Below are 144,179 nucleotides of genomic sequence, written 5' to 3' on the forward strand. Positions count from 1 at the left end.
AGCACTGCAAGCAATTTCTGCCCAGCAAATAATTCCAACAACAATGGCATCTCTCCATTGAGACATTTAGTTAGAGCTGGAATTAATTATTTGTCTGTCACGACAGATGTGCTCCGCAATCTTATCTGGATTAAATTACAATCTTACCAGAGCTTCAATGAGAACACCTTCCTGAGTTCTGCACAACTACGATGAGGAAAATTCAACTGCTGTCTTCTCTTCACTCTTAAGAATTCCACTTCTTGGCCACGTGTGTTTCTGTTTGGTCAAGCAGGAACATCAACATAATGCATCTTCTTATAAAGGCAAACCTGAAAAAACACCATTTTGTGCGCTGCCCCATAGCCAGTGTTATTTTGGATACAAACTTAGAGATGGCAGCAAAGTGGAACCACAAACCATGAGAGGACATTCAGTTCAGCCCTCGGAAAACATAAAACGGCGCTGAGTACATTTCTACTGCTGTCCAGTCAGCAAAAGGAATCCCACAGCCCTTGTCACACAAACACAGCAGCGTGGCTGATCCAACACGGCTGAGTTTCGAGCAGCACACAAGCAACAATGAGCTGTGGGAGTTTGGAGGCTGAAGTGTTCACTCCCCGAGCAGTGACTGCCAGGCTACGAGGGACAGAGAGCTCTCAAACCCACAACAGTGCAATTCTAGGTACATTTTTAAAGACAGCTCCTAAAACAAGAGCAGCAGAAAATTAAAGGAGATTGAGACAGAATAATTTCCCTCTAGCCACGTATCCACAGAACTATACTTTATATACAGTTTATTTCACTAGAGATTTTAATTTTATACATAGTATAAAGGGGTATCCTGATATCACACATACAGTTATTTTACCGTACTGTTTAAGAACCAATTTTTTTTTTACATAATACAGTATTAAGTACCATATTAATTAAAACAAGTGATTTAAAAGAAACTACATATAAATGGATGTTTATCATACGCACAGTGCAAGAACGATTCCATATCACCGTAATCACAAAATGTGAATCTAAAACACAACGCTGTGATTTAAAACTAATTTATAACGACGCTGCACTGTGTTGCAGTCAGATTGATTAATCTTTGTTTGAATTACCAAGCAATGTTAAATTCCAGACAAACAGCAGCAGCTTATAATTACGATTTCAAACAGATCTCCTCCACAGTAGCCCAGGTTGCACAAAACACTGCTGTGTCCCTGCTGCTGATCCTGACCGTGTCCTAAGGAAACATTACAATGGCACAGATTTCGTTTGGAATTCTCTGGTGCTAAATACATCCTTTATTACTGCCATACAGGAAACCTTTCGGGGTGATCAGAGGGTTTAAGATGGAGAGTTTTGTGGGCAGAACTCGCAGAATTTTAGTAACAAAACACAGGATTTCTCCTCTGCAAATAGGAAGAAAATACTGCCGTGTAATTCGGGTTGTAAAATTAACAGAAAACAATTGTGGAAAGGAAAGCATTCGTAATGTAAACACGTCGGACACAACTTCTTCATTTTCCCTTTTGCAGAGTGGGGCAGTGGATGAATATCAGCTAATAAGAAACAGACGTCTTCCTCAGAAGAACTACTTCACCATCACAGAATATATGTGGTAGTTGTTGAAAACCGCTAACGTTTTCTCCCCTCCCTCCCCTCCCCTAGTTTCAAGTTCAATAAATAGTAGAAAAATAATCCTTTACTTAAAAATCTTGAGATGCACTGTCCCAGGTTCCACACAGCAATTGTGGGAGCGATGACCTTTCTAAGAGCAAAAAGCTGCAGAGAGCCCGACGTACCCCCCCGCTCCGTCTGGCACCTTTTTCAGCTGCACAGTTTTCTGCTCTTCCAGTTAAGGAAACCAAACCGTCTCTGGCTCTTCTAAGCTCTCCCTTCTCTTGGCTCAGCGTAACAGGGCTTCCAAAGCTTTGGCTGCTGTATAAACTCGCATCCCTGGTTTTGGAGGTCTAACATGCCTCCTGTTCCATTTTATTAAATGTTATGGCAGGTCCATTCGTCAAGCACATTTCCCTGCCATTTCTGAGCCAACCTTACATTTATGAGAACGTAAAGCTCTTATGCCTAAGAGTTTACTCAGGAAGTTTGCTCTGTTGTTCCTGGTACGAAGCGCAGAAACAAAGGCGCCCATTGCTGCACGGATCATGGTTCACAAGGTTTGCTTTTGTGTCGGTCATTAGCACTCTGCATCCACAGTGTGTACGGTGACTGCAGCCTGTAAGTGGTGGCTGTGGTGAAGGGTGGGGTGGTGCAACCGGTAGTGGTGAAACTTGTGGCTCAACAGGGCCGCAGTCTGGGGTGGTGTGTCCAGGTCTAAGTCTTCGTCGTGGTTTCCAACATCAACGCCAGCTGACAGCGGGTCGTTATTGCACGGGGGATTTTCGCTGTCTTCCTGAGGACTCATAGTGCTGTAGCCTACAAAACAAAACAGAGGAGCTAAGAATTAAAAGCCAGACTAAGAGAGGTCAGCATCCACAGGGCTGACTGCCACACCCTGCTGCAGTCAGACACAGCTGGCACTCTGCAGAGAATAAACAAGTACTGCTTCAGCTGAGAGAAAAGGAAAAATGGACCAGTCTGTACTGTCCATCTTTGCTTATGAACTTTGGGATCTGTAGGACACACAGCAGCAAAACCATTCAACAGTTGGTTATGGAAGAATTGCTGGCATTAACGTTAGAAACAGAACATACCAGTAGGGTTACTCTTCTGGGAGTTCTGTTGGGAGTGGTACCTTCAATAAATGAGGGCAGTGAGACACTGGAACAGGCTGCCCGGTGAGGCTGTGGATGCCTCCTGCCCTGGAAGCATCCAAGGCCAGGCTGGATGGGGCTGTGGGCAGCCTGATCTAGAGGGACGTGTCCCTGCCTGTAGTGGGATCTTAAAGGCCCCTTACAACCCAAACCATTCTATGATCCTGTATGACTTGAGTTTTTGTCTGTCTGCAAAATCAAGTGGGCCTCGCTACCTCTGTTCCTATCCAACCCTTCCTTCCTAGCAGGGACCACTGGCTAGTGCCTGGAGGTAACAAAGCTCTTTCACATTATCTTGATGTATTATATACGATCACAACGTCATATTCTTAAAAGGAAAGGAACATTTTTCACCTGTTAGGGTCAACTCACAAAAAATGCAGCATGTGTTTGCAGTGCTGGTCAGCTTTCTGTACAGTTAAAGTAATGTACTGAATCCACACGGAAGCATTTTGTGCTGTTCCATTAAACCCAACAGCACTGACTCTTCCAGTTAGGCATGCACACAGCACAGTTCACAGCAGGCTCTCCCTTGGCTAAAATAACTGCTACTGAAGGCTGAGAGGTTGAAGAAAACCAGATGAGCCATCTTTGTGCACAATGAAACACTGCATTCATGGGGTTATCCTAAGGAAATTATGTCACCTGAAAGTTAGCTAACAGCTAACTGTTGCAAGACAAGATTGTGCTTTCTCAGTGAGAAAGTCATCTCCTAACAGGCCCCTTCCCCGTTTTCTGTCCCTTTCTTTTGAAGCAGGTGCTCATAGTTACTCTGAGATTTGATTTAACACTGAAACCAGCTGCTACTGCTCAGAATCACTTTGATCACTTTGCAGTGTCCTAAACAAAAACACCTGAGTATTTCTGAGCATGGAAATGCAGCAAAAGTTTAAAGGAATAAAGGTATTTCTTTAATTAGAATAATAATCCTTCTAAGAAAACCTTGGTTAAGAGCTGAAAAACCCTTAGTGCTTCTGAGCATCTCTGTTTTTCAGGCTTTCAGCTTAAGACACCTAGACAAAGTGTTAGAAATATCAGGCCAAGTACCCTCAGCTGGTTCTCTCTATGGTCTGAGTTACGGTTTCCAGTTGGCAGAGGGGAACAGGGGAAGGAGAACTGACAGCCCTCCGAAGAAGATGGGAGTTACAGAGGCTAAAAAATAGAAGTGTACAGGTATACAGTAACCCTGCTACTGCTAGGTTAGTTAACTAGGAAGATGGCAAGGATTTGCTATAAGAAACAGTGCAAAGGAGGTATTAATCAAGCAAATCTGTCTCAGCACAGGTAATCTGACCCCAAATCCATGATAATGCCTCCTAGAGCAGGATTGTCCCTCAGACATCTGTTCACTCACATCCCAAGGTTTTGGCCTTGAGATTTCCTGTCCCCCAGGAATTCCATTAGTGCAACCACTGTCTTATTAGTAGAACAAATCTTCTATAAAGTGGATGCTCACTACGACATGCTATTGTCTGTGGCAGACTGCCTAATCTAACCCTCTAAGTCCTCCTTGTGAGACAACAGCATGACATGTTTCTAACTGCTTTAAAGACTTCAGTAATCTCAAGGCATGAGAGGTCAACCAAAGTTCTTGGAATCTAGATATTATGCATGGTGGAGCAAAGAAATGCACAAGGCTGAACACCTTTCACTGCTACACGTGTACACAGTTCATGTTGATTATTATTTGTTTTGTCCCATAATGATGCCTTCTGTGGTGACAGTATTGGTTGAATGTGGAGGAGAAAGGCTAAGGAGGGACAGAACCTCTAATCCACTCTTACTTTACCCTAGCAAGCATCCAGCACGTTGGTAGAAGTTTATGAAAGACAAGCATGTTCCACCAAAGAGAAAGAGCAGAAGAGACGCTGACTTGATTGCGAGTGATTTGCTTTCTCTCACTGCGTAGGACAAGTCCATTATCTCAGCTGAAGATCTAAATTGTTCGGGTTGGCAGTGGAAAACCAGTATGGTAAATATAGTAACATTTCTGTCTGTCTGAATTCTGGTCACCACGTGAAGCTGGCAGATCCCAAGAATCAGATATGGGCAGGATGGCATTTAGCTGCTTTTAAACTCCTGCTCCTTCGCTGGACAAGATCATCTGCTGGAGGATGTCAAAACTGCCTAACTGTGAAGCAATAATGTGCAAAGGTGGTTGTTTGGCTTTTTCTTGCAGCCTTATCTGCAACACGTCAGACCCCTGAGTAAGCACAATCATTAAGCCGTGATCAGGATGGTGATTCAGAATCTTACCGTGGTCGCTCTCCGTTCCTGATCGACCCCAGTACCGGCGTCGGCGCTCTGGGCTGTGGGCATGCCGCTCTATTACTGCTGCTATGAAGCGGGTGTTACTGACTGGGGCAGAAAAAGAAACAGAACTGGTTTAAAAGAATGTGCTTTCACTAAATTTTATCTGTGGGACACATCAGGCACAGTGAAACAGGCTTTCTGCAAACCAGCTGCTCAATACTACTATTTTGAGACTGTCGAGTGACAGAGGAGTGGGAGTAAAGAGGTTGTATCCAAATACAGAATAGATCAAGATTCATTCAAACTCATTCACTTGAAATAAGCAATTTAGAGAAGGAACCACAGCAGCACCGCAAGCCCACTCAAACTGGAACTAACGAGGGCTTAGAGAAGCAGTAGATGAAAGCCACCAAACTCAGATATACTTTTTCTTCATCTGTAAGCACTGACATCGTTTAGGGCCTTGGGAGCTGTTTTAGCTCTCTCTCAGTGAGGGATCAGAGCCAGGGACCTGGTCTGAATCCAGAGCTCTCCCTGAGTTCTGGTGCACCTTTGTCATTTTGCAGTACAGCAGCATTACATGCAAAGTGCCATTTTCACTGAGTGGCAAATGAGAATGAGCATCCTAAATCAAAGCAAGATAGATTTACTGACACATTTGTTGAAGACTTGTCCTCTCCTTTCCAAGGCTGAACAAAGGTAGCAGCTTTGCATACCCTGTATTGTCACAGTTGTGATTTCTAAGCTGTGGCTCAGCTGCTGCTGGAAATGGTCACGACAGGGAACATAAGAGACAAACTTGCTCCACACAGATTAGAGTTCTTATTAAAAATAAGAAACATAATTCTAAAAACAAGAAACGTAGATGAGACCAAAAGTGCACTTGAAGTTACAGTTTAAGTTAAAACATAGTAAAGCCATTTTCTACTGCTCATCAGCACAGCACTTCCTCATATACATGTTTTTAATTCTAGCTTATTAAGAAAACAAATAGCTCATTTAATCTAACATTTTTTACAGTGAGGTGGTACTTACTGATTCCTCTGTCTTCATGGCTGTCATCGTCTCTCTCATCCCTATCGTTTTCCAGGTTCGACATACGCACTGACATTTCTACACACCATTACAAACAGAAAAATGCAACTGTTAAGAGAAAAATTTTGGATCAACTTACTAATGGCTGTCACCCCGGTAACATGGTGGAAGCACTTTGCATTACTGTGCAGTCTGAGCTTTGTTTCCAAGAAAGAGGGGGCACAGGGATATCTTTCCATATCGGTGAGCCCACAAACAGCACACTGAACAGAAGCAGGGACACGAGTGAGGAACAGGCACGTTGCAAACAACCCAAGCAGAAGGGGTGTGAGAAATGTTCTCCCCAGATCACACCACCCCTGTGCAGAAACGAACGTATATAACCAGTGTGTTATGACGAGGCTCACAGAGCTGTGAACTTGGGCTTATCGTTTCAGCTCTGGAAAAACTGTAAGTTCAGCTTCCTGTCAGGAAATGCTACTGGGTTCCTTGGACACTCTCCTCCTCAGGCAGCATGTCAGACTGCACCCAGAAGAGGGCAGCAATACACAAGCACCCGTATGAGGACAGATTCTCACTTTTACAGAGGCTGGCAAGAGAGAAATAAGAGGGAGAAGCACGGGGGAGAGAGAAACAAAACCAAGGAAGGAGGTGGCTTGTTGTGTTTTTCCTGTGGTTTTAACCCCCACGTACTACTCCCTCTCTCAGTATTTATCAGCTCACCCTGTGCTGCCAAAGGTGACATGTGCTGGTGACTCCTGCGATGTATCTGGTGGCGATAGGCGTACACGGCTAGGACGAGCACCATGATGCAGCCCATGATGCCTCCAGCCACTGGGCCGACCGGTGCGCTTTTAATCATGTTCAGAGTGATGACTTCATCTCCTAAATCGAAAAAGGGACAAAAAGGGGGAAAAAAAAACCCAACATAAATGCTATGGAAAGAATGCGGAAAGGTTTAAGGCTTTCAAAGTGTGAAATTGCACACACAGGAGAGCACCCTTCAAACAGGAGAAGAAATCTGGAGAGAGCACATCTGAAGCTTACAGACGTGCACAGTATATTCAGCTCCTTGTCAAGACCCAAAAAGATCACAGGCAGGACAGTCCTGATGCCACTTAGTTTTCAACTCCTTTATGTGCTACTTTACGCTCATTTACCACTAGCATAGAAGACAAACTTGAAGCGTGGTCTGACACTGAAAGCATACAAAGAGTTAATGTAGCATCTGTTCAGAACAGCGGAGTTACCTATTGCTCCCAAGTCATCCACATATGGGCTCTTGGCTCCCACGATGCCACCGAAGCACTCCTTCTGAGGGGCACAGTAGGACTTATCCAGATGGGTCTTCCCATCGCTGTCTACCATACACCACTCACAGTCCAACACACCAAAGCAATCCCTGGAAATTAAAACCAGAAGACCACCACGTTCACTGTCAAGTCTGGAACTTCTCACTTCAACATAGCTCAGACTATTTTAGAATCGAGAGATAAATGGAGGCCAAAATCATCTAAAAACATGTGCACTGTTTGGCCACAAAAACGTAGCAGTGAAACGCTCAGGTAGCACAAGGTATATATACAGGGGACCTGCATCTTGAGCTCACATTTCCAAGCCTGTTTGCTTTCATTTTCATCCTCCCTCACACTGAGTAAAGACAGAACTTCCTTTTTAACTCCTCCAGTATGACATCTCAGCATAGTAAAGCCTGGCTACGGTTCCACCCCTTTTCTGCAATCCTCTGCAAGATGTAGGATGGGATTTGGAAGCCTGGTCAGAGCACAATGTGTTCTAGCAATCTCAGCTCCCTAGAGACCACTCTTAGCTAACAACAAATACATAGGCCCTCAAGCTTCTCCACATAATGCCAGGAGTAGAAGAGAAAAGCAGGAAGCTGACAGGGCAGCTAACATCTCCTGTGTGCTTTAAGGTTACCCCTGTTAAAGTAGTGTCTCATTTCTCTAAGCACTTTGTCCCTCAAAAGGCAGACAAATGTGGCAGTGCTGTCCGAGAAGCGTGACTGGAAACCATTTGTTTGCTATTACTGGTGCTGTGTGGCTCAGCGATGCTGAGATCTTATGTTTCTGAACTGCAGCATGATGCTATCGTTGGTGTGTGCTGTATTATCTCATCCTGGCATCGCGTTTCCTTTTTTGTCCCTTCTTTTTCTGCTTGAACCGTGTAAGGAGGAGCTGTTTGCACTTTAAGGAACAACATGAATTATTTCAGGAACACCGTATATCCTCGGGGAGGGAGAAGTGCACTTTACCCGCTCTCTGTTCTCTGATTGCACTGAGTGTTAATGCACTGAGGGAGTGCATCCTGGAGGCTGGGATCGATTGCTGTGAAAGTCATTGGCTCCTGATGAACTTCACAACTAGGATTCCTACGGTGGGCAAAAGGCAAAGCCTTGTGTTAGAAGTTGCAGTCAAGTAATGAAAAGCATATCACCTTTACCCATTACATATCACGAGATTAATTATCCCGAATAATACTGTCTATTTATCCTGTACTGCTTGCTGCTTAGCACGAACACTTTATTCCCTTAACTTCTGTTGCAGTCTGTTTGCTCCCACCTGCTCTCAGCGTTCGTGAGGTTGCCGGTGCATTCGTTTACCTCCAGAGGGCACTCGCATGGGCACTCGCATTCATTCTGCTCCATTCTTGAGAAAAAGAAAACACAGAAACAACGCATCAGACATCGCTCCAGTCTTCACCCCACAGGGCAGCTGCACAAGGGCAGTTCACCACGGAGAAAGCTGCTCGGTATCCTTTCTCATACTCCCAGGAATGCAGGGATTGCTCCTGCTCTGCGCAGGGGCTGAGGACAGTGCATTAACTGAGCCTCCTCCATCAGTTACCCACCCACTGAAACTGAAAAAGCAGACAGCCCCGGGCAAGTCTGAGAGCCAGATGTAAGGATCCTTCTTTCCAGTGGAACAAACATATGGTGTAGCCAAAATCTCCTGCAGTCGCTGGGACCCCCACGATGAAAAACTACACGTCAACTCACATAAAATTGTGGGTATTAATATGCCAGAACAAAGGGCCTGATCCACAGCTAACTCCCCCTGACAAACTAAATCAGTCGTGGTCTTAAACCTTATCCACACGTGACATATGAACACATCAAGAGTAAACTACCCTTAATATAGTGACAATACAGATTAAAGGACTAGAGGAATGCTAAACCACCGTGTCCCTTACAGACAGCACGGGTACATTTTGTTTTCACTTCAGTTTCGCACTCCCTGTTTTCACTTAGCATATAAAATAAACAGCTTCTAAGAACCACATTATAAAAGGCAGATGTCCAGCTGACCTGTGGCAGTTGAGGCAGAGCCTGTCCACCATGCTGCAGGCACAGAAAGCCAGTGAATCGCAGGTCTCGTTGACGATGCCCACGAAGGCATTGGTGCCCGGTATTCTTGTCAGCCTGTACTTGGAGCAGTGGCTGCCATGCACGAGGTTTGTCAGATCTCCCTGAGGAAAAAGAAGCTGTTGGCAATGGGGCAGCAAGAAACCCGGTCCTTAGGGAGCTTTCATTTTTCCCCTTTCTGAAACATGCAGAGCTGAGGGAGCACAAACGTACAGAGATTTGCCTTTAGAAATTAGAGGCTTATAAGACTGTTTATCAACCTGTTGAGTTTTGCTCATCTTCCAGGCTACTACTGGGTGGAAGGATTTTGCTCAGGATGGAGAAAACACACTTAGTTTGTACCCATCAGGCGACGCAGCAGCAGGGCCAGGTCTGACACCCCGAGAACAGCAGGCTGCATCTCCCTCAGTGCTCACCCCCCTCCCCACTGCACCAGCTCTCCATGACCTCAGCTCTGACACTGAGGCACCGCTACGACTTGCTGAAATCTTCCTGGCACACGCACCATAAAAATACACCACAGCATTGTACAGCTGTGATCTATTTGGTAGGCCAACTCCCTCCTGATCCCGACCTGCACAGCACAGTCTTAAAGGTTTGCTCTGCCCCATACAGCTTCCTTCAGAGTAATACGCTTTCTACTTTGCTTTTCAAATGTGGGGGAAGCGTTTAAGTCTACCTGACATAAATCAATGTATTCTGACATAATTCTCAAATATTTTTGACACCCATTTCCCACTTTCTCATTAATCACTGAAAAGTATTATTTAAAGAGCAGCTTCTCCCACAGAGCTTTTCACTAATTCCACAGTGATCCCGCAGGGTGGATTTGTGGCACTGCAGTCAGCATTCACCATACAGTGAGAGATGACAGCCCCTGCCTTGGACCTCTAAGCGCGGCTGAGCACAAGAGGAATCCACACCTCCAGTCTGCAGTCTGATAAGTGATATTCTGAAAATGCTCACGCACATTTCATCAGTAAATGCATCTGCTTACTTGCCTAACAAGCCTCTCCCATTTTTGTGATGCTGGACTAGGCTTTGCAGACAACAACCACAGCTGCCCATCCATAATCCCTGGTGTGTCAACTGACTTCTCAAGCGAGAACTATTTGTGCAGTTCGGATCACTGATTTCATGTTTGGAAGAGGGTGAACAGAGGCCAACCCACACGGAAGGCTGCCCCAGACTCATGTCTGCTGATCCTGGCAAGGGTTCCTGTTACCACCGAAAGAAACCCAACCCAACCAAAGTACATTCAAAAGCAAAATAATAATTAAAAAACAAAACAGAACAAAGAAATCAACGCACTTACCACTAGGCTGGTGTTAAATTTATAAAACCGCTGTACTGTTCTGTCACTGAAGCTGTTGCAGAGGTTTTTCTTGACAAAATTTGGGTGGTTAAGAATGTCGTTTGCTACCAAGGGCTCCTAAGTGGAAAAAAAAAACAACACAGGATTTTATGTCTTTCTGATTAGGCACAAACAGCAACTTCCCTGCAGTCCTTCCCACCCCGGAAGCTGAAGAGGTAAGAACAGACTAAGGAAAAAGAAGTCAGACCTTGTGTGTAATGTGCTGCTGCTCTACTGGTGCGTGTCCTTTGGGATCGATGAGTGTCGGGTGTGCCACGAGGTACCCTCTGTCCTCCATGATAAAGCACCTGCCCATGACAAAAAGAGCAAACAGCCTCCCTTTAGACTTCCTTACTAACCAAAGAGTGGCTTCACAGTCATTAAATGACCTTCCACCTCAGAGAAGTCACTTGGGCATCATTCACAGCCTCCCCTACTGTTTCTTTCCCTTTCCAGCAATTCCCATCAGCTTCCCCAGGGAGGAGGTTACTGTGGCCACTCAACACTACCCAAGGTCTACAACGGAGTCAGGAAAACATTTTAGAGTTTTGTTTCTTTTTTTTTTTTCCTTCTGTACTCCACCAGACTTTTGGGGATTTGCATTAGAAACCCATGTTGTGGATGTTAAATCTCCTGTTCCCATTTAATGTTTTCAAGATATTGAAGAAAACAGGAGAGCTAACAGGTATGTGACTAGAACAAAGGAGAGAAAAGCTTTGCAGAGATCCATTTAAAAACAAACAAATTCCTGCCAAGGAGTTGGGACTGATGTCTCTTGATATCTGTAAGTATTTATGGAAAGGCTCTAAGCATTAGCTCCAGCTTCTATATTATATTATATTATATAAAATGCATACTACAGTATGCTTGAAAATTCCAACTTAGGGAATGTAGACCAGAGTAAAGTATCTGACTCTTTTATTATTAACAGCTTTGAACTGGAGAGGGAAAAAAATAAAAAAAGGAATGCCAAACCAGAAATCCTGATACGCTTTTTAAACACAATAAGATATACAAAAAACATCCAAACCAGAAAAGAACCAGGAGGATGACAGAAAACCACTTCCCTTCTCAAATTTCAAGTTTAAAAACAAAGAAACAACAACAATGCCCAAACCATGTTATCACATTACTCCAGATCCAAACTAGAGTCTCTCCCTATCCACATGATTTTTCAAAGGACAAGGAAAAAGGAACAATTACATTCACACAGGTCAAACTAAAATTAGCTGCTCCAGATGAAACTGAGCCTCTTGCAATGAGAGCTGTGCTAGGTAGTTTTTAAGAATACTGAATAGTATATTTTAATTATAATTGTTAAAATAAATAGAGCTAGACTTATCATTACTACGTGTGAATACTGACTGCCCACAGTAACGAGGTAGGTCATTGTCTCCAAAACGAGTCATCTAGGGCAGACCCAAATGAAAACAAACAGAAGAGAACAGAAATGTGTTCACTCAAAAAAGCTGGGGTTTTTGTTTATTTTTTACTTTCTTTTTTTTTACCCAAGGTTTCAGTGAAACCTAAATATAATCAGTGGAAATCAGTTATCTTCCTTTTTGCATTACTGACAACTGTTCTCTTAGCTCATGATCTTAGCTTGATCTAGAGCAACAAAAAGGCCACAATCTCCAGGAGAAGAACAAGCACAAGTTCTAGTGCAGATTAGAAAACAGACATTGAATGTAACAGAATCCCACAGTCAGACAGGATGGAAAGTACCAATGGATTGATTACTGGATCCAACAAAAACAAAACAGAATAGGACAGGGAAGATGTATTAACAGGAAGAAAAGGCTTAACCTGATTTTGTTTCCTCCGTCCTGGTTACAGACTGGTAGCAGGTCCATGAGAACTTTGTAGAAGTACCGCAGGGTGAAGTCAATGCCCATCACAGCCACCGAATGTCCTGAAGACATCTGTGCACTGCAGAACAAGGGGAAAAAAAGCATGTGAATGACAACTCCATACCTACATACTGAAGCTCAGTTCACTCTGAGTGAGCAGGTACAGTAACTGTAAATAAAGAGAACAATCTCTTAACAGATCTTAGTTATTTGCTGCAAATTCTGAAGTCTCTCTGTGGTCAGAACTTTAAATACACAACCAGCACATGCCAGCAGCAGGGGACAGCCCAGCAGCTCAGCCCTTCTCCCTCGGCACCTCCACTTGTACACCACCCACCACAGCCATGCCCACACTGCCTGCCTGCTGATCCAGCCTGTGTCTGCTCAGCTGTTAGTGCAGTAAGCCTGAGTCCCTTTCCATGGATTTCAGTTCTTAAGCATTACCAGCACTCTTTCCACAGACATCTATAAAGAGGACAGAAGAACAAAGTAATAAGAGTCTTCTTTTTCCTACTGCCTTTCCAACCTTACAGGATCCATCCATCATCATCCATCAATCCTTACAGGATCCACAGCCCATTCTCCACTGCTCAGGGAGGAACAATACTTTGTTTTCTAAATGAAGTAGTCAACACACACCAATAAATCAGTTTAAATCCAACCACCACGCATTTTCCACCTACAGCTTTCCCCCATCACATTTTGATTCAGTATTTTCCCTCCACTGTAGGGCAACTACAGGACAAACATTTAGGGGCAGTACAGAACCTGAAGTCTCTGTGGATGCCTCTGTGAATGTTTACAGGCAACAGCAGCAAGAGCTGCTGTGCAACACAGTATCTTGCCCACATGGAAAATGTGCTCGTGTGCCTATTTCTACCAGCTCAGGAATACACACAGTTGCCTTAGCAACTGATACTTCAAAGCCTCCAAGACAGTCTCAGGCTGATGCATGGAAGTATATTTTCTTATAGCTCTATAATGGTAAAGAAGTGCTACTTTTGCTCAGTTGCATCTTTTTAGTGTTCCTCACCATCACTGCAGCGATGGCAGGAGCTCTCCTGGAATAAACAGTTCAATGCAGTCAAATCTGATTTATAGATTTATACATGTATTTACTTTATTTTTAACACCAATTTCAGGAAGAAGGAATGGGAAAAAGGATGTGAGTGAGGCAGCACAGCCATATTTAACTGTCTGTGAGAAGGCATCAAGCTCTGAGGTTAGTGCTCTGTCCTTGCAGACAAAAAGCCACTAGGAATGCTGTAAATATTTTAACTTCGTTATTGAGTATTAATTCTTCCTGGTTTACTGATGCAAGCTGCATTAAGCAACTTCTTGCATGAGTCTTCTATACCCAGGCTCGAAAGAAGAAGGAAGATGTGCACAAAATGGGAGTTCCAGACAAACCAACATTACTGAAACCCACACAGCTGTTTCTATCGAGTAAGTCTATTAACTCCACTGATCTCCTTCTGTCCCCCCCCCACACACCTTTTTTTTCCTTTGGGGATTATAACTGCATGTGACTATAAGCTTTAGGGGTCATATTTACCCAGGAATCACACTTGCATCTGCCAAACTTCATTTAACTCTTCGTTAATCATGTTCTAATAACCCACGCAACCTCTGCATTCCTAAAGCCAGCTGGAATCTCTCTCCCTAGATAAAAATCAGAATTTTGATTAAGTGCACTTCTCTTCTTACAAAAGTGCTTATTCCCCTTGAAGAAATCTCTCTGTGAAAAGCACCACACAGGCATCAGGTTCAGTACTGCTCCTGACAAAGAAAAGGCAGACACTGTGTGCTAGGAAACCTCAAATGGAGCTGAGATGTGCTCAAGAACAGAAAAACTACCCCAAACTCTGCTGGCTTTGTCATCTGGATTTACCAGTGCAGTGCCAGCAGTCACCTCCTTACCAGCCAGCTTTCAGATGAAGCATGCAAAGAAGCCACGTGCTCAGTGAAGAGCCTCCACATAGAAACCTAATTGAGTAACTAGCATTTCTGAATCTTGGGAGTGTTTGTAATAGTAAGATTTAGTATATATTCTACCAACCAAAATCCTTTAAGCACCTTACATCTCAAAATGAACCCCTCCTTATGCTGGGAGCCTGGCAGGAGAGAGGCAAAACTAAGTCTGGCCCTTGAGGAGAGGGTCACTTCAGCACTGACAAGGTTTTCAGACAGATTCCACATGGCAGTAATATTAACTGCACTGAGAATGATGGCAGCACCGAGGCTCTCCTGACTGACACTGAACAAAGGTATGTTGCATTTTCCATTTCCTTTTTATAAATCATGGAAGACATCAATGAAAATGCTTCTTCCTATATGGCTGTGATGTTTCTTTAGCTACATGTGGTACTTTAACCCCAAAGGCAAACACTGTTGTTTTCATTCTGATCTGTTTTCTGCAGTCCTGAAAGTGCAGTTCAACGTTTACAGACTTTTCCTCACATTGTCCATTCTCCTAAGCTCCCACAGAAGTACACAAACAGACCTTTAATGAAAGCAGTCCTGTTGGGCTGACCTGCATTGGCAGTTTGGTGGATCTGCCTTTACCTTATTCCCTTCCAAGCACACCACCATGGTGTCTGCAGCTTTTATGCATGCAGAACTCCAGCAGGCCTCCTCAAATTCAGAACTGGGCTGTCTTGATCCCAGCAATCCCAAACCTCCCAATGAAGTGATCCCTCTCCCTCTCCCTCTCCTTGATCCCCACCTTATATACGAGAAGTTTCATCTCATAGTCATCCAGCAGCTCATTCTCACTCAACCAATCTTTCTTTATGCTGTTATTATTCATATATTAAAACCTTCTGAATATAAACCTACTGATATCCCAGAGATATCCTATTTCCAGTGAATCTACACGAGGTTGTGTTGCATTTTGTCAGCAGCACTTCAAAACCAGGTTGGTGTTCAGTTCTCGGGCACACAGCAGTCACCCATCCTGCTTCTCTCCTATCCAAAACAATCCCCTTCAGAAGATAATTCAGAACTCTTACTTGACCAAAACTGGAAGCACAATTTACCTGGAAGAGTGAATGGTGTGACTGATGGTAACGACATAGCCTGCCCCTCCTACATCCAAATAAGGACCGGTAAAGGTAATCAGTCCTGGATTGGCCACTGCATGCAAGTACCTAAGGGAAGCAAAAGAAACACCAGTAATTAGTGAAAAACTGTTACTTTAAAATTTAAGACCATATCCTTGATTTTATAGAAACACAGTCAAGCATTAAATTCTGCACATTGAGAATGACGTGCTACCAAATTCAAGTTTCTTTGTCTCACTGCAAAAACAGAGCAATAGCCCTTCGCTGTATCAGCCAGTAAAAGCATAAGAAATGACAAAGAGGAAGAAAACCTTAAGAAAAGATCATCAAAATCAAGGGCAGTGGGTTTTTTTTTTAGGGGAAACGTGGGTTGTGGAGCTGCAGCTCGAGTCCTGTGTGCAGCTGGAGGTGGGGAGCCAGGCCGGGCTCCTGCACTGCACATCCAGGGGCTCGCTCAGAGTCACAGCATGGCAGCACCTGGCTGCCTGCTTTCAACAAAGTCTGTCACAACACACTGCTCTCATGTCTCAGGCTCTCATTTGTAATGTATACAAATATTTTCCCCGAATCAGCTGCTAGTGCATAATTACCAGCTTGCAGACAAGCCAGCTGATTCCTATTTTACATCAGCGAGGGAACCCACTGTAAACAAAGTATTCACAGCTGAAGAAGGCACAAGGAGCTGCAAACACTTCTGAGAGCTGAATTAGCGAATCCCTGCAGGGGATGCTCATTTTCTGAATATTTATATTCCCATCTGCTATAGCAGGGATATGAAACAGAAGCTATCATTTAAAATAAAAAGGTTGAAAGTAGAAGCAAGAGAGGCTTCAACGAGCTGCACGGCCGCACGCAGCCGTTCACCCGCCATGACAACGTTTCTAGTTAAGCAGTTTACAGCTGACCGTAACAACCCAGCCTATGAAATCGATACCAAACCTTTCCCTTGTTCTGAAGCTTTGATAACAGAACCCTAAAACTCACCATTGTCTCCTGGTGGGATCAAATGCTTTGTCCATGAGGGAGCCGGGATAAATTCGGAGCACCCCATTGGGGGTTGCTATGTAACGGCGCACAATATAACTGTTCAACTGTTCATAACTACTCATTTCCATTTGTGTCATCCATTCATCTGTGACGTGACTGGTAGCCATTACTTCATTTCTGACAGAGAACTGCAAAACAAAGGCAGACCTAGCAGGGTTCCTCTAAGACTTGCATGAAAAGATAATAAGCTGCTCGCGGGGTTTCCTAAAGCTCCATCAGAGATCATCTAAACTCAATTACTTGTTTAAAGTCTTCTCACACCAGACAGATCCGGCACATTCCAAGCAAAGTAAAAGCTTATTATAATGAAATACTGCTGTCGTTATCTCTGTGGCTTTTTTAATTCAGGTAAATAAAAATAGCACTCCACTTGCACAAAATAAATTTGAGTTTTCTAAGAACAACAAAATCATTTCCACTTAGAATTTGCCGCAGCTTTATTTATTCTCGTGTTCATTTCAATAGCAGCTCATTGACCTTTTCTTCCCCCACCCCCTGGAGGAAGGTGCTCTGTCCTCCCTCTGCTCCTCAAGGCTCATGGCCATCTCTCCAGGCATGGGGATACCACTCCAAAACACCACTACTGTCCTATAGCCCTAAGAGCATCAGGGAATAAACGCAGGTACTGCACTCAGGTACTGCCCTCTGGGATGAACGTAGTACGAGCTGATCACCCAGGAGGCCCAGCCAAAAGCCCAGCCTGGGAAGAGAGCAGGGACAGAAGCATGGCCAACTGCAGGGATGTACCTTAAGGCCAGGGTTAGCAATCAGGCGTGTGTTGTCGCTGAGGTACGCCGTGTAGTGCTCCACCATCCGCTTTGTCTCGGGCTGGCTGAGATGTTCATAAGGAGAAGAGAAGCTGCCTGCAGAGAGCATTACTGTAGGGCTTTCTAAAGAGAGCAAAATATTGGAAAGTCAAGGACAGTGAATTGGATGTACTGCATTGCAAACACCTCCATACCATGAAAGGGTACCTGATGGGGTGTCCTATCTGAGGGTATGCGGAAGGAATTACACTAGTTGTGCTCTTTATTCCTCTCAAAAGCAAACCCAGAGGGAAACACTGCAAGAGGTGGAGGAAGCCCGCAGTCATCATCCTGCCTTCACCCATACAGAGCTGGTCCTAAGAATGCACAGCCCAATCTCAAGCATCCACATTCCCAAACGCTGCACAAAGCAAATAGTGAGGTGGGTGACACAGCACCACATGGCAAGGCATAGAAAACACTAAGGGACTTCAGCTCTCATGGCAGATGCTGAAGAACACAAACACCACCACAAACTCCGAAGTCCGAAGCCAGCTCTCAACCCAACAGAGTGTGCTTACTGCTCATGAGCTGCCTTCCTCATTTCAAACACAGAAGTGACATTATCCACTCACTCTGATCTCTACAGGTTATTTGGTGGATTTCAGTGCCTTTGTTCTCAAAGTCTAAATAACTTCTACTTGTAATTTGAAGACTACAGAAGTTGGTTTCCATTAAAAGAACAAGACTTTGTGATAAATAGGAAGAGCTTAATTATTCATGTTTAGATTGGCTACAGCAGAAGGAAACACAGAAGAGCAACCTTCAGTTCTAGCTAATGAACAGAGAATTGCAGGAGAAGGGTCACACCAAGCAACGTGTGGCTGGTTGGGGTGATTTCCAGACCAGAAGGTAAATGTTCATTGTGCAGAAAATGTTATACCTGAGAGCTTTTAAAGAGAAATGATGAAGGTTGAGAAGAACACCTTTTCTGAACCTGTGACCCACAGAACCCAATTTCAGTACATAATCGTCTCCATAGGAAAAAAAAAATCACTGGAGAAAGAGATCTGCTTTTATTCACATTCCTCTAAAACGCATCCCCATACGTCCAGGAACCACATGTACTGCAGCCATCACTTATGAACTTCGGATTTAGTCCTTCATCTGCTTTCCAGACCAAATATTCTGCATGTCTGCATTTTTCTTTGCATGAAGTTTTTCCACTTGTCAGCTTAATACCATGTTTTTTGGTTATTTTCTGTTTATATCTTATCTTTCTGGATGTAAGACAATCAAGACTAAGCACCACACTAAAGAAAGAAAAAAAACACCCAGTATTTTAAATAACTGACAAAGCAATTTCCATAGTTTTCCTTTGGAAATGCCTCTATTACTCCTCCAGTCTGATTGCACTTAGCTATTTGTGGCACTGCAACACAGGTAAGAAAATACCACAAGTGTGGCTCTAATCCCCCATGAGACCCTCAAGCTTTGCTACAGACAAAAGCAGTTCGTTCAGAACTTCTTATAAAACACCACAGATTTAAGTACTGATCTAGGGTTTTTTTTTTACTGAAGTGTAAATGCTTGCAACTTATATTCGCCTAAAAAAGATAAATTTATGTTCTTAGGATACATCCACAGAACTAATCAGGGAATTAAGTCAATAAGCAGTTTTGCAGCCAAGAGAACAGAGCTAAGCGAGATGTTTTTCCCCCTCCCTTTCCCCCAGGCAAGACTGGCAGTGCTGTGACCTCCTCCTCACATGAGCCCTCACCCACTCAGGTGCTCACCAATGAGAAAGGTAGCTGTGATCAGCGGGCATGGCTGATTACAGAATCAGCCCTGGAGAACAACATCCCCCAAGAGGACGACATTGCCAGCATTTTACGAGCACAGCCTTACTTTCTGCTGCCACACTCTACTGAAGCACACACGAGAGCTCTACCTAAAGTTGCCAGCTGCTTGAAGTGCAGGCAGGCGTTTGGCTGGCCCAGCAGATCCAGTCGGTGATACAGGAGCTTGCTGCTGGGGACAGTGTTGAGATTCTTCAGCTGCTTCACAGGTATTTCTGGCTGTATCACCACAACGCACAGAATAAAGGACGTGTCCTGAACCTGGAAAACACAAGTCATCGAGACCTTCGTTTTGTTGCTTCATCAGCAGTCATTTCTAACACTTAAGTGTCAATTAACAGAGGCCAGGCTTCAGCTCCACAGGTGACATACACACACTGGTACTCCCACTGTGAGGAATACTGACAACTTAACTCCAGAGATTATATCATTACCACTCCTAATGTGTACAGCATGGTCACATGCTTTATTGGTTTGTGTATACATAAGTACTCCATAGTGCAATAGAATGGCAAAATGTACCCAACAGCTCACTAAGGGTATTTGGTATTTAATGCAGCATTATGACATTAGCCTCCTCTGTGAATTTCTGTTAAGCAGTGACAGATTTAATCCGTTAAAACTGCTCATCTTAATCTTCAAGGCTTTTTAACTCAACACTGGGAAATGATCCACAGGTACCCTCCTAAGTTTGCTGGCACAAAGTAGTAGCCAATTATTTCCGGAAATCAGTAAAATTCACCTGGGTTATGTTTAATTTTACGTTGTGTTTTAATTCCAGTGTCAAAATCAGTGTTCTCATGCATTCAAAAATTAAACAGAAGAATCAAAGACCATAGCAATATTTTGTACTTCACTATATTCATTATATTCATGTACTCCTCCATACATGAACTTACTCAATGCCACCACGGCACGTTAAGCACTTACCATTTTCCAGGCATAGCTGACGTTGTAGGCTTCCTTCCCAACTTCTCTCAGCTTGTTTACATGCCAAGACAGTGAGGAGTTCACAGGAACTGTAATGATCTGGCTGCCCAGGGGAATGCTGCAGTGGCAAAAACAGCACCCAGCATTTTATTACACACTGAGAAAGCTCCTAAACAGTACACTTCTAAAAAATATTGAAAGCTGCCATCTGTCCTAAGTGAACAAAAAGACGTTTGTCTGTCAGCACACTTTGAGTAAAATCTTTTGCAGAGAAGGGAGAAAAAAACCCAAACATTTCAATTTCTGTTCTGTAGCTTCATATAGCATGTGATCACCACTCAACATTGCCTGACACTGTGTTAATACTGGAACATCAGTCTTCATTTACTGTCAATCTAAATTTACATTAAGAGTCAATTGAATACATTCTGACTGTAAGGAAGGGAAGACAGTGACTCAAAGGGAGGAGCTGCTTTAACTTTGAAGCTAAAACAAATATTTGTGTTAAATAAGGGCTAAAAAAACTGAGACCAAATACTGCAACATCTTCCTGACATGGAAGAGAGATTAGAAAGAATATCTGCAACGTTGGCTGAGGAAACCTTCCTCTCCTTAGTCGCAGACAAAGGATTGAAACAGGACAGTTCTGCATGTTTGTTCTCTGAATGTTCCTCTAAAACTACTTCTGGTGCCCAAAGCAGTGCTGTGCATCCCGGATTCCTACCTAAGGATGTTCTGCCGCACCAGCTCAAATTTAGGAATGTTCTCGTAGTGTATAATGTCCGTGTGCAGCGGTGGCTCAGACAGCAGGTAGGGCCTGGTAAGGGATGGGTGCATAAGAGTGTACCCTGAAAAATAAGGATAATGGCACGCACTGATACAACACAGCCCGAGATGAAAACATTTAGGAAAAAAAAAAGGAAAACAAATACAGTAACTACATACAAGGGCAGCAGTAAGCACTTCCACAACAAAACTCCCAAATAGAAATCTCATGCCATGAATCCACCCATAGTCCTTGGCTCACAACTCCCAGGCAAAGCTAATCGAACACCACACCGTTAATCCCTTCATAAGCACTACCATTCATTAACTTACAGGCAGTTTAGATACATGAGAACTAACCACATACTTTTGATGGCTAATGACCTCATGAGGAGTAGAAGAGAATATTTTAACCAAAAATTTACCTTTATTATCAATGAGAAATGTGTAGGAACCCAGTGAGTCCTGGTAATAGGTGACGTCTTCCAAGATATATGCAAGATTAACATCTACCCCAACAATCCCCAGCAGCAGGTTCCCAAAGTAGCACGGCTTACTTACAGTCATTATCAGGCCTTAGAAGGAGACAACATAAAAACATCACATAACAAATAATAACAAAATGTTCGACAATTAGATTTTATACAGCATTCCTTGCTGGAATACAGACAAAAATTGGTGCACCTATGGGGAAGCCAAGGAGGTTATCTGTTGGGTCTGGCTGGCTTTAGTCACTCTCCCCACTTACTTTCTACATTCCTGACAGTGCCCTATGGTACATTCCATCAGTTTACTGAAACACACAGCACATTTAATGTTTTGGGTAGGGTTTTTTTTGTGGGTTTTTTTTCATTCTATAAATGGATACCTTATATTAAGAAATGCATTTCATTATTTTGTTCCTTCAGTGCTGTCATTTAAGACAATGACAAAAAACAAAAAAGGGGGGAGGAGGAAGTAAGTGGGAGAACTCATACCTGTAAAGCCGCAACAGAGATGAATTATTGCTCATCTAGTTGTGTATTCACAAAGTTACACCTCTTCTGCTTAACTAAATCCCAACACAGCTACCATACTGGGAATTATTCCCATAATTACACAATGGTTTGAGAAGCATCTCTTGTGCCTGAGGTGAGAACTCTAGGCAATACCTTACTTCTCTTATTTTCTGTTGCTGTTTGGAAACTCAGCAACTTATACATACAGTATGAATAAATCTGAAGAGTACTTAAAGCTAAAGCAAGACAAACCTTCCCTATTGCACCATTTCTAATCCTTCTCTTGCTCAAAGTTCCCATTATGCTTGGATATGGCTTTGTGAGAGAATGAAGTTTAATTGCAGATGTTAGGAGACACAGCAAGCTGCAAGCATTCTGACTCAGAGGAGGCTTACTCTTGCTTTAGGTTTGGTTAGGGACTCAACGCCCAACCTAACTCAAGTGCCTCTGGAAACCATTCAGCATAACCCCAACTATTACAGAATCACAGGACTGCAGCCAAGTCTTAAATGAATGAAGTACAGAGTTTTTTTTATGTTGTCAGAGCAATATGAAATCACTGGTGTAATCTCTAACACCACCGTGATGTTCTTTCACATCTCTGTTCAGAACAGCCCTTGAGAAATGTCAGGTGAGCTTCCCAAGACCAAGCAGGACCGAACCCTACGGCTCAGACCCTTCAAGTGGCATTATCACTTATCTAGATACCACTGATAAGTATCACTGACACCCATGGATATCAAGAACCTCGAGTCCCTCTGTTATCTGGCTATAGTAGTGAGATCAGATAAAGGAGAACATACAGAGTTTGTTAAAGCGGCATCAAGTTTTAAGGTAAAAGGGCAGATTCACGTGCCTTCCACCATGTCAACATGAATTAGATGCTGGTCAGAGAACCAGACAGCAGCCATGAAAGTATTCTTCAGGATGCAATCACAATCTGGGGAAATATGGGCACTAAGACACTAAAAAGCATCCACTGAATTCCATTTAGACCTCTCTGCCAGCCCAGCTGGGGCCACTGAAAGCCATCTTCGGGTTCCTGTTCTACCCAGTGCTGGGGACAGCCCCGTCCTGCTGAAGCAAAGGACAGCAAATTTTTGACAACACATAATAACCTCTCTTTGATTTTTATACCAAATCCGATGTACGTACTTACCATCTCCCATTTCATCTGAGAAAGGCAGACTGAAGACCGCCTCGTCGATCATCCGGTTGGGCAGGTTCGTGTAGAAGCGGCCGACGGTAGTTTCCAGGTTGCTCAGCTGGTTTAGGACCATCATGCTGCCCTTGATCACAGGCAGGGCTGTTCGATCCGGAACTCCGTACTTCACCGAGTTCTGCTCTGCCAGGTCTCGGAGGAAGGCCAGCTCTTTCAAACCTGTCACTCCCTCTGAAACAGGGAAACAGAAAGGAGGGGTTAAAAGCCTACTTACCACCAAGGCTTCTGTATCGTATTTGGAACTACTATAAATACAAGTAATTAGCAAGTACAGAAAGTAATAAGGTTGCCTCTCATACACTCCATGCAAAAATTCAACATGCTACTCACACCACCACTTTAAACAAAGACTTTTCTTTTAACAGAGACTTATGTGACCTATAAATCCACAGGACAGCTCTTTGTTCTCCACTGATGGCTGGTCCACAGAAAGGACCAGGAGCATATCATATGCCCACAGAGATAACAGGCTTTGTTCTTTAGCTTAAACATTAAAGCCTCCCACTTTACATAAGTCACAGGCTCAACTCCTGCAGGCAAATCAGACTTTTGCACATATTAGAACTCAAATGAGTATTTAAACTTACAGTAAAATGATATATTAGCTTAAGCATTAGTTTCCTTGGCTGGAGTCTGTGCAATTTTCAGTAATACAACATATAGACTTCTGACTTAAAGCTTTGTCGGGAAAACACAGGAAGCCAAACTGAGTGAGTGATCTTCACATTTAACTTCACTCTTAAGTTAGGACCTAAGTTATCAAAGCACCTTCAGCCTGACTGATGTTACACTCATGCTCAGTGGCCAACAACTGAAATGCAAATCATGGGTTAGCTCATTTCTGCAGGAGCAAGAAACACTGGCAATCCAGGAAGGTTTACAGTGCAACAGTTATTGAATGTTAGTCTGGTTGAGGCTAGACATTTTAGGACAACAGTACTTCACATACAGAGCAGCTGCACTTTGATATATAAGCACATAGTAGCAAAGAGTTTCATACATGAAAGAGGCAACATCTGGATACGGCCTCTGGATTACATGGGTCAAAATCAATTAACAAACTGCTCCCAACAGGGCGTGGAATTACACTTGGATGAGCTTAATAAACTGGCTGTGCTACCAAAGGGAACTTGCACCCATTGGAAGGAGAGGGTTTCTCACCGTTCATAAGAGCGTAAGTGAGAATCATTACTGAGTTATTGAGAAAACTGTTTTCTTCATTGATGACACGAAGAGTAGCCTTTTTATCATCTTCTGAGGAATCTTTTGATGTGATCCCAGCAGAGAGAGAAATTATGACCATATCAGTATCTAAAAAAGAATTACAAACATAGCAGAAACTGTATTAGATTTTTAACTCAGGAAAGGACTGTGGTTAGATTCCTTCCATCTGCTTACAAACACATACAGCAACATCTTCATTTGTACCATTCAGAGCAACTGACAGTGGATGAACACAGTAGAGCCTCAGGAATTACTTCATTTGTCATTAAACTTCCACTCACAGCACTTAACCACCACCCTCTTGCTCTGGTGCCTGCCAGCCACCCAAGCAGCAATGCGGATGGGTTTGGCAGAGCAGACCCCACTGCCACGTTGTGGTGCATTTGAGATGAGCAGGCAGAGATAAAAGGCACCTCATGTCTTCCTGTGCTGTAGGATGGAGCTCAATGCTTGAGCAACACATCACAACGCGCAGCCCTTCCGCACCAGCTCGCTCTGCACAACACCAAACACGTTTTTCAAGCTGGGAATGTTCTACATGAATGGCCTCAAAGCCTTTGAACATGCAAATTCAAATCTCTGCTTACACACAACCTGATTTCATCGTGTTATATCTCCATATTAGAAGTTTTATGCATATAATTTAGGCAGTCGTAGCGATCGTGCAACACCACATAATCCAAAGCCCATGATGCTAGCTGGTTATAGGCCAACTTTGCTGACCCATCTCTTATTTTGAGGGTTTTTTTTTTCCCCCTAAATAGGTATGAATGCCTTGAAAGCTTTGATTTGTATGTTTTGTCCTTGTAACCTGAAAAGAATTTCAACCAGAACTAGATCTTGACACAAACAAGTATGAAGGTACATCGTGCAACTTCGTACAGCTCCGGGCACACTCCCCATTTACCCAGAGTGTTCAGGGAATATTAGCTCTCAGAGGCAGAGTATTTTCTTACAGTTTGGGATGAGGGTCTCCTGAGCAGCATGGCAATAGGAACTGACATAAAGCAGGAAATCCCGACGTGTTCAGCAGCACAATTCCTCCATGACATCCCTCTAGTTCTCTAAGCTTTCCAATGCAAATTCAGGAGCAAGGCTGTATCTCTATAGCTTCCCTGACACACCCACACACTGTTCTCCAGGAACAGGATGTGAGAAAATTAACAGTAACATGGATAATGCTTTTTTCTAGTTGTTTTGCTTTTTAAAAACAAAGATGAAAAGATTGCTTCTAAGAAAATAAGATATGGTTTATTAACATCCTCTTCTGCAATGCATTGTGTCTTGCTGCCCTCAGAATTCTGAAGCTTGACATATCCACCTCAGATCTTCAGAATCCTTCAATCTTAAGAGAAAACCTAAAGCCATTTTTCCCTTGTATGTTACCTTGACGTACTTGTGCCCCCAAATAATGGTTCTACATGAAACCTGGTCAAAACTTGTTTTCTATTTCACATTAGTGAAGAATACACTGAAACCTTCCAATCCTAACACACAATGCCAAACAGAAAAGGTATGTAGGAGGATGTTGTAAGACTGCACAGCCGATGTTCTTGGAACAACCACCCATGACTAATATGTCTTATCCCAGCCAGCTTCAGCAGTGATGGATTTTTTTTCCCCTCTAGAAAGTCGCACCCCTTTCATCATTTTGCCAGAGGATGGCAAAAACCTGCCCCTGACAACCCTGTCTTTCAGCTAAGCAATGCACAGGCAGATAAACACATCATTTTATCTGTGGCCTAAAGCTCAGAAGTTGAATAAAACTTTAATAGCAAAAACACCATTTTTTAAACTGAGGGAATGGGACCTGAAATAGGAGCGTGTTTCCTCAGACTTCTGAAAGCACTTGAATTCCTTTTTAACTTTCTTATGCCCTGTACAGCAGTCTGAGCTGTGGCCCTCCAGGACAATGACAAATTTGCAATCATCTGAGAAGGAACAGCACCGAGCTATGGGATCTGCATTTCATAAATGAATAGACTGAAATGATAGAGATCAGCCTGCTTTCTCTCCACTCTGCCACGGACACTGGCAGTGTCACAGGGCTCCAGCACATGAAGCACACCTTTAAGAACTTGCTCTCCTCTTCCTGGCAAGCAAGCATGCCACTCCATTTCATATCCATCTTTTCCACATCTTTCATCGCACCCTCATTACAACAAAAACACATAAAAGACCCCACTCTTTGGAAATGGGAAGGAGAAAGGCCAAATAATATACCAAAATTCAGAAGGATATTCTTAGATGAAGGAAAATGTGCCCAGCCAACCTCAGATTCCATAAAATATCACCCATAACTGGCATTCCCTTGGAAATCCTTATCCCTAAGAAGCAAGGATGACTTCCCCAGGATTCCAGCTAGGGAGTTACCCTACATACACTTTAGCAATATGGCAATGAATCGGCAGCATCAGCTATTTTCATTTAAAGGATTCCTCTGCCCATCTCCAGCAAATAACTCAGCTATTGGCAATTCGCTCCTGCAATTTCATACTGCAGTTCAAAAGGAAGGAAAGTCAGCAAGTAGAATAAATCAAAAGGGAACGGCCACATTCCACAACCACCTGTGCAGATTTTGGATCAAGTAGATGCTATTTAATAAAAACGTGAGCTTTTATTTTTTTTTTTTCATTTTGGACATTCAAGACACTACACTCCTTTGGCCTCTGTGGAAGTTAGAAGCTGAAATTAAAAAAAAAAAAAGCCTCAGAAATGACCAGGATTACAGAAGAGACTTACTTCCTTGGAGTTTTGTGCCATTGTTTGTGTTTCGTATCAGCTGGAAAGCCTTTTGAAATCCTATTGCATGCTGCGTGGGGCTGTCAGATGACTTTATACTGCTAACGAAGGTGGACATCTTCCTTTTTGTCTCACTAGTGGCAGGAGACAGAAATGTCTTATAGCACTGATCCAGTGAGCAGGTTCTTACTGTGTCGGCCACGGTTAACACAGAGATCTTGAAAGAGAAGAAACTATATTGGATTATCTTACCAATTATAATTCCTCATGAACCAATATAGAAAACACAATGATAAGCCAACTGAGGAGATTCTGTGGATTTAAAATTCAATTGTTAAGAAATAAATGCTTGAGGCATAAATCCATCAAATTTGAAAAGGATTAGGCTTATGGTGATTTCTAGAAAAAGAGACTTCGGTCGTTGTTTCTCAGATGAAGTCAGCTTCACACTGCTCACACATAATAGTTGCTACACTGTTCTGGGCAGAAACCTAAGTGGACTGGAGATATCTGAACACAAAATCAGCGGACAGCATTTCCAGCAAATCCTCAGGCTGCTTCAGAGAAGTGGAGGGCTCACAGAAAATGGAAAAAAGAAAACCCCTGAGGAAGTTTTCACAGGAGAAGTGTTACGGTTTTTTAATGTTTCAATCAAAGCAAGTCAAACCTGCCATCAATTTTTAATCCTGTAAATAAGTTAAGGCATGTAGTGGCAGCATTTGCATTAATATACATACAACATACCAGTCTTATTAAGTGAGTGGTATACCTCATTATAAATTATGACTGATGCAAGAAAGTCATAGAATAAAGCAGTAATTATTTACTTGTATGACTGGTTTCATAACCACTGAGCTACTGACCAAGTAATCTCTCTCTCAAATTCATTCTCCTCACTACCAGCCTGTATTCAGACAAGCACGTTTGGCACTTACATTTAAATACTATTAATTCTATAAGCATTTTTATACTACAATCTGGGAACCTTCCAAACATTGTAGCGTATGTTTCAGATCACTCCACTGTAACAGCAGAATAAATCTGTTCCATTTGCTCCACGTGAGAGGACAGCTAACAGAGGTAAACATGAGTTACTCAGAGCAATCTCATGCTTCAGAAGTCATCAAGCTCAGAGCGTGGCTCTCCTAATCTCACACTGTATCACACTGCTGACCATCACCTGAAGCCTGCTCCAAGACAGATGAGCCTTTAAGGATTACTCAGCAATGAGATTTTGCTTCAGATCAGTGGTTTTCGCTTCTTTTGGCCTCAAGATGCCCAAATGCTTCTGCCATAATAACACAGTCAACCAAACATGAGTTCAAGTCTTCTTCACTCATTAGAGGTAGACCACAGATCCCCACGAGTCCATGGACCACAAGCTAAAAAATACTGCTTTGGCTGAAGACATCAAGCGTAGTTCCAGAAAACCAAAGAAAATACTCTCATAGCTTACAGCAAGCTTACCTTATCATGTTCATCTATGGAGCTCAGAATGACCTGAGCAGCATCTTTGGCAATCTGAAGCTGTGTCTCTGTGACTGAAGCCCCATGGTCCACAATGACAACGATATGCTTGGACTGAGGTCGAACAGTAGAAACATAGACAGGCCTGAAGGAGAATGGAATGCAAACCAATGGCATGAGTCATCATTTCCACTAAAATGTTTGCAAGTAAAATTGTCAAGAATTGAAAACAAAATCACTCCCGTGAAGAAACAATGAAACACAAAAGGAATTTTGAAAGTTTCTACTAGTAGAGACCAGCAGAGGACTGGAACCCAAAGAAAGGGCCCTAATTTCCATTCCCTTTTGTTTTGTACCCAAGCCTAGTGTCAGATCCTTCTCCCTGTATCACAGCAGCTGCTTTCAGCTGGAAATAAACGATTTTGCCGAAGCAGCTGCATGTTTGGGACTCCTGTTTGCAGGGCTTACACCAGGCTTTGGACTAAGCATGACAAGCAAGAAGTGTCTAACAATAAATGTTGGGCACCAGGAATATTACTCACGTTAGAAAGTAAGTGCAATAACAGTTGGCATTTGGTGGTAACGTGACAAGTAAAAACCTGTGCGCTCACGTAGAGCTGTATTAGTAGAGCTGTATTAGCATAGGGAGCTTGGTTTATTTTAATAAGAGAAGGCTTCTGGCCAATTAAGTGTTTTCTCTTGGTGCCCTGCAGGGTTTCACACGGCTTATGCTCCACAACCCCTCAGGTCTGTGCAGTCTGAAGCACATGGGCCCACCTGCCTCACCCCTGGTCCGGGTTCTCAGTGCTGCGCGCATCTGTTTGTGCTAACATCAAAAACCACAGTTGCAGTGAAGCTGCATTTAGATGTACTTCAATACTGGAGGTATGCATGAAAGATTTCACAAGCTCTACTGCCAAGGTTTCAACGTGGAACAAATTAGGAGGAACTTCATCAGGAAGAGAGGGAAAAAGAAGACAGAACTCTTTTCCTTCTTTTGCCTAGACTCAAAACTACTCAGAGTCAAGTGTTCCAGGCACTGCTTTTATTATATCAAAGCCACTGAAATCTTATTAACAGTCAAGGAAATGCAGAAGGTTTTAGACAAGGCAGTGCAGCAAATAGCTGGCACAAATCAGTTCTAAATTGCAGAACAGCCTGCAGCTCTTCACTGGTCCTAATACCTAGAACTTAAATAGCATGTTTGATCTTCAAAGCACCCGGCGTTAACTAATTAATCTGTTCAAACTACCCTCTGAGGTAAATGCTAGCAAAAGAAAAAAAAAGAAAAAGCTCTAATTTAGCTATGGAGAAATGAAGCCCACAATTAGGGGACTTGTATTAAATCACCAACGGTTTTAGTGTCAAAATTCTGACGGAGACTTGGGTGCTCCCAGCTCTCATGTCCTCAGATCACACCTTTCCAAGACCACAATCAAGACCAAGCTTCCAGCTTTGATGATACACAGAAGACAGCGCCTGTAAACATTTGGTTGCTCAACACTGTCAGGAAACCCAAGTGCTACTTGCTCTCTGTGCACTCAGCTCTGTGGAAATGTACTTGGATGGGTTAATGCTTCCCCTGTGCAGACTGGTGGACTGGTACAATTAACTAATGCGTGACCTAATAGTGACTAAAGCTTTCTCTTCTGACTTTGTCAGAAGAATCCACTTGATCTGTAAGCATAATACTGGCAGCAAAGGCCAGGGGAGAAATACCAAACCACAACTGCTTTGCTGCATGCTTACGGAGTAGGCAGGTTATTACCCTGAGGAGGAAAACCACGTCACCATTCAATCCTTTTTTCCCTACAATTTTCTGAGTAGAAACAGAAAGCATTCACTACTGCTGCTTCCCAGCTGCCCGTGTTGGTGCAGGCCACAGAAGTGCTCCTGCCCACAGCCTTCCCACGCTGTCACCCTTCCAGCCCCTTTTCCCAGAGCAACGTGCCTGCCCCATCAGTAGAGTATGTGCTTATTACTTCATTGACAGGGACTGACTATGAGTCAAATACAAATCAAACCTTGCCTGTGGGCTGACCAGCAGTTTACAGATTGCTGCTACTTGCAACTTACTCGATTTGGGAGATGTACACAATTTTATTTTACTTCAGTTTCTTCAAAATGAAAAAGCAGTACTTTAAAAAATAAATCTAAGAAAACCTGAGGTACTCTGACAGCTGAACCCTCTTGGCTTGGATAAGCAAAACACTGCAAGTTGTTTGAGGGATGCAATTTTAGTGCTGTGCCCACCATACCTGCTGCGGTGTTCGTAGCTGCCTTTGCACCGGAACTTGTGGGCTGGGAAAACAGTGAAAATGCCTTCTTCTGAGCTGAAATACTGCCATTTAATCCCCGGGTTTGACTTCAGGTTATCAGCAAGAACTGAAAGTTGGACAGGAAAAAGTGGGGTTACAAAGGGAGGTGAGACTTGGAGGCCTCATAGCTACTTGGAAAACAAGCAGGGTCCCAAGGGCAACCACAGGCAGCTCCAGCTGATGGCCAGAGCTTCACTTCTGCTTTGCAAACAGTTCAAGTCTTTTAGAAACGTAACATGAGACACGACAGGTATGGGTTAATGGGATGACTCTTCTGAATCTCTGAAGTACATCTAGGACTGAAGAAGCCAAGACAGGAGAAAGAAAGGAAGAGATTAAAGGAAATATATTATATATTATATACACACATATATGCACACATGCACAATGATAAACACAGTTTTCATAAAGGAAAAAAAAATCTCAAAAAAAAAAGTGCTTTTAAAAAATATATATACATTTATTACACTGAGGTAACCCCACAATATAAAGCAGGTTCTGCTGCTTACAGCTCTGTCACCTCATATTTTAAAATATTACCTTTTCTGACAGTTGTAAAAAAAAGACAGATTATAGCTACATGAAACATAAGTTTACGTAGACATAAATTTTACACACAAACGTGTATTAAAGAAAATCTGACCATACAGAAATAACCGAAAGGGTTTGGAATAAAAAACCAGGGAGAATTATCTTCATTGGAGGGAAAATCATTATCTCTGCTTGAGGCAAACTGAAAATAACATTTAAACGTTTGAATTCTGTTGTTCTCACCTAACAAAGTGCAGCATTATAGTTTAAAATGTGCTAAAAAGGGAGGGGAGGAAGGGTCCCTTGTCGTTGCTCCCATCGTGCCCTTTGATTGTAGAACTGAACTGGCAGAGGGAAGCTGTGATGCACAGTTCTGTACCTTCTATCAAGCATTTTGTTTTTAGTATTCCTCTTTGGAGGAAGGCTGAAAATAAGCCATGCAGCTTCATCTCCTCAACCTCGTTCATTAACGAATACCCCAATACTTGGGTTAGAAATCACTGCAGGGCATATTTCAAGCCTCAGCCAGATGTCCTACAACAAAGCACCCGAGCAGCCTATGGTTTCAGTTCACATCCACAGCAGTTTAGCACTTTCTCGAGTTTCCCAGACTGGCTGCAGCCACACTGCTCTCCCAGCACTCAGCTCAGAGTAATTACCCCATAAAAACCACTATCTTCGTTCCCCCTCTTCTGCTGCAGCTGTTTATATTTCCACAGTGCCCACCAGTCTCAGTGACAGCATGCCAGCCTTCCCACCATGCAGCAGCTTTGCACAACGCCTGCTTTGGGTAAGCTGCTGCCTGATGGGATGGGATGAGATGAAGAAGAGGACCAAGGAAGGAACAGAAGATCATGGCATCCAATTCCCACACAGACATCGGAGCTCGTTTCTCTCTGCCCTGGGCAGAGGTAACATCAACCTGGTGATGCTTAAGAGCACGCACTGCTTCTCTCAAGAACTTCCATGCTTTGGAAGGGAGCACCCACGGCCCTGCAAGCAGAAGCCCAACCAGCTTGCAAATACCATTTGTTTCACTCAAGCTCTCACTAAACTGAAATCCTTGTTTTGGTTTCACACACGAGATGAAGCATGTTTATCAGTGGTGTTTCTGCTCTGCAAAAAAACACATTTCTTTGGTCAAAGATGAGTGGTTTTGTGTGGCAGGGACACAGCAATGTGAAAGTTTACGTTTGCCAAACCTTGACGGTGTGTCAACCCAGACAGGAACACAATGCACGGCCACGGCTGTGGGGACCCACAAAAGTAACTGAGAATCTACACTGGAGATAAAGGTCTCGTTCCCAGAAGGCTGCTGTCTGTATTTGCTTTCCCATGAGAGTACCTGGAGCTAGAAGCAGTCATTTTCCCAATAAAACAATCGTTTTCGAACATCAAAGTCCTCATTGCTTCAGTGCCCTTCCTCTGCTGCTCCTCCTCTTCACACAGCCCTGCCCATGCTTTCCTTTGGCTGTGCTTCAGCTCCATTCTCCTTCCCCAAATGCCACTAATTTTATTATAACTCTTTGCTTATTTCTTTTTCCTATTGCCACAGCAGTGGAGCTCCTGCAGATAAGCAAAAGCTGAAAAGAAATTATTTTTTTCTCTTTTTCCCAACTACTAAAGCTGCAAGAGTGCCCTGCAGACATTCCCAAGTTTCCTGGTCTCTGCCAGGACATCCAAAAACATTATTTTATTTATTTATTTATTTTTGGCAGTCCTCACCTACCCTAAACTTCTCACTCCAACTGCTCGCCTGTACTTAATTATCACCTCATCTCTGCAGCCAAGCCAGGCCTTGGATAGGTTATACAATCAAAAGACCCCAACAAAAAGCACACTGTGAGCTGCCTGCTTAGCCTAGGGCTGGAGGCTAAATGTGTCCAAAAGACCTCTGTGGCAGCACTAGCAGATACATGGCATGGGGCACTTCACTGCTGCTCATTTCCTAGGCCGCCCTATGCTTGCTAAGGGACGTGCAAAATCTCAGTGGTACCATTAATTGGGGGCACAGCCTGAAGATACACGTGCCCAGCAGCACTGAGCTGCTGCAAAGCCTCTGCCCCTCCACCACCACCCCAACCCAAACTGCTGCAGCCAGAAGTTGGGGAGTATTACCACGAGAGCATTTGAATCACTGTTCTCTCTAATTATAAATATCTAAGAAGGCAAAAAGGACTTTCAGAAAGAAAGTCCTGTGTGATAGTTTATAAAACTTCAAAGGGAATGCGATATGATAACACTTAGCACTTCTAGATACCACTTTACATCTTCAAAGGATAGTCAAATCATTAACTAATTAATCTTCAAAGAGAAGCATAAACAGTAAGAAAAAAAAAAGGAAAGAAAGAAAAAAAAAGAAGGAACTGCTGAACACAACTGCTCATTATAAAGGAGTTTCTTACAGTCCTCTTCTTCACCACTACATTTATGGAGCTGTAGACCTCACAGCTCCCACCATGCAAAAGAAAAAAGCTGAATTTTCAGAGCAACAAGCATTGTGCAGTTCTTTCTGAGAGGATCCTCCACTAAAAATAACCATTCTGAAGATATTTCAGTGTTCCTCAGAAACAACAGCAGACAGCGTGCTGTTTTTCTAAGATGTACCCTAATTCTCCAGACTCACACACCTGACCCAGGGTTTTCTGGCTCAAAGTGTACCCTGGCACACGTGTTCTCACCAGAAATAAAAGACCCAATTACAATTCTGCTGATGGCACGAGCCCGGCCTGAGGCCAGCTCACTCTTGAGGAGCTGTTTTGGCTCTGAAGGGCAAAGAGGTAACAAACCCTTCATTGACAAGAGTGAGCCCTGCTTTCCAGCTTAAAATGACTTGAGCAGATGGGAAGTATTTGGAGGGGGTACCAACTCAACTACTTTCACCCACCTGAGCTATCATTTCCCAATACAGCAATGTGAGGAGCACGACCACAGCACTCCATGTTTCGACTGACCAAGTGCCACAGGTTGGACATGACAACAAGGCCTTGAACAGAAACCTCCTCCCATCCCCACATCTTCCCGGGGAAGAGCATTCTGCTAATGCTGCCAGATTTCAAACACACATTTGGGTATTTTGGAGGCTGAAAACATGAAAGATTTACCAGTTCCCTGCTTATTCAAAAAGATATAGAATGAGGAACCTGATAACATAATGCAGTGGCACTGGGTACAAGTTTGTCATTTAATAAGTAAAGGGCTATTCATACTGTGAGGACAGATCTCTTAATCTGACTGACTGAAGCCTGGGATTCCATCTGAAGAAATAAAAACTCTCCCCTTATCTGTTTTGTAGTGACAGCTAAAAAGTAATCCAAATGGAAAACTCAAGCCAAGATGAAACAAGCCGTTTCCAAGACTAACAAGAACAAACAAAAAACAAAACAAAACACAAAAAGCCCCCATCTAACCTTAAGAAAAAAAGCAGCAGAAGCAGGATTTCTTAAGGGCTGCAGGAAATGCATCTATTTTTTTCTCCCTCCTCCCTTCCCCTAAGGTTACGTTTATTTCCTATGTTATAAAACACCGATAGAGAAATAGCAAAATAAATAAATAAATAAATAAAATTACTTCTTGGTGAAAGTCTCCTGAGCTTCATTTCCCCTTTTTCATGATTTTTTCTGCTCAGAAACCAAGCTTGCTGTCTGCACCAGGGGCTCTCCAAGGCTTGGGTCCTGTGGCTTGCCTGGAGCCTGCGGTGCAGATTCCATTCCCTTCCAACATCTACAAGTTCCCCACTCCAACCCCACTTTCTTACGCTGCGTGTGGAGCCAGCCAAGATTAACATTTAAAGCACTGAGATTGAGGCCAAGCACAGCTGAGTTTAAATTTATGTTTGACCGAGAGCTTTTTATAGGACAGATTATTTCGTAGGCAAAACTTAGGCAGGGAAAGAGAGATACCCATGGGAATTGTTTTATATTGAGAATGAAATGCTCAGCCCATTCAGGAAGACAAGCTGGCACATGGACTGGACAACAAATGAAAGTATTGCACAGGAGCTCCTGCTTTTGGAGCTAGGGCAACAAAGGGCTTTCAAACCTTTTTCCTATAAGGCTGACAAGTGTTGGGGTCCCTCCAGCACTTGTGTCCGATGGAAGAGCCAGCATGGCACCATCTGGGGAAGCTGTGGCTGCCCAGCCTGCCTGAAGTCTAAACAAGTAAAGTGAGGCAGGAGAGAAAAGACATGATCCAAACACCCTGAGGCACCAGCTCTCAGGAGGCTTCTCAGTGCAGGAAAAGAATTCAGGTAAAGATTGGATTCAGAGTACAACAGATAGTCTCACTTGAACTTCATGGGGACACTGAAGAGAGGAGCACAAAAATTTAGGGAAACCTTTTGTTGCTTGATCTTCAACCTCTTTCAAAGCAAGTTTTAGTTTAGAAATAAATACATTTACATAGGTTCATTCAGAAACAGCTCCTGCACAAAGTGCTTTCTCCTGTGTGCAACCTCTAGGGTAAATGGTAAAAAGTACAATGTCACAAGCCAGGAGGAAAAAGTTTCAAGAGAGAGAGATGACCAAAGTACTTGTATAACAAAACAACTCCTGGGTGACAATGCCTTTTTTTTTTTTGTTCATTATTTTTTTGGAGGAAACGTTCAAGGAAGAGCCAAGGGAAGAGAAGCCACTCAAGTTCAGACAGTGAGAACCTATGCCATAGGCTTCCTTTGGGTTTGTAACAATTCAAACCAGAAACTTAAACAACATTTTAAGGAGAACTGTAGCTCAGGCTGTTTGTTCTCCACTGCTCCAGAAGAAAGAGCACTTTTTAATGTATTCTATTCACACACGTTCTGCAGTAGAAAAATAAAGAGTGCTTCTTGTGTTTCATTCATTCAGTGCTTGCTTTTAGTGAACAGTGCTTTCAAAAACTATTTTGATTAATAATCAGTTAAATTATTAATAAAATGTTTAAAATCACATTAAAATATACACTTTTTTTTTTAATGAAGAGATCCTTTAAGTAAAGCAAAGTGAAACACAGTGTGCGTAGCTTTAGGATAGGACCACAGAAATGTTGGTGATATAACAGGAAATCAGCTTGTCTGGCCACCACCTGCATCCAAGATGTGCTGTACAATGCATGGAAAGGAACTGTAGGAGCTGCTTTGGTTTGGTTTTTTATTTTATTTTTTGTAAATACATAAATCAACTTTTATTCCAAAAGATTCATGAGAATTAAAATCAAAAATATTCTCATAAGTCTGCATCACTTATCAGAACAACAACACCAAAACCCACCAGAAAATCCAAATAAAAAAACCACAACCAAACCCAAACTTAGGCTAAATGACACCTACCACCAAAATCTGCAATGTTCTCTAATTTGTAGCAGTGTCATCATAAGAAGCTGAGTAGCAAGACAGCTAGACAAAAGCACTACTAAGGAACCTGAAAGGCACGTATTAATGCAAGTTGATCATGTAAAAAACAAAGAAAAAATAAATAAATCTTGAGACACACTGGAGAAACAAAAGCTTAATTGCTCAGGGATAAATCACACGTTTGGTTCTAAAGCATACTCGTAGCCTCTTGAAGTATGTCAAGGCAATGAATGAGTTAACACTGCAGACAGAAATGCTCTGAGAAGACAAAGAAAGGAAATATTTCAGAATGCTCCTATATTTTGCAGTTTTTGCAAACACAGCCTCACATTGGCTAAACTGGGCTAAGAAATGTCCGTGCTTGGCCTCATCAAGAGCTGACACCATTGATGCCAAAGCAGACATGCCTAGGAAGGAAAGTACCTTGCAAGAAAAAAAAAAGAAGAAAAAAGTGTATAAACCACAACAAAATTATCCACGCTAGGCTGGAATCAAATCTTCATGACATTTTATAAAGTAATTAAGGCAAAGGGCATTACTTTGGGTATCATCTTTCAATCATGAAATCTCAAATTAAGAGCACTGTGACAGTTTCTAGGAGAAATAAAAGCTTGTTGCTATGGCAGTCAGTGCTAATTGCCTATGCCAAGGAAATAGTACAGTCCAGTGGAAAAAAAATCTATAACAGAAGGAAAATACTCCAAACTCTACTACTTACCAGAATTTAAATCACGTCCAGGATTGAAGGCTCTGCTGTTGACAGTGGTGGACAGTCTATCACAACTAATTGTCCTAGAAACGTTGGTGTTAAAATTGCCGTCGAATCTGAAACGACAACAGCAACATTAGCAGAGCAATCTGACACTACCTATTAAACACACACAGCATTTACAAGGGACATCAATATTTCTTAAGGTTCAATGAAAAAAAATTATTTGTTTAGAAACTCAAACATTAAACATGTTTTAAGGGCCCATAAAAAATCGTGAAACCCAAGACCAGAGGGTAGAAAACTTATCACAGTTGGACTGCATCTACTTTCTACCACAGTAGGTTGCATTCTTCCTTGCAGTGTTATTTGGAAGCGATGATCAAGAGAGAACAAGCTCTCTGATCTAGAGTGGTAGAGGCTCCAGCTTGGGATATATGCACAGCATTTAGTACGCCATCAGCACCCGTCTCTTCCTGTGGTTGAGCCACCTCTACAGAGATGCCTTCACCAGCACTAGTATTTCCTCTTTCACCTTTTAAAAAATTACACCAATTATCTTGGGAGAAAAGAATTTCTTCTTTGAGTCCTTGGGAAAACAATCCAGGAGTCAGAGCACCACTAAGCACACTCTCTGTGTACCGACACTTGAGGATATATATTCTGAAGGAATAAGGAATCTGAGTCTAAAGTTTTGCTATGTTTTTATGAGGTAACATAATTCCTCTGCATTCATAATTCAAATCATAGAATCACAGAATCATCCTGGAAAAGACTTCAGTATTACCAAGTCAGTGTAAAAACTAATCTAGTGCATAAATGCAATGACAATAAAAACTAATGAAACCAACAAATGAAAACAATTAATTTAAATAAAAAGTTTTAAAGGGTTCTAAGTAACTACAAACACTTCTGAAGCTCTCAAAGACTTAAAGGCAGTTTCATATCATTTACATAGGCCAATTTTACTCGTTAATATCTTTGTGATCCTGAACGTTTGATGCCAATTGACTGTGAATATCAAAAACTCTTTGCCTCCTCAGAAAGACTTTTCTACCATCAATCTACTTCTGAGCAATGACAACAAACTGCAAGCAAGGCCTGCAGAAAACCATGTCCTGGATGAGGAGCCTTGCTGGAATGCTGGCTATTAGGAAGCAAGTCTTGAGGAGAAACTGGGCAGAGCTGGAGTTTGTTCAATGCTGTCAGGACTACAATAGCAAACAATAAAATATATCTAAGTCAAAACACCCCGAGCATCTTGATTAATACTTATAGCACTTCAATAACTAACATATGTGCGCACAGCCCTCACCCAGTGCCATTCTAACACTTCCACTTTAGCTTAATGCACATTGATGAAGACACTAACCATCCTTAATTTAGCTGCTTATTGCCAACTGCACACAGACATTTAACCTGGTTTTTTTTTCATACACATGTACATACACATATACAGACACGTCTACAAATACACACACCTGTGTGCTATAACATAGCAGGAACCCAAAATACCAAGAGCAAAGCTGATGAAGAAAACTAACACCATTCTTCTGGCTGAAAATTGTCACTGAGAAATTCAAAATCAAGAAGTTGCACCAAGCATGGAGCCCAGCAAAAACAGTGAGATGGATCGCCTCATTCTGTCCTTGTAGGGTGCTTGGTGGGCTTCCTAAACACAGTAAAACAACGTGCTTCTAAATCATCCCATTAAAACAACAATTAACAGAAACAAAAACTGTGGCCACAGACAGATGGAACTGGTTACTGCGAGGAAACGCCATGTTCTGTCTGCAGGAAGCAAGGCAAACTAAATCCCTCCTACTCCAGTGTCTTTTCTCTCAGTGTTGTTATTCAAAGCACTTTCCTCCTAAGGGAACGAAGCAGCTGTCCCAGGACAGTCAGACATAGGACCTGCTGTGAGCCCATCTCCTGGTTATGGGATACTCACACATGGGACACAGCAGAATCTTGTATGACTTAGCTCTGAAGACTGAGGAAAAGTTATTTGTTAGTGGGCTTAAGTTTATCACTTCTATATGGAAGAGGATTCACCTGCAGAAATGTTGGCATCACAAAACCAAACGAGCACTAGTGAAGTGGGTGCAGGAGCTCATTGTGGGTTGGCAGTGTGAGCACCACTTATGCCAGCACTGCCATACTTAAGGCTGGGCTGCATTTTTTGCTCAAAGCAGAGGGTCAGCCTCCAAGCAAAGAGCACAGCACAGCCTTCCCCATGTTCAGAAGCACGCTCCTCAAGTGGAGAAGTCATTTCCTGAGAGTTTAGGAGAGCTGAATGATTTCCTGATTCACAAATAACCAGCCCTTCATGCAAACACACAACAAAACCACAGACTTTACTTCTTTGGTCTTTGCATCAGGTTAAATGGGATGCTGCGGTCACAAGAAGCCTAGTTTTATTACATGGCTCGAGCTCAAGATAGCAGAGGCTCTCTTCAAAGAAAACCTAATCAAGTTTATTATTTGATTATGCAAAAAAAATCATTATTGCCATTACTGAGTACTATTTATTGCATTTTTCATATCTTAGAAGTATGGATGAAAGCAGTGTCTTCCTTCAGCTGGCATGCTATTAAATCACTTTAAGCAAAATTCATAAACACTGTACACATTTTAATGCAATTCTATTAGTCGTAAAAGTGATGAATGAGTCAGTGCACACAGTGACCAAGGCACCAACACTTCATGACCCCCCCCCCCCTCAAACTTAAAAGACCTAAAAGAAAGGGAAAGTGACGTGAAACTGTGCTTATCAGTGCCCTCTGTGCGGACAATCCTTCAAGATTTAGAAGAGCTGCAGTATAAACATAGTTTAATATACAAAATACTGAAAAGATACATTTTTTGATGCTGAAAATCCCTACTATATAGATACAAATAAGCACAGAGTGAACGCTTTTGCTTTTCTCTCTCTGAACTTCAGTACAGAAAGCACAGCAGGAGACCCAGAGCAGTGGGACACACACGGGTTCTCACTTCTCTCTCTGCAGCGTTTCCCACACCTCAGTCCTTCGACAGCCACACAGTGCACACCAACACAACCTGCTCCTGCCCAGCAACCAGAGATGTGCTCATATATTTTTGTTGAATAAGGAATCTTCGGACTGAGATTAATTAATCAAGGATGAGCTTCACAAAGTACACATTTATCTTTGGGCAAAATGAGCTGGGGAAGAGCCAGAGACTGCAAAATCCACATCTCAGCTCTTCAGAAATATTTCAAAGTCATAGTCCTGAACAAACTCTCAGGGAAGGATAACGACTTTTCAGGATGTCAGCTAATTGCCCCACTGCTCCAATCCAAATCAATTAGCGACAGCACCAGGATACCTCGTTAGCAACTACCATTATTCAGGTGTCACTAAATGCAGAGCTTTAATTCAAAATCACCTGGAATTTTCCCCCACTCTTACATTATTATTTGCCAAAATCGCCTCTTGCACTCAGAATGACACGTGCATCATGCCATGCAGCTCTCTCACTACTGGCTGTGAATTATCAGGTGGGGAGGTTGCACCTCTCTGCATTTAAAATGTTGAGCATTTTGCTCCATCACTTCCTTGTGCACTGAAAGCTGCTGAGCTGCGTTCTGCTTCGCTATCGTGGCAGATCTCAGCAGGGGTTTCAAGCAGATGGCCTTCAGGTCCACTTCTGGGAAGGCAGAAACAGAACTGACCCCAGCAGCCCCATTCAAACCACGGCTACCCCACGGCCACTGCCACCTCGCGCTGCTCTGCCTCAGCCCGTTCGCTCTGCTCCTCTTATTGGAGCATGCCAAAGCAGTTCAATGCAAGAAAGTCTACATAGGCAAGTCCCTCTGCTTCTGTTGGTGAGCAATCCGTTGCCCACGGAGACAGGGATAGATGCTCAAATGATCAGTAGCAGAGCTGGGAAAGGAAGGCAAAGAAGTCCTGCAGGCTAGGCCAGCCCTCCTCTCTCTTTCTACAGTATAGACGGAGAATAAAGTTAAGGGGAAAATGGTATAAATAAAACATGCCAAGAAGGATTTTTTTTATAATGCCATGAATTAAACACCAGCCCTCAGACAGAGCTGTCATCCTCGAGTCTGGGCTTAGCAGGTATCTGCTTGCCTGCTGCAGTCAGGTGCAGCTCACCTTGGAATGCCTCTGTGCATCCTGCAGGATGCAGCTGGCTCTGTGACACAGACACAGAGGAGAGCAGCTCCCGATGCAGGAGTGGGTGCTTGGGAAGCCCACAACAGAACCTGAGAGGCAGCACAGTGGCAAGCTGACACTTCAACATTCACACTCATTTTAATCACAGTGGAGAACTTCCTGCGTGCTTCTGCCGGACACCTCTCAGCTGTTTCAGTTATGTCCTATTAAACAGTTTGGTGATCTTCATTATTAAAGCAACAATTAAACCCAAAGCCTCAGCACTGCAATGGGTGTTAGCAGCGAGCACTGCTTTCCTTGGCTGTACCTTTCCCACCATGTATGTACACGTTCCATACAGTGTACATACACAGCGCACGTTCTCCAGAGGAGTTGTGCACATCTTCGTGGCATTTATTTTGGAAGAAGTTATTTCAGATTTGTATTTCAGTTTTTACAGGCAAAGCATCGATTACTGCCCATCTCTGTCTGAAGAAGGCTGAATTTTTAACAGCATTTCTGTCAGCGGAAAAGACAACAGACTGGGCAAAGTGAGCAATAGAGCCGTCTGACCGAGACCGCTTCTGGAATTTGGCACCAAAGCTTACATGGTGCCACAGCCAACCCTTGTGGACGTCCTCCAAAATCCTTACCAGGAAGAAGAACCCACAACGCTACATTTAGATGTAATTAGTTTCGGTACTTACTTAAACAGGAGGAAAAAAAACCCAAAACATTGGCTGAAATTCAGTTTCAAGACCAGCCCTGTGCCCCTCCCTTCCCCACCCCCCCAAAATCCCTTCCTTCTGGATTCACTTTAATGAACAACCGATCGAAACTGCATCCCAAGGGAGCAAACAGAGCAGCGACTCCCACTTTGATCTCTTCCCCATGGAGAAACGCGCTCCCTGCCTGGCTTGCAAGATGTTCACTTGATTGACGTTTGCTCTGATGTGCAAACTGCTTTGAACTTCAGACATTTAATTCCCATCAGGCTGCACTCATTTTTATTCTCCTTCAACAGGATTTACAAGCAGGAGATCAGCAAATGCAGAAGATAAAATACATTTGCAGGAGCTTTGAATCTTACATCAAAACAGCATTCAAGTGAGCTCCAATTGGATTTTGTTTGGCCTGAATTTGCAGTGTAAATCAGCCTCTTCTGTACAGTTTTGATTTGGGGAAAAATAAAGGAGCAGTGCACGGAAATGACATTTGAGCACCGATTGAGGGTGCTCACTTTGTTCTGAAACTCATTTTGTTCTGTCCCGTTCCGTCGATACCAATTTCAGGACAATTTTAGTATGCAAAGGAAATGATGGGAGTTCAATGAAAATGCAGCAATTATTCTCGATTCTCAGCTAAGCACATCTCCTGATAGCAGGAAAAGACCTTCACTCGCATTTTATGTGCTTAAATACTTCGATGCAATAGGAACCACATACTCAAACAGAACGTTGGTGGAGCCGTTTTTATATGACTAGTTTCATCAATAAGCTGTTGATGACTCAATTTACCGGTTTCTTAGGACAAGGCAGAGAAGTTGCTCTAATTCCTTCAACTCCTGCTCAGGAAAGTCCAAGTATATCTGTATGTAAAACGTATTGAGCCATTTCCTAAACCATTTCCCGCTGTAGCTCCTGAACAAAACAAGGTACCACAGCTGGCCTCATGCACGCTGCCTGTGTTCTCTAAAAATCCACACTCATTACTGCAGATGCTCCATAAGAAGAGGAGATCCATCCTCATCATGGCCCACCCACCCACTCCTGCTTTGGAAGTGCAGCTCTTAAGATATTGCAGCAACTGAATGGATCCCGGTTATCTCCCACTTGACTGCTCAGAGAGGAAAGATAAACACTGAAGGAGCTGCGATAAAACTGAACTGCATTAGCAAATATTTAACCATCTGTTTAAAAAGGAAAACCCAGACCACTTCTGAAGGCGGCACCACGGTCCGGCAGTAAATGATTTTCAAACATAGGTTTGTAAATTCACTTACTCAAACAGCCCTGCTATGGGCATGTAACACAGTGCTGCCAACAAATATTTCCCCATTCCATCTCCTTTCACAAATTCAGATAAAATGCATTCCTTAGGCACTTATCAGTACGGTTAAATAAGAAGCAAAACCAGATTTCCAGCTGCCTCGAAACACATACATTAGCAGGAGGACATTAACTGCACAGCAATGTGCATCTCCAGGAGACCATGTAGAGGCAGCTGCACACTCCCTTACAAATGCAAGTGAATAAAAAGCTATATCCTCTTATATTTTGGGGGGGGGGGGCAGCCATCTCACTGCAGCTACCCAGGGCTCTGACATGCTGAGAATGCCAGTTCCATAAAACATGTACTCGCAAATGGTGCCTGCAGGTGGGCAGCTGTGTGACCGTGCCTTTACCCTACCTGGTGCAGCTGGGCCTGCACTACCCCACCTCTGAAAGCTCTCCATATGAGACAGCCAGCAGTCAGCTCCTCCCAGCAGGGCCTTTCTGCACACCTGGCAGGTGATGACCACTCCAGCATCAAATAAACTCTTCTTTTGCGTGGAAAGTGTTTCATCTTCCTTCACCTGTAGATATCCAGTATAACTCACACACTTGATCCACTCACTACTGTCCAGTCCAACACCATTTTTACTGGCTCTGGGAACAGCTGTCCAGAGCTGTGGGTGCCACATCCCTGGAGATGACTGAGGCCATGGATGGGCCCTGGGCAGCCTGGGCTGGTGGGGCTTTAAGTTCCCTTCCAACAAAAGCTGCTCTAGGATTCTGTGAACCCAGGAAGGGCCTTCATGGGACAGAAGCGTCTCCTGATGAACAGGAGATATCCTCTTGTGAATACACACAGGTGTTTTCCCATTCACCAGAAAGACACCTTACTTAAAACATCATCTTCTAAACGACCATCCAATTCAATCCTAATAGAGAATGTCTGCAGACTGCCTCAAATCTGTTTTCACAGCCTCTTGGGCAGCCTTCATTAGTGAGGAAACACTAAGCCTCATGTTCCAGGAGGAATTTCTTTGAGGATTAGTAGATTCATGTCACTTCATTTCCATTCTCCTTATCTCCCATCAGTTAACCAATCTGCCTTGCTAGGAGCCCAGAGCACTTCACCCATGTTAACATTGTCTGGCTGGAGCAACACCATGGGCTGTACCCATCTCAGTGGCATCAGGCTCCTGCACATGGCCACAGCCCTGGGAAGAGGACAAAGGTGGCACACACTTTGACCTCATGGGCACTACTATGGCCCATATGTGAGAGGAGGCACGGAATATCAGTGCCATCTGCTTCTGTGCTTGTTGAAATGATGCTGTCTACCCCCTCTCTGTTTGCTTCCTGTATGTTGGGTACAGTATAGGAACCAAAAGCATAGTCAGCCTGCTCTCTCTGATCAGAGCAGCACATGTCTCACCATGGGCTGAAACCACAGCTGCATGGAAACCCACCCAGCAGGGCTCTTCATGGCAGAGCCAACACCACATAGCAGCAACAAAACACGTTTTCCTTACCATATCTCCCTGCTCCACTGAACAAGTGCTGTAAATGCCACGTTCATTTCACGTTCCAGCTCGTGTTTTGTTGGTTCTGTTTCATATCATTTATTTACAGTCACTGAGTGTGGTATCCTCTATCCTCACAGTTTATCTCGAGCAACACAGCAGGCTGTCTTGTAAGCCAGAGCTCAGATTTTCAAGACAAATACAAGCAAACACAGGGCCACACATGGATAATTTGTTAATTCAACAACAAACAAGATGATTTAGAGGTTTTTTCTTTCCTAATGGCTTGGTATCTTCATTTACTTTAGTTCTCTAGGGAACATCTATTATCTCCACTTCATGCAGACTGACAAAATTGCATGGCAATAGGGCTTTCAAAGAAATTAAGATACCTGGGAGAAGTGTATTGAGAACCACTTGGAATTATAATGCTCTAATACTTTTGGGTACAGCTTTCCAACAGAACAATTAACAGATACGGCCGATTTTAATGGGTAGTAACACAATCAAATAACATGAAGGACGTTTCAGGGTTTTTTCCATTCCTGGCAAAGCGTGCAGGTTATTCTGGCTGGACAGAAATAAGGGACAAGAGCTTTTAGTGAGATCACATCCCTTTACGAAACAGCACCTTGCATTTTGGTGTCTCGATGACTTAACTGGAAGAGGAGCCTTTCTACCACTTACACAGGCAGACAAAACAGAGAAAATAAAACTGACAGATGAGCAACCACCTCCTTCCACATGAACAGTTTCCTCTTGGCATCCCTGTGTTGGATACCAGTTCTAATAATGCCACCCTGAATACCACCATTACCTTTCATTCCAGACAATTTAACAAAAAGGGGGAAATCCCCCTGAGGGAGGGAGAAGCCACAAAGAGATGGAAATTGGAAGGAGGAGCAACACAGAGGAGAGACAGAAGGGAGAGAAATGACAAAAAAAAAAAATGTCAATCAGCACAATCCTAATAACTTGGAAGTTCAGTTTCACTGGAAACAAACCAAGATTTTATATTCTTCTTCAGAATGACTTGCAGACAGCTTCCTAAAGATGGCAGTGGCTGTACTTCCAGTGGTCCAATAATACAGTTCTTCAGTAATAAACACTCAGCTGGCTCTTGCTGAAGCACAGTCTGGAAGATCCTGCAGACCGATCCAGTAACCACTTCAGCAGGTTTGCTATTATAGAGCCAAGCCACTAAATATTGAAAATTGTGTTAGAGAGCCCAGATGAGGAGCCCTGCAAATACAAAACCCATGTCTATGCTTTGCCAGCTGTGGCCTCCTGTTCATTTTTTGAACTGCTTTTGTTGATGAATCGTTATGCAAGCCCACCATAGGAAAAGAAAGCTTCTAAAGGACTTGTAAGGTAAGTCATTCTCAAGGATGATGCGAAAAGAAATTAACGAAAGTTTCCAGGCTAAGAGCAGGGCTCATTTATTATTAAAAATTACGCAATCCAGACAAGGGAGTTATAAATCTCCTCATTCCTCCTTTTCTTCTCCCCTTGCTTTCAAGAGTTACTGCTGACGGCTGACTCCTGCACAGAGACACCAGACAGCTGAAAAGCGTTCATCCTCAATTCATCCTTGATCTTTCTCCTAATGCTGCCACGAGCCTGGCCATTTAGCACCACGTGCACTATTTTATGTGTCCACTCTGTCCAGCAGGAACTGCACTGAGACTGCTAGACTTACCTCACGGCCAGAGCCAAACAGTGATGCTTTGGTTTCTTTGCAGCCACCTGGGGCTCAGCTCTATCCACATTTCTTCCTTTTAAGCCAATCAAAATAAACAAAAGCTGAAGCAGCAGCCTTTCTCTTCAGGCACAGATTCATACCACATATTTGAATGCAGTGAGCATCATAAAACCATGCACAAATAAAGGTTAATGCCATATTCAGGAAAGATGAAAGAACGCTGACATTAAGAGCAAATCTGTCTTGTAAAGCTAAATTACAGATGTTTTTAATATTTATTACCCAAATTACCTTTCTCTAAAATGTTTTTAAATCAGAATCAGAATAAATAATGAAAATTTACTCTGTAATCAAAGTTTGCTGTGTATAACAAATGATGAGAACATTACTCATGTTCTTCTCAAGCACATATGGAAGTGGAGCATTCAAAACGTTGATTGTTTAAAATAAATAATGACACTACTACTATTGGAAAAAAATGAGACCTTCCGTCACACCTTCCTACAATTAGGAAAGGCAAAGAAGTTCCTGTAAATAGGGAACATAATACAAGATGATTAAAGACAACCAACTGCCTGGGTTTGGTCTATTTAGAACTCTCTCATTTATAACCAAAACAAATTGAAAATGAACAAGCTTGGTTTCCAAGCAATGTACTCAGTTTCTGTAAATCTCTGTGTATCAAACAGCAGCAAATCAACTTGATTAAGCTGTAATGCAATACTTCTAGCATGTGATGGACTGAACAACTCGTGATCTTGGTTACTGCACTTCAAAGGAGAAGTCCCATGACCAGCTTCAGAAATTTGCCAGCTCCTCAGTGCAGACAGGTACCCTGGACACAGACTCAGTCTGTGAAACAGTCTGTTTCATTCAATTAAAGGTTAAACAACTTTGTTTTTTTCCTTTTTAAAGTATCTGTTGGAGCCAAATCCCAGCTCTTGTTTGTAGCTCCCCATTGAACACATACATACAGAGGACAGGATAAGGAGCACATTTGGAGTACTGCCTTCCTGTTTCCCTCAGTTATCAAGAGTGAAAGCAAAGCACACACTGTCTCACCTTCATCTTTTTTCTTCACAAATTAAATGACAACATCAGTAACTTCAGGGTGCAATACTTACTCCATCATAGATGGTGGAATGGTGCAGCAGTCCTGGATTGCAGTCAGTGGTGACGTGAGGTGAGCAGTGTATGATGCTTCTACTACCTGCTTGTTACGGTTCACAACGTCCAAGTAACGGTTAAACTTCTCACGAATTTTTTTTGCCAACTGAAAAAATAAACAACAAAGAAGTAAAATGAAAATACACTCCGTTTCTTTGTAATACTGTGTCCCTTTATAACAAACTTGAATGGAAAGTAAAAACCACATACATTTAATGCTAACAGTTGTCTGCCTTGTCATTGTACTCCCTGTTTTTTTGGCTCAAGGCACTGCCAATTCACATAATTAACAGTGTTGGCCACAGACAATGGTGCACATAACAAAATACATTCACCATCTAGCAATGGGTACTTGAACACTCTGTTCTGCATGCACATGAGTAAAATTTCCTTCTGTTCTTTAAGGAATAGCATCATGATCTGGCTCTACCCATCCCACTGTGCTCATCACTGGAGCTCTCCAGCATGATGCTCTCTCAAGGCCTGATGAGGATGAGATGGAGGCCCTAAGACAACCCAAAGACCACAGATGGGCTCCTCAGGCAGGAGGATCTGTGCAGATATATTTCACAATTCCTTACACAGAGTTCTCTTCATTGCAGTTTGAGCAAACAAACCCTCTCAGTTCTTGCATCTGTCCTTGCAGCTCCTGCTGCTTTCCATAGCCAGAGCTGTGATTTTCTGTACTGACTTAGAAGCTCACAGTAAAGAGCTACAGGTCTTTAACTTCCAACAACAAACTGAAAAAATCTGTAATTAATATTATATAATAAGAATATATGATAAGAGAACAGGGAAAAAAGACAACATCTCATTCAGATGAAATCCTTCCATGGGCTTTCTGCTGTCACAGTCCCTTCTGATGGAGGAAGCCACGTGCAAATCAGGACAAGGTTTTGAGGTTGCTCTATTTCTTGCAGCACCATGAGACTGTATTTTTCTCCTTTTAGAAAGCAAAACTAATGGACCTGACATCCCACCTCAACAGTTCCCAGATCTTCAAAAATTAACCACTACAACAAACTAATCTGCAGTAAGTAAAGAAATAAATAAGGAACGACAACAAACTAATTCTAACTTTAGAAATAACTAATTTGAGTACTTCTCTTTAGTAGCAGGGCTGTGGAAGCTGCTTTTCTGTCAGGTAAGGGCTTGCTGGTCTCTACAGCACGCTTGCCTAATGACTTTGCAGGGGGAAATTGGGAGAGAAGATCTGTGGCTGTTATTTGAGCAGACGTGAGAGTAAACAGTTGCTAGGGAGCACTGGGTTCAGCAAGGAATGTTCTTTCTTGGTTTCTCAATCTGTGATCACAAAGCGAGTTTGCTGAAAAAGGGACTGCAAGAACTTCATCAGCAGAACCACCATGGAGCATCAGAGCACAAGGGTTCTTGCTTGGAGTCACCATTTTTCCCTGATAAGTGAATGCTGCACAAAGTGAGATTCAGGTACTGATGAGTTTTCACCTTCAGGTGGAGTGAGGAGAGCATCTACACCCTGAATTCAGCCTGCAGATAGGAGCAATCTGCAGGCACAGGAGCCCAAACCTGAGAAGCCAATGAAGAGTTTAATGCCTGAACTGCACCCATCTAAAACCTCTCAGCAGCTCAGAGTCACTGTGTTACATCTATTAAATGGGATCCACCACTTCAGCTGCACACATTTCATCAACAAGGGAACCCAGCCTGCCCACACGGGAGTGGATGGAAGGATGGAGAGCCCTGAAAAATGCCACACTCCAACAGTGAGAAAATAAAAGCTACAGAATAAAAGCTGCAGCCTTAAATCAGCTTCTTTTTCTAAATAATAACAGTAATTAAACAATCTTCCATCCAAAATATCGCTGTTTTTTCTAGCACTCGTTCTGCCTCTTTGAAGTTTCTCAGAGCTGAACTGTATTGTGATGGATACATGTCCCACGCCACATTTACAGCAAAAACTGAGAAGTACAGAAACAAAACACAGAACAAATGACAAAACAATGGAGCATTTAAACACAAAATCATCCCAACAGAGTTACATACAGTATTTCAGAAGGTAAAATGGAAAACCATGCCCTGAATCAAGCACATCGGTGATGGCAGCTCATGTTCCTGAGGTACCCATGAGTGGGTACCACATCCTCCCACAGAAAGGCTCCAACTCACCCATTTTAATGCAGACTAAAATAAAACTGGATCCCTTGAGACTGACACCAAATGCCACCATCATCAGGCAAATTCTCAAAGTGCTCTTTGTTTTAAAAACAGAGGAAGAAAATCAAGGTTGCTCAGCACTCACTGTCTCCTTTTTCAGATCTCAATGTTTTCTCCCTAATTTTAAGGAGCCCAGTAGCAGGAACCAGGGGCTCCCACACAGTGCAGCCATTAGCTCTGTTTTCCCCTCTTTTCAGCAGCTGGTGAGCAGCCAGCACATTTCAGTTTGCAGGCAGGTTGGTCGGTAGCACCTGTTCCTATTACAGCAGCACCCATGGGTAATGCACTTCAGTTGTCACCGTCTCCACTGACAACCTTTCATCACAACATCAGTGAGTTTCCCTAATTTTCCCAGCGACGTTTTGCTCATTTGCATCTCTCCCTCGAGCTTTGTTAGAGCCCGGCTCCCCTCAAAGCTCCGCTGCTCTGAAGTCTCTCCCTCCTTTCAGAGAGCGCTGAGGAAAGCAGAGTTCCAAGGTTAGGTTTTATTTCTGGAGCTTGAAAGCAGAGTATTTTTTCTGTTACCAGGACTGTATATTAAAATATACATCAACGAGGCCGGCAGGCGTGGATGCCGGAGCACACTCCTCAGGAAGCACTGCTTACATGCTGAACAATTCAGTTGGTATTTTTATTTTAAACTCCTTTTGTCAACCAGCAGAATCTGGGACAAAATGCATCCATCGTGCCCTCTCCTGCTCTATCACAGCTTCGTGGTGCCGTGGATCCACAAGCTCTGATTCTGGGGGGAGATTTAACACGTGTATACCCAACCTTGGCTCTTGGAGAAGCCATTGCTTCTGCACAAGCTCAGAGCAGGGCCTTGTGACCCTCAGCAGGGACCTTCGAGTCACACACCATCGTTATCAACAGATTCAGACCATTCCTCTTACTCTCAGTGATGAAGGAAATACGGCCTTGACCATCCCACCAGGATTGCAGCACGACTTCCCCATGCACTTCTTCAAGGGGAGCAGCACTCATCTGAAGCTTTCCACTGTGCAGCCATTTTGGCAGGTCTTCTCAAGATCCACAGAAGGAAAAAGATTTCAAATGTGGCCCACAGCAAAATCAGGGCCACAATTCCTGTAAGTCACTCTGGAAATATGTCAAATGCTGTACATACTACCTTTTATCACAAGCCTCACAATTAATTGTCCTCAAATTCACATCTTGAGACCACATTGCAGCTCACAGCTAGGGAGACGTCGGTCTTAACACTAAAACCTTGTTTTTTCACATACAGATTTCCTCTGTCAATCTGTGTGTGTCAGCAAGGGCCACACCTTGAGTGACACGACACAAGCCTCCTGCTGGAAGGCCAGGAGACTGCTGTGGCTGTCCTCTAATTGTCCCTCGGCTCATTGACAGACAGTGATGTAATGCTTCCCCAACCTCAGAGTGGAAGAACCTCAGGAGGAGTCCCCAGCACTCTCACCAACAGCTTTACAAAGCCCACTCCCTCTTTTCTCTAATCAGTTGACAGAGTAAGAAATGGAATGGAAAAGATTGGAAAGGAAAGGATGTCTGGCTCTAAGGGACACTGGCATGGTAACTCCACATCTTTCCTGTGTTTCCAGAGGGAATGCTGATGTTCTCTGCAGATGCTCCTTTGGTAACACCATTCAAGTTATCACCTCAAACATCCATGAGAACCAGTCTGACCCATGTGAAAAAGCCTCAGCAGCTGTATCCCACCTGAGCACAGCTTCTGATTACTGTAGCTCAAACACAAACACGCTTCCCAGATTGTGCCCAAACACAGCAGCAACGTCAGTAATTTCTGTCCTGTAGGATATCAGACCAATGTAGGCCACTGGCCCAAGTTCTGATTCCAAGTTTCATTCCCTGGCCAAGTTTTTGAATGACGTGATTCAGCTTTTCAGGCTCTGAGGTATAAACATCATTTCTGAATGGCTGCTCTAAGAATGCTTTGCATTTCTCCTGAAGAGATTCCTGTGGCAGACATAACCCGCTCCACTCAACCTCAAGTCATTGATGATTTCAGCTTTCAGAGATGCATTTGTTAATTTTTTCTTTATATAAATGATTCATGAAAACAAACAAACCAAAAAAAAAAACCAACCTTCTGGTAAGCTGTTCGTATTAGAAAAAAATGTGTATCCATGTGAATTTTCATGTTTTGCCTTAAAATTCTGTACCTAACTTCCTAAATAACAGCCCGCAATTACTGACTAGCTCCTAACAGCTTGGCACATCGATTCTCCAGGTATTTCTATAGCTGGTAATTATGCTCTGGAGGAGCCAGCAGGAGAGTAAATGACAGTTTTCTAGCTTTAAGCATAGGACCTGCATGGAGAGTAAGCCCTGTAAAACAAGGTAAAACCTAATGATGAAAGACATCTCACTGCTTACACATTCATGTCCTATACATTAAAATCTTTCCCTTTGTCCCCATCCTTCCCAGCCTTCAAATCCAAGTGCCTACACTCCAGAACATTCCAGCAAGGTGATTCTCAACTGATCTATCTGTATTTCCAGCTGGCCATCTCAACTGAAGCAATTACAGGGATGCACGGGTGGATTTTGCAGAAGCAGAAGATGTGATCTTGAACTTCTGTGTGTGGGGATGCTGCCGGGGAGCTGCATGGCCCCCTGCTGCAGGACTCAGGGCAGGGCTGCTGCTGTCTGAGCTGTGCTGTGCCATTAGGAGCAGAAAGAACAAGGAAACACAGGCAGCATCAGGAGAATGCCTCAAAATGAAACAAACTGGCCAAACACGCAGCATTTCCTAGGTCGGTTTTAAACCTCGAGGTACTTCAGCCTAGCTCACAACCACCACGCAAAGTGATGTAAGCAATCCAGTTTTACATTGCAGTTTTACAAGACAGATGGCTGCAGCACCATCCCTGGATTCCAGCTCCAAGCTCTCCACACCACAGGGCCCACATGTCTCACGTGAGGCTGAACATGCACTGACTTCCCATAAACAACTAAGCAAGATTCCCTTCACTAAAACCAACTGCTCCCACCTTTTATAGTCAGTGCTTCACACCACTAAGATTTGCTTATTCTATCAGTTCTTCGATATCAAAATAATCTACAGGAAAGGTACTCCAGCTCTTCTGGGCAACTGTCATCCGATTGTTAATAACTTACTCAAAGAGAAAAAGGCTGTTACGTAGGATAGCAATCCTGAAGGGTAAGCAGCTTAAGACCCAAAGGTGAACCACTCCTTGTGTGGCATGGACAAAACCAAGTGCACTAAATCCTTCAGCCCGAAGGCCAACAGCTGTAGCTTTTCACTTTTCCCAACAAACTGAAAGTCATTATTTACGCAGTTTGGTATATAAAAAGCCAACTCACACACCAGCTCAGTGGTCTGCCTGCAAAAAGAAAAATCATCCCAGTTGACATAAAACCGTAATTAATTGCCTTCGGGTATCGGTTGCGAAGAAAATGTCAACGAATGACAAAAACAGGAATGAGCAATGGGGGATTTAAATTTGCTGACATTGGTTTGTGTTTGCTCAAGATGATCCCATTCCATGCACTACTCTTAGCTCATAAACCTCCAGCTACATTGCTTGTGATTCATTAGGGCCAGAAGACCTGGTTATTAATGAAGGAGAAGTGCTTCATTATTCCGCTATCCACTTCGCTGTTCAGCTTTTAACTGCCATAATTATGCTTCACCGGGGCCTCGTTTTTCTCCTCTGACAGCTCAGAATTCATCACACTACCCTCAGTGTTTGGACAGTTATTTCCATCTCCTTAAAGCAAATGTGTACATCTGTGACCGGGAAACAAGCGCTATCTTTCTCTAAGCGCAGAATCTATAGTCAAGACTTCAAAGACGTTTTAATTCGGTTTCTTGGTTTCCCAAAAACGCTTTTGGCTCTAAAGAGCCATCTGATACATATAATCTAGCCCACATGGCCCTTTTGTGGTGTGTGGACCACCCAGAAATACTTGTGAAAACCCTATCGCTGAATCAAAGCCAGCGAGCCCTTCTGCTCCGATGCTGAGATGCTTTCAGGCACATTTCTATAGCCATGCGGTGGTCCTGGTCCTGCACACCTGTGCAGGGAGCCTTGCTGTAGTGTCTGGCTCCAGCACCTGCTCAGCACAGCTCCTCTCTGCAGGCTGAAGGCTCTCGGCCCCACGTGCAGCAGCAATAGCACAGGGTTTTATCAAGCAGCAATCTTCTTGCATGGGATGCAAATTCAGGCATCCAAAAGCTGTATGCCTTCCACTCAGTTTGGGGTGAAAAAAAGCTTTTCTAAGTTTTTATTTAGTTCCACTTCTACAGCTAAATCGTGTGTACAGGATGGACTCCCACAGCTGTCTCCTGACTGACTGCAGCTAGGAAAAACTCCCGCAAAGCCAGCATTAGTTGAAGGGGTTGAGACACTATTATCCGCAGGGTCAAGCAATTGTTCATACCAGAATTAGGGTAATTTACTAGAATTAATGCTTCACTCCTGTTTCTTCCGCTGTTTCCCACACACATCTGTATCTCACCAACCAAAAATCTGACACAGACAGACCGAAGCAGCACCAAAGGTGAAGAACAAACAACATGCTTTAAACACAAACCTTACCACTCTTCTAATGACACACACAAGAGATTCACATTAAAATACATCTGGTGCCAATCTCGCAGTCTAACTTGAAGCCCACATCGTTACTCACATGGCCTTCCATTAACAAAGCTATCTGATAGCATTATTACACATCTCAGTTTAGCAGCAGCACAGGATAATGTTTCTGCATCAGATACTTGGTTTCTGTCTCGCAGAAGCCCTGCGTTGCTGGAAGTTTTCTTGCACTATTCCATTTTTTGGCAGACTAACTTAGTTTCCACGTGGATGATAATCCTATCAAAAGCCACCATGTTTGTTCTGAAAGAGAAGAGGACCTGAGCTCTGCTCCCCAGTTCAAACTCACCCAAAGCTTAAATACATTGCCCATACATTCAGAATCCCATATGATCCACTTCTGCTTTATCTTTCCTTGGGAAATGAAACAAAAAAAAAAACCAAGGAAAAAAAAAAGAACGTCTGATAGATTCACTATTTCACATCAAACATAAACTCACTGCTGTTGGATGACTGTCCTTAATGCACATGTGCACACATGATCCCTCCTGGACACACTCAAGAGCAGCTCATGCACACAGCAGACTACCTTCACTGCAAGAGAGCAACTCCTTTTTCCCCAGAGAAAACCCTGCTCTGAGGCACTTTCCTTCGTGCTGAACATTAAAACGGGCTTGACGGGGGTAGGAAGGTCAGGTTACTCGCAGAAGGCTGCACGAATGGGTCTGTGCTTGAACGGGAAGGAAAAGCCAGATCTTTGTTGCAGCCCCCAGGCAGCGCCTGTCACCGCTACCAAAATTCATCGGGCTCTGTGTGAAGGTGCAACTGTGAGAACAGTGAGTTGGCACCTTAATTAAATGAGATCTACCTGATCTGCCTTTGCATTTGGAAAAATGATAGTGGATAAATGTACTACAGTGAGCATTACAGCTCATACATTAAAGGATAAATCAGCTCAATATTCAGCTGAAGAGCTTTCTGCTTGCATTTTCGAATCTGATCCCAAAGGAGGAAAAAACACGTGAAACGACCACAAGAAGAAAACAAAACCCTAAACCACAATTGTTATGCATGAGGCTGTAGCTGCCCCATATTTACACAACACAACTGATACCATTTCCACAGTTACCAACAATATTAGTGTCTTCACCTTGAATGAAGACAATTTTAATAGAGAGCCTTCCAATGTGAAAAAGAGTCAATTAATGTGAGATGCTACACGAGGGCCCCAGCTCTGCCTTTGCTCTTTTGTTTCTAGGGGAAGGACCCACACAAAGCAGATGGAAAGCCCTTTCAAGGCAGCAGAAAACAGTCAAATCCACAGTCAGCTCACACAATGCACTTCCATTTACACTCTATTCTGTTTACTATCCTAGGTGCCATAAGTCAGGAAAACGGCTACAATAAGTTCAGACAGAACTGTAATTGCTAACTCTGCCTTTGCAAAACAAAGCAGTGCTTTCATCAGCACATGGTGCGCAGCAGCAGGCAGGCAGGAGGTCAGACTTACCTGCTGAACTTCACTTTCTCCATTCGATATTTTCTCTGTGTACATGAAGGAGTTGAATATCCTCTGCAAGAAAAATCAGAAAGGATACGTAAGAGACATTTTGTCTTAAAAGTCACGTTAAAGCAGCTTCAAGAGGCACATGTGCCAGGACATCTGTCAGAAACAGACTGCCTCACCTGGAAATCTCTAATGTGTGCTCCACCTAAGGAGTACCAAGTTCATCTATATCTGCCTCTGGATCTCTTCTGTTCTTACGTTTGAAGGCAAAAACATAATAGCTGTTTGTTTTTTTTCCCCAAGCATTTGTTAATTTACTAAGGTGGATGGGATATTTAGAACCATACACTAGAAACAGTGGGGAATAAATAAAACATTTTAAAATAAATCAATGGGATTTTCCTGTACCAGCCTGCAAGCAAGCTGGGATTTCACCAATGGATTCCACATTGATCTGCACAAAGTCAAACGCCCCAGCAAGAAGATTTGTAGGTACGGTTGCATCTCACAGAGGAGAGTGATTTGTAAAGGCCCCACTGAGCCCTTCCTTGATGTGCTAGGGGTGAAATTAACAAGAATTAGCTCTCTGAACGACTAGCAACAGCTGTGATTACTGAAGAAGCCTACATTTCCTCCAAACACGGTATAATCATTGGTCAGCAACTCCAAGGGCTTTCTTGATGCAGGTTTAGCTGGTTTCCTCCCAGCAGGGCCACATGCAGCCACAGCTGGCAGGGACAGCCTGCAGAGCCCTCTGCTGCACTTACCACCACCGCTTCCCCTTATCCCTCTCCCTCCTGGGGACTGCAGGAATTCCAGAAATTTCAGCTCTTAATTCCGAACCTGCACGTGGAAGGGCAGCAATAAATCTCCTCAGTTTACAAGTCTCAGGGAGCATAGGGGGGTGGGAGGGTAGGAAAGGCATCCACTCTTGAAAGCTGCCTGTATATTGAGACTTCCTCTTCTAGAGCTCTGTTTTAAGTTCTGCTTGGGTACTGTAACTATGAACATCTTTTTGTTTTGTTTTTTTTCTCCCTCATGAGATGAAAAGATAATTTAAACATCAGAAGAAAATACATTAAAGCGTGTCATTTTGATGCAAAATGTTTCAAATGAATTGAATTTTCCTCCCCGCACACCCTCTAGTCTGCAGACATCAAAAGGGGCGAGGAGGAAGCAGTCTGTCAGCTACCACCAGCAGGGCTCTGTGTCCTCAGCACGGAGCTGACCCAAAGCAGGGCTACGAGGGAAGGCTGTGCAGGGCAGCACATGTGGAGGAGCTGAGCTCTTTGGGTTTGTTCAGCCTAGAGCAAAGGAGACTGAGGGTAAACCTCATGGCGGCCCCACAGCTCAGGGGAGGGCTGGGGATGGGGGTGAGGGAAAGGCTGTGCCCCACGGTGCATAGGATGGCCCTGAGCTGCTGGAGCTCAGGGAATGCTGCAGCACTGCTCTGACACAGCACTGCAGGTTGGGTGCTGCTGTGTGGGGCTGCCCAGGACTTCCTTCGAAGCACGACAAGAACAATGCTAATTAACAACCTGTAGACGAAGTCAAAAGAACTCTGAGAGTCAATTGGCAGCAACACGACAAAGCAGCCCCAAAGCAGGCTGCACTGTGCTGCAGCTGGCACAACGCGTTAGCAGCTGTACTCAGCCCTCCCACCCCATGCTGTTCAATGGTGCCTGCCCCACAGATGGCTGCAGGCGAAGCTGTGCTCGCTCTGTCTGGACAAGCCACGTGTGCATGGCCTTGGACCACAACCAGCATCACTCCATACCAATTTCCAAGTTCCTACACACTTTTGAAAGCCATGCACTTTGCTTTCACGGCAGAGGGTGGAAGCATCCCAAGCTCTCCCCTGATCCCATGCAATGTGCTCCCTTCCCCAGGTTATCACCTCTCCTTGGGAAACAGCCTTTGTGTTCTCTAATGTCTCCCAACATAAGGTCTGCTCTTTGCATTAATTAAGCTTGTCAGCCCTCTTTAGTTCCTCAGCAGAGATTTTAAAGATTTGGGAACAGTTGTTTCACAGTCATGCTGCATTTCCACATGTGCCATAACACATCTGCATAGGCAAACACTGTATTTCAACCACTTAAATGGCTTGATTTCCTCGAGCATATCTCTGTGAACAGTTTTCACTTTACAAAATAGTACATCAAAACAAATCAAGTTTGGTTTTCCAATCTAAACTGTGAATTACATTGTAAAATGGTGTAAAACCCAGCACTTGGTGATGCCTTTGTGCTGCCCCAGCTTGCCCAGCACGGCAAGCCAGCTTTGCTGCACTCACTGCAACTGCTCCCACCACAAAGCACAAGCCTCCAATCACAGTGTTAAGGAGCAAACAAAACTGAAAACTTTTTCAAAACCTGCCTAAGTTTGAAATCATCTGCATTTTCCATACTTTGTTCTGAGAGAAAGCTCCAGAAGCGATGTGTCATTCCAGATTTGGCCCAGCCTAATTTACAACACTGGAAAGTCAGTATAAGCACTGTTTTTTTCCACGTCACTTCAATGTCTGAGGTGCTCAGAGGAAGCTCATGCTTGCCTGCTGGCTCAGAGCACTGCCTGCTGCTTCGCATCACTTGAGCTGCTCTTCATCCTCCTCTTCCTGCTCCAAGCACAGCACTCACGTCCCAGCCATGCACACAGAACCCTGAGGAAAAGTTATCCTTGCTGTCTGCAGGGACTGCTGCAGGACTTCCAGTGACCTGCAACAGCTCCAGGACGTGCAGACATCAGGAGAGCTGCACAGTGCGTTCCCATCAGCCGCTGAGGTTGACCACAGCCTGGATGGAGTCCTGAGAAAACCAGGTTTTGTCTTACAAATGCACATTTCAACACATTAGAGACTCCTGCTCCCCAAAGATCTTTAATTACCTGTCTGGTTCAAATTACTTGCAACTTCCCAGAAAATATTCCTCTGTGGCATCTGCATATCAGCTTTAATGACTTTGGCTGTAACCAAGTGCCTCTCGGTGCCACCAGCTGCCTCACTCTTAGCTGTTAACAGCAGGACAAGTATTGGATAAGCAAGATAAATCAGCACAGCAAGAGGCTCCAAGGGCAGGGTCTGCATGGGGATCCCTTAGGAAGGGAAGATTTGGGATGCTGCTTTTGTGATGCCTTTCACAGGTGCATCTGACAGTGATGAATGGGAGCACGTCCGCAGTCAGGGTCTCCTTCCAGAGAGCGGTCAGGTTTCCTACAGAGCCCCTAAGATAAGGGGCAGCTCAGGTTTGGCTCAGTGGTGGTTGCACCACAACTGGGCTCCAGGCGTTCTTATTCCCAGCCTGAAGCTGGAGGCAGTCAGCTTTGCATTTGGGAGATGACTCCAAACCGAGCTTAGAGTAAAAAGCCAAGTAGTGACTGACTTGTTCCCTCAGTTCCTTGAAATTAAAACCAACTCAGCAGCAAGGCACTGCAGCAGAAGGCACTTCAAAAGGCCACAACTCTTCTGTCAGCACCACATCTCAACAAACAAAAAGGCAGCCAGCCCCAAACCAGGATCCCAAGGGCAGCAGCCACGTCACTATTGTCTGACAAGATATAAGTCCATCTCCCTACCAACAGAAATAAAATGCTACAAGCTGAGAGCATCAAGAAAAGCAAACACGAGATTAGTAAAATACTCACTGAGCTGTGAATTATTTTGAAGTCTCTTATACTCCAAGATGTATTAAGGAAAAAAGAAGTTTAGGCAGATTTTGGGCATGCACTGCTGCTACCCATCCTTTTTGGATCGCGGCAGGATGACAAAATAACCACGTTAAAAAGGATAGAGAACAGCAGCAGCAAAATGTGCACGTGTCAAGTCAGAGTGGTGTTAACCCAGCAGGACTGCCGTGCTTCTCAACTTCAAGTAGCAGCCAGCCAGGGTCTGCTCCTTATTTTAAAGGCTAACATTTTAAAGTGAGCAAACAAACACGTAGCGAATCCTTTTGATGGTGAGACTCACAGAGGTGGATTGTTCCGAGGGAAACCTGTGGCTTCTTCCTGCAGTTTGTTTTTGCAGTGTCTGAAGCCGTATCGCATTCTGTTTTGTTACCATGTTCTAAAACTGAGAAGCATTAACTAGTGGGTTCCCACAAGACCAAGGACATGCTTTGTGTTTTCCTCCAAGAAATTACACATATATGTATAATTTCATACATATATATAAGAAAAAAATCTTATATATATATATATATATATATATATACACACACACACACTTCTTGTGTGTATATATTTACACAAAGCAAAAGGGAAACTCAAACGAGAGCAATGCTGCCAGCAGCACAGTGTTACAGCCCCCACTCAACCCAGCTCAGCACCCAAAGGCACATCCCCACATTCTCTTTGGGTGGCTTTCCAACAGGAACAAGTTTGCAGGCAGGGTTTAACCAAGGGATGCTTTTCTGCTGCACTGCTCATCAAGCAGAACCAGAGTCCTTCTTAGACAGGAAGACAAAGGAATGAGATGCAGTGCTCAGAGATGAGCTGGGATTGGTGCCTGCCCTGAAACCAGAGCTCCATGAGCAGAGCAGCACCTTGAAATAAGAAATAAGACATACAGTCCCGCATAGCCTGGGAATCCTGCCATCCATCTACTGCCATCTACTTAAAACTTCCTTCTCCAGTTTCACAGAACAATAGTGCAGGGGCTGGAAGGGACCTGCAGAGCTCACCGAGTCCAACCCCCTGCCAAAGCAGCTCCCAGCCCAGGGTGCACAGCTCGGCGTCCAGGCGGGGCTGGGACGTCTGCACAGAAGGAGACCCCACCGCCTCTGTGTGCAGCTCCAGTGCTCCGTCACTGCACTGGGAAGTTTTGTTGTTGCCCTCAGACCACCTTCCTGGTCCTCTCCCAGGAGCTCTGTCCTGATGCAGGTGAACTTTGTGCCCCTCTACGCATGCCTATTAGGAAGCAGATCTGCAGGGATTCACTGCAGTGTTTTCATTGCTGTTCAGTAACCAGATTCATAGGGAAAGCAACCACAACACATCTGCAGTAGCATCCAGGTCTTGATTTTGACTGGCAGATAAGAAGGAGCCATGGCTTGAACAAGTTTTGGTTCTTATCACCAACAACCCTGGTGAAATGCTTTTCATATGTGACTAAGTGGGATTCAAACAAGGTTTGATCACTCCCTTGAAGAGGACAGCCAGTGGCAAAGTGCTCTGCTCCAGTCCCACCATGCAGCAGGCACGCAGGGCACAGCTGAGATACTGAGACCTCCTTTCATCTGCTTGCTCTCACGAACACCCACATTAGGTTTCAGACAAAACTTTGGGCAATTGATATGGCAAACGATTACAGAATTATGACAAGGTACACCTGGCTGTTCCCAAGCAGGCATCCAGGGGTCTGTATCTGACAATGGCACTTGGATACCGTATGGAAACCCACTCCTGTTCACATCATTCTTGCTCAGTGCAGGAACAATATTTGCTCCTGAGCCACTGTATGCAGCTTGCTCGGGGTGACTCTGAATGTTGTTAGTAGGCAAATCATTCTACACTTGCTGGTACATTGCTAAAACACATCAGCATCCTTTGGCAGCTGCATTTAAATGACTGTGCATATTTTATGTATCTGTTTTACAGAAGACTACTTGGAACAGGCAGAAATATGCGGAAGAAGTTCGCTTGTGAGAAAAAGCTCAGATGATCAAACACAGCTTTTCCGTAAGCAAACTGGACTGAACCTCCTGGCATTCGTGACACAAGCCTATGTGCATTGCAGATTCATTAAGGTATGAAAATTGGGCAAGTGACTCAACGCATTTTCACCAGCTCTCCATTCACAAACCAAGCTACCATCATCTCCCACTGTACCTCCTTGCACTGCAACAAAACCTGCCACGCACAAATCATGCATCGGGCAACAGAAGAACCAGCAGTCAGCTTTGATCACAATTCTGAGGATAGAAAGCATCACACACAGCATTTATCAGGTAGTATTTACCTACTACCTATGGGCTGTGGGAGGTAAAGGCGTTCTGGATAGTTCCAAGAGCTGTGTTCAGAAGTGGAGGCGGTGAATACGCACAACACTGCGTGGAAACAGTCACACTGAGCACAGCTCTTAGGAACATGTTTCCTTGGAAAACTCCAGGCGTATACAATGAGAGAAAACTACGGAAAACTGAGTAACTGCCAAAAATGCAATCAGGACCAGCAGAATTTTCCCTCTTCTTTTTCAAGGGACCAAAGAGGGAGGAAAAGAGTGAGAGGGGGGAAAAGACCCCAGGAAAATCGGTTCCACATGTTAAAAAGATTATTCATTTAGCCAATGTAACTTTAGTCAAGTTATACTCATGGCAATGTCTATCACAGAATTTCAGAAAAAGGAAAGTTATGCTACTCAACCTGAAAATACAAAGCAGATGGTCTCCTCAGTAAGATCTGTTCTTTTTCTCCCCATGCTTATCCCTCATGCTGGCTTTTAGGACGTGAATCTTAAAATATCAATATGGATTTCTTTGTACTCCCAGTATATTTACCACAGGTTAATTGTTTATAATCAAATGTACTTGAAATTATCAGAGCAACTCGTAGCAAAGCAAACGTAGTTAAACACTGAATCTGAGTTTTCAGTTTCGCTGCCTGAGAGCTGAAGGAGACCCACAGCCACCGTAGCTCTGTCATCACTCTGTCTCTGAATGGCACCGTGCCTCACTGCCACCTCAGGGAGAGAGGCAACAACTGAAAAGGACAGGGGCTGCTATCTTGGTCAGCATGAGTAGCCAAAAGAAATCTGAATGATCCCCAGGATGAGGACCTGCCCAGGTGCCATCCATCCCATGCAGGCTGGGACAGCCCAATGCTGATACAGGTGAGTAGGTTGCCATCTCACTTGCCTTTGCTACACGTGCATGGCATCAAGGTGCAGCACTGTAACACAGCTCTAATAATTACTCTGCAGGTAAAAGTAACAAACAATGGCACTCAGCAGCACTTAACTTTGAGTCCTTCCTGATTAATGTGCATTTTCCAGCTCACTGCATTTTGTCAGTGCTCCTAAGCCGACAGAAATATCTCCTTGGCGTCATCTCTTACTCATCCTTGAAAAGATCTGCTACTTCTTAGGCAGTGTTTGGAATTTGGCTCCACGTTGTACCCACCACTCAAATAATAGCACTGAATTACCTCTAGGCCAATCCATCAGAATTATAAAACACAGCTCCAGTTTGTCATCCTCCCTCCCAGAGCCAGTCCCACTCACCCAGAACCACCTTCCTCTCGGGGGAACAAACTCCAGCATTTGCCAGGAACAAAATTAAACCGAAACCTCTTCCAGTGGGGAGAATTTGGGGTTTCGTTTTCTGGTTTGTGTTTAAGCTTGTGCAATAATGACTGACTGAAAATAGCGCAGCAGACTGATACATGTAAACATGCAACCCTATAGCCAAAAGAGTTAAATATCATTTCAGTATAATTATCATGCTTGTTCAATTTGGTTGGGAACTCAGTATACAGAACATGTATCCGTTTATGTAACATTCCAGCCAGGATTGTGCAACTGTATGGTGAAGTCAAGAGGAAAAAAATAAGGGGGGGGGGGGGGAGCCCTGGGAGCACACTGATTTTTTCACTGATCCATTTAACACAATCAAGGCAGAAACCATTCTGCTTTGTTTGGACACAGAAAAATTCAGGCTAGAGAAACATACTAAAAAGATCTACTCAAATCAGGAAAAAAAAATCCCAAACTGACAAGCTTAAACATAGGAATTTACGGATCATAAATCATCACACTGAACTTCCGTGCATAAAATGAATGGGCTGACGCGAACGTAATTACAGAACTGTTTTCTTTAAATGTCCAGGAGTATCATTTTTCAGGATCTCTCAGCAAGAGCCATCAACACACATAGCAAACACCCTGATAACAGCCTGCCCCTGTGACTGCCACTGATCAGAGCCTCCACATCGCCTCTGTTCTGAAATCCATGAGCTTCACAACTTGAAAATGCACTCCACATCCAGTCCTCAGCTGCTCCCGAGCAAGGCACCAACACCTTCACCAAGAGAAAAGTCATTTATCAGTAGGACCTGAAACTGACTGCAAGTCATCTGCTGTCTGAGTCAGCAGCCTAAGAGAAAGCAGAATGTTGATTCATAAGAGTTAAGATCATCTATTTCTACATCTCCTCTGTGCTGTCTGCCTTTGATGTAATGTGTGCGTTTCCTCGTTTCGAGAAGAAGGGAATGGGAGGAATTCTTTGTCCCAAGAATTTCTCGATTCACTTTTACAAGGAGTTAAAAATTAAACTCAAGGAGATAAACACTTTGCATTACCTTCATTATCTTCACCAATCTCTCTAACCTGGACATCAAGCTGTTCTCAAATGGCTGTTACACTCCCTCTGGGTCCGTGCGTGCAGCTCTGTGGTGTGAGCTGACCTGGACACGCTGTAGGAAGTTTGTCCTAAGCAAACTCCAGCTGCTCCCACGTGGATGGATCTGGCAAGCCTGCTCTCCTAGACACTGCAGCTGGAAAATGGTGTTCCTGGCAGAGATGTGCAGGACAGCAAATGCATTAAATAGAAAACCAAAATCTTCCAGACTAATGTTAACAGATTTTACAGGTTAGAAAGAAAGAATCACTGCAGGAGCAGTAAATATTAACAGTTAATATTCCACTTATAGACAGAGCCTCTGGAAATAGTTCCCAATCCAATATTACCCAGTTTATGTCACGGCTGGAAGAGCAAAACAGACGTATTTGGCCAAAAATGGAGAGTGGAAGCAGCATTTGGGGCAGAGGCAGCCAGGCCTGCGTGCAGGGAGAGGCAGCACTCGTTATGCTTGGTCTGGGTGGTACCTCCAGCCATGCAGACCCCAACATCCCGACTGGCCGTGTCCTGGGCAGCCCTGGCCCAGCTCAGCCACACTCAGTGCCAGTCCTACAGCTGGGACCACTGCGACAATAAACAGAAGTGGATAAATCACTGGACTTTTTACAAAAGCAGAAGAAGCTTAGCTTAGTTTTTGCTCTCATGGCACTTGAACTCCCTTCTCCCATCCTCTCTGTCAGCTTCAGGAAACAGTTTCCAATTTGTTTTGCTAATGCAAACAGAACTGCCCATCAGGTAGCCCTGGGAACATCCTACTTCTCTTGCTTCCAGTGAGCTCAGGGAGCAAGGACACTAGCAGACCATTTATCCGACAATTCCTCTTCATGAAGCTGAAGGCCATCAGATGTTATCAACAAGTCTGAACAGACCTACAGCAGAAGCAAACACTGTGTATTGGAGCCCCAGAAACAAGGTACAGATGCAAAGGAGGAGGTGGAACTGAGGATTTCCCAGGGAATCCCAGCAATCCATCGTCCCCAGGACCACTCCTCCCTCCTTTCAGAGCTGCAGTCAAGCATGAGTCACTGCTGCATGGAACAAAACCTCGCAGGAGTGCTGAGGGTTCACCATTCTTCCTTGTGTTTAACTTATCTCAGAGCACAGGAGGAGGTCGAGCAACTTGCAGAAAACAAATACAATCTTTGGGAAAGAGCAGAGCCATTAGATGTTATCTGCTCGCAGAAAAATTAAAAATTGAGACCAAGGAGAGGCTCATGAATTGAATTCCTGCAGCACTTCAAAGCAATACGTGCATGAATGCAAGCATTTATTCTTCTAATTAAAAAAGAAAAAAAGGCAAGTAAAAAGCAAGGCATCATTTACATGAAAGGGGGGGGGAGAAAAAAAAAAAGGAACAACAAACAAAAACTCCAGTGTTAATCAAGAGCAGAACAGATTCCAACCCAGAAACGGGAGAGAAAGCTCAGTATTTAATGAGGGAAAGTGCAGCAGAAGAGGAGGACTTGCCTCAGCCTTCTGCAGCACAACCTCACTGGAGCCAAATCTCAAGCCAAGCCATCCCATGGCAATTTCTACACCCAGCTTCTGGGAGCAAAAAGCACCAGCTGCATTGCAAAGCACAGTCCTTTATCTCACATCACATCACATTGTTTGGGATGCCCAGCAGGCTGCAAGCAGGACACCGACCACAGACACGCCGGAGATGGAGCCGAACCACCCCACTAATGGAGCTGCAGGGAAAGGCACGGGGCTGAGGAGCTGCTCCCTGCCCAGGCCACGGCCTGCTGGGCACCAGCAGAAGGAGCTCGTTCATATTCTGTCTTTTAATGGCTTCATTTTGCTTTCACTAACGAAGTCTGCCTAGTAAGAAAGGAGAGGGATGGACACATTCTTTTCCACTTCTGTGCTGGGCCTCCCTGAAGCAGACATACAACATGCTGTCCGTGTGTCCGCTTCTTCACTGAAAAGAAGCATCAGGAAGTTCAAGTTTGTTGGACAGCACTCAGGTCTGTGCTATCCGTGGAGGGGCAGTCATTTCGGTCAGACAGATTCCATGATTCAACATTCTGCTCCAAGCTTTTGTAGCTATTAGATTGGTTTCTACAACTGCCTGACATTTTGTTAGTGCTTACACGGGGCTTCAAAACACAGAAACAAGTTAGTTTGCTTTTCTTGTCAACACTGTACTTCAAGGAAAGAAGACTACGTGGTGTAAAAGGCTTATGGAAAATGACTCAAAACAAAAGCAGAAGATTAGAGTTCCCAGTAATTGTGGGAATATCTGCAAACCAGTATTAACAGCTTAAGTAAATAAAAGAAATGCACCACATGAAATCAACTTTGTCACACAAAGGGGAATAGCCTACAGTACTTCATAACTGAAAATATCCTTTTTAGAAGGCCAGGATGATTATTTTTGCTGGAATTATTATGAAAGCACTTATCTTTCAAACGCTCAGTAGCAAGAAGTTATGATGAAAAGAAATGTGGAAATCAAGAGCATGCACTTCTGAAGAACTGATGAGCACTGCTGAGATGAAAAGTACCTGAATTATTTGCATGTTTGAAAACAAATGCTATAAATTAGCTGCTGGAATCTGTGAAGTTTGCTTCTGGGGATGCAGGAAGATGTACATCCCACCAACCACCTCCAGCTGCAGCGTTTTCCCATCGCTCCGCACCCACTGAGGCAGAGGTTTCCATCTGTGTGGTTAGCAGAAGTTTTTAAAGGACTGTATCAATACTCAGTGTGCTCACACATTTCTCACCCACATCTCCTGTGATATCCAATGCCACATCCAGCAGGCTGAGCTCCCAGCACTGCCAACAGCGTCGCTGAGGAACACGGGAAAACGTGCCAGCAAGGCCACAATGCAAGAAGCTGCAAAGCCAAGGAAAGAGCAAAGAGAATGCAAACAGCTTTTGGGATGACTAGAAAAGGCCTTGATGTTTATTTATTTTAAATATGGCATTGTTTTTTTCCTCTACTTTGAGTTGGTGTTGTTGTGTTCCTTCCTGGCACAAGCAGGTGAAACTCAGAACGGCACTATCCCAGCTATAAGGCATGGAACAAAATTCTGGAGTCAGATGCCATTGGATTCAAATCCTCCAACCTAAAAACACAGAGAAGCCCTGCAAGGTGGTTCTACAACCCTAGAGGCACAGTGCTGGGATGCTGCACAGCCACACAGTCCTGCAATTTATGGCCAACATTGCACAACACCGCGAGGGCGGAGGGAATGGAGCAGACAGCAGAACTTGGGAAGACTTGCACGGTAAGAATGAAAGCAATAAGAAAAGAAAAGCAACCTTAGGGCTGGGCAGTGGCAGTACGACCTGATGTCAGTGTCTGGTGGGCTGTACCTATTACGAAGATCAAAAAGGCCTCACATGTCCATACATCATTAACATTGCTCCGTGCCCAGAGCCACATCCAGCTTTGCCTTGAGTGCCTCCAGGGATGGGGCATCCACAACCTTTCTGGGCAACCTGTTCCAGTGCATCACCACCTTCTGAGTTAAAAACTTCCTCCTAACATCTAACCCCCATCTCCTTGTCCTAGTTTAGAACCATTCCTCCTTGTCCCATTGCTATCAACCTGTGTAAACAGTCATGAAAAACATAAAACACTGACCATTCCAAATCTCACAATCTGGAAACTGAAATACACCTGTAAGGATGTATAGAGATGGCCTCCAACGCAGCAACACAAATACATTCCCTTCCTTTCACTTCTCTGTGCATATATGTCTGAACACACAGAAACCATGCTGTAATCCACTTTTGGGTCACGATGAGCAAGTTCAGCCACTGAGGAGAAATAAAGGCTTTAATGGCACTCTGAGTATAGACTGAACTCTCACTTAGAGCTGAACTGGGGTGAGCAGGCACTGCCTCTCTGGGCACCCCTCATACCAAAGCACTTCTGTGGGGCACACCACCCTCAGCTATCCCAAAATCACCGCCCTGCAAGCAGAACCATCCTCCATGCTGTGCTCTGTTGCACAAAGAAACACCTTCCAATTTCAAGCTCGGACACAAGCGTCTGTTTCTCAAAACAGATGCTCCCCACAGATCTGACCCAGAACACAATGCTGATGGCTCTGTCAGCCAAGGGAGCTGCTGAAAGCCCCCCCCCCCAGGACCAGGGCAGCAGAAACCCTCGCACAAGGAGCATGGTCAGCTTGCTCCAGCCCACCTGCACTCCCTCCGTGTTGGATCGCGGTGTTCCTCCTGTGTTAATTTTACATCCTCCCCTCTCACAAGACAGGCTGCAGCTAAGGAGCAGTCCTGGAGGCTTTGTCTGAACAGAAAAACTGGCATGTACTCAGGCAGCACGACCACAGCTGTTGCCTAATGAAACCTTCATAGGAGAAGGCAGAGGCGCTGCCCAGTGCTAGCAGATGAGCTGGTTTTGGAGGCCTCCATTTATGTTAAACCAGCAGTTTCAGACAGCAAGCTGCTTCCTCGCCTTTTCAGGAGTTAGTCCCCCAGACCCACCTCCAGTTTAGCCATGTGCAGCAGCCTGTCAGTCACAAACTCTTGAAGTCTTTGTGAAAGAGCAGCAACTGGTTGGATGAGATAGCTTTCATTGCTGAGATCCTAATCTCACATTCAAATAAGGCTTGCTTTGATACGCATGGGATAAAAACAGAATATTTCCCTTAGTGTGAAGTATGTCAACAAAGATGGCGTTTTCTGCACTAAAAAAATATTTCAGAAGGACAAAACAATGCATGGAAATAGCTGGAAACGTTTACAGGTCCAGCAAGGGCCAAGACACAGGTCCTCCCTACAACAATCTTACTTTCCAGGTATTCAAAACTTCATGGGAAAATAAGGGTAACCCATGCAAAGCAGCGAGAAATTGATTAGATAAGGCAACTGGTTCCTCCATACGGACAGGAAAACACCTCCTGAAGAAGAAGAAAGCCATGAAAACACACCCAAGCACTCATGAAAGCCCAAGCTCATCTGGAGTTGAAGGATTAAAACCTCACCACTCACTTTGTTACCTGGATAGGGCAATTTCAGAGCTTAATAAACAAAAACATCATTGATTATTGCAATGACTTCTACTGAAGGGGTGGAAACAGCATCACGTGTGGAGATGCTCCAGTAGAAGCAAACACTGCTGTACTCAGAAGCTGCACTCTGCTGGCTCACACCTCACTTTGGTACACTGCTGCTGAGGACCCCTCCTGCACTGTGCAAGTCCAGAATAGATGCTGGGCACCACGCAGTAACAGGAAGCTTATTGTCCATGGTGGGATGACATCTGTTACCACTCTGAGCTGGATCCCAGCTATCACCATCACGTTTATGTCCCAAGGAGATCCATACTGACGTGCTGGTTCCCTGTGATATGTTTAGTGTCCAGCAAGGGAGAAGGGAAAGCCACAGCTGCATTGAAGCAAGAGCAGGACGCCGTGCTGCCCTGCCGTGCCCCAGCCAGGCACAATGCTGCACAGGTAGGAATGTCCCCAGCAAAGGGCAGAGGGGAAAAGCAGAGCACGCTGACATTTCCCTGCAATCTGCCTCACCAGAAAATACAACCCTCCAGCACATTTCACAAGATGCAAGAGATCCTCTGATCGTCACTTCACAAATCCATCATCTAGCAGCACCTTCGGTTCAGGTTTTTATTCTAAATATGAGCTCCCTCCTCCCCAGAGAAAAGCCACGTTTATGCCTTCAATAATTCCCAGTTTTCCTTTCACTACAGCACTATCAAATATTTCCTTGTCCGTGCAGAGATTTATCTGGGATAGTATATGTGCACCGAAACACAGCTGTTCCTCTTCTTTTCTGCTTTAATTTTTTCCCCCACATAAAGAAGCTGCCTCTATCAGCCTCCCAATTAGCTGCTCGCTATCAAAAGGCTGCTTTGGCCTTTCATCTTCATGAAAACTGGATTCAAGTGACAGGGAGTCATGGAAACTGTGACTGGGGTCATTTCCTGTTGCAGTGTTTAGTCACCAAAAATAAAATAACAATAATAGTGGGCTTTTTCTCATGCAAAACGTTGAGCATTTGTTATCTCACTGTGCAAAGCATACAGCTGCTATGAAAACATATATTCTTTGTGAGAAATACCCGACAGAGCAGGAGCCTGATTTTCAGTTCGGTGTTCAGCTAACCACCCCTTAAAGAAACTGAAGTTAATGGAAGCCCAGGCCTTCACTGGAAGCTCTCCCTGCACAGCCTGCACTCAATATGCAACAAAACTAATGACAAATTAAAAGAAAAGTCTCAGAGCCTGCACACTTATTACATATCACAACAGCAACAAACAGTGACTTGTCGATATTCCACTGAGCAAGGAGGATGGGACTGTATTAGGAAGTTGCACGGGGACCTGCCACCCAAGCTCACCACTTCTGTGCATTTTATCTATCCCATCTACCTGCTCTCAGAAACCAGCAAGTCTTATGAGCTCCATCTTTTGCCAAGGCAGCCCAAAGCTCGCCGAGTTTCAAGATTACAAAAGAGCTGTGATAGACTGCTGAAGCCACAGAAAAAATTCTTAGGAAAGACACTGAAATCAAAAACACAACCAAGTTCACCTGGTGATTCGAGCTGTGGGGCAGCACCAGCTCTGTGATGCTTTGGTGCACAGGTGATGGCACAGACACCTCAGCTCAGCTCATCCCAAGAGATGTGCTTTTACACCACACAGGAACATGGAGACAGCCCGGTGTACTGCACTTCCACCTCTGGGTTTATGTTCATTTTGGCTACGTACATCTCTCCTGCAACGCTGTTTGGTTTAATGCTTTCAAACTTCCTTGCACTACCTCAGTGCATCCCAGATTTCTCCCAGCCACATCACAGCTGCACACCCTTGTCTCGAGGCAGACACTGACCTAATTTTGCTCCTTCTTGATGATTCTTTGGGATTCCTCAGAACACAAAGCAATACCTGGGGTCCCCCCCAGTGTGAGCTCACATGGAAGACATGGATGAAAACTCATTAAGACATCATGGTAGCCATGAGAAGCAAACAGTGACACACTGATACATCAGAAGACACACAGAGGATGGATGAGTCCAGAGAGGCATCAGTGCAACTCTGGGAGCGTGACAGGCAGGGCTGACTTCAAAAAGAGAAAACATGAAAAGAAGAAAGAGAAAAGGAAAAAAAAAAAGTGAAGTTAGGCCAATGCTGACGTGTCAAGAGCTACTCCAGTTCAAAAGTGGAAACGTAACATTGTGCCCACTAGACTCCTGCTCTCATGAAGATGTTTGCAAGGTCGAACTGAAGGTATCTGTGAGCTCACAACCTCATTTTTTGTGAAAGAAAACCTCTGCCTTGCCAAGAATCAGTGGTGCACCATGGATATTAAAAATACCAAAATCCAGCTGATGGATTAAATAGAAGATGAAAGACAACATCAGACCTCAACTAAAAAAAATTTAAAAATAAATAAAATCCTTTTCTGGTGAAAAGGCCACTACAGATGGACCTAATTAATCCTTGGACCTAATTAAAAATAAAAAAATAAAAATAAAAAAGGAAGGGAAAGGAAAAAGGGACTACCTGGGCTGAGAAAAGCAGTCTCAGTTTCCCTGGTCTGGGAAGCTGTTGTTGACTCAGACCCACTTTTCCTGGCAGGAGAGCAGCGAGCTCATTGCAAATGCAAAGCCCCAGCTGGGGGTAGGAAGAACTATAAGCGTTAAATGCTCGGCTCATGAGTGCCAATAGCAATCACCTCCGCATTGCGGAGCCGGGGTTCCTCCCCCTTCCCTCTCGCTCCCCATTATTCTCCATTCAAGCTGAAAGTGAGAAGGTCTTTTCCTCTGCCATTCTGTGTCAGCCAGACTTGGGAAGCTCCGCAGGAATTGCTGAGAGATCCAGAAACTCACAAAAGCCTCCTTCCACAAAGCACCCTTTCATCCAGGCAATGTGTCTGTTAAATACGTCCTGTTAATGTGCGTACATTTTTATAAAGAGATTATAAAGTGAAGACTCAGTCACTAACTCGGCCTCACAATAAGGTTTTTAAGTTTATTACTAGAAAATTGGGGTTTGAAATGAGTAGCTGGGAATGCTTCATAACTTCCCTGTAGTATTACTCAAATAGGGCTGGCAGCTACAAGAGACAGCTGAAGCTGGACTTGAATGCTTTCATTTCTCTATTAGGTGACACACGGGCACCTCCAGCTGTGATCCCACTGCATTCAGTGCCATTCAAGACAGGAAATGAGCCGGACGAGTTGGGTCTCAACACCGTACCTGCACCAAAGATGATGCTTGGAGGACACCGGCATGCTCTGCCTCCTTGGGGTGACAGGAGGGTCATGCAAAACCCCGAAGTGAAGGTGCACCAACATCTCCCAGGCACCTGCACAGTCCCTGCCTCCCACACACACCTTCCTCTGCCAACTTCTCACTGACCTGTACCAATGGGCACAGTGGAAGAGAGAGCAGACGCTGCAGTGTCCTGCCCTGCTCCAGTCACTTCTCATCACCCCAAGTCCCCCCTGGGTCTCCTCCTGCACCTGCCAGTGTCACATCCCAAAGAGGCACAGCTGAAATACCCAGTCCAGCCCAACCCACCACTGTGCAGGTCAGGCTTTGTGGGAGATGCACAGCATCACCTCACTGCCATCAGGAAGCTTCAAAAAAAGACTGATGAGGACACCGCTCTGCCATGGCTCCAGCTGAACTGGTGAGATGCCACTCACTCAGCAGCATTTGCTTCTGTTCTCACCAAAACCAAACAGCAAACAGCTATTTGATCTACCCCCTCCATTACATCTCCTCTTCTATCTTTTTTTTTTCCCTTTCCTTTGCTCACAGGGGCTCAGACTCTCCCGGGAGTCTGAATCACACAGGTAGATACACATTCCTGCCAGCCCTGGGAAAATGCAAGCTATTTTTTCATGAGCCAGAAGGGGAAAAGGAAAGAACACATCCCGTTTCTTTTCTGCATCAAAGCAAGGCCACAAGTTGACAGTCTTCACCAGCGTGGCCACTATGGCTTTGCTCCAGCATCACATGCCAGCATCTGCAGGATCTGCAGCCAGCCACAGCACCAGCCCGCAGACTTACTATAACAAGATTTTAATATTTGTAATACATTTTGGGACACACAGGAGATCAGACTGCTCCAACCTCATCTCAGAGAGAACATCCCAAACAGAGCCGTTTTCAGCATTAATACCAAACACCACCTCCTTGCAGCAGCAACAAAAAAACAAACACAGTCCTATTCCTCTCCATAGATACAGAGATGGAGTGGATGGCTGTGAAATCTCTGGGTTTCGTCCCACAGATAGAGCAGTGCAGACCTTTGGGTCGGTGCATTTGCAGCCCCAGGCACCGGTCCAGCTCCCTGCCAGCCCTGCAGGGAAACCTCCCATCAAGTGTACACCACCAGGGATCTGTTTCAGCCACGTCACCCCTGGTCCTGGGGGCCAGCTGTGTCCACCTGCCCACCCGCTGCAGGGTAGCAGCCATCCAGCCCTGCTGCACTAACAAGCACGATGCTGTGGGAATGCAACAACTCATATTTTTGGTATCAAAACTACTAAAATGTGGATTAATAAGAAGTAGCTAAGAGCCCAAACCAGCCCCAGCTACACACCGTGCACATCTAAGCCCAGCAGCTCTCACATAACTCGGCTCAGAGGTGCCAACAGCTTCCACTGCATTTTCAAACCCAAAACAATGCAGCTTCCCTGCTAGAATTTGTAATGACTGTATTACCTCACTGCAGCCAGTTATTCTTTTCTCTTGCAGCACACATTTTCAAGGTGCAATAAATCATTCAGATGACACATCTGAAGCAGAGAGCACAAAGCAGCAGGCCACGCTTCTCAAACAAACACTCCCATTGCAAGCATTCGTTTCTTGCAGGCTCTGCCTCTGCATCTTCCTTTCACTTTCCAAAGCAGCTCTGCATCTGTGCTCCTCGCAAAGAAATCCTCCTTTTCAAAGGCTGAAACCTGTGCTAATTGATGTTGCTTTTCTTTTACTTTTGGAGAGTGATACTTTGACTCAGGAGGGAAGGCAGGCTTACTGGACAGCCTTACTTTTCCACTTGCAAACTGGACGTTGGTGAAGCTAAACAAACTTGACATCTGCAGCCTTCATCCTCCTCCTGCAATGTATCCACCAACCTTTTCCAAACATGATCTATTTACTTCTTTTAAATCACAGCCTCCTACATGCAGAACACAAGACGCTGTGTAGCCAGGAATAACGCTTTCTAATTTTAATCTAGCAGACCAAAGACTCTGAAATGTACAGTTTAAAAACAGAAGCCTGACCGCTGCTGGACGGTGTGACCAACCAGCCGTCCTCCTGCCCATCCCTCCTTCCTGCCTGCACCACATAGAGCTGATTTCCCTGCAGTTAGATTCCTGGAGTTGAACCCCAGCAAGGCAGACTGAGGGGACAAATCCCACATCACACTGGGCAGAGGAAATGAAAGGCAGCTACAAGCATTCACCTTATATACAATTACTTTGACAAAAAGTATGTCTAAAGGCATCTAACTACCTGGACTGCAGCTGTAATAGGTTTAAATTAAATACCTTTCTATTGTTGAAACTGATGAATGTGTTATCCTTAAAGTAAGCATCCTCCACGTACATATTCCCAAGTACGTTTCACACACCACAAAGATCCTGCCTCCTAAGTGTTGGCACAGCCTCTGTCTAACACACAGTCCACGACAGTGTGCCCAAGTGCTCACAGCACACACCAGGGCTGCCATCTATGATGCACTCAAGTGGCCTTTTCTCCTTTGCTTTACTCTCCCTGCCACAATGACAGATGCTGCTTTTTCTCCAAACGACATTTAAGTCTCCAAAATCAAAAGCTAGACATCTATAAGTATGGTATAGAGAAAAATAAAAAAGGGGGAAGATAACATACAATCACTGAACACTTGGGCTCCAACCCCCAGCTCAGGAGCCCAGGGCCCACCCGTGGCCATGGGCACATCCATGAGATGGGAGCCCACAGCTCTGGGCAGCAGCACGAGGCCTTGCCGCCCTCTGAATAAACAGTTTTCTCCTAGCATCTCACCTAAATCTCCCCTCTTTTAGTTTATTTCCTCTTGTCCTATCACTGCCTGCTCATGTAAGAAGTCAGTAATGTGCTAGCTCACTGACAAGGAACAAAAGAAAGGAGCACCACCAAAAGAAGGATGGGATCAGGACTCAGGAGGGCAATGCTAGGCTCACTCTGGCAAGCCAGCTCCCAGCCCACACAGCTGAGTGGGGAATCCATCCCTGCTCCCCTCTGCTCCAGCACCACAAACACCTCCCTCAGCTGTGCTCAATGTTACCTCTGAGGGGAAAGCATGGCCCAAGAGGAAATATTTCTCATAGTTCCTTTGCAGAAAGTGAGAGAACCAGGAGCTGAACTGGAGATGGGGAGGTGATGAAAGCACCCGACCTCTTTGGTGTGGTTCCATCACACTGCTCTCAGGATGCTCAGTGCCTTTGGGTCTGACACAGGATCAATGCTCACAGAAACAATTTTCCAAAAAATTAAAGAATTACGAGACTTTCTCAGTCTAGAATCCACAAAACTGGCACAGAAACCCTCCAGTAACCCTACCAGAGCAAACACACAACCACCTCCCCTTGAACAGTGCCACCTCCAGAAGCCTTTACAGGATTCCAGACGTTGTCTCTTCCAGAGCACTTTTTCCCCTCCAGCCTTGTTCCCCCTGCAACAAGCCTAGGCCAAAACTGCCTGTGCACCGCAGCAGTGTGTGCAGAAGAGGGCCCAGAATGGACGAAGCACTCCCTAGACAGGCACAGGGAACTGCTCAGAGGCACATCACAGCTTCTCTCAGCAGCGTGCTGTGGCTTTCCTCCCTGCCAGCACTGAGGCCACAGCCTGGAACCACACAACGCCGAGCGGAGCAGCGCGTTCAAAGGGAAACGGCACCAGTGAGAAGTTGGTTTTTATCAGCCGCTTCTGGCTGAGAAGCTGGCAAAAGGAGATGCAATAGTTTGTTTTTACTAACGATTGGAAATGTGCAAATAGACTTTTGCAAAATCACTTGGGAGACTCTACAGAGACCTTACACACGGCTGATAAGAGCAGCTCTGCTAAAACCTTTTATGGCACCAGGAATGGCTAGTATTGATTTGTGTCACCATTATTTCAAAATCAGCTCAGGTTTCCTCTGTAACTCCAGAGGCAGAATGGCACCTTACAGAAATCAGGACCAGAGAGGAATTCACAAAAGGCAGGACTGCAGCGGTGCCTGGGCACATTCTCTAGCTTGTCCTGGACTAGTCATGTCCTAGCAGCAGCCACTGGATAAATATCAGTGTCATTACATTCAGTTTTCCATGGGAAAGAGAGCACAAGGATATCCTTACAGCCACTAACACTTCATGCTCTGCAAATACAATAAGCACTGACAGCAGAACACTGCGCTTTTATGATCCTCTGTAGTTCATAATCTCACAGTTTATTCTGTGTTAATCTTGCAATACAAGAACAGGCAGCATAGCTACTAGCTAGAACTGCTGGAATCCCTGACGAAGACAGAAAACTGATGTACCAAATATTGTACTTACATGTTTAATTTATATTACCTGTGTTTAGAAAAAAGAAAAACGCAAAATGTGACCATTTTCCTACCCAACCACACACACAGCACTGCCATGTCCTCCCAGCTACGAGCTCCCACGAGCCCCAGCACACAGCAGGCTGCCATCCCAGCCATGTGGAGCTCCAAGTACAGCATGAAAAAGAAAATGGGGGCTACAACCACCAGGCACCAACCTCTCCTCCGCTGAATGAAGTGAAGAAGTTGTGAGTGATAACACACGCTGTGCTGCCTTCCCTGCCACACTGACACGCATGTTATCAGCCCTGCCACAGCCCTGAGAGCCCCAGTGCTTTGTGGCTTACCTGGATGCCTTCGTGCTCCCCACGCAGGGTCCCTCAGCAGGGGAACAGCTCATTATCTAGCAGCCCACCTTGCCACGCTGCATCCAGCACCTTTTATCTGGGCAGGATAGCTGCATTCCCCCTGTTTGAAGCAAAATGTCAGCCTGCAATGCACAAAGGCTAATGCAGCACAGCTTACATCACTGACAGTGCCACGGTGCTTTGAAGGAGCGGCTCAAAGCCGAATTAAAAATTCCTATTGCGTCTCCTGTGTGCGACCGCTCTCCTGCCCTTCCTTACACTAGCACCTCTCTGAAAAGCTTCATGCTGGAAAGAAAAGGAATCTGAGCAGAACACGATGAAAAACTGCTGCAGTGCTGGGCTCTTATTGAGTCTTGAAAGGAGCTGGATCCTCACTGGGACATCATCACGTCAAACAGATGAGATTCTGCTCCACTGGTTTCTACTCTGTAATTATTACTAAACCAAGCACCGCTGCCAAATGTAAAAACATAAAAGTAATCCTACTCAAACATCAGTCAGCCTTCCTCATTGTTTGTTTTCCCCGCTGCATTTCAATTTCATAAGCTGGAAACAGCATGTAAATAAGAGGAACAAAATGGAAGCAGTTTTCTGTGCAAAATGCTTGTGGTAGAGAAGGAGAGAAGCACGTGAAACCCGTATTTCAGCGTGGAGAACCATGGGTCTGGAATTTGAGCAGGTCTGCAGTGCAGCTCAACATGGGACTCCTCTCTTTCAGGCTGTAAATCCACTGTCACCAACCAGAAGAGCATCCCACCAGAAAAACAGACACATATTCATATTCATCCGGCGTTCACTTCCAAAGTGATCAAATACAAGTAACACTTGTGGCTGTAACCCTCTGCCATCACCCAGATATCTCCACAGGTTTCCCAGAGGAAGGAGGCACGCCAGCATCCCCCACAAGCCCCGGCACATCTCCATGGTGTGGCAGCTTTCTGTGCCATCTGCTTGCCTTGCAGAACACATGGCTGGATGAGTTATTAGCAAAATAAACACTGTGTATCTGCCAGCCAACCTGGAGAAGCATGTGCTGCGCTGTTCGTTGCTTTTACACACTGCTATAGCATCTGAGCAAGTATTAATACTAGAAGAAAAAATAAAAGAAGTAAAATGTCACAGTGAGAAAGCAAGGGGAGAAAAACCTGGCGTTGAACTGCTACTTTCACAGTCAAAATTGAATTTGTTTCCTCCAACCAACAGAATGAGAAAGAGCCCTGCTTCCTTCAGGAGGAGCAGGGGGTGAAGGTGGCAGAGCTGTCTTCAAAATATCTAAGGCCCTCCGGGCTTATAACTTTTGTTGAAACATCAGTGTGTAGCTGGAAAGTTACAGAAGCACTTAACAGTGCTTTTCATCTTCAAAGCATTGCCTGATCCTTTCAACTCTCCGCGAAAGCACCACATCCCCACTTTGTGGGTGGAGATGTTACCGTGCCCAGCACCATCCAAAAAGCGCAGTGCTCTCACCCTGCACGCCCTGTGCCCACCAGAGGGTTCAATCACACCAAAAACAAACCGAACGCTCGCTAAATATTTCACTTATTCTCTTTTTGCCTTCCCCTCATGAAGAAAAGAACTTCAGGTGTGCGAACCAGCAGCCTGCTCTGTAATTTCAAATGCATAGGAGAAGCCAGGCTGAGGTCGTCCAGGTAACGGAGCTGAGGGAAATTCCACTCTTAGATGAGGTCACGACAACCACCAATTTTGTTATAATTTCAGCACAGAGCAGAGCTCCATTGTTAATTACTGCTGAGCGATGTCTCTGTCCAGGAGAGCGTACAGCAGCCTGCCACTGAGCAGCTCCCTCCAGACTGCAGCCCTCAGTGAGCCAGGGCATGGGGGTATTTCATGCAAAGCCTACTGGATAACAAAAGGCAGTGCTGCTGCTGCTCAGGCTCCAGCGGAGATGTGGCTGCAAATGGTCTTCCAAGGGTGAAGCCTGCTGCCAAGCTACAATGTACTCCTGATAACCGCCGTCACCTTGCACTCTCCCTGCATCCTGCTGCTTCCAGCCCCGTTTCTCCACATGTTTTCTGTCCACAGGGGACCCCAGAGGGCAAACAACAGTACTACAAAGAACTCTTCCCTCGGATTTCATCTCTTGGGTGTAGGACTACTGCAGTCGTAACGATAATGCTGCAGCTTGAGATGGCAGGTTCCTTCTGCATTGCTGTGGGTTTGTTTACCCACACACCAAGCAGAATTCATCCCACGCTCCGACACTCGAGGAATAAAAGTGGTGCAGCTGCTTCTGGTTAATTAGGGAGCAACACCGATGAACTCTGGGGAGAAACTCAAGCAGGTCACCGTGATCGAGCACTGAACGATAGGCAGACATGCACACACCCCACTCGTACTGCAGTGCACAGCAGTGTTCAGCCATAGCACCGCCATTAACTGCAGCTTGTGCAGACCTGTCAGAAGGGGAACAATTAATCGGTGCAATATAGGAAGTCAGACAATTGATGGATTCCGTTTAAGTGCTCTCATGGGAACAGCACCCAGAGCTGCAGCACACAGCAGGAAGCAGCAGCACACGGGTGCTGTCTCTGGGTACATACCTCAAGCTCAGCACACTCAGCCAGCGATGCATCCCACAAGCTGTCCCCTGTGCTACACTATTTGAGCTGCTCCATGCAGCACCATGAAAGGAATAAGTTGATATATGAGCTTGGAGTGCTTGCAGGTATGAGAAAAGAAAACAGTACTTAAAAGCAACAGTAAGATACAGCAATGGCGCGCTCGTGCAAGTGTCTATAAATAGAGAGCTGTGATGTGAGTGCCAAAAACAATTGTCAGAGTGGTGCTGGCACTGGGAATCTCCCATCCTTATTCCTTCTGTAGCTTCAGCCTACATTACATTGCAGATGAACGTGTGCACCTCACTACTCCCAACAACAAAAAGTAATTGGATTAGCTTAAAAACACTAAGCTCGTATCACTGTCGCACTAATCACATGAAATAATGGCAGAAGAAGAACGCGTTGCAGGGAGAAGATTCTGCACAGGTGAGATGGATCCTGTTTGCAGCACTGACAGCTGCTCCAGCAGAAACCCAAGGTATTGAACTGGGAGATGGACCAAACCCATTACACCCCACCCTCCTGCACAGGCCTTTAAGGTCAGACATTCGGGGTTCTCCTCCTACCTCTTCCACGCACTCCTCTAACATCTGCTCTGGAAGCTCCACCTCATGCTCCTTCACGGAAGCTCCGTCTCCAGTCTTCTCTGCTTTCAGACTGCCTGGCTCAAGCACACCCAAACCAGCCCTCACCTTCCTTCTGTGTGAGTGAGCACTTCCACCTGCTCCATCCCTCACTGGATGTCTCCTCCCCACCTGTGAGCTGGACCCACCCATCCTCTGAACTCTCTCCCACAGTTCCACCCCACTTCAGTGAAGGTGCCACCACCTCCTGCCTGTCACTAGGACACAAGATGGGAGCCAAGCTGAGACCCACCAGAGAGCATTCAGTCCTGGTGCTTCCTCCCCTGCAATTCACAAAACTTAAACAGAGCCCCAGATGACAAACGTTAACCCACAGGCACCCGTGTTTTACCTGTCAAAACCATCTACACCCATTCCATCTCCTACTTCTTGATGGTTCCCACATCCACCCGCTCATCCTCTATGTCCTACACACCCACTAGCATCCCTCACCTCTATGCTCCCTCCTGATTTTGGATCTACCTCTACACTGCCTCAAAACCAGGGCAATGCCCACATGTTTATAACCAACTAAAGCACAAAAGTGCTCTCAATTTCCCCAATCTCTAATCCATGAGCACCTGCATGCACCAGGCAACAGTGCCACACACTCAGCACAGCTCTGCACAGGCAGAGAGAGCCGTAACCACGCCAGACTAACCAACTTCAGCCCTAAAATCAAGCACAAACCACAAGCTGCAGTGACACACGTCATAACATTTTTTGTTCTACTGTAGGAGGTCAGCAAAGAAGCTTCGAAAATCAGGGGAGGTTCATTTTCAGTGAGTTTTAATCTTAAACAGCTGTAATAATGTTACCGGGGAGAGAAAGCACAGGCTGTGCGTTAGTTTGATGGGAGTTAAGGTGGCCAAAATATTAAGCACATAAAAACAGAGCTGAGCATGAAAAGGATTTTCAGAGTCTTAACTACATGGTCGCACTACGTTCATTTACTTCAGGGCTTTGAAAATCCAACTGATGGTAAACACAGTGCTTTCACATCACGTGCATCCCTGTGTGCTGGCACCCAGATCCCAAGGAGGAAGGTTTGCTGGTGTATCCCACCGAGGTAACCTTGTGCTTGTCCACAAAGTTGCCATCACAGAATCATTTGAGCTGGAAAGGTCCTTTAAAGGCCATCTGCTCCCACTCCTCTGCGCTGAACAGGGACACCTACAGCTCCACCAGGTGCCCAGAGCCCCGTGCAGCCAACATGTGCTGGCCACGACCCTGCCGGAGTTCGGGGAGTTGTGATTTCCTTTGTTTAGCGGGTTGTTGGCTTTGTTTAATTATTATTTCCTTTTTTGAACGCACCAGAAGCGCATTCAGCGCTGCAATTACCCTGATTTAACCTGCGCTAAGTACAGACCCCACCGTGACCGTATCACGGGGAAACACACACATACGTCCGCACGGCGCGGGAGAGAAACCAAGAAGTGACTTTCGTGCGTAGCAATAACCCACCTCGCGAGCACAGCCGCTCGCATTCGCGTCTTCTCGGCGCCGGGGACACGAGGCAGCACGGCTCCCCGGACAGCGCGAGAGGTGACACAACGGAGCCGCTTCGGAGGACATCAAAGACCATTTGGGTAGGGACCCCCGCTGCTCATCTGCCTCTCGGCTCGGAGCCTTTTAAAGCCGCATTTGCCTCCGACCGTTCCTTCCCCGGCTCTCATTTCGCAGTGCCCCGCACCCCCCCCGTCCTCACCTGCGCGGCAGGGCTCGGAGCGGGATGGGGGGGATGGGGGAGAGCTCTTTGTGCCGCGCGGGCACCGGGGGATGGCGGCACACAGCTCCGGGCCAGCACAAAGGGAGAGAAAGTTTGTAAAGAAGGGAAGAACCAGGGGATTAAAAATAAATAAATAAAACCAAAGGAAGGAAGAAAGAAAGGAAGAGGCAAAACCCGACATCGCGAGGGACGGAGGGAGGAGGCGAGGCAACCCGGGCGGGCCGTACCTGCATGGTGACGACCCCCAGCTCCTCGGTGGCGAGCTTCCTCATCTGCGCGGCCAGAACTTGCGCTTCCTCCAGGATGGAGAACTCCGGCTCGGCGGCGCCCATCCCGCACAGCGCTGCCAGCCACAGGAGGCCCAGCGCTCCCCGGCCCCGCGGGCGGCGGCCCCGAGCGGCGGCCTCCAGCCGCCCTCCGCCCCGCGCCATGCTGCCGCTGCCGCCGCGGGAGAGCCGAGGCCGCCGCTTCTCCCGCTCCGCAACGCCGCGCCCGCCTCGGCCCGGGGAGGAGGGGGGGGGAGCTCGCTAGGGCCGCGGGGCGGCCGCCATGCGGGGGAACGGCGGCTCCGAGGGCGCTGCGCCCCGCGCCCGGCTGAGGGGAATGGGGAGAGCGGCGGCGGAGAGACGCAAAGCGCGGAGCGGAGGAGGAGCGGGAGCGGCGGGGCCGGGAGCGGAGTCACGGCGGGGAGAGGGAGAGGAGAGGGAGGCGACTGCGGGCGGGGGCAGAGCGGGGCCGGACCCCTCCTCCCGCCCCGTCCCTTCCCCTCCCCTCCCCTCCCCTCCCCTCCCCTCCCCTCGGCCGCCGCCCCGCGGTGCTTCGAGGCGGACATCTCCACGCGCTTTTGTATTTACTTCTGATATCCCTTTCCCCCCCCCCCCCTTTTTTTTTCTTTCTCGTCCCACGTACAGAACACCATTGGTACAGCTTCCGTGCTGTTTCGCGCAATAGAAAATGTCTAGAAATGAAGTTTTGGACATCTTTCGTGGTTTGTTTCCTGAGGACTCCCGAGCGCTGCCAATTCAACACAGTGCTGCCCAGGCCTTGGCTCCCCACCACCAATCTTCCATGAATTAATAGATTCGTAGAACCATTAAGGTCCCCAGCGCCTCCCTTCCCCCTTCCCCCCCCCCATCCCCACTGCCCACGTCCCTCAGTGCCACATCCCCACGGCTCTGGGACACCCCCAGGGACGGTGACCCCCACCCCTGGGAGCAGTGCAGTGCTGAGCGCTCTCTGGAGCAGAGATGTCCCGCAGCCCCCAGCCTGCCCCTGCCTGGCACAGTGTGAGGCCGTCACCTCTCATCCCATCGCTGTTCCCTGGGAGCAGAGGCCGACCCCCCCTCGCCCCAACCTCCTGCCAGGAGCTGTTGGAGCCATGAGGTCTGCCCTGAGCCTCCTCTGCTCCAGACTGAACAGTCTCCATTTCCCTCAAGTGCTCCCCATAGGATCTGTGCTCCAGGCCTTTGTGTTTGGATCAAATCAATAGAATATACAGATGCCTTGTCCATTTCTCCTTGGCTTTTGCTCTTTTAGGTGATTTACAACTCTAAAATAACATATTTTTTCATTTACCCTGAGTAGTACTTCTGTTTTAGGACCGATCCAAATGACGCTGCTCCAAGCTGCTGTATCTTTAATTTGCATGGCTAAGGCATCATTGGCCACCTGAACGACAAGGTGTTTTCTTTCCATCATGCTGAGGCTCTTGGACTTCTGTTGGAGTATTTTCCCTGGGCCCCAGTGAGAGAAAAGCTGAAGGGAGCCAAATTCGCTCTTAGCACCAGTCATTTTCATATTACTTTTTTTTTTTTGGGGGGGGGTTGTTTCTTTTTTTTTTTTTTTAATTAGATTCACTAGTGGAGGACACAAAGGTTTTGAATTATAAAAGCCAAGTGGTTTTCAAACATCTTGGCTGTATTACCCACATTTTTTAAATTTCATTTCTGACCCCAGCTGTGTGTTTGAAAAGAAAAATCTCTCTCTGTAAACTTTGTCATATAAAAAATTATCCCATCGAGGCAACAGCTGGAATCCCCAAATCTCCATCCATCCAAGGCACCGAAACTCCTGCTCCCAGCCATGAAATCACTGTGTTCGTGCTACAAATAGTCTTACACACTTCTATTTTGTTAACAAACTCACCTTGGGAAACGAATGAAGCCGTTGTCCTTCTGCTTTTGCAGTGCCAGGATCCTGCTGATGGCAACGTAGCAGATGGGGCCGGATTCCAGCTTTCATACACAGCCCAGTGATGCACCTGGCAGCCCCGGGGCACTGCTGCCTCCTGCCTCCTCCTGGAGCCATCACTGCCACCTCGAGATCAGCTTCCACACATCTGGAGTTTTAAGGAAAAATAGGAAATGACTCCCTCCAAAATACCACAGGGGGGAAAAAAAGGGAATAAGAATCCTAAAAAATCCTTTGCTATTCAAATGGTGAGATAGTTGGAGTCACGGGATATCAGCCAAGGGCTGCCCACACAAACAACCCGAGGCTGAGCGCTCTCTCAAACCAGGCTGGTCTGGATGGTGGCACAGCTGTGTGTTAAATCCATTTCCCTTTCCCTTTGGATAAGCCTTGAGGAAGAGGGACAAGGCCCTGTTGGTGTGGTGCTGGCATGGTGCACCCAGAAGAGGAGGAAGAGCCAATGAGATGCAAATGCCAGGAGAAAAGATCAAATCTCTGCTGCACTATCAAAATAGTAAGGGGAAAAAAATGAGTCTGAAATATAAGTGAAGGGGTATGGGAAGAGGAACTTACGCTGAGAGTAACTAAGTGTCCTCTGACACAGCCCAAGCAGACAGGTCAGTGTGTGCCAACGTGGGGAACAGAACAGTGCGAGGCCTCCGCAGGAGCTCCTGCTGCACTGAGGGAAAGCTGTTTCTGTAGCACCAGATGCACAATGTACTGAGCCAAGGTTAATTCACTGTGTACAGCCCTCTGTTGTGATCCCGACTTTCTTGATGTATCAGTTCCTTTCCTGATACTAAATATGGATTTTCAAAGCTGCAAGCTAACTATGTATCCAGGTACAGCCCCACATGAATACAAAATTCTCTGGGGAAAAAAAAAAAACAAAAACAACAATATCCTCAGCTTGCTGCACTTGCTTCCTTTTGTGGCAAGTCCCTGCGCTGCCTGAGCAGATCAGGAGCTTTGGGAGTTGGAAAGGCATGGTCTGATCTTTGGAAAAACTCCTTGCAAGTGGCATTTGTTGATGATACTGATCTTCACCCCTGCGAGCAATCCAACGTTGTGTTCCAAGGGTGGTGCAGGAGGCAGAAGCCTGGCAGCCCCACACGTCCTCCTGCATCCTCTGCAGCCTTCTTCTGGTTGCTCAGCCTGCAGGCTGTGCTCCCTGAGCCCTGCAAAGGCAGCGTGGTACTCCCAAGGAATGGGGAAACTCTTTGTGGCTCTTCTTCCCAACCTCAAAGCAAAAACTAAATTTAATTTTTTTTTGTGTGTGTGTATTATACACTGGATGTGACTGTCCCTTGAATGCCCTCCATTAATTTCTGAGAGGGAGAGCTGTCTTTGTATCCATACTCCTTACACATGTTCACATTCACGTCTATCATGTGGCAGGGCCAATACGGCTGTAAATTCAGAGCTCTATCCCAAAGCCAGTGCAGCTTCTGCCCACCTAATCCATCACTCCCCTATGGATTACAACCAGTGAAGAAAATGGAAAAAATGCCTGCAGTCCTCCCCCTTCTTGCAGTGTGCCTGTGAGAGCGTTCTTTCCATAACACCATCATCACCAGATAATATTTTTAATGAAAGCCATCACGTTATGTAGTTTCAGTGTGTGGTGTGGGATTTCAAAGTGAGCATTGTGCCCAGCTGTATAGCTGGGGGTGGGAATAGCCTGATGCGAGCAGCACAGCCAGATCACCGCAATTCGGATGTGGTCTCCTGTCAGGTCAACTGCTTTCCTACCAAATTCTAACCAAGAGGTGATGTAAGCAAGAAAATCCCTGCCACAAGAGGAAGACAACAGGGTAGGGGGATGGGGCAGAACGGGAGCTAGAAGCCAATGGATGGGGCATAAAGTTTGCTATTCCTGCTTGCCCTAGAGAGAGTAAATGGGCACCGTGCATTTTCTTACCCTGCATTAGGAAGAGTGGGCACAAGGGTAACTCAGCACATCTTGTTTCTCCTAGCAGAATGTCACCCAGACAAAAACACTGCAGGAACATGATGTTCACAATACAGGAAAGATAACAGACATAATTTATCACAATGTAAAGAGAGCGATGACCTGACAGTGCAGGAAAGCTGCAGTTAATAGAACCCAGTCTGACTGGCTGAACACCTCTCCTTACTCCAGCAGCCCCACGTCTTCAGCATCTGTTTTCATTATTCCATGCCTAGAGCCAGCCCTAAGCTGCCCAGTGATTCCAAACCACTGAGAAACAGACCAGTAATTCTTCTATGGAAGCTGCATGAGTGTATATGTATGTATATATATTTATGTATATATGCTTCAGTTTATGCTTGAAAACTACCATGTGATGTAAAACCTTCAGAAGTAAGGATATAAAACAGCCCATCACAGAGCAGTTAGGATATACATGCCTATATATGCATACAGATATATACTGTTTGTATGTGCATACATACATATGCTGTCTGTATACAACACATGAAGATCTCTTCCAGCAGCATGGCACCCAGTTCAGGAGAGAGCTGCATTGAGGATTGATGTGGTTCATCAGGTGGCAACCCTGACAAATTGTGACTGGGAGTCAGGCTGCTTTTGAAATGCGCTCAAGGACTTCTCTGAGTATCAGTGGTTCTCTCCTGAATCCAGAGCGTGTGAATTATTAAGCATTTCTCATGCTCACGGATGAAAGGATGTGCCCATGCTGTGAAACACAGGATGCAGATTTCTAATTCACATTTCTTGATCTCTTCATTCTTCTGCGGTTCTTCTCACTCTGATTAATTTTTATCTACACGCATATAATGGGAAGATCAAACACGATTAATAAGACCCTATTTGTGAACTTATTGCTAAAAGGGGAATATCATGCTACTTGCACTTTTTTTTATACATTCTTAGAATAATCTGAAAAAAAAATCTCAAAAAAGCAACAGATTTTTTTTTCAATTAAAACAAAAGTAAAATAAAGGGAGAAAAAATCTACAATGCCATGTGAGTGTTATGTTTGCTGTTACTCAGAAGGTTGTGCCTGAAGGCATACACTCTACCAGCCCGTGGGGACGTAGGGGCCACCAGCCCAGCCAGTGCCATCGGTCACACAGACTGTGGGGCACTGGGGACAAGGATATGTCCAGCTGCTCTGCAACCCCTGTGGTCACTGCTTGGGTTGCACTGAGTCCCACATCAAGGCCAGTCGCTAACATCCCTAGAGCTGCCAGGCCCTGGCAAAGAAAGACTCAGGGAATATATGCAAGCCATAGTTTTTCAGAGACTTGTATTAAGGCTAAATCAGGCTGGGTTTTCAAAGGAGTATTGGGTAGCATGCTGTTAACCAGTGTGGCATAACTTAAACTGAGACTTTTCAAAGAAACAAGTTTGTTTATATTTTTCTATAATCTCATTTGTAGAAATGGCTGAACCCTTCAGCATGAATATCTTGGACTCTACAGCAGAAAATAGCTAGGAGCTTTCCAACACAAACAACAACAACAAAAAAACCTCTGAAAACTTGGATCTTATCGCTGAGAAATGGCAGGCAGCCTTGGAACAGGCACTGCTACTGGCAACATTTGTGATAATTCCGATTCTGTAATCTCTTTATCTTCCTTCTGCATCTCTTCTTTTATCTTCACGTTGATGTCATGGAACTCGGCACCAAAATATTTCTTCTTCTATTCTTTTTCCTTTGGCTCCATTCTCAAAATTGAAATCAGCTCGTTTTCATTCTTCGAAAAAAAGCGAAAGATACCGGTGCACTTCCACACGCTGCTGAACCCCGGCGATGAGGAACAGCACTCTTCTCTCTTGCCTGGAGGACTGTGAGACTGAGCACAAACACAGCAGTGATGATTATGCTGTCACAGGGAGATGATGTGCCTGGAAACATTTGTGGTGGTGACAGGGAGAACGTGAGAGTCATCCACCTCTCTGCCATCCCTTGAGAAACAGAATACACCTCAGCTGTCACTGTAGTGGGAACTCTTTGAGATTCCTGAGCTGAATCCCCCTCAGTGTGCTGAGTGGGCACTTTATACACAGTGTTGTGCTGCTGTTAATGTCAGCATCACCTAGGGCCCAACCTACCGACAGGATTGATGCAGCACTTTGTAAACACAGGCTGACAAAACCCATGTTTTCAGGAATGCTCTCCCTAGCTAAGCTGAGGCCCAAGTGTGTGCTGCTGGGAGCAGGGCAGTGTGCTGTGAGGCCATGGGCCCCAGCTCACCCCAATGGGTTGGCACCAATGATCCCATGAAGTTAAATCTCAACTCCAGCACCTGAACAGAAATTGACAAGGGCTGCAAATGGGAACAAGGAGAGCTATGCCAGAAGAATGTGAGCTCCAAAAGATGACAGCAATCTTTCTGGTCTAGGGATGCAGGCGGTTTGACATTTGGAGATGTAAGCTCGGCAGGGCCAAGTCTCTCTCCATCTCTCAGCCATCCTGGGGAGCCCTTTCTGAAGACAGGACAGGGTGGAGCTTCAGTCACCATGCCTAGTGACACCCACCTCGATGGGGTGATCACCCTTCCAGGTGTACCTGCTGGCTGTGTCCCTCAGCAGCAAGGTTTCCAAGCCACACGTCTTAGCCCTTCTCTTCTGGATTTTACATTCAACAACCACTGATTGAAATACAATCCCAAGAATGAAGGCCAGAATCCAGGGCTCCTTCCTGCCTCATGAACACCCTCCTCTGGCCTGCAGTCGTGCCCTCCCATTGCCTCACAACATCTGGCATTCCTTAGTGTGCTGCAGCAGGGCTGCATGGGGCTCCTCACCCAACTGCTGCTGCAACCCAGGAACACCTTGAGTTGGCTACAGTTCCTAAAAATAGGCACTCAATAAGTGGAATTTTCTTTTATTCCATTTTTAGAGACATCTAATGTGTGCCTAAGTAGACGCCCAAATTCCACTATGTGTAAAGTAGTTACGTCCTCATTGTGTCCAGTGGTTTGGACTCTGCCCACTCATTACAGCCAACAGTAGTAAAGGAAATGCATATTCTAATAACTGAAAAATAGGGTTGGAGGATTTTTGTTGAAAAAAGCAATAAATGTCACTGCCAACGTTGATGATGAGCTGCACATAGAGAAAAACTCCTCCACAATTTGACTTGTGATTATATTAGATGTTGTTTTCGGTACTGTAGCTACTGAAGAAGCAGGAGGTTGAGTGATTCCTGCATACCTGACTACCACCATGTGTTACTCCTTGCCTCCACTGATTTTTTGGCTTACTCTTTGTCCGTGCCTATTTTTGTTGTTTGTAACAACAAGAGTTAACACAAAGCTCCAATCTTGCCTCTGTTTTACTGCACTTAAAGAACACTGATATTCATCTGAAATTCTCCTCTAGCATCAGGTCAGACATAAACATAAGACATGTTTGAAGTCTGAGTTATCCTATTAAAGTCAGTCTTTTAACAGGCAATACACAGGAATATAGTGAATTGTGCACATTCCGTGAAAACTAAAACCTCAGACTAAATTGCCTCACTAAAGATCATGAAACTGTATACTTGCTTTCTTCTTCTAATACTCAAGATTTGCCAAAGACTGAAATGAGTATTCTATTTTTTAAATGGACGGCTGAGGGGGCAAGATGTGAAATCACCTCATTCATTTCACTTCCCTGACATGGTGATGTAAAATTCTAGTCTCGTGGGGATCAGAAGTGCTGGTTAAAATATATTTTACAGGCTGGGAAGAAGGAACATTTCTGCCTTTGAAGCTCAGTGATGTTCCATTAAGAAGCGAGGGTCTGTCTGTATAACTGATACTTCTTTCCTTAACCCCATTCTCTGCTCATTCTTTTAATCTGAGTTTTGACATAATAATCAGAATGCAACTTGATAAATATTTCCAGATATTTCCACACTGCACAACACTTATAGTCTAGACTTAATTAAAGAAACAAAGAGTGAAAAATCCCAGCTGGCTTCCTTTTTCTTCTTCCATCAACAGGATTAGAATACTTATCAGTTGGGCTCTGCCTCCCGATTCTTATCACAGATTTCAGCTCCAGCAGTTAATGAACAGCTGAAATGTGGTAAAGCAATAGACCTTTATTTTCCGGTTATTTGTGCCCTTTATCATGAAGGCTGAACCTAGCACTTCTGAAATGCCTCTTGTTGGGTGAGTGCATTTAAACGTCAGAGAGCATTACTTGCAGACCCCCCCATGGGAGAAGAGGAAAGTAGAGTCAGAGGGTAGACAAGAATGATAAAAACATTTAAAAGGTTCATTTAGTAGATTGACCAGTGACAGCAAATGTAATAAATAATGTAATCATAGCTTGAATCTGCTTATAATTTCTCCCTGTGCAGTCAGGCTTAGGAAGAACAGCCAAGTCAGCACAGTCACTCTGTAGATTTGTAGGCCTTACAAACAAGCAGTCAAGAAGGAAAATGGGAGACGACCATTAAAGAAAGACAAAAAAAAAGTTAAAACTGCTTTTTTTTTTTTTTTTAAGGAGAAAAGCAAATGTCTGTTTTTCATGTCTTCATTGCAGCAGCTGGACACTGAAAGAAATGTGATGCAATGATGGCTACTTTCTAAATAGATCACAGCTCCACAGGAAATACTGCAGTGATTTTTGGCCATAGAGTACAGGTACTGATAACCTTCCTGGGAGGGAATCTATACGTTTACGTATATACATATGAATCTATATGCCTGAAACTGGCAGAGCATCAACGTTGATGCAAGAGGCAAGACTCTGTTTGCTGTTCACACGGTCCAATTCTGGAGCACTGCAGCAATGGGTGCTTTGCTACCTTCTGGCAACAATGAGCTCCAGAACAATTGTGGGTTTGTCTCAATCCCCACCTGAAGCAGTGGCTTATTTCATAATGTGAGTGTATGATGAATGCTAGAAGGGGCAGCATTCTCCATACATCAGTGGAGGAGGTCTTTGCCATAACCAAAAGGAAATATCTACACCTCGCAATTGCTGTAGTGTGAGTCGTTATAGAACGAGCATTTTCCATACGCTTAACTCTACTCACTAACAAAATAATAGGAAATTACTATTGCTGCATTGTGAAAATTGTTGGGGCTTTTTACAAAATCTCTTGGATTTCTTTTTTTCTTTTTTTTTTTACTAACAATTCATCAAAGATAGAGGAACTTAATCATTTATAAGATGCTCCTGCTACCCTTGCTTAATTATTCACCCAACAACACTGCATAAGCCCTATATATGTTCCTCAGAACATGTTTGTACCCAACAGTCTTCTTGGAAATGATTGCATATTTAAAATGAGAGAAAAGTAGACTAATCCATTCGTCATACTGGATATATATAGCCTGCTGGACTCAAGGGGTTGCAAGGAGCCTGCATTCTTTTGATCATCTTATCACCAATGCCCATTTAAAATATGATAGACATGTGTAGCCATACCTCCTGCTGTTATAAACAAGGCAGAGACAAATGGCTTGCAAAGAAAATGGCCTTTTATAACAACAGCAATGAAAAGATCTCCCAGCAGACCCTTTAGTTGCTTTCCAGTGTGAATGACAAATTAAGATGGGGCCATGGATACAGCAGCATCCGATACATCAGAGCAAATCTACAAGTAACAGCCCCTCCATCGGCGTGCACCTGTTCAGGTCTGACTCCACAGATACATTAATCCTTTCACTTCTCTTATGTATTATTTAACAATTAGCCCAATTTAAACTGCATTTTTATTTCAGGAAAAGTATGTGTCATAGTGGAACATCAACTCAAAGCTGCTCAGATAACAACATAAAAATATTTCTCTTGCCCACATACTGACCTCAGTTATCCCAGGTTAAAAAGCTGCTGCTATGATAGAAGACTTTAGCTTGTGCAAAGTAAATATATTTGTAATATACAAAAAAAGGACAGTTTAAATACACCCTCACCTACTGTATCTAGCTCTGTATTAAGGGCTTGCTACAGTGGTTTCAAATTCACCTTAAATTGGCCAAGTTATGCTGGTGTAAACTTGTTAATATTCATACATGCTGAGAGTCAAACCATAGTCTTTCTCTAGCTCATCATTAATCTCACAAAAAGCCCTGACAGACCTGTGGGCTAGATTAACTACTCAAATGCATCTTTGCATCTACTTTGAAGTTATAGTGAATTACTCCCGAATTATACTCGGCTTTAATTAGTTTTGACTTATTAGTCTAATCAGTTTCTACTGGCAAGTAAAAAAGTTTCCCTCTTTTATATGCTATAATCTTTTACTGTTCCTTTCATTTTTCTTTGGAATTGTCCACATAAAATAACTTAAAAAAAAAAAAAAGACAGAAAATAGATGTACTGAAAGCAAATTCAGCATCATCTGTGGAATTTAGTGACCATGGTTTCATGGGACAATCACCTCACACTCACAGGTGCTGAGAAATGATGATAGGACAGCACCATCCATACCTCAGATACCCTTCCTCTGTATCTTCACCAGTAGGAGTTTCATACATACAGGCCATCTTTAGCTTTACCTCAAAAGACATTCAGAGATTATGTTGGTAATATTGAAAAAATACATGTAAGTACTCAAAAGTTTCTTCACAATGTTTTTTTCTAGACACCGAAGTATAGAAATAACAAGTTGGGACAAATAAAATCCATCCTTTTGAAAGCAGACAGTGTCGAAGTGTGTCTGTGTACTTACACAGAAGTGTATCTGTGCTCTGCAGCGATGTCTTGACTTGCTAAGCAGAAACAATTTAGAAATTTAAAATTTTTGGCAGTAGACAAATGCAGGAGTCAACCTGAAAGATAGGCTGGGTGTACATGCAAACAGATGAGTCATTTCTGAGATGCTTACCAGAAGTATGCACCAAAGCGGGTGCTGTGGAGCATGTGGTGGTCTCAGTCCAACCCCTTTGGAAGGTTGCAATGGTTTAGGGGATGGGACTCTGTTCTCCTCGTGCCCAGGAGACACAGTGTGTAACCAGCATGGCACCACGGGATAGGGCGTCCCGTCTGCTTTTGCTTTTAATGTTGGAATAAGAGTTTGTAGAAGAAATAGACACAACAGTGCAGTTGGAAACCTGCCAATATGGGTCAAGGAGGATATTGTGTCTGAAGAAAGCAAGAATGTGATACAATATACAGGTTGGCAAGAAGTGCAGAAATTGTTTGGTTTGAAATAAAAGATAAAAAGACCAAAGAAGGAAGATAGGAAACTATTACAGCCCATCTGGAGCAAATAAAGAAACGACCTCAAATACTGGTGCAGATTAAGGGCTCACAAAAAAGCCTCATGTTGGCCACTGCAGACTTCTGCTACCCAAGATGTGATGGTGAAGCCAGTGTACCTATCCCAACTGCTTTCTACCCCTGTCTGTGCATCCCACCCTGCACTGCTCTCTTTTTTTGCAGCTCAGAAGTCACATGGACAGGTGAGGAGTCAGCCAAGGCCACAGATTCAAACTAAACTTTGGCTATTGGAGGAAAAAAAGTGATTTTCACCCTGACCAGTTCTTCCAGATGGCTCAGACAAGATGGAAAGGAGAAAGTTTTAGGGAGCAAAAAGCATTCAGGGACAGAGGCGTGGGACTGCTGAGCCAAGGGAGCAAGTTTCCAAGATATCATCAGCAGGTGTTGCAAGTGCACTGAAAATATTCAAGGCCAACAGATAAAAATAGAAAGAACATCAGGAAGGTGACACCAAAGGCAGAGAGCAGGAGCAGGGGGTAAGAGCTGTTCATGTTCAGGAGCACTGCTAGTCTGAAGAACACACAAGCAAAAATCAAGTGTGTTTGGATAGGAGGTTGGACAATCTCTAGCCACCAAGACATGACACTTCGGAACAGTTGACCAAAGGGAAGAACAGTGGGAAGAAAGTCCCATGCTTTGCTGAGAAAAGCAGTTGGAAGATGTGTTGCCTGGCTGAGAAGTTCATCCAGAGCCTGTTTTCCTGCATTTCTACATAGCAGTAAACAGCAGAGCAGATAAAAAAGGCTACTCCACCATGAAACGTCACATCTGTGGCACAAAGCTGCTGCGGGCTGCTTGGGGCAGTCAGGGTCCTTCAGGGAAGTTCATGTGTGCTGGGGTAGAGCAGTTGTTGTGATAGTTTGGATAGTTTATGGGTGATTATTGTTATTTCTGTATTTCTTTCTCTGTGTTCAGTGTTCTATACTTCAGACTGAAGTGCTCATTTAGGATTTTGTAAGCTAGGGTGCCTTTTTTAGGAAGTGTCCTTTCAAAGCAAGCTCGACTCTTATTAGTTTGGCAAAAGACCTGAAACCAAACTGAGCACCGCAGGGCAGTGCTGTTCCATAACATTCACATTTTCTCTCTGAATGCAGTGAGGACTAATCTCAGCATGGGTTATGGAGTGCTGCCCTGATCAGCTCCTTCACAGGGATTTACACTCAGTGCACCCAGAACTCTTCTTCCTCTCCCTCCCTGAGTCACTGCACCACATTCCAGAGCCTGGGGAAGTTGGCTGCTGCTTTATCCCCTCATCTACCTGTCTGACAGGCGTGGTGTCACAGTTCACTAATGCTCTTAAAATACTTTGAGACCTTCAGATGAGAGATGTCATAAAAATGCAGAGTGTTATTGCTAGCTGGCAGAACGCCTGCCGTTCCCATTTCATGGAGGAATCATTACAAATAATCAGCAAAAATTCCACACGTATCAAATGCACTAAAAATCTAAATTGTTTAAATGTTTTGGTGGACTTATTAGCCCTGCCAGCTCCTGATCATTATTACCTATTTGAATCCTGGAGCATTTCAGTCCTTCCCCGTGGTGCATGGGTGGTGTATGAGCCTTCAGGTCTTGCTGGTGGAGGGATGCACATTTGGTGATGTGAAAACATTATCTCTGTATCAAAAAACGCTGAACTGGTGTGAGGAAAGGAGGGGTGCTTGTGCTGGACACTTTCATGGCTGTTTCCATGTGGGACATTCAAACACAGCACAGCGAGGAAGACTGTGGGTCCCTCCTGCCCGAACCAGTGGTAGCCCAGGTCTGGGTCTGGTTCCTCCGAGGCCTTGCCCAACTTTGGGTGCTGGTTGATGGAGATCGTTGAGAAATTTCAGTGAAGATAGGTTGCTAAAAATGGAAATAGATGATCAATTTTCTTTTTTTTTTCTGGTGCCCACTGCTGCAGCCCAGCTGCCACACCTCCAGCGCTGCTGCTCATGGCTCTACCTAGATGGAACTGACACACTTAGCTGCACTCTAATTATGGTTGAATTCTTTATTGTGCAAACACACCTCCACTTTCTATGCTGAGCCTGAAGAGGATCCAGACTGCCACTGCAATGCATGCTGTCACGTCCACATCAGGGAAAGCCAATGTGTGGCTGCAGGAGATCTAAGAGGTTGGATCTTCAGGGAAATCAGTGCAAGACAGAAGACAACAAAGCTGTGAGTTCACAGATGAAAAGGACATGGGGGGAACAAGGGCAGCTGTTATGAAGAAACATTCAGAAGTTTGTTTCCAACTCTCAGGTGAGAAGTCTACATACATGCCGCAGATTGCCACTGGTTCCTTGCCCGCTCTGGTGGGGCGGTGGCCTCACGTTCTGGCTTGTTCCATGCACCAGCTTCCCCTCCCACTTAGTTTACACCAAGTCCCCTTTTGTCCAATGCCAAAGGTGGGACAGGTTGTGGTTTATTTAAATCACCTCCGTTCGAAGGAATGTAGCTTCAAAACCAGTGCAGTGAACGCTTCCAGTGCTGGCATGGGGCTGGCCTGTTTAATTCAGTCCCACAGCCCCCGCAGAGGTCTGGAGTTTCCTGAGGGGCAGATGCTGGGCCATCTCTTGTCTCATTGAGTCTCCTTGGGATTAGTCACAAGACATTTCCTCTTTCCCACTCTCTCCTCCTTTCCGTCCGTACTGAATTTTTCACAGTCAAAAGGTGACAGTGTGAACCTGGGCACAGCTACACATTCATTGCAAGATGAAAAAGTGCAGTGACCAAAAGTTAGAGGTGTCCCCGCCACAACAAGGAGCCTCTCAAGCTGCAGTGCATAGAGGTGTCATGCTGCCATTCATTTCCTGTTATAGGACCGCAGCATTTCATGTTTTAGTACGTTTACCTTTTTCAAAAGCATCAACTTGAGAACCTGTCTGGTCAGGCCACTTGTTATCTTAGCTCTCCGTTAAGAGGAATAAACAAAGTTCACATTTATCCCGCTGTTGTTTTACCTTGCAGCCTGCACACTTAACCAGGAAGCCTCTCAAGGACCTAAGGAACTCTGTCAACATATCCAAAGCCCAGACATATTTTATTTGACTATCCCAAGTCTCTCGTCAGTTGCACTGGTGCTTCTTTTCACTGACATGCTGGCTTATTGAGAGACAATCCAGATCTGTTTATGTTTTGTTACATTCTAGTAGGAACAGATATGACGGCACCATTTTCTTTTCCCATTCAGTGGCTACTTGTCCTGATAATACACTAACATCTTCTGCCAGGCTCATCATCATTGCATACACCTGGAAAATCTGACCATGAGAACTGTACCTTGTTTTCAGTCAAGAGCCTGAGCTCTGCTGCTACAAGTATTTTATAGGACAAATATATATCCAGAACCTGAAATTACATCCTGGCCTTCGGGAAAAGCTCGGAATCTCTCTTTGTCCCTCAAGTTCACCTCAGCTCTCAATCTGCTTCATAAATCGTGCTGCTTTGACAGGTAATAAGAACCTGCACTACCACCAGACCGTTCTCCAAAGGCTGAAGTCTGCAATTCTTGCTTCAGCAGCACTATCAGAGGTCAAAGAGAATATTGCCCCATTAAGCACTGATTAAACACTGCCGAGGGACCTCAGGTCCTCTGGCTGTTTCCAAGCATCAGCAAAGCAAATATTTCAATCAACTTTTACCTGCGTGACGGAGGGTGATAGCAATCATCTGGTCACGTTTACAGATCCAGCATCGTTTTTTATTAAGCAAAATTTTGGTGACGCAAGAACAAAAAGCAATTGATGCGTTTCAGTGCAAATCATCTCTTAGCCCTCTTTAAAAAGGAGATCTGCACCCCCTCTGCTGGGCTGCTTCTGATATGCAAAGATTTACCTAAAAGCAAACGCCAGATGAAGAGCCCAGAACTGTCTGTGAGTGTCTCCACAGAGGAGGGAGCTTTGCAGAGATGCACTGCTTGTTATTCCTCTTTCTGAGCCAGGCACAGCCAGAGCATTGCTACAATATTTATGGAAGAGCCTGGCCTGCCAGCTACTAGCAGGAATGTCGTGTCTGACTAGATGTGGTTATTCTGTGCCCACACGACAGACAAGGGGAATGAGGTTCAGGAAAGAGCTGTGGAAATGCTAATGGATTTCTAAAGTAAGATGTATGAGGAAAGCTGGGAAATGATGACTTGGCTTTGTACAGAAAGATGAAGACAGATGTAAGGCTGTGGCAATCCTTGTAGGTTACTTTACCGGAGACAATTACCAATTAGTTTCCATTTCCACTGAGCATAAAACTAGAATAAAGTAGTGTAATTCACAGCAAGAGGGATTTGTATTACATCCTAAAAAAGACATGTTGAGTATAATGCAACTGAAGGATGGCAGGAGAAGACATGGAGCTTGTGGATCTCATCAGGGCTCTCTAAGTTCCACAAGACAGATGCCTGCTCATCATGCTTGATAAATATTTGCAGATGGTCAGGACTGAGAGCGGGATTCGTTGACATCTTAGGGTCCTCTTAGCCCTCTTTTTACAGCTCCTATGTTTCTCAATAACACATAGGAACTGGTGAGATCCACCAGGCCCAGGAAAGCAGAGGAGAAGGTCACATGAACATTGCGTGGGTGTCTAACCCAACCCCTGGGGCCAAGCTCCTAAATCTCCCCTGGAGTCCCATGTGGGTCTCCCCCATCTGTTACTCAATGTCACAGCTGCTGGTAGAAATGGAAAAAGCAGGGGAGCAGCATGGACAGGTTTGTGCACTCCCCTATGAGGAGCGTTACGATTAACCAGGCTAATGTCTAGGCAATAACACTAGAAAAATGCCAATTCCTCTATACTAGTGAGTGCATATATATTTCATGGCTGTGCACATATGCACGTACACACATCCTAGGTACTGAGATTGTAAAAATAAACATTCAGACTGAAGGAAATGCCAGAGCTGAGGCTCTGTGCAAGCTCAGCTGAGCCCAGCTGGAGGCAGGTAATCCGTATGACACTTGAATTTATATTTTCTCCTCAGAATACCACTGACGCATTCAGTACCTTGTTTAGTGCTCTTCTAATGAGCAGACATTCAATAATTTATTCTATCCCTATTGTCAACCGACATTTACAGCTCTGAACTCCACACTTTTTTGGTGCAAGATCAAGAATTTTCCTTCTGGATTCTGTTGTCATGCTTGCAGTTAGCTTATTGCGTGCTTCCAAATGGATGTAGGCTCTTTTGCCTGTTCCCTTCAGGCTCTCACCTTTTGACACTTCCAACCCTGCTGAAAACCCATCTGGCCCTAACTACTGCCCATATCCCACTGCCACTTGCAGAGCCTCATCTGTCCTCTGCATGCCCTGCATAAATCCCATCCTCTCATCTAAAAGTGATTTCAATAAGAGCAACATTTAAACTCAGGCAATGCCAGCAGTCACCTGAGCATGTGCAAAACCCCTTATATTGGGAAAAGAAACCACAGGCTGCTGCAGGGAAGCCCTGCCCTGAGAGGAAGAGGCAGCAACACAGCAGGGCTTCCCCTCTTCCAGCTCTGCAGGATGAAAACCTCTTGTATCACCGGGGTGTCAGCAGTGTCACCCCAATTCAGCCGGAGTTGGACACGGCACGCTGCTGCTGCGACTCCAGCACAAACCCAACACTTCCTCACTAGTGCCTCATTACTACTCCACTCCAAATTATTCAAGCCACAACACTTCATTTAAAGAGAAACTGTCAGCTTAATGGTGAATAAATCGGTGACCTACAGCTTATTTGTCATTATTTTTGCTCTTTGGCTGCATTTTACGTTTTAGTTCAGACATGGGAACCTTTGAAGTCAGCCTCAGTCACAGACTCTCTAGGCTGTAACTTCTGGATCTTAATCACTGCACGGAAAGAAAGCTATTATTTTATATTAAAAATATTTTACTGTAAAATGTAGCTTTATTTTACTGTAAAATCAACTTTATTTTACACATATTTGAAACATGGCCAATGGACAACTGATGTATTAAATAACCTATGGTTATTGAGTGCAGTGGTGTTCTTAGCTGCCACGTTTAAAGAAAACCTTTAAGATGGTCCAGAACATTCCCCATAGGCCTAACTGTGCAAGGGAGCAGCCCTGCTGCCATCCCCATGCATCCAGGTCATGTGAAGCTGCCTGGGAAGCACTCTGGGCTCTGCTTGAGCCTTCCTTTCTTCTATTAAAACAGTTATCATTGCTTTGAGTACATATACAGCAATGAGAGTGAAGCTGAAATGTTTTACATCTCAAGTGTGCTAAGAGCAATTAACTCTGTGCATCTACAAAGGGCTCTGAGGCTACGATTTGCCCCCTTAGAGGGACACAGGCCTTGTATTTTAATCCAGTTCTCTAGTATAGAACACAATGATGGAAATATCTGGGGGGGGCACATGAAGATCACACAGCAACGTAACTCATTCTATACATTTACAGCACATTTTAGAGAATGTCTTTGTTAGGAAGAATGAAGTTATTTTGTTTACTTGGATAAGAACCTGTGGTTTGCTGACAGATGTGCAGCTGAAGTATATTTCTGCTCCATAGAAGTTATTATGTGCAAGAAAATAAAACTAGATGATGAATCACAACTGTCATGCGTGATGACAAAAATAATTGAGATCACATTTTGGGTTGGGTGCATCTGCAGGAAAGCTGGGGAAAATAAATACAGTGGAGTGCCCTCAGCCATTTTCCTATGCCGAGGCACTGAGGCTGAGACAGTCCGTGGGGCAGGACACAGCATAGATGATGTGTGGGGTCAGACAGGGATCAGTGAGACTTCCTTAGTGGAAACACCACTTCCACACAAGAAGAGAGTAATGGTGATTTGTAGCCTGTATCAACAGCGAGACAATGCATGTAGGGTCAAATTAAACAACTCTCCCCCAGTATTTAGATTTAACGATGCAGATATTCAGTTGGTGTAAATTAGCATCTCTTTGCTGCAAAACCAGGCTGCCCCACTGGGCTGCAGTCTGCTGGGGAGATTCAGGAGCGCGCTGCTCACCACTGAGAGGCTGGAGAAGAGGAGAAAACCATTAATTCATCACAGTTATCTGCTGAACACTTCACGGGCCTCTCAGCCCAGAGGGCAGCAGAGGTGGAGAGATGTGGCAGCAGGAAACTTTGGCACTTTTGTTCTTCAAGGGCTGGGGCTGAGGGACGTAGAACCAGAGAAGCTGCTGCACAGAGCCTGCCTTCTGCTACATGCCTCGGCTGTCTGCTCTCTTTCTGGACCAGCTGTGCAGGAGCTCGGGTTAGATATACAGCCACGTCACGCTTGGTATATATAAACAACGTGTAAGTATCTGTACGTGTGTGTATGCACATACACGCTATATATAAGTATAGATGTACCAGGCTATAACATCGTATGCTACATTAATACAAAACAAATGCATTACATTATTAGCTGCATATGCATGCCTGTGTAATTCAGTATTCATCGTTTAGAAATACTGCCTTTTGTTCTAGCAACTGCTTCTGCATATGTTTGCTAAGTAGATAAGCAAATGAAAGAATTGGATTGACACTGATTGCAGCCTTTGATAAATCCTCACCAGGAGCTAAAGCCCAGCAGCAGGTTTTAGTGGGAGCACGAGGTACGTTGTTTAGTACATTTCTACTGAAACATCTACAAGAGGAGTCCAAAATTAGAGAGCAATTTTAGCATTTCACTACTGCATGTGTGCTGCCCAACCTGCTCAGAGCATGCCAAGCAGTGCTGCTTGTTAACCAGCTGTGCAAACCTCTGATTATTATTTCTTCCAGATGCTCCCCTTGTGATGTTTCTGAACCGTTAAGCCTCCAGCTCCGGTCATGGCCGTGGGCTAGACCTCTCCCTTTGGTGTTCAGCTCCCTGTCAACATACATTACAGCATTTCCAAGGGGCCAGTGCTCTTCTGACCATAGGCACCATTGCTAACACAGCAGTGAGATGAAAGGGCTGATTAATGCAATGGACATGAGATGGAGGAACTGGAAAGGATGGGTAACCATACGCAAAAAGTTAACATTTCATTCATCAAAACTGCAGACTGCTGACAACAGCTGTATTTCTGACTCGTGTTCAGCTTTTGCCTTCATGGGAGCAGCTCTAGCTGAGAAATAGGATCACCAGATGGACGCAGCCTGGATCAGTCCCAGCTGGAAAAACCACCAGAGCAACAGCAAAGAGAAGGGTGAGAAAAGGACCGTGCAAGGCTGTGGATGCAGTGCTGAACAGCATTATTCTTAACAATGTTGGATTCCGACTGGACACGGGCACTGAAAATTATGCCCCACGTCCCATGTAATCAGTATTGCAAATGCATCGCTTGCCTGTCCCTGGAGTGGTGGGAAGAGGAGCTGCTTGGAGGAGCAGAAGAAAGGTGCAAGATGCTGCTGCTTTGCTCCCTGTGCTCTGGCTTGCAAGCCATTCTTTTCCAATATTTTTGTTCTTGGAGGGAACTGCTCCTCCAGGCTTCTGGTGAACGTTATTACTGAGTCCATACATGTTGCAATTGAATTCTTCAATTTATCTGTGTCTCTCATGTGGTTTTAAGAAGAGGCTTACTGACATACTTGCTTTTGGTAATTACAATGGCAATATAAAATGCTCATGTTGTTCCCAGTCTCACCCCTGTCCTTGGCTGCAGCAGACTTCGTGCTGATAAAAGCTTCAGGAAGGGGCTTGGGGTCTGCTGTGCATACACAGCATGCCTGCAAGTGCAGCAGTGTTTGCAAAGCTATTTTCCAGGTATTTTGTTAATCCAAGACAAACTCAGCAGATTTCCTGTTATTAAAATCGTCAGTTCCATCAGGTATTTTCTAAGACAAGCAGTGTCTCACAATCAGCAGAGTGCCCTGGATTGCACTCAGCTGTGATACTCAAAAATGGCTTCAGTGCCTGGGAAGCATCTTTCATTCCAGAGGGGATTATAAATAATGCAGATGTTTTGGTATCTTTGGGCTCACAGAGGAATCACTGATAAAACCATTTGCTTCTCCGACTGCAATTTGGTATGTTCCATGTATCAGCATTTGCCTATGAATGTTCAGGAATGACCTTTACAATTTCTTTGACTCAGAAAAATTGAAGTGCATGACAGATGTGGTGATCTTGTCCTTTGGGATGGGAGTACACCCTCTGGTCATTCTGTGCTGGGCTGTGTAAGATTCGTTCATAACCACACACCACTGTAGAACTGCCCTTCTTCTTCCCAGGCTTATAAATCTCTCGGGCTCTGTGGTTGGTTGGTGCAGACTGATCAAACCTGACTTCCACTCCTCTTGTCAATGAAGTACCTGTAATAGATCCTGCCAGTCTTGCTGGCTCCATGCTCATATTCTGTTTGCTTGGAATGAACATATGGAGTCTTCTTTAGAGCCCACAGGAGTACCCTCCAGGTTTCACTGCAAAGAAAGGTTCATATACCAGCCCCAGGTCCACGCAGAGCTGTTTCCTTCAGCAAAGTTTCCATGGCTTTTACCTAACTGAAAGAAGTTTTACTTAATGCCTTTTCTCCTTCTCTTCTTTGAAAATCACGAGCAGACCTCACTTGCCACCCTGTGCATTTTTCCCCCTAGTGATCAGCCTATCTGATGCATTTCCAACTTCAATTTTCTGTCTATTTGCATTCCTAGAGCCTCAAAAATCTGTTTCTTGCCCTCCTGGGCACACACGCTCTGCAGCACTTGCAGGTTGTAATTACACACTGAGAAGAGGTGCTGGGAAGCTGGTAAACGTCAAGGTCTGCTGGAGGGGAGAGTTGAGAATTCAAGCCATCACACTGCATTAAAGGATTTGGGGTTTTATTCGGAGCTCAAGCCAAGATCTGTAGCTACAGAAAACAATCATGCCACTGTAACATAATGCAATTCCCAGGAGAATTCATCTGATGCCAGTGCTGGATACTGAGTAGATCCTGATTTACCTTTAACAGTCCATGCCTTCAGCAAGCCAGAGGTGCTGGCTGTGCCCACACAGCTGCTCTACAGCTCTTGCTGCCCTGTGTTATCCTGCTGCTGCTTCCCAGTTAGTAACACAAAGGAGATGTGCTTTCCCCACCTGTCACACATATAGTGAATTCAGAAATGTGTGTTCTGCTAGTGAGGGACACAAAAAGAGGATGCACAGATTTAATTCCCAAACATTAGTGAAATTAAATGTGTAACTCTTGGCTACAGAGTGATTGGAGAAACCTGATGTAAGGAAGGAAAGTTATGCTGCAGACAGCAAGGGTTGGGGAAGGTTGGGAAGACAGCTCTCAGGGGAAAACAGTGCATTTCAGAGGGCAACTGATAGATTTAATATATGATCATTACAAATTAACCACAAATTGAAACCCAGACAGTTTCCTGTTCATGGGGGTGGGGGAATATTAAGCACTTCATGCAATTATGAGGAATTGTTTCCATTTGGCATAAATCATTCTTCAGTCTCCATTATCTGCCCATAAAAAGCACAAGTGTCTTGGCTTCTCCATATAAATAACTTCCTCTACAATTATTCTTGCAGGGTCTTTGAGTGATGGGGTAATCCTGTTATGAGATTTTAATGCCAAATTACATATTCAGACTGGAATGATGCTATTTAAACTACTTTACAGATGAAGGAAGAGCATAATCATAGTTTTTCTCTGTTAGTGCCTAATATCATTTACATAGACAAGGCTGTCAGATACAGACAATGCCATCTGAAATCCACGTACAAATAATACTTGAGGTTCTATGGTATCATAAACGTTCCTCAGATAGACCAGATCACGCTTTGTTATCTATGCATACACAAAGCATGATCTGAAGAGCCAATAAGAGATGACATGTGCCCCTAACTAGATCAGCTGCCACCTCATTACACTTCAGCAAACTGTTGCTATGATCAACAGGGATATTTCTTTTAGACCCTTAGTGCTATTTTTCAGCTTATAAAAGCAGGCTTTTAGTAGGACTATTTGGTGGGACTATTATGGCACAACCTTATGTGCTGCTATAGAATTCATTTTCTTATACTTGAATATTCATCAAAAGCAGTTTTTTCTTTGCTATGGAGAGAGCTCTCTTCTGTGCTAAAAACATGAATTTCCCTTCCATTCTCCCAAAACTATGTGAGCAGCAAAACATATGGCAAAGCTCAGTTCATGAATCACCACAGTGGTAAATCATTTTAGCGGAGGCAGATGCATCCAGTGGCATTTTACTATGAATAGATTGGTTTCAGAGGTGTGTCCTGTGGCCACACTGCAATCTGCACCACCAAGGCCCCATATTAACTTGTTTGGCTTCCCTGCTGCACTTCTCACAGGCTCTTAGCAAAACCAGCAGGCAGCAAAAGGGGAATATTTCTGGTAGTAACTCAGACCGCTTTATTTTCTGGTCTGAACTTCAGGGATGGAAGAAAATGTTAACTTGGAGAAATGACCTGGAAGGACCTTCATCCTCTGGGCTCTTCTGACAATCAGGCTCTCGTATAATGGTTCTAAAATTTCCTTCTCCTCCTCCTCTTTTCTAGTTGAATCACAGATACATCACTTTGATGAACTTGTGCAATGCAGTCCAAGTTCATTAGCCATAATGTTAGGCTTCGTGCCAGCAAAGTTCCCCAATACATCAGAAAATAAGAGTTTTCAAAGCACTCCTCTCATTTCAAGGCAAAGGAGTGGAAGGAAGTGGCACTGCCGTCTTCCAGGTGCATCAGAGAGATGCAGAATGCACTTGAAGCAAAGCAACCCAAAGCAGAATGTTAAAAATTCATGGCTGAATGGATGAACTGAGATTCAAGCTCAGCTCTTCCTGCAGCTCTTCTCTGTCCTGCATGGAGCAGGGAACCATCCACAGCACCCCCAGCAGGCTGCCCTGAGTTTCCTGCCTGCATCTGCTTTGCACCAGCCTGCTCCTTGCTGGCGCTCTGAGAAGAGGCAGCTGGGTTTCATTACTACTTAAGTCTTATTTTGAGAAAGTGGCACAGAAACATCACATCTTCCTTTATCCCTAAGCAGTGTGTTTTTTCCTGTGCCTCTTGCTTTAATGCTGCCTACAATAACAATTCCAAAAATCCCTTCCTCCCTCTTGCATGGCTACAGATCACTGCCACTCAAACTCCTATCAGCCCCCGTGATTTTGGATCCAAAGTAGGAAGGCACAAAGCCGTCCCCCGGGGTGTGAGCAGCACTGGAGTTCTGAGCAAGCATCCTATTGCTGCCAGGTATGGGCTGAGGAGGATGGCCTGCCCCACCCCACAAAGCTCTGCTGCTGATATCAGGTATTAGGTTGCAGGGGTGACTGAAGATCCCCACCATTTCCAGCTTTCAGTGCACATCTGGTTACAATCTGTCTCTCATTTAACCCCACCACACTTCAGCTGCTGGTTTCACAAAGAAAAAGTGCGTGCTCTGTCATTTACTTTTGGGTATAAGGAGGATATCCTGCTGTTCTTAGGAGAGGTGCATCTTTCAAAGCAGGGAGTCAGAGCTGGCACCGGTCCATCCAGCTAATGCAGACACATCCACTTACACCAATTAGGATCCAGTTACTGCAATACTATACATCAGTGCAATTTAAAAATAGCATGCCATTAGGTAGAATCTAGGTTTGCATGTGTTAGTATCACTTCATAGAAAAGGAGTCTGAGAGGTTTAAATATTTAATTGCCCTTTGTTATTTTTTTAGCCTTATGCAGGAAGGAAAAAGTTACCGTGAGACTGAGGTTTTCTACTTAAAAAATGAAGCCAAACACATACCCCCAGAGAAAGGGAAAATCAGCTGCCAAAATGGTTTCTACTCTTGACTCAGCCAGCATCTTACTTGCTTTATATTTAGAGCCACAGCCTGGAAGCTATTAATCTCCAAATTCTGCTAAGCAAAAGCTTGAAACAGTACTGGCACTCTAAGGGGTTCCTTGGGGTTTTGCACGGATACAGCTTGGGTACAATGCCATCACTGTTGTTAGAGGCAGCAGCACTGGTGGAAGCTGCAGTCCATTCCTCTAGGATTTAGGAAACAGTCTCTTTCTCTTACTCACAGTCACTGGAAAATAATCCACCTCATTACAACTTCAGCTTCGGAGATGATTCTTTCCCTAATAAAGTGAACTATTCTTTTTCCTATGCATTGTCGCCAGAAAGTGCAGCTTTCAATTTAGTTTGAGACTTGTGAGAACTAATAGTTTTACTCAAAATCAATTTAGAATGGTGGGCAAGGACAAAAACATGCTGGTTTCAGCACAGCGGGAAGAATACCTGCCCCAAGGAGATGCTTTTACTTGTCTTTGTTTCTGACTTTTCCTCTTTATTTCTCTAATCAATCACCAATGGCCATTATGTCAGCTTGGCTTCCTCTGACATACATACACTGGTATAATTACCAGTATGAATGGATGATTGGCTGAGGAGGGGAGCTGGGTGTTGTCTCTGGAGCCTGGCCTTTCTCTCCCATTGTGTGTGCCTTCCTCTCTTGCCAACAGCTGATCAGACAGTGGTGTGGAATGTGCTATTTAATTTCTCTGCAATGAATCCACCAGCTCTGCCCTGTCATTGCAATTAGTCATACCCTCTTGGTGCATTATAATCCTCACATATCACATCTCACCACGTCGTTCCTATAGTGTCAGGTACAAAGCCCGCTCATGAATGTCACCAAAGAGAAGCAGGCAGAGGAAGCTACTGCTGGGCACTGTGTTTGGTGAGGATCTCCATGTATGACAATTTTATCCAAAATTAACCCACAGTTAAAAGTTATGAATGTGCCAGTGCCTTTGTAAACTCAGGACCTACACTTCCCGGTGCCTGCTCTGAGCTGGGCACACAGTATGACTTGACAACAGGTAGAAACAGTCACAGCTGTGACTGAGGGTCCTGCATCTCATCTCTCTCGAAGGCAAAACAATGGAGCAAGCATGGATGAATTTCACATCAGCATAAATCCCACTATGCCATACTATGCAGGCTCGATCCACAGTGCACAACGCTGACCTCAAGTAAGAGCAGTCAAAATCAAAGCTGAGCTCAACATGCAGAACCTATCAGTTTTCTTCCTCTGCAGCAATAGCTGCTCAGGGGCACTTGCTGCCCTTCTTGCTTCCACTTCTAGGATGGTTTAATTCTCCAGTCCATAACAACATACTAAATGCCACTAGATTATTTAGCCTGTGTCTACACTAAACTTTCATACCTACTCATCTGACCACTGAAAACAGGAAAATTGGCATCTGTTAGTTGTGGGAATGTAGATAATGGTTCATCACAGAGTTTTAGCCCAGAAAATGGCAAGGGTAATACTTATCACAAACCACCATGCACAGTAATGACAGGCAGCTGTTACGGTAATAAGAGAGCAATCAATAATTCATTTGATATTCCTTGTGCAATTAATCATGATAAATTAATGTGGCTTTAATGTGGCACTAACAAGCATTTCCTGGGCTCTCCGATGTAATTTAACAATTAATGTGCCATCATTTTAAATTGCAGCTGTCCTTGCTCTGCAGACACATGAAAATCATCAGAGCCGCAATATCCAGCAGAGATGGGATAACAGTTGGAAAGCTTTCAAAGCCTCAGGTTCTGGGAGGCTCAGCTGCCCAGCCACGAGCATTCTGGTTTTTCCCCCCACCCTTCCCCCAGTCTGTTTAGAACTATTACTGCCTTCAGGGCAGAACAACACTGCTCGCACCCAACAAAGTCTGACTCCATATTAGCTGTTACCAACTACTTCATTAACCACATGAGCTGTGTGGGTTCAGGTTGTTGAAACTACTATAATCAAATATATTGAAGAAGCAGTATTAGCTATAGCCAAGGGAAGATAAAAACAATATAGAGATGTTTTGAAGCTCTTTTTATCTTGCTCACTGAAAAAAAGTTTGTTTCATTAAGAGCAAGGCCTACAGAGGAAAGCTCTGTAGCCCTCTCTATACTTGGAGCTGACAAACTGTCCAGGTTAAAAGATTCAGAGCCATCCCCTGTAGAAACAATACACCTGTGGAACAGTTGAGGCCAGGAGGAATAAAAACTGAACCATGTAATAGGATGCTGTTAGCAGAAAATGAGATGCTACTCTTTGGAGCAAACATAATAACTGCTTCCCTGCCCACATCCCAGTGCTGTACAGTGAGGCCATGCAGCTTCAGCTGAGCACCCAAGGAGTAACCTCTGCTTATCTGAGAGCCATGCTTTGAAATCCCAGACTGAATGCAGGAGGGATGACCTGTGCCCTGATGGCTGCTACCCAGAGCAGCTGGGAGAGAAGGGCAGGACAGCAATGATGATGCTGGCAGTAATTTCTCACAGATCGGGCTTTGCTTCAGGGGAAATCTTGCAATCTTTAGGGCAATTCACAACAGCAATCAACAAAATGGGGGCCTGGCAACAAACTTTAGATTGTTTCTTATTTTATTATTTTTTTTTTAAAGGAAGCTTAACTTCAGCATAAAGCTCTTTGCCTTGGGCATCATTAGGAATTCATTCACACCTCTTTCTTATGCTTAAAGACAAACCAAAGATCTGTTTGATTTAGCTGCTTTCAAGTGCTATCTTTTTGTCCTTGGATGCTCTAAATTATTAACATATTTTACAGTGTGCTCAAGATAAAAGAGATCTTTCAACTTTCATTCTCTCACCCCTCTGTTGAGCCAGTCATGTTGTTTCTCACTGGATACCTTTGATCAACCTGCTTGTTGGATGTTAAACCGCAGGACACCCCTAGTGAGAATAGAACCAGAGGAAGCCTCTCAGCAATCCCTTGCCATCTGAATTTTCTGCTGATCTAAGGCAGAACTTTGAAGTCACCTAAGCTTGCAGCCAGGCTTGGAGAGAGGTCGCCCTCAATGTAAGGAGTGCCGTAATGAAAAAAGGGCTATGTGGTTGTTATAAACATCCTACAAAGCTCAGTAGGCAAAGCAGTACATATGGTGATGTGTACTGTGTCAGGGGAAACTGCTACCAGGGCTAACAAACAATTTCTTGTCTTGTTTGGCCCGCTGTACTTCACTAACCCCATCAAACCCATTCCTCAGCTCATCCTTAATGTGAAATACAACTCTGATACTGCTGCACGGAGCAACTAGTATCTATTTTCCTGCTTGTAATCCTGCTGATTTTCCCCGGGGTTTCTTAGGGAATATTATTCAGAACGAGAGGAGCATGACAAAGCCCACAGAACGTACAGCAGGGAGGAGGCAACGCACCTTCAGCTCCGCGTGAGCGTGCCTACCCGCATCGCTGCGGTCCGCATGGGAGACCGAGGACAGCGGAGCATCTCTGCTCATTTACAAACGCCCATTTATTCGCCCCGGGGTCCGGGAGCTGACGCTGCTCCTCGCGGGGATGCGCTGCCACCTAGAGGGGATCCGGGCCGGCATAAACTGGGAATGAGCAATGCCTGGCTCGCAGCAGCTGGAACTGCCCACGGTGTGATATACGAAGCAAAGGTCACAGATAAGAGCCCATAAAAAAGCGTGAAATGTAAAAGACCGCAGTTCAGCGTCCCATTACCCTGTACTCGGGAAAACCTGGAGCTGGATGTTCATTAGAAAAGCTGCAAGGCATTGGGAGCTGCAGATATTTTTCAGTAGGATTAAAGTGAAGGGTACACTCCATCTCCATACAGCTCACACTGCTGGCTGCAAGCAGCTCCTAGGAATGCACTGTGGGCACAGCACAGAGCTCATCACCTTCAGGAGCTGTACAACAGAGCCCAAACCCCCCTGGACTCCACATCCCATGCCTGCTGATGGTGAGTACCACTTTCAGGCCAAGGAGCACCGATTTTCCAAGATGTACACGTGCAGGTCTCAGCAGGATGCAGGGATGTTTACCAAAGCCCTGGCTGTGTTCCTGGCTCAAACGAAGGAGATGTCAGAATGCAGAGATCCTAATGCATAAGAGCTATAAGGCCAGTGGGAGAATTTTCTTTGAAAAGTGAGTTAATCAATCAGTTCTAAGGGTCCCACTTTGCTGGAGAAAGAGCAAGAAAAGTAGGTTCTGAACACTGAAGCACATCACAGAAACAAACTCTGTACCTTCACATCCTCGCAAATAAGAGATCAAATGAGAAGGAAGCCTTAGGAAGGTGAAATAACCTAAGCACAGTCACGTCATACTGGCACAGCTGTGGAGAGATGTAGAGATCCATCCTCCAGCCCTGTGCTCTCAGAGACTGCAGTGCCTACAAGTTTGGTTGTCATTAGATGTCATACTATTCTCAGCATTTTTATTCTTTCAGGACCATCCTCACAATCATAAAAATCACAAGATGTCTGTTACTGAGGAGAAATGCCATGTGTGCTACAGACACACACAGCCCCAGGCTGTGGCATAGGGTTGCTTTGTGACAGCTGCTCTGCTTGCCCACTGTGTCAGCTTGGGAACAGTTTTTGGAGGTCTGACATTCATATCTTTCTTATCTCTAGATATTCCAGTGAGAAATATTTCTGAAGTTTAATTATGCGACTGACATTTCCAATGGATCCCTACAACAAAGTACCCGTGTCTGTCACCATTGTGCTCCAGTCCTAGGGATTATTTTTTCCCTGGGACACAGCGTACAAGTATTAAAATACACTTACATCTCTCATTAGGCAGTTTATAGATGCGTTCAGAAGCCAGTCCCTCGAGGAGAGCAAAAACATTTCTTTTGTAATCTATGAGATGTTCTGTGAATGTGAGCCTGCAGACTTTGTTAACAGTGTGGCTCTGGTTTACTTAATGACTGTATTTGGCTGCCTCTTGAAACCTGAGCCTAGAGCCTAGCTGCAGAAATCTTTACCAACCTCTCTACCTATGTGTCATTTGCCCTTTTTATAGGTCTCAGCACAGCTGTGTTATTACTTAGTGATGGCTGCAGCTGATAAGCCCGGCAGAGATGAGTACAATCCTTTTAGGAGAACAATAGGCCACATTCACTCATTGCATGTGCAGTTCAAAGACCAGAAGAAAATAGGATCCAATTTAAAGTAAAAGGACAGGATTAGCCTTGTTGGTTTTTCAGTTCTGAACATAACCTGTCTGATTTTCCATAGAATCATTAAGGTTGGAAAAGACCTCTAGGATCCCTGAGCCCACCCCAGCCCACCCCCACCGTGCCCACTGACCACACCTCCATGGACAGTGACCCCACACTCTCTGGGCAGCCTGTACTAGAGAAATTTTTCCTCATATCCAGCTTGAGCCTCCCCTGGCACGACTTAAAGCCATCAGCTCTCATCCTGAAATAATTTGATACAAGCTACAGCATCGCCTTGCTCAACAGATATCCTCTCCTTTGCATCCAAAGCTTGGTGTTTCTTCATAGGCCTGCCAACGCTGGCCACTGCTATAGGGCCAGGAGAGCTTAGAACACCTAAATACATCAAACCATTTAGGTAATAAGATTCCAAAAATGACAGCAGCAAATAACCAAGAACAAGGGGAAGGCACAAATCCTGACAAAACGAGCCTGCACACACAAAACAGATTCTTATTCCCTTCCTACTCAATCTCAAACTTGTATTAAATTGTATTAAAAAAATAAATCCTGAGACTGTTTAAAAATAATGAAGCACTTACTTCTCTGTCCACACAGCTTCTCTGATTTAATCCTTTAATGTAGACAAGGAGTCAGTCCAAGCTACTAGATTGGCCCATTCCTTCTCCCATAGTTCTGCTTGCTTGTCATGTCCATCTTTATCAGCTGTTTGTTTTTCTGACAGGAAGCCAGGCACATCTGTTTGAAATAAGAAAAATTAATAACGACTGAAGGAAATGAAGGGCAGCAGGATGAGTGGAAAGGATGACTCTAAAACAAGCCAAAACATGCTTATTGTTTTAAATTCAAACCCAGATTTGTCATAATGCATGAAATTGCATCTGCTGGAAACTCACAGGGAGCAAGCAGATCTGCATGCACTCAAAATAGAGAAGAATTTGTGTAACAAGTTGCAGAATAATGTAATAAAAAATATATATTTTTTCATCTGTCTGACAGTTCTGTGTGAAGTGTGACCACTAATCCATTTAAACCCAAATTTCATATGCTCTTCCAAGCTATTCTGGACAACTGCTTTTCAACCTGTCAAAAATAAAGGGGGTTTTTTTGCATCCGAAGCTCTGACTATGGCCATGTTCTGTATGAGCAAAGTATCCTTTCTACCACTCCCAGCATTATCAGTATTAATGATTCTGTCAGCAGGATTCCTATTTGTTCTTTTATAGCTCTAGGTCTCTGTCGTGTTAACGGTATTATAATTTGTTTTTGTCAGTTAAGTAAGCCCATATGTCCCTAATACAAACAAGGAACAGATTTATTGAGAAAACGGTGCTATTTTTAAACATTTTCCTGACTAATTTCCAGCCAGTTAGTGATGTCATTTACTTTGAATGCTAAAGAAATCACAATGCTCCAAACCACTAAACTCTTGCTTTGTATACTATACTGAAGAATATATAGACAGAGAGCAAACATTTTTCACACACAAAACACACAGCAAAAATGTTTCAGGTCATGAAGAAACACTCCCACAAAGTACATTACAAGTAAGGTATTTTCCTTCTGAGGTACTGACAAAACAGTCTGTTGCAATGTGTCACCTATTTTCTTTCCAAGGCCAGGCTTGGTAATGAAAACAGTTAGGCTTATAAGGGAAAGACCAATTACAAGGCATTGTAATCAAGCTGCAGAGTTCACTGCTCAGGCATGCGTTCTCAATAATGCGTTCTTCCCTGCCTGCTGCACTGTCAGCTGAAGCCCTGCTCCCCTCTTGCTGAGGATGGAAGGTTTGGGCTGCAGTGACTGTGATGCAGGCTTTTACAGGAGTCTTTTTATGGTCTCTGCAGCAAGGAGTTTGCCATTGTGGCAGCTCTCCGTGTGACAGTGAGCCTGGAGGGCAGTGGTTGGGGTCAGCAGCTCAGAGGTGGCTCATGAGTCCTCGAGTCCTCCATGGCACAGCTCTAGTGCAGGGGCTGCAAGCAGACATTCTGAGTGCCTGCCCTGGGCAGAAAAGGGAAGATTGTCCTATTAGATGCTCAAGTTCTCCTCTTAAGTCTAGATATTATGGTCCCAGTATAGTTTTTTTTTCCATTTTTCATTTTAGACCCTGAGTCATTTGAAGCAAATGAATGTAATGCAGAACTATTGGAGCCTCTGATAATCCAGTGCTTTAGCCACCTCAGTAAGCATTATCTTGAAAAAAATACAGGGTTGACATAAACTATATGAGGAATACTACAAAGACCCTTATCAACAGACATCGATAAACTTTGGAAAGCTGTTAACAGTGCTCCCCTGAAGTAATAAATATTTTAAACCAATGTGCAACAGTTGTATTTCAGCAGCACCACTATCTAACAACTTTACATCTGTTCTTTTTTCTCTGTTGGAAAACAAACAAACAAACAAAAAAATGCCTTGCAAACAAAACCTTATGCTAATAAAAGCACATAATCCACCTCCTGACTTTAGATATACAGAATTCAGTTCTTCTTTCATTTATATTACTTCTATTTTGGTAAAGCTACATATTTGAGTTAAGTTGATCCTGATTTCCTTCAGTCTGTAGAGAAAATGCAACCTAAAACTTTAGTCAACGTAGGATCTGTTGCTTGGCTTAGAGCAGGCTCCTACTAATAACCTGGGACCATTACAAATACACTGTGGATTTTCATGTGTATTTATAGTAGCACAAAGTCTTTTTCTGTCCATAATTTCCAAAATGATTTTTTTCCTTGAAGGAAACAGTCAAATCCATGAATGACAACATTAAAATACGTCATTCAAGACTCCTGATATCATTAAATGATGATGAAGTGGTGACAAATTCACACAGGGGATAGAACAAGTGGGAAATCTTGTGATAGCAGAGATAAATGTATGTGATACCGACTCTACCTGATGGTGGGTAGTTTGCTGGCTCAGTTTTGCTCACTTCAAGCAGTCCTCTTGCTGTTTGCTTCCTTCATTTCGTGATGAGCTAAGAGATTACTGCACCACATCTGTAGGAAAAACCATCACTTGATGGGTAACATTAACGTAGTATACAATTGCTTCAGATTTTGTATTAAAGGCACTTTTATATAAGAAGTGCTCATAAAAAGCATTTGGAGGCAGAGCCTTGCGGGAGTTGTCCGAATGAATGTGACAGATGTTTGGTTTTGCTCTTTGCTCATGAAGCAAACTTGAGTTGACACACACACACACACACACACACACTTGTTTTGGCCAAGATGTCATTCCTGTTGACATCTCTGGATCTTGAAGTGTTTAAACTGAAGAAGACCTTCCCCTTTTGTTCCCCCGCTTTGATCTTCAAGACCAAAGCTGAAGTTCATGCTTTTAAACTATCCCATCCCATATCCCCAGCCAGCAGCACAGCACATACATAGGTCTCTTTCTCTGATCTCCTCCTAAGAACATTTTTAAAATGAGAAACCTCTAGAAGATGCCAAAGCCACCTGACTGAGCAGCTGTAGCAAATAAAGAGCTGAAAATGGCATGGGCAATGGAGGGTCAATCCTGGGAAATGCTGAGAATTTTGACTCAGCCCTGGGACACACCAGATCACACAACTGCACACACTGTTAAGGCACTTTGAATCAATAGCTCAGAGATAATTGCTGAGTGGTCTGTTTTGAAGATAATTATTCAGTAAGAACTTTGCTGGCTCATAACTGGACTGCTGAACTCCCCACAGGACCAAGACTCAGAAAAACACAAAATGGGTTGAAATGGTTTACATTCCCTGAGAGAGAGAAATGTAAAAGGTATCCAGGAAAAAAAAAAAACACACCAGCAAATGTACTGCACTGTGTGTAAGCTAACAGCAACAACAAGGGGTCATACTGACAACATCTGCACGCGTAGCTTTGTTCCTACCACACTAAATGGTTCTCGGACTTGCCACATCCCTTCCAGTTTTAGTGAGGAAACTCCTTCTATTTTCAGTCTGACAAACAAAAAGCAGAAGCTTGAAAAGCAGCAGAGTACTAGGGATGAGACAGCATGAAAGAGGGATTAAATACAATTACTAAAAGTTGTTCGTGCCATTTGCTTTCACTTCCTGTGAGCAACGCACTGCTCTTCAGTTCGACTTCCCAACTTTTCTGCTCTGTCAAAACTGAGACCAGGAGAGAAAACTTCTGCAAAGAACAAAACCAGAGAATAATATCCTTTACAATGCAGGCCAGGCCAACAGCATGTCTAGCACCAACTGCTGCTCTGCCTTGGCTTTTAGAGGATATTTTTTTATGTTCACGCTTTCTGGAACTTTCGTGAGTTATTTGGAGTGGGGGAAAACGGTCCCTAACCATACTGCTGTTAATCAGATGTTCGATTTTTCTCTCGTGAATCAAAACCAAGCAGTCATCGGCACCGAGCATCTGGTCCCTGCGTTCGCTCTGCAGCCACTAGATGGCAAACTGGCTTTTAGCACGCAGCTGGATGGCAGCACCTCGGGCTTCAGGAGGCTTTGCAAAACACAGGCGCCAGGTCCCAGCAAGTTTGTTCTTCACTATCTTATCTTAACAACTGCGGGTTTTAGAGAGCGCAGGGTGGTTTGATCTGTGTGCCGTGAATGCCTGCTATGTCAGAGAACAGGCACTGAAGAAGTGCTCCCCTCTCCTTGTTCAATAAACTCTCTGGAAATAAGTTTTCAATTCTGTTCATTGTATCCCTGCACTCCTCAGTGCCAGCCCCCAGCCCGCATCACTGACATAACACTTCAGCATCCACTGTGCTTCTTGCCTCATGAGTCTCAAAGCTCCCCAGGTTACAGTCACACCTTTATACCTTGCAACTACACACTTCCCTGTGTTTCACCATTGTTTCCTAACAGTACTGGGTTCTTCCTCAGGAGGATGTGCAAACTGCTCACTGCAGCAGGACAAATCACCTGCCCCTGAAGGCTTACAGCAATTTAACAAAGTAGGAATTGACTTAGTGCCACTGTAATTAATGAGCATGTAAAAGCTCAACAACTGCTCACAGTAATGCAAACAGCATATTACACAAAACCACATTTCTAAGCTCTTTTATAGAAGTAATTGAAATTAGAGATCCAGTTTTATGAAGAAAACATATTTAAGTATGAACATTTGCCTCATTATATAACTGAAATTAAGATTTCGTCTCCCGCTCTTATGTCAGCAAATTATGGCCTCTTTCCTCTCTCATCCCATGCCAGGAGTTAAGAATAGACCGTGAGCTCTTAAAACAACAAGCATGTCTTGTGAGCTGGTTGCAATTGAGGAAAAAGAGAAAGAAAAGGGAAGAAAAAAAAGAGAGCAGACCAAATGAGAGGCAACCCCGTGTTTGAACCTGTAGCAGAAGGTTTGGACCTGCCTTTGATCAACTGGAGCCAGCAGCTGAAAGGCACGAAGGGATCTGCTGGAAGGATACTGCAAGGATATCACTGCTACCGCCAGGTGGCACCGGGCTGTGCCCCGTCCGCCTGCCCCTGTCCCCCACAAAGCAGAAAGTTCACCTTCGCAATTTCCTCTCCAGTTCTGCTGGATTTATTGGGGGGGGTTGGGGGTTGGGGGGGGGAAGAAAGTTGCTCCAATTGCAGGTGAAGACCCCGCACTAAAACAGTCCAGGTTGTCTGAGCTGCGTGTACAAGAAGGGACATTTGGAGCCTTTCCTGCAGTCTCACAGGATGCTTTGCCACTACATAATGAAACAATTATCAAATGTATGAAACAAAGGAGTTCTGTTAAAGGAAATAAAAACAAGAAAGCCATGTCAAAAGAAAATTAACCCTATATTCTCAGTGCTTCTCATGAAAAAAAAAAAAATTCTCCGTTTGAATTCAGGATTTACTGTCCTTCAAACTCAATGAAGCTGTACTTTCCTTTCTAATTGATGTTGAAAATGAACCGGATCCAAAGGGAAATGGGATTTTTTTTTTGAGCTGTTACAGAATTACCACATAAGAAATCAGAAGGAAGAAATCTCTAGTTCCCTGGAGACAAGACACCATCCTGCCTTTGCAGTTTCCTTACATTTTTCCCACAGTGTCAGTGTCATGAGCAGAATGTGAGAGCCTTGATCACACGTTAAGCTAACCCTAAGTGTGCAACTTCACATTAGAGCAAGGAGTCAGTTCTGGCATCAGAGCTGCATTTGGTGGAGAGAGCACCCCTCCTGCAGGGTCCTGGTGCACAGCCTGTGGGCAAGGGCCTGGCGTTCAGACAAGGTGGGAACTTAAGATCACACAGGGACTACCATCCAGAATCTGGAAACACCCAAATGCTGCCCCTTCACTTACCAAGACCTCAGTGTAGACATGTGTTCAGCAACATAAACTTCTGTGTACTCATCCCAGTCTTCTGTTCTGCTCACATGTTTTACCTTCCAGGCATAGGATTTCCACACAAAACTTCAGGATCTAAAACGACATAATTACAAGGAATTACACATCACTACAATTACTCACTAGCTGTTAAATTCTCTGAAACCAGTAACTACCTAAGTCCTGCTGATATTCACAGGGCTTATAAAAAAAATTTGATTTTCATTATGTTTTGCTATACATATTTAATTTTATTATAAGTCACTATGGATTTTCCTACAGATTTCCACAAGTACATGGCCAACTTAGTGCTGAGCACTGCTATTAAATATAGACCCAGTGCTGTACCTCTGATCTCACATCCATGGGTGGCAAATTTAAAGGAACTCCATCAAAATCACCCTGTCGCCTTCTAGAATTCACTTTAACACTTTCTGGCAGGATTTAGGGTTGATTATTTCCACTGACAGGGATACAGCACACACACACGCAGTCATTCCTCTCTGCCTGTTGGTGGATTATTTGGGCTGCCAACAGTTTTACTCAGGTGCAGACTCTTGCATTTGCTCTGTGTAGATCAGTGCTCTCTGCACTTCCTAGCTCAGATGCTGCTCTGTGTAATTGCATCTCTGCCACATTTAAGGCCACCAGAGGATGAGAGGAAGGGCAGCTGCCTCTGTTCACTATGGCATCCACTTCTCGAGCTCCTCGGGATCTGTGCTTCCAGGACAGCTCAGACCTTCTCCACAGATCTCAGGCTAACAGATCTCTTTAAAGTGTGGGCAGTGCTCAAATGTGCAGGAGCAAAGGGGAGAAATGACCTGATCCTTCCCCTGGAATTCCACACAGGTATGCTGCCTGAGCCCCCATTGCTTCGGCCAGGAGGTTTGCCTGGAACTACACAGGTAATTCAGCACCTAGCAGCTACCTGAGCTGGCAGCAGTAATGCTGCTGGAGGGTTTTCCTTTGGTTGTGTTGCTGGGCTTCCTCCCTCCCCTCCCCACCACCTCCAGCCTCCTGCATAATCAACTAGATTTGTCTTCCGATTGCAGTCCAGAATTAGCACGGAGTTGCTTGGCAGGAGGAAAACCCCAAATGGGGACTGCCTGCTATTTGTTTTCCATACAGCACAACAATGACTAATAAAACCCTCATGCCACAACCCCAGATTAAAAATAAGTCCGTGTAAAACCTTTGTAAATCATTACCAATTACCTGGCTTCCAGCAAAATCCAGCAGCAGTGTTAGTGTCCACAAAGACCACAGCTGACACACACGGACACACACGTGTCTCCTCACCTCCTGATATTAATTCCTGCAATCAGAGAACGCTCAGTGTGATGGTGTCCAGACCAAACTTGCACTTGCAGGACTGTCCTGGGCATACATGAGTTCACAGCAGCACATCATTTTGATGGCAAATTTTGGATGCCTGAGGTCTGCGGTTTGCAAAAACAGCCCACATCCCATCAGCATTGTTACACCAGGATAAATCTGGCACGAGGACAGCATCAAGTCCATTATGTTCGTGTTCTTACATGAGTCCTATCATCTTACACCAACGTACAAAAAGCTCTCTTGCTTTTGATGTAGAGATTCTAGACCACGTCTTGTGGTAATCTTCAAATGAAACGCTTCTAATCCCTCTGAAAACACAAGGGCAGAACAAGGGAGGAGTTCCTGGCAATTACAGAATTTGTTAATGTAGACTCAGGTATAGCTTTCACAAAAGAACACACTCAATGCGGCAGATTTAAACCCCTGCCAGTGTTCATGTCTGACAAATGACAGAAAGAAATAGGCACAAAGCTCTGCAAACCCAAGATGAATGACTTCCACAAGGCATTGCTATGGCTGCTCAGTTCTGCTGTTAGAAGCACAAGCAAAGATTATTTGACTATTCTGTCTTCTCCTTCCATGCCAAGGAAAACAAAATATTGTTTAAAATTGTTTATATAGCGAATCTTACTAAGGCAAAGAATACTTTTGCCATTAGGCAGAGTTCTGTGAAATCCACTTGGTGTTTTCTGGGTTCTGCCTCGTTTTCAAAGTTCCTGCAACGAACGCTGACAATAAATGAAGCAAAGTGCCTAAATACGATTCCTTAAAGGCTCACCACACCTCTGCATGGGCTACTCATGCCATATTCCTGCCTCAGTTAGACTCTATACCTTCTTCACCTCTCACTAAGTCAACTGAGGGAGACTGAACCTACGTAAGGTAGGGCAGCCTTTCGTTTCCTGGCAGCTCGAGAAGCCCAGGCCGTGACCCCACCTTCTGCTGTGCATTTGCCCATACATTCCTGTCCCTCCCCAGGGTTCACCTGATCCTGCTGTGAACTGAGAGGGAAAGCATCAGAAAACTAAGGGAAAAATGAACAGGATCCTTTTTCTCCTAGTTCAGCTTCCTGAGCTGGGACACCAGCGGGTCATGCAGGCACTGGTGCTGCAGTCAGGGGGGAGGGGGCAGGAGCAAGGCTGTTTTCAAGAGGTTTGAAGTCCCATCCTTGAAAGAGGAAGTCCCCAGGCTCCCACAAAGCTGAGCTGATCCATCTCAGGGAATTTCATTTGAAACGACTGTGAATGCTGAACATTTTTGTAGGAAGATGTTTTTACGGGAAGGAGGAAAATTAAAAGTTGCATCCCCTTCGCTGGCCTCCACCAAAAGCTGGCACCTTGCACCAGACTCTTGTTGACTCCTGGCCAGCCGGCTCTGTCTGCCTCGGCGCCCTACTAAAGCTCTGCGTTATCTCATTCTTATTACTCCTGCTTCTATAAAAACAGTTATTGGGGGTGGGGGCAGACTAAACTGTAAACAAAACATACTGGACCGATGTAATTTTATACATAACAAAACACTGAATCACCCACTGTCTGAGTTATGAAATCCCCTGCGATCCCACTACTGTCTACTAGCTTTCAGGAAGTAACAAAGAAAATCAGAGGAAGACACCAGTTATGAAAAAACGTGGGCCCTCGAGCTCAGTGATCAACATTACTTTTGTCTCTTTGATATCCTTCCAACCTCCCTTGCCATCGTAGCCCTGTAAGATGTCATAACTGCTTGCCAGAGGCCTTTTGCTTTTAGCAAAATTTAATGCTGCATCCATAAAAGGAAACATTTCCATTACAGATTTCAATTTCCTTCCATCCCATGCTTAAAATTTGGGATGAAACCAGGCAAGCTGTAGCTGAGCACTGAAGGCACAGCTAGGTCTACAATATTTTGAAGACAAACAAGCTATTTGTTTGGAGCTTGTAATGGATCTGATCCTGCATTGCATGACAAAGAGCAAAAGCTGTACAACGAAATTCCATTTCCACCAAAGCACATTAGAATTTAACATCAGCAGGGCCAAGATTTCATTCTTAACATCCCAGCACACCTCTGTGGCTTGGTCTGGAAATAGAACGAGTTAGGAGCACGCCACATTAATATTACAGGGGCTGAGAACTTTGTGTCCTGAAGAAAACTGTCAGCAGGCCAAGTCCTGCCAAATTCTGGAGTGAGGCAAAGGCAACTGAACTGAGAAACAGAATCTGGCTCCCTGTGTTAGTCTGAAAGTTCACTTCAGGAATATTTCAACAGTGATGCCATGTACAACTCTAGCAGTACAAAAAGAAATACATCATAAAAATGACCTGGTATTTTTTTTTTTTAGACTGAATTCACTGTTTTCCTTGTGCCATTTATTAATATAATAAATGACCTTAAAATATGTATCCCCTCAAATAAATGTCATTGATTAGGTCAAATAAAAATATCACTTGGCCCAACAATGACAAATTTCCTGGCTGTGCTCCTGTAGGCCCAGAACTTGTTTCATTTAGGAACAAGAGTTACTGGCAGTAGCTGGGAAGGAAACTGCTTGCCAAATGTCCCTGTAGGAAATTAAATAATTGGGAATATTCACTAACAAGAAAAAGAAAATAATTGCTCGCTTTAGGTTAGAGACCCAAAACATCCTGGACTTAGTTGCTTTTCTGAAGTAGTGGCAGTGAAGTCAAAAGGTTTGCAGGAATTCATTACCTGGCAATGCCAAAAGAAGCCCTTCTGGCAGGCTAGTAAACCTCCTGAGAAGAAACAGTCCTTTCCAAGACAAGGAAGTTCTGCAAAGAAAAAACAGGGTCTTCTAAAACATTTCTCATCTCATTTGGTAAAAAGTGAATCTGTTCAGTGCAAACTGTACCGACTTTTATAACAGAGGAGGAACGGCCCCTCCGTCCCAAACTGTAACAGTCCTATTGGCAAGAACTACGCCTGCATTTGGATTGAGAACGGGGTTGATTCCCGTTTGCACGCAATACATCTCCCTCCAGCAGAATATTACAAGGACATGGGAAAGGAAGGAACTTGGAAAGTTCACTGCCCCATGATGATGATGGCCTTCTGGAAGCACAGCTTCTCTGCTTTCAGGGGGGGTGGGAACTCCTTCGTGATCCCCAGGCTCCTGACACTTTTCTACCCTGCAAGCAATCCATCGTGGCAGCTGAGCACTGTAAAACAGAAGCACTGGGTTTAGTCAGTCCCATCCTGGAGCTGCAGGTGTGACACACGTGTCCTTTACAAGCCCTGGGGAACAACTCGCCCCAGTGTGTTGAGCAACAGCATCCCACTGCTAGGAACCAGGGAGGACCAGGATCCCCGGCTGAGGGGCAGAAATTGGTATTCCTGAGCGTGGAAGACTTTTAGGGACTTTCCTTAGGGAAGGAAGATTTTTTCCTTCAGAAGATTACAGAAATAACTGAGCCAAGGAACAAGAAACTCTAATGAGGGTTTCAGGCTGTGTTCATTAGATGGTTTGAATGGTCAGAGTTTGGTTTTCTGATTGTTTCCTTGAAATAAAGCCAATAGTTGTTAGAGTGGCTGCACTGTGCTTAGGCTGGAGGGCGGGGAAAGCAGCTGGTGTGTCACAGAAGTGATCAGCACTTTGACTCCCTGCTCATCTCAGCTGTGTTCTCCAGAGCACACCTGGCTCCCATTCACCACCACCTCCTTTGTAAGCACAGGTACCCCAATTCAGGCCACACATTGTCTTTCTTTTTCACTGCTTCTTGTTCATTAAAATTATACCAGCGTTCAAGTTTACTCTTTTTATTTCTTTATTTTTTATCAGGTTTTAGAACTTTTGAAAAGTTTTAAACAATGTGAACACTTAAACAGAGCCTGGATGTAGGCTCTTTAAGTCTTTTGCCCACATAACGATATGTTGGGTTTGGGCATTTCTGCTGCATCCACACTCACTGCATTTTCTGTTACTGCAGAAACATGAAGATGCACATGACTGTACCCCAGGTTCATGCTTAATAACAAAAATTACATGGCTCTACTTCATTAAACTGTCTGCTTTGTGGCTGGAATAATCACATCAGTCTTTTAATTGTCTTATTTTGAACACCATCTTCTTGATTATTTCAATTTTCCCTATTCCTTTACAAGTCCCAGTGAGCAGCCATAGATGACACATGGCTTTGCCATTTGTTTTACTCCTAATCAATATGAAGTTGTCTGGAAAGATCACATGTACACCTGGGGGACATAACTAGTTAAGAGAATATAAGAGTATTACCCACGGGGATGGCAGGCAGTGAGGGTGGAAATGAGGACATAAAGAAGGGCAAAGATGACCTCACAAAAAATCAAGAGTTGAGATGCTGCCAAACGGGCCACTGCTGAGCTAAGGCTGAAGGGAGAAGAAATAATCTCTGTTTGGGAAGAAGAATGGCCAGCAGATCCTGTTCACCTGAGTTCTGGAGTCAACCAGGAGTCTACACTTCAAAATTCACAGCTACTGCATGAAGAACAGCTTAACATTTTCTTACAGAGAAGATATAGAAGTCCATCTTTTTCCTTACCAGGATAGCAAGTAAAATATCACCTATCACAAAAGTGAAGTGGGTCTGCCCTTTCGTGGCAAACAGCTTTTAGGTTGACACCATCCATCTCACACATCTGCACCAAAATGTTTTGAATTGCTACATGGTTGAACCAGGAATTGGATTCTGCCCCTAGCTGGGGGTCTGCCACTCTCTACAAGCTGCTTTGAGCAGCATTACTTTGAGGAGCTGAACAAACAGGCACGAAGCAGCCAGCAGTGAATAAACACATGTTAACAGTCAGAGAGATGAAAAGTGCTGGCATCCAGACCAGGCTCCCGTATCCATGCCAGTTGCTGCAATAGCAGAATAAGGGAGAAACAGTGCACGACCCTTCCTTTTGCACCAGCATGAAACAGTCCAGCACGTACAGCATGTTCATCTATTGCACCACGTGCTGCAGCAACGTTTCTATGGTACAGATCCATAGTGTTAAGTCTTGATCATGCTCTGTAAATGGTCTGCATATTTTCAAGCCTAACTACCAGATAAGAAAATAAATACATAAATTATATTGCAAAGAAATTGCCTACAAAGCAATGTTTGAAAGAAATATTATTTATATTGCAATGCTGAGCACTCAGAAATTAGGAAATGCCAGATTTATGGCTTCTTGTGCAATCTTCATGGCGTGGCTGCTTAGGAAGGCCAACTTCCTTAGGATTTGAGGCCTTTTTAGCATAAACTAACTTGGACCCACACACAAAAACAATTTTAATCTTTTATCCAATCCATTTGATGCCAACTGCTTTTGGAAAAAGGCAGGCCTTTCTGAGGATTGGGCTTTTGCAAACCTAGTTCGAATATCCTGTCTCTGGCACTACTTTTGGTTATACTATAAGTGTTCAGATCATCCATTTATTTGTGTCTTCTTTAATGTGTCCAAGTTAGTTTGCCTGGATAGGCACACAAGACATGCACACCCCTTTGCAGGTGGGTCCACAGTGGTTTTAAGATCCAGAGCCCTTCCCACCCACAGTACGGCAGCTCGGTCACAGGCTTTGTGCTGTTCCCACTGGGACCTGCTGCCCTCTGCCCTCTGAGCTCCCAACAGGAGTTACAGAAATGATCCCTGACTCCCTGGGTGTCTGTTAACCCTGCTGGGCAGCCTTCACTTACAGGCTGGGCAACAATGCTCCGAGACAACCTACAAGAGGGTAAATTTCAACTGTACTGCCTGCGAGTACAATTTGCCTTTGAAAAAACATATGCATCTCAGAAGCATTTAAGTTCGTTGGAGAGTAAGAATGCTTGAGAGATGAGAAAACATCATATTCAGCGTAACAGCAACAGAACAGCAGATAGGTTTTGCTTGCTGGCCCTGGAGCCATGCTGTGCTCCTGGCTGCAGGGCCACGTGGCCGATGTGAGGCTGCCCAGAGCCCGTGCAGGCTTTGCACCAGGGAATGAACTCTGATTCGGACTCTGCTCAGATTCTTATCACATTTCCTGTAGCTTGCAGTGAAATTTGAGAGAAGCAAGGCCTACCAGAGTGGGGTCGTGCACAGTGAAGTCTGTTTAAACAACGTTGGTTCAGCATAATGATTCTGTGTGATACCAATGGAAAACAAAGGCAGCAGTCTCTAACGAAAACAAGCCACTTCGACAGACTGAGATTTTGTTTCATTTGCTCCAAACCTAGGTGTGAGAAGGTGACTGTAAGCAAAGCAGGGAAACCCAGACCTTGGCTGGGAACTATTCCCCTGCCTTTGTAGGTTGGGAAGGGGCTCAGAGCTGGGCCTGCACACATCTCATGGGGCTGTGCACCTCCGTGCAGCACTGAGTGAGCCCTGAGCCCAGTCCCGGTGGAACAGGAGGTGGAGAAGTCTTGCACGATGGCTCTGACATTGCCAAGGGGCAAATCAACTGCTGTCTCCATCCACAGCAGCCGCCTCCTCCGCGCACTGCCCTGAGGTAACTGCCCTAACTGCCCTCCTGAGGTAATGCCCTGGCCGCCATCTTGTGCCACTGGGCCGTCATGGCCGCCCGTTCCCCTGTGACCAGACACAGCAGGGGCTGCCACCAGAACTCTGCTCTCGTCCCCATTTGTGGGGGCACTCTACTTGCCATCTCCTATCCCTTCCCACACACCACACTGGGGTGTTCCCCTGCCTCCTCCATGCACTGCTCTGCCTTCCTGCCTCCCAGCTTCTCCCCCAGCCCCTCCAGCCACCTGCCCTCAGGTCCTCGGCTCCACGCAGCATTTCCCTTGCATTACCCTCACAAAGGGACTCTGCTGCAGCTCTTCATGTTCACACACAAGGAAGATAGGTAACTCCTATCTCCATTCCTGAGCCAAATTAGGCACATATCAGACCACCTGGGCTGCACAGACCAGGTGCTGTGCTGGCCCCAAAGGAGACCCACCCCATGCCTCGTGCAGAGCTGGGGCTTGCTGCAAGAAGGGCTGTGCATTATGGCCAGTGTTAGGAAGTCAGAACGAGCACTTGTTCTGCCCTTAAAATGGGAAGCTCTCCATGCATATGGAAGCAGGCCATCTCACATTAGGATCCTTTCTCCCAGGATGGGCTGTTCCTGTGGTTCCCATGCGCTGGCAGCCAGGTGGGATCACCCCACAGCACCCAGCCCCACTCCTGCTGTGGGCACCCAACAACCAGGGGCTGCCCTACAAAGGCTGCACTTTCTCCCTTCCTAGCTCTGCATCTGCCCAGATACACTCTCCTATGTTTACACTGAGGATGGCTGGAAATAAATGTTACTCCAGTTCCTGTTAGTTACTGTTTCACAGTATTACTGGATTTTTCTTTTTCTTCTTCTTTTAACTGTGGAAATAAGTACCCAAAATATTTGAGCGTGTATAGATACATGTACCCACATATATAAACAAAGATATGCACGCTGTACTCTGAGCACCAGCTGTGGTTTAAAAATTAATGTGCTTCTTATGAATCCAACAGATATTTGCTTTTTGTTTTTCCTTTTTTTTTTTTTAAATTCCTCCAAAGACTGAAAAAAATAACCCAATTTGGTACAGGCTGCTGCAGCATGGGAGAACATTCCTTTGTACCTTGAGGTCAAAGCTCATTAATCAGCGGCTGCTATTTCCCTCTGCAGGAGCAGATAAACCACAAGTGTTAGGGTACAAATCAGAAAACGAGGGCAGTACCAGGTTGCCAGTTTGAATAGTTAAGACGTTCCAAAATGTGTTGCACTGTTAAATGTGAAATAAGGGACACCACAGATGCTTCTAATAATTCCAGTTTCAAGCCAGTTTTCCCTCCTTTGTCTTAAAGAGCTTTTGATGTGTAGTCACAATATTGTCTCTCTCTCTCTGTTTTTAATAATTTTATATTACCTCAGCAATATAACTGTCCTGAAATATACTGAACTTTAATCTCTGAGAGATCAAACAGGAAGAAATATGATGGGATAGGGAGTGACTGAGTTGGGGGCAATATTCTCTCCTGCTATAAAAGAAAGCCCACAGCAAGATAAAAATTGCTTCTCAGATTCCACAAACGTCACATCTTTAAGAGAGGATTTCAGGCCCACAGAGAGAGCAGGCTTGGGGCCACACAAAAAAAAAAAAAACAACCCAAAAAATAAAACTAAACTAAAAAACAAAACAGAGCCATTGAAGATGCAGCCAAAAGCACACTCTCCCAGAACTTGAGGATGTGGTTTGTGTGACTACATGCTGTAAGACTGGTCCCAGCACCCTCAGAGCTCCTCCGTTTAGCACTGCTCTGTGAGTGCAACAGCCGAGAATCATTTGGCTACTATCCTCTCACAGGGATAAACGCGCTGGCTCTGCCTCAATCAGAAGAAATATCTGGGACAGAGGTATGAGTTTACATACCACGATGACATTGTGATGTGTGGGGAGGGGAATTTAAGCCAGCATCAGTGTGCAGATCTGATGGGACACAAAGGAGGTGCTCCAAGGAGTCACTTCAGCACACAGCCAGCTCCCCTCCAGAGGCTTTTGTTCTCCACCAGCTTACTGCAGGCAGAAGCCCAGCTGCCCTGATTTTCCACTGAGAAAATTTCTCCACCGGAACCAGAGGTGGTGAAATTCAGCTTCGCACGTCTGCCCACTCCATTCCCCGACCACAGAATGATGAATTCACATTCTCAAGAAATCCTGGTTAAAATACTGTGACATACAGTGAAGACAGTGGGTTGTTGGATTTTTTTTTCCTGGCGAATAATAATGGTGCTGCAATAAACAATGAATTAAACAGAAGACTCTTTTTGGTTTATTGTAGCACCTTGGAAGTAAAGCCAATTTAATCTCTTTTGAATAAATATGTTAATGTCTCTTTTGGCTGGCTTGGGAACCTGCTTTGTAACAAACTATATGTACGCATCAAAACTGTTTATGCGCTGTTTCCCAAAGGTACAGCTTGAAGCTTCAGGCTTTTATCAAGTTCACCAAAATCCCTAAAGACTCCAGAAGGTAAAAATACTGATTCAGACATTGCCAAAATCAAGGCAAAGCCTGCTATAGATGGTTCCACAAGGAACGTTGAGAAGCTTGTTTTCTGCAAGTGACGTTACCACCACACGTTGGTAGCTCTGGCTCACCACCTGCAGCTCCATCGTGTTCATTAATTTCTAATTAATACATATAATTTGCAAGTAGCCATTCTATGCTCTGTTTGCATGTGGATGATGAAGTCCCAGCTACCTTAGCACTCTGCACAGAGCACAAGGGCACACTGAAAAGAGATCCTGCCAACGAGCCAAATCCCTTCTGATAAATACACTAACTGGAGCCAACAGATACTGAAGGCACTCATTTCATAGAAATGGCCCATAGGGAACTGCATGTGTTTGTACTTGAGATAGTTTTCGTATTGCCTGCCATACTGTCAGGAGTGGTTTGAGTTAGGTGGACATTTTAAAGTTCTCCTGGTGAATGTAGGTTACAGAACAATACTGGAACAATAAGCAAATGAAATAGAGTACTTCCAAGCCTGAAACTTTCTTGGATATCCTTATTCATGCAAAGCAAATAATAGATTCCTTTTTGACAATTTCTCATGCTCGGGATAAACATGTACTGGTATTTCTGAGTTTCCCAGCTCAAATTTCCACACCAGTACTTTTCTGCCTTACCTTCTGCTTTCAATCCAGATGATGCAGAAACCCACTATAATAACTCCTTTGTGGGAACAAAGGATACACATCTTCATTTCAGCCTCCGCATTTTGGTCTTTAAATCAGAAAATATTTATTCTCTTTTAATGAAATATAAGCCAACCCGGAGAGGATGAGATTCTCCAGATTGAAGGCTTACTGATCAGTGTTTGCTCAGAGCTTTATTTCCAAACCTCCAGAGCTTCTCAATCCGCTATTACATTTCCAAGTCTTGGCTGTCCTATTGCTTTGAAAGAAGAAGGTAAGATGATTCCAGCATTTAGCAATAGGAATCTGGAAAATTCCCTCTTCCTTTGTTTGCTGTTAAAATAGCTTTCATCTGTATGTCTGCATTCCCACCTGAGGAGTAATTTCTTAATTCCTGGCAAGATCTCTTCTTCACATTATCTAATTGGCTTTTAGAATACATTTTTTTCCCCCTCTAATCTCTCCGTGATGAATTTCTGCCTCTCTGCTCTAGCATTTGTTCCCTTAGCAGCATTTGCAAGCCAAGATTGTGATTTCAGCCTCACAGTTCACAAACTTCAACTGCTGAGAGAGAGAGAAGGGCAGGAAGAGGTCTTCCTAAGAGTTTTCAGGTGTACTGTGCAGTGCTGGCTGCCAGCTCCTAACTGTGAGCCCACTTTAACCTTAAGGATACAGCTTGCTTTGAAACAAAGGGGAAGAAAGGTAAACTGAACTGTGAAGGAGCTTTTCTGTTTGAACATAAAACCACAAGGTGTGTGAGGGACTATTCCCATTGCCGCTCCTCTAAGCATTAAGTTACTGCTTTCCTACTCAGGTCATTAAAGTTAAGCATGCAAATTCACAGCTGTGCCTATGCAGATAAGACAGCAGTCCTGTGGGAGCTAAGCACGCACTGCACTGATGTGAGCATGGTTTGACTTCAGTGTGCCTCACTCTGGTCTTCATATGGGCATCGCATCCAGCGTGCTCAGATTTGTCCCAGTGGGTCAGACAAGCCTTGCTGTTGCATCTGGCAGAGGCCAGCTGCCCAGGTGCCTGCGAGCTGCTTCTGCTGCCTGTGAAGGTTCAGGGAGGGCCTCCTGGAGATACCTTCCTCTTTATACATTTATTCAGTGATAGCAAATACCGTGGTATCGTTGGCTGTGATATGTCAGGATGCTTTTCAGCAGTGTTCCTCCACGTACTGTGCATCATCCGTGGTGCAGAGATCCTTTCTTCTCCACTGACCTCATTTCCAGCACGTATTTCACTGTAACTTTTGCAATAACCATACAACCTGAGGACCTCAAACCTGCATGGCTGCGTGTAGTTTCTTCTTTTTCTCAAACATGATGCTTACAAAGTGGCAAACTAACTTTGGAGTTGGAAACTTCAATCCTTAATGGAATGGGCTAAGAAGTCTCCTAATAAAACAAAGGTGGAAGAAATGACTTTTTCTTTCCCAGTGTGCTTCATGCTTAGGATGCAAAATAATCGTTTGCACTGATACAGCCACTCGAAAGAGTATGCAGTAGGAATGTAGAAAAAATGGCTCAAGAATGACAATACAGTTAGTGTCTACTGAACAAGACACAGAGTGAGTGCTACACAGCTGTGGATATGAGTGAGAAGGAGTGATTCCCCAGCCACCGCTCGCTTGAGAGCTAATAGGTCCGAGAAAAAAAAACACCTCATCAGTTCCTGTAAAACATCTCTGTTCAAAAGTAAGTTTTTAGCATTCAAGATCCTGGTAACCTGACACAGATACAGAAGTTAATAAGATGTAATTACTGTCTGAATCTTCAGTCAAAATTAAATTCTACCTAACACGTAACACATTTTCATTACAGATACAGATCTAAATTTGAACCACATGGAAGCTGACATCTCAGATTCATGAAACATTCAGAAACCAGGAAAGTCCTTGCTGTATAATTACTGATCTTAACCTGCAAGCACAGCTTCGTGCCTGTGCAACACAGGGAGCCTGACAGCTGCGGACCCAGCTGCGATGCAGCGCACCGGGCAAGCTCACAGCATGCAGCAGGACACAGACGCACGGAGCTGTAACAGTGCTGGGTATCGAGCTACACTGCACCTACAAGACCACAGCATTGGCAGCATCCTTCTCACAGTGCACCTATGCTATCCCTCTTCTTCTGCCTGCTCTGCGTGATCAAGCGTTCATCTCAGCTTAAGTAATGACTGCAAATAATACCTGCAGCACTCCTGTGCCAGGCTCAGGTGGCCTTTGGGCAGACACATTTTACCCAATCACATTTTACCTCGCTGTACTTACAATCTTTTCATTCACCTTTTACCAAAATTGAGGATGTACTGATATGATTACATTAATACAATGTTTTAATAAACAGCAGCATAAAATAATCAGTGTTTAATATCATCTCTGGCATGTGAAATACAAAAATGCACGTATCTTAATTATAAAATAGCCTTTGTCATTACATTTCCATGCTCGTCTAATTGAAATGCCCATAATTAATAAATCAATCGTCAAGTAATACAGTGATTAAACGCATGCAGGGAAAACAAAGAAAAATATTTGTATAAGGTAGTGGCTGAACATCACCATAATATATTTCAAGAACATCTACATCAGGGTAAAAATAAAAAGAAACAGACCAAGATATAAAATGCAGAGATGTATTTTCACTTCTGCTGTACAAAACATCATCACACTTTTGTGCAAAAAAAGAAAGATAAAAATAAAGTCATATTATACAACACTGTCAACTGAGCAAAGATTGTTTCCATTGTGTACAATAAAAAATACCATTTGGTACAAAAGAGAGACTGTGAAAAATCATTAAGGTACACAGCACTTCTGTAAGTCATTAAAGTGGTTTCAAATGAATATTGTAGATTGCTTATACCTGAATACATTTTAGTAATTATGCATGTCATGTATCTAGGAGGAAAATTAACATCAATTCACATTATTAAAATTGACAGAGTAAATTGCTATCATTGGATCTGCCACCTGATGGAACGCGAGTGTCCCTTCTGTCAGGGTTCCTGGAGTCATAGTCACTGAAATTACGTATTGATCTGAAACAATAAATATTACTGGGAACAATTGTCATATATAAAATTGTGGTTTGGAGCCTTTCCATTAAACAGTTGCATAGCAACAAAAGGATATACAATTTCCACTTTATCTACCTATAAAAATTATGAAATGTTATCTTTGAAGAAGTCGGTTCAGGTTCTGAAATTAAAATACTTGAACTGCATTTCCTTTAAGGCAATTTCTTACAACTCCAGCCATCCTCAGCAGCCAGTATCAGATGACTTTTGCAAGCTGATAACTCAAGATATTGTGCCATCGTACAGAACGCCCTTTTCTTGGCCTGAATCTGGACTCAGGCTCCCAAGGTAACAGAAGACCAAAATTCTACCTGAAGTAATTTATCCAGCTCTCAGGTCACGTACTTGAAACATAATCCCCGACTGCGACATTTACAAATACTTTTAACTAGCTATTGGAACTGAAATTGCACACCCAGTAGATCACCGAATATTTGCATCTCCTAAAAAAAAGAGACAAATACTAATTTTCAGCATTAAAAAGTTTCTGTGATTGAAACCACATCAGAGGCTCAACAAGCTGCGAGAGAGCGTATGATAAAATGTTCTCCTTTCAACAAATTCCCCCTTCCCCTCTTTGAGCTGTTGGTGGCACTTAGAGAAACAATGCGTCCATTCACAGAGCTGAGTATTCACAGCACAAGGATCTCGGTCTGGCTGCTCTGCCCATCCTGTTAAGCAGTTAAACTTCACAGAAGATACTTGCTGCGATGTCTGTTAAACAACCAGAAGAATCTTTAATAAAATATTTGAATATAAATCTTTTCTACTACTTTCTAGTTTGTGTTGTGAAGAGTCGTATTTACAAAGGCCTCGCTTATTTACAATTCAGCTGAAATCATAGATTCATTAGGTCCGTGGATGCTCGTGTCTCCCAATAGGGAAGACTGCTTCGAGTCAATTTTGTACGGTTTTTGAGTTTTGTTGCCAAAAACGGTTATACCGATTCCTGCCGGGTGACTAGGAATTGACATATGGGATAGCAAAGGAATGTTTGCCTCCTGGTTGGATCCTGAAGACGGCAGACTTGTGACGTGACCCGTGCTAGTGGATCCGCTGGCACTGCTGGGAGAACGGCTCTTTGGGGGGGGACAGTGCTGGATTACCCGGGGTGGGCCCTGGGGCTGGTAGTGGGCAGCTGGGAAAGCGGCGTACCCCGCCGGAATCGGGTACCCGTTGATCGGGATGTACCGCTGGTTTTGAGGTATCGGCGGCCCTATGAACCCGGCGATTTGGCCTTGTGGTATCCCTTGTGCTGGAAACATGTAGTTAGGGTACCTGGGATTACTCAGGTTACTAACGGGGCTTGCGCTGAGGGAAGTTGTCTGAGTGGTGGCATTCCCACCTGAGGGGGTGGTAGAGCTAGTGTGGCTTGAAAGGCCCTCCCAGGAGCGCAGCCTGGCGTGGATTTCTTTAAATCGTGGCCTCCGAGAGGGCAGGTCGTGCCAGCACTCCGTCATCAGGCTGTACATGCGAGGAGGACAGTCTTCAGAGCACGGCAGCAGCTGTCGTTTCCTGATCATCTCTATGACTTCTTGATTACTAAATCCGTAATATGGTTGAAGTCCAAAGCTGAATATCTCCCACAAAACGACTCCGAATGACCAAATATCCGAATCGGAAGAGAACTTGCCGTACATAATCGCCTCTGGTGGCATCCAGCGAATTGGCAAAAGAGATTTGTTTTGAACTCTGTAATAATCTGCTGAGTAGATTTCTCTTGAGAGTCCAAGGTCTGAAATTTTCACATGAAGCTGTTCTCCAATTAAGATGTTACGAGTCGCAAGGTCTTTATGGACGAAGAAATGGCTCGATAAGTATTCCATCCCCGCTGCAATCTGGACTGCGATATGCAGGAAATCCCCGTGGTCCAGGCTGGATTTGACAGTTCCATCCTCATCGCTGCTACACCCAACATCTGAGTGAGGTGATCTCATGATGAGGAACTCATGGAGGTCTCCTTGGTTCATGTACTCGAAGAGCATGCAGACAGGTTGCTCCTGGGTCACCACACCTAAGAGGCAAACGATGTTAGGGTGGTGGAGCTCGGCCATAAGAGATGCTTCTTGCTGGAACTCTGCCCACTGCTGGGGGTTGTTAAAGTCTTTTAGCGTCTTGATTGCAATGAGCTGAGCGTGGTCCATGCCCGGAAGGTAGAGGTGTCCCTTGTAGATTTTGCCAAAAGCGCACTCACCCAGTTCTTCCATGAAACGAACAGCAGAGAGAGGTAACTCCTTAGCTTTGCTCTGGGAATGAAATGACAGGAAGAAGGTCTTTTCACACAGGAACTCTGAAAGCCATGCAAACCAACACTAGAGCTCCTTCCTGGGGCTGCACAGCCCTGCAAGACGCAAGTGTGAGCACAGCAGCGGCCCCAGTTCAGATCCATCCTGAAGGACGCCAGCATCCCAGCTCCAGCACAGCTCAGGGCTGGCAGCCGCTTTATCTTACTCTGTACCCCGTTCCAAACCTAAACTTAGAATCACTTTTTACCCTCTGCACAAGATCAGATAAAAGCAGTAAGCACGAAATATAAATACGTGCAGGAACTGTCAGCATTTCAGCAAAGGCATTTATATACTTGGGCTTGGGCATTTATATACTTACAACTGAATCTGACTGATCTCAGGAATTGAGGCAATTCACATACTTGAAGCTAAGTGCACGCTGAAGTGCTTTCTGGGCCAGCGCCTACTGTTTTAGCAGAAAGCTTTTTTTTCCAGTTACGTTCTGGAAGCCAACTCTTCCTTGACTTTGCTATTAACCCTTCCATATACAGTAGAGACTATCACTGTTCACCTTTGACTGAATGGTCAACCCTAAAGCACACGGGACAGACAGCAGGAAGAAAGGAGATACTGCTAAAAGAAGAGAGGCAAACTTTTGGAAACCGTTGTTCTGTTTGCTCTTAGGCCATGAAGGAGTTGCATCATATTCAGGTATCCACTTCCACACGTGCTGTTAATACAATCCCAGCCCTTTTGGGCCCTCTGTATCACTGTAGGTAGTAATTTAAGGCTAATGGGTTTGGGATCTACATTTTGCAGAAGAACATAAACATTAGCGTTTGCATTCCTGAAACACGATAGCTGCAGCTTTACAGTAGCAACGTAGGAAATTAATCGATGTTGGAACAAATCAGTTAGAAGTGGCATTTCCAAAGGAACGAGTTCTAATTGTACTGACCACTTTCAGTTTTTAGGCAAATACTGCATAAATAATCATCATCATCATCGTCGTCGAGCCATTTAAGCAGGCAGCCAGTAGACTGTACGGTGATGGCAGGAAATTAGCTATATTGTTGAGGAACAGATGGTTTATATTATACAAATCCTTTAGGCTAAAACTTGTTTAGGTCTGGCATATTGTAAATTATATTTTAGTAATGAAAGTGAAATGACCTCTGTCTGACCTCGGGCAGGGTTTGTCTGTTTGAACCAACATAGTGGAAAAGTATGAAAGAAAATGAAGTCATAAAGTTTTGGCAGGAAGGGCTCATTTCAAGTTAAGCGGTTATAAATCTGCTTAGTTTTTGTTTGACAAGTATTTGTCATACAGCGGTGTACAAAATGTGAAGAAGTGTAAAATACATATGAGGCAGCACGCCAAAGCAAACCGAGTACAAAGGCAGAGCAGTGGGGGCAAAGCCCACCGCCCCATCTCCCCATCTGCCCCTTCCATTGGGTGACTGACAGGACGAGCCCCATTCATTCTATTTTTTGAAGGCCATTAAACATCCTTTAAAACTGAAGAGGGCTGAAATGTGAACGTTTTTATTTGTCCGAGCAAACACACATGCACCTCGCTTGGAGCTTAAAGCTTAAGAGTGGTTTTACCAAGGGTTGACATTAATACTGGATATGGTATTTAAAAATAGGATTCCACTTCCTTTCTTTCAAAATGTTGTTTGAAAGGCCATCAAAACATCTGAAACAGGCAGAGCTCAGTTTGCCAGTAGAAAAATATGGAATGAGCATAAATAAAATGGAAAGCTTTTTGTGGTGTATGACTTGAAACACAACAAGAAGACAGCGTGCTCTGTTCTGGGTAAGCTCCTCTGCTCTGAAGCACGTGCAAGGCATTGGTGCATCAGCAGCCCGGGGGAAAATGGGACCTTGTAAAGGAATGGAGACCAAGAAGCAAATCCAGATCTGTGAGAATACCCCACAGAGATTGGATGCAAGGTGTAGCTGTGACACCTACCAAGTAAAATGGTTTCTTACTATTACCCACATTTTGTTAGTAAGCAGGTATTTTGTTATTAATCGTGCATTAAGCATTTTCTGCAGCTCTAAGCTGTATGTGCAAGTTGAAATTAAGAACTATAAAAGAAAGAGAAATTCTCTGTGCAGACCAAACTACCTGTCCACCCCTGCAGTCCCAGTATCTGTAACTACTTCAAAGCCTCATGTAAGCATCACACCGTGCAGTAACATGAACTTACACAGACCTTGCAGTGATCACTGTGGAAAGAATACCTACAACAGCCGTGTTTGAAAGAAGCAGCAAAAGCTGAAGAAGCAACACTTAGTGTTCACACTGCTAAAGGTTCAACACAAGCAGAATCTGGGTTAATTTCACTATGTCATCTTACTGCAAAAATAACAGCTTGTGCCAAGGCATGTCTGAGCGTTTCAGACATCACGCTCTACCCAGTTTCTAATTACTTGATGCTCGTTTTCCCTGTGAAATGATTCAAAGGAGCAACTTCCCTCAAGCTGCTGCTGGAGAGAACTGGCACGGTGTGAAAAGGGAGACAATGAAATAACCTTTCCAGGGCACTGATCTGCCTGTAGGTGGCAGAAGGCATTCACAGCCCCGAGTGGGTGATCCACGCAGGTTTGGTTTGCACACTGTCTGCCCTGTTGATAAACAAGGAGCTCGAGGTTAATCATGCTTAAATCTTCAGTGAGTTTAAAAGCAAGTGCTTCATGAACCTGGGAGTACACTGAAGCAAAACACCACCGGTGACACGAGCAGCTCTGCACCAGCTGTGCTGCCCACAGCTGAAGGTAGATCCTGGGGCTCTGTTGCAGCAATTTCTCCTTTAACTGAGGGAATGGGTAAGCCTGAAAAAACAAGGAGCAAATCTTTCCAAAGCGATTTCAGCTGAGTGAAGGTGACATGTGTCCACAGCAGACCCAGGAAAAAACTCTCTATGCTGAAATCACCTATTTATCTGCACTGCTTTCTGACTTCAGAAGGCCTCCAAATAAGTAATCCAGCGGTACTTTGGGAATGGGCTGCCTCAGTACTACAAAAAGCTCCAGCTTCTGTTTCTGCAGACACACGGCCTTACAGGAATTCCCCCCACAGGCCCACCCTCGCTATGCTGCTGCTGACAAGAAAAGTGCTCACCCCAAGTAAAGGCACCAGAGAAACCACAAGTTGGAAATGAGCTTAACTTCTCAGCACTTAAGTGATCAAAGCATTGCTCTCCCTGCCCTTACAGGCTGCAAGGCACCGAAGCAGGGACGAGCTGCGGGCTCACCTTTGGTTTATAGGCGTTGAGCATTGACATCTCCACATTCTGCCCTCTGACGTGTTTTGGCTGCCTCTGAACTGGAGGGGAGGATGACTTCTGGTTGTTGCGACAGATGCAGATGAAGAAGAAGAGCAGTGCTATGGCCAGGGGAATGGTAACACTTGGCACCAGGATATACAGGATTTCCATTTTATTCTTTTCTTTGGCATCCTTGTAATCTAGTTCAGGGAAAATCAAACAAACCAACCGTGAATGAAGTCTCCACGCAGCTGAACATGTCTCTAGGTCAATTAGAAGCAATAAGAAGAATAAACTACTGCAATCCACCTTGCATTACTTAGGACTCAGCACTGTACTCAGCATTACCCACACCCTCCTGGGGAGGACCCTGTGCCACAAGCAGCTGAAGGGCTCCCACAGCCAGGGGTGCTATGACCAAGCTGTCCCTTCTGCTTTTCCCTACTGCACTGATGGTGGTGGGTGTCTTTTCCGAGTTGCTGTCCTCTAGCATGGACATACAACCAATGCCTTTTCCCCTCCTTACTGTATTTGTCCTTGCTAAGCCTCTTGCTTGGACGGCTCCATGTTTCACATCTCCCATATTCAAGTTGACAAACTTTTATGGGATGTATCTATTGCAGCGTGGGAGACAACTGAAAGATACAGTTGCAGAAAGGAGAAGAAAGCAGCAGCCTGAGGCAGATGGAGACCTGGGCACTAGTTCATCACCTGAGCTACTCCAGTGAAAGGAGATTATTATTCTTATTAAGTAGCAGCCTCTGCCATGAAGCCTCATTAGGTTAATAGATTTCTTGAGAGCCAGCCCAATTAAATCCATTTCCCATTTAGGCATGTCCTGGTGAGACAGAATGCACAATACTTATTAAAATTTGCCTGAAATGTCTCTTTCAGCTCGTGCAGAAACAGCAGAATGCAAGTCCCATTTGGTACTTGGGTTTTAATATGCAGATTAGCATTCAACAATTAAATTACTACTCACCTGATATAGCTCTATTTGTCTGTACTTAAAATAATAATGCCGTACAACCCAGCTGTACAGCAAATACCATTTAAGGCAATGGTGAGAGGTAATTAAAAACCTTGTTAGGAATTCTTTGAGCCAGCCAGTCTATTTCGTTTATTATCTAGTGAAATGTTCAAATCAGAGATTCCTGCAAGACGGCCAAAAGCGTCCTGCTTTCTTCTGGTACACATCAAAAGACCAAAACAGTCCTGGGATCTCAGAGCCCATCCAGAGGGGGCCCTGCAAGTAGCTCCCCTCCAACTGCTCCTAATTACCCAATTATCCAGATGCCCTATGGAAAGCAGGGGGCTGTGCCAGGTTCAGACCAACTCAGGCACCTGCACCCACAGCTCATGGAGCAGACAGCCCAGGGCTGACTGGACTTGTGGGGTGTCCTGACTGCTGCCTGGTCCAGGCTGCTGTCAGGAAGGGCTGGAGAAAGTCATCAGCACAGGTTATAGAGCTTAAACTACTCCTGTGCCTCCATCACTGCGTCTAATGATCAGGAAAAACAGCAAAACTGAAACAGTATGAAAAGAGATAAAGGACTGAAAAGTGTGTATGAGAGGGTTTGTGATGCACACGATGATCCCAAATGTCTGCCTGCCCCCGATCTATTCTTTCACTAAGAACATAATTTAGATCCCATTCTGGCATTGATTCCCATCTTTCTATTAATTGAAAAAGACTTTGGAGCAGGCTCAGCACATGTCTCACTGCAGGGATGTTCAGAACCGTAACCAGAAGTGATTTCATTCGGTTCTGGCTATTGAACAGTAACATCGAAAGGTATCTCCTCACTGTCACAACTTGGAAGCAACGTGAAATTGGGTGTGAAAACTTTCTACTGTGAATTTCTGGAGCATTTCTGTGCGTGTTTCTGGCATGACCATGCACACAGCTGTTTGTTTTCTTGGCATGCTGTAGGTACTGTTATTTTTTAAGGCAGGTTAAACCATTAGGAACCGTTTGTGCAGGTCTTCCATCCACTTCCCCCTGGGTCTTCGAAAAGGGAAATAAAATGTGATGTGAGTAATGCTCGCAGGGCACAGGCTGGGGGAGGGAAAGGCTGTGCCTCAGAGGGTGGTGGCACAGCACAGCTCTCAGGGCAGTGGGACGACCCCAAGCTGCCGGAGCTCAGGGAGCGTTGGGACACCGCTGTGCCATAGCAGGGGGTTGGGTGCTGCTGTGTGGGGATGGGCTCCATGATCCTTGTGGATCCCTTCCAATTTGGGATTCTCTGCTATTCTATGGTAAAAAAAACTCAGTACTTACCACACGCTGGAACGTCGCAGAGCTCGGACTTGAAGTTCTCATCCAAAGTGAAGCACCACGGGGCGTCCTTCTGGTTGCCGGGGTTGCGGCAGTAGGAGTGGCCCCCGTTGAGCTCCGGGTACCTGATGGCAGTGAAGGTGTGTGTGTGCGGGTACTGCGAGTTCCACGGCTGGCACTGCCGCCCCGACCTGGTCACGCTCACCGTGCCCCGGTAGTCCACCCCTGTGCTGTTGTAGCACTTGTGATCTGGAAGAGACAGTAATGAAAGGCAAGGATCTGCGCGCTTCTTCTGGCCCGAGGCCGGCGAAGCCAGCTCAGGAGCACGGGCTCCCAATTTGCTGCGGCTGCAGCACGAGGCCTGCTTTGCATTCTCATTCCTGGGAGGATTTAAAGCTTATGCTTCTGTAATGAAAACAGCTTATGCCAAGCGTTTTTAATATAAGATACACAAAAGAAGTAAAAACTACAGTAGGAACCTGAATTGCAGCCATTATTTTCATGTGAAGGTGGAGCGTTTGCGGGAGCCACGTCTTACACTTGCCTGTTCAGATGTATAAAGGTTGGGAGCAGGCTGCAAAACCAAAGGCTGAGCTCAGAGGGTGCCTAGAATTGGCTGAATTAGGTAGAGACAGCCCTGGACTGGACTCTAGAGCTGCAGGTGAGCGCCTAGAGCTGCATAGGGAGGCTGAAGCTGCCAACTTTCCCCAGTATTCAAATGCTTACGCTGCTGCTGTTTCCTTCTACCTATTAATTACAGAAGATAGAACCAAATTAATGGATTTTAATGTAAGCACAAAGGCAGCTAAGGAAATAACTGAGAAAATATTTAGCTCACACCAGACTGGTGAGGGCAGAAGTGCCCTATGTGGTAAAGCACAGCGCCTATGCATTTCCACAGCTCAGCACTAGCTCCAGCACTGAGGCACAAGCAGCTTCGCCCTCTTTAACATTCCATTTTCTTCACGGACACACAACCACTTTTCACTTACTTTTATTTATGGGATCTGCCATGGGAATACCAATCCGGATACAATTGACGGCTTCGGGGCTATCCGGCTGGGGAAGATCTTCACAGTTGGGCAGCTTTAACCTCATGAGAATCATGGGATTGGATCTAGCAAAAATATACTCTGTCTGACAGAGGACATTCTCCAGAATTTCACATTCGTCGCGGCACAGGTCTCGTGGCTTGGGAGCTGGGGAAGTCTCATCGCAGTAGGGGAAGGCGTAGTGGCAGAGCGAAGGAATAGCGAACTGGGAGCATTTATCTGACAAATGGCTGGAAGTGCCAATCATGGTGAAGGCAGCTGCAAAATATACAAGAGGATTTTACCCAACCCGGTGGGAATTCCACTCCCGTGCTCACGCCTTCCCAGCACAGCCCTCCCTTCCCATTGTGACTATTACTTTCAGAGATCCAGGTGACGAGCAGACGTTCCAGAAATACACAGCACTAATTGCATTAGAAGTTACTAACGATGCTGTCTTCGCTGACAGAGAAAACACATCTGGTTTTCAACACTGGCCTCACGTTAAGCACGTTACCAAAACCCAAAATCCAATTATACATTATTTTCCTGAGTAACTCATAATGGCTTGCAAAGTCATTGGATATTTAGATCTCTTTGGCCCAACAAGTCAAAATCAAAGCGCTTGCAGGCTGCATGATGACAAAGCTCCCTGGAGTCACCCAAGGCCGGGCTGGGTGGGGCTGTGAGCAACCTGGCCTAGCAGGAGGTGTCCCTGCCTATAGCAGGGAGTTGGAACGAGATGATCTTGAAGCTCCCTTCCAACCCACACCATTCTGTGCTTCTATGAAAAAAAAACCAAACAAAAAGCACTGCAGCACTGCACTTTGTGAAACATCAGCAGCTTTTTGGAAGACGTTCCCTGGGAAAGAGGCGAGCACATTTTTTTTTTTACCCACCTGTGATCTGATTCTCTATTTCCCCTTGCATATGCAAAGACTCCATGTAAACGGTCCGATTCCCAATAAACCGCGCACAAGCGATCCCCCGGTAGGGCTGGCAAAACCCATCCTCTTCATACTCGTCACTGAAACCAATCACAGACACAAAGGGGTGAAATGTTTCACACGCAGTTCTGCAACAAAACGTCCCCCCAGGAGCTGGCACTCGGATTATCCGCGCCGATGCGAGGGGTTTGTCCTGCAGCCCGCAATTCGTTCTGGGGATGCTGGTGTGCTGCACGCCGTCCTCGCCTCCACGCAGAGCCTGTGATAAGGGATTATGTGGTCTTTAGGTAGCGCAGAGGGCACGGCCTCGGCTTTGTGCCCCGGCTCATTTTAACCTGAAAGGATTCTCGCAGCGCTGCAGGTAGTTTTCGGGAGCTCACAAGTGATTGTGAAGTGAATGTAAGGAGCACGGGGCCGGCGATCCAGGACACGAGGAGATGCACTCATGTGCTATGCAACAAACTTTCACTGGGGCATGGGATATGCCCAGCCACGAGCAGAAAACATAACCTGACCAGGAAAGCTAAGCTAAGTTTATTTGAGGCAGCTACGATGCTGTTTTCTATTTCTGAACCAAACCCGCACCTTAACAGCGTTAAGAAGAGTTAAGAAGCCAGATTTCTTTCATTAGGTGCTTTGTTTTATACACTACAGGAGACATTTAATGCATAAATCCAGATGTGAAATTATTCGCCAATATTCTTCAAACAAAGCAAGGAAAGGAAATGACCAAAGCTCTGAAGAGCAGAGCAGGCAGCGCTCTCTTGGAGCAGGTAAGCCGCAGCTCGCTGCTGGCACACAGCTTTATGGGGGTGTCGAGGAGGGGTCTGCAGGCGTGAATCTGCCCTTTCTCACTTGGAGAACCCAGATGGAGTCATTTGGGAACCACCTCCTGAACAGACACCTCGGCTCTGCTGAGGTCACGATGAAGAGAGAAGCATAATGAAACATTAATAGTTTCTGCTATTCGTGCCAATACCCACAAAAGACAGCTCCTATACACAGCTCTCAAACGAAGAAAAGTGATATTGGAATACCCCCGGGTATGATCATAGCTGGTTAGGCACCAGGTTACTTACTTTCTGTATTTCTTTCCCCCAAATTCGTCCCCCCCTAGACACTGAAAGCATAACAGCACAATCAGACTATGCCGCTAATAGGGGAAAATCACATCTTTTTTAATCAACTCTGCCATTAGGTTTAACAAAAGCCACTTTCATCCCCTCCCAGAGACCTTGGCTGTGAGAGCTTGCAAATGCAAATAGCACATCCTGCTTTGAAGTCACCCTGCATTGTGCGGGGGCTTAGAGCAGCGTCCAGCGTGGCTCCCAGCGCCCTGTCACTAATGGGATTAGAGGGCAGAAGTGCTGGGATCGCCCCTCGGGACACCCCACGCACCTCCCAGCTCTTTGCAGCTCCTGGAGCACGGGCCCGGGGCTCCCGCAGTGCTGGGGATGGGGAATTGACGGCCGTGGTTTATGGCTGTGAAGACAGGGGATTGGGAAGAGGGGTGGATGGGAGGTGGGAACCTTCCACAGCCAGCTGCCATCTGCTGAGAGGTGGGTGGGAAGGGGTTCAGGCATCACTGGATGATGACCTCAAGATATTTCCAAGGATACTGAAAATGGGAGTGCAAAGGCATAATCTCTAAACTGCCAATCAATTTTCATTAACTAGAGCAGTGGTAGGCTGAGATGTGCTGGGTAAAGGACAGCAGCAATGGGCTGGCCAGCATTGGTGATCACAGAACTGTAGAATGGCTTGGGTTGGAAGGGACCCCGAGCATCATTAAGCTCCAAACCCCACTGCCACAGGCAGAGCCACCAACCTCCATAAAATGATGCAGACACCTGAGCACGTCAGTGTTTCTCTACAGCTGGATATGGCCAAAATCCCCTGCTGGCTCCTAAAAGGGCAGCAGCTGAAACATGTACCAAAAACCACAGCAGCTACTGCGTGCTCTGGAGGCCAAAGCTCCATCTTCTAATCATCAATTAGTCCCCAGACAGAATAAAACTCATTACTTATTAACAATTCAGTTTTTTAATTATTATTTTTAATTGTATTATAATTTAATAGGGGATTTAACTCAAGGACTACACCTAACAACCACTGCTTTTGTAGACAATCGAGCAGCACAATTTAAACACTCAATTAGAGAAGACAAAATCAGGAGGAATGCAATTAACATCAGCAAAGCAAATTCTCCTCGCACTGAGGTTCACCTTTGAACTACAGAAGATTTAAGCGCGGTGGCTGCAGCGGTACGGCCTGCTGGTGAGCAGGGCCACCTTGATGGA

The 144,179-nt window shown here is 44.7% G+C and overlaps 2 protein-coding genes across 3 annotated transcripts in view; both read right to left on the reverse strand.

Moving 5' to 3' along the window:
• Window positions 1–759: 759 nt before the first annotated feature.
• Window positions 760–82,935, reverse strand: CACHD1 (cache domain containing 1). Of its 2 annotated transcripts, XM_065737238.1 has the most exons (27): window positions 82,732–82,935; window positions 56,358–56,420; window positions 48,050–48,198; window positions 37,586–37,692; window positions 30,948–31,074; window positions 28,690–28,834; window positions 27,223–27,439; window positions 24,418–24,567; window positions 23,194–23,427; window positions 21,462–21,611; window positions 20,996–21,119; window positions 20,272–20,389; window positions 19,434–19,602; window positions 17,484–17,626; window positions 16,674–16,864; window positions 15,666–15,776; window positions 12,584–12,706; window positions 10,986–11,085; window positions 10,739–10,855; window positions 9,367–9,527; window positions 8,621–8,707; window positions 8,314–8,430; window positions 7,292–7,443; window positions 6,765–6,926; window positions 6,042–6,119; window positions 5,010–5,111; window positions 760–2,415 (listed from the first exon to the last, which is right to left on the reverse strand). In XM_065737238.1, the coding sequence occupies exons 1-27, from the start codon at window positions 82,933–82,935 to the stop codon at window positions 2,177–2,179; spliced, it is 3,840 nt and encodes a 1,279-aa protein (XP_065593310.1). In that variant the 3' UTR covers window positions 760–2,176. The 2 variants fall into 2 exon arrangements, with proteins under 2 accessions (XP_065593310.1, XP_065593319.1); XM_065737247.1 differs by lacking the exons at window positions 760–2,415; window positions 5,010–5,111 and having other exon boundaries at window positions 6,063–6,149; window positions 82,732–82,909.
• Window positions 82,936–131,392: 48,457 nt separating this feature from the next.
• The window catches only part of ROR1 (receptor tyrosine kinase like orphan receptor 1), a 129,247-nt gene continuing 116,460 nt past the window's right edge, over window positions 131,393–144,179 (reverse strand). Inside the window, exons 5-9 of the mRNA XM_065737330.1 lie at window positions 141,832–141,959; window positions 140,894–141,211; window positions 139,905–140,150; window positions 137,612–137,823; window positions 131,393–134,366 (exon numbers count right to left, since the gene is read on the reverse strand). Of these exons, the coding sequence (XP_065593402.1) occupies window positions 132,942–134,366; window positions 137,612–137,823; window positions 139,905–140,150; window positions 140,894–141,211; window positions 141,832–141,959 (2,329 nt within the window). The 3' untranslated portion in view covers window positions 131,393–132,941. The remainder of the gene's footprint in view (window positions 134,367–137,611; window positions 137,824–139,904; window positions 140,151–140,893; window positions 141,212–141,831; window positions 141,960–144,179) is intronic.

The sequence above is a fragment of the Cyrtonyx montezumae genome, unplaced genomic scaffold (assembly GCF_038088225.1).
Source record: "Cyrtonyx montezumae isolate F1298 unplaced genomic scaffold, pur_monq_1.0 scaffold_1, whole genome shotgun sequence".
NCBI lineage: Eukaryota > Metazoa > Chordata > Aves > Galliformes > Odontophoridae > Cyrtonyx > Cyrtonyx montezumae.

Bases quoted from the DNA above. Each gene is read 5' to 3' on its own strand.
- CACHD1 (XM_065737238.1), bottom strand. From the start codon at position 82,935: ATGGCGCGGGGCGGAGGGCGGCTGGAGGCCGCCGCTCGGGGCCGCCGC. The intron at 9,528-10,738 runs GTAAGTGCGTTG...CTTTTTCCTCAG, and splicing joins AATTTAACACCAGCCTAGTG to GGAGATCTGACAAACCTCGT. The intron at 8,431-8,620 runs GTGGGAGCAAAC...TGCCCACCGTAG, and splicing joins CTCACGAACGCTGAGAGCAG to GAATCCTAGTTGTGAAGTTC.